Source organism: Homo sapiens, chromosome 1, assembly GCF_000001405.40.
Source record: "Homo sapiens chromosome 1, GRCh38.p14 Primary Assembly".
Classification (NCBI taxonomy): domain Eukaryota; kingdom Metazoa; phylum Chordata; class Mammalia; order Primates; family Hominidae; genus Homo; species Homo sapiens.
Genome location: NC_000001.11, coordinates 38,987,092 through 39,124,819, shown reverse-complemented (window position 1 = coordinate 39,124,819; position 137,728 = coordinate 38,987,092). Strand labels below are relative to the sequence as shown.

The window sequence follows — 137,728 nt, the reverse complement described above, 5'->3', positions numbered from 1 at the left end:
AAAATGGAGATAATATTTATTTCACATGGTTGCTCTAAGGACTGAATGAAATAATATATGCATAAAGTACATAAAAATTATGCCTGGCACATTAATAAGTACAAGATGTGTTAATGCTGCTGCTATAACTACCATTAAATAATGCTAGGCAAAACACCAAAGAGTGTACACACACAATACAGCTTTATAAAACTGCAGACAAACGTACTCATTGAGAGATAAAGAGAAAAAGAGGAAGAGGAGAAAGCCTCTTTATTCCTGTAAATTTGCCTAATTTAATTATTAGTAATAACACTTATTGAGTATGCTAGGCTGTGCTAGACTCAGTGCTTAATATGATACAGACATTACTAAATTTCATTAAATCTAAGATAGTGTCAGTTGCAAAATGCACCATGTCATTTACTCTCCCCCACAACCCTATGAAATAGAGAGTTCCCCTATTACACATATGAGAAACTGTCACAGAGAGTTCAAATAATTTATCTAAAGTCACACAGGTAGTAAGTGGCCAAACCAGGTTTCAATCCCAGGTCTGTCCAACTCCAAAGCCCCTTGCACTAACCACCTAATCACAAACTTGGTGCTTCTCAAACTTTAACGGGCACAGAATCGAATTAAAAAACCACCTGGGGGCCTGGCATGGTGGCTCATGCCTGTAATCCTAGCACTTTGGGAGGCCAAGGTGGGCGGATCACTTGAGCTCAGGAGCTTGAGACCAGCCTGGGCAACATGGCAAAGCCCCATCTCTACAAAAAAAAAAAAAAAAATACAAGAATTGGTCGGGTGCAGTAGCTCACGCCTGTAATCCCGCACTTTGAGAGGCCAAGGCAGGCGGATCATGAGGTCAGGAGTTTGAGACCAGCCAGTTTGAGACCAGCCTGGCCAACACAGTGAAACCCCATCTCCACTAAAAATACAAAAAAAATTAGCCAGGCATGGTAGCATGCGCCTATAATCCCCAGCTACTCAGGAGGCTGAGGCAGGAGAATTGCTTGAACCCAGGAGGCAGAGGTTGCAGTGAGCCAAGATCATGCCACTGCACTTCAGCCTGGGTGACAGAACAAGACTCTGCCTCGGACAAAAAAAAAAAAAAAAAAAACAAAACAAGAATTAGCCGGGCATGGTGGCACGAGCCTGTAGTCCCAGCTATTTGGGAGGCTGAGGTGGGAGGATCACCTGAGCCCGGGGAGATTGAGGCTGCAGTGAGCTGTCATCACACCACTGCACTCCAGGCTGGGTGACAGAGTAAGACTCTGCCTCAAGAAAAAAAAAATCACCTGGGAATCTTGATAAAATTAAAATTGATTCAGGCCAGGCACAGTGGCTCACACCTGTAATCCCAACACTTTGGGATGCCGAGGCGGGTGGATCATCTGAGGTCAGCAGTTCGAGACCAGTCTGTTCAACATGGTAAAACCCCATCTCCACTAAAAATACAAAAATTAGCCGGGTGTGATGGCATGCACCTGTGGTCACAGCTACTCAGGAGGCTGAGGCACGAGAATCGCTTCAACCTGGGAGATAGAGGTTGCAGTGAGCCAAGATCGCACCACTGCACTCCAGCCTGGGCAACAGAGCGAGACTCTCTCAAAAAAAAAAAAAAAAAAAAAAAATTTATATATATATGTATCTAACAAGCTATCAGATGCTGCTGGTCCTTGGACCACCACTGACTGCCAAGTTATGCTATTCTGCTTCTGATTACTACAACTCCTCCTCCTCCTGGATCACCACCTCCATCCTTGATCTCAGTGATCAGCTAATGAAAAAGATCTACTCCCAAATGACTGAGGAACCTCCTAATTAGTCCTTTGTTTCTCTGCTACTTTTGCTATTCCCTCCTCTCCCCTCCCAGACCCCACCCTCCTTTCTAAGGTAGGCTACATAAAGCTACCTAAGAGGAAGCTAACAGCGTTCACAATGAATGGCTGTGGTATCTAAGGAAACTATGTTAACCTTGGATGATCTGGGGTAACAAGGTCTAACTCAAAACCCACTTCAACATTGTGACTCTGGCGAGAATGCTTCTGGAATAAACTGGAAACTATGGGTTATTTACTCTCATCATTTCTCCAAAGATAATGGGTGTGACCTTTCCCCACCCCCACTCTCAGCTTAGGTCTCTGAGCAACACAGGTAATTATGATCTGCCCACTTACTACTGAAACCGCTGATTTCAACTGGGTTTAATCCTCACCTGCTCTACCTGCCCTACATTTTAGACATAGTTTTTGTTTGTGCTCTTAGCGCTTAACAGTACTACCAGCCGAGCACAGTGGCTCACGCCTGTAATCCCAGCACTTTGGGAGGCTGAGGCAGGTGGATCATGAGGTCAGGAGTTCAAGACTAGCCTGGCCAAGATGGTGAAACCCCATCTCTACTAAAAATACAAAAAATTAGCCAGGCATGATGGTGGGCACCTGTAATCACAGCTACTCGGGAGGCTGAGGTACAGAATTGCTTGAATCCAGGAGGCAGAGGTTGTAGTGAGCCGACATCGCGCCACTGTACTCCAGCCTGAGTGACAGAACAAGACTCCATCTCAAAAAAAAAAAAAAAAAGAATATTACCAAACACAGAAGTGGCTGCACTGTACAAGTATGTTACATAATCACCTTTCTGTAGTTATTCTGGATCCCTGGTTAAAAAGAAAGTCTGAAATGTGAATTATATACGATACAACTGAGTGGGAGTATGTGCAACACAGAATTTTTTTTTACTCAAGAGCGCTACAGACACAACCCCACTGCTCCATGGGGCTGTCTTAAGGTAAACAATTTTTGTAACTCTACTTGAGTAGTTCAAATCAGACCATTTTCAAGAGTAGTCTGATCTGGGAATCTTAAAGCAACCCAGACCACAAATCCAAAATTTTCCTGTGCCTTAAGGTAAAAGAGGGCCAAATGGAGTTAATCGGGCCTGGGTTCAAAACCCAGTTCAGTCACTTACTAGCTGTGTGACCCTCTGGGAAGTGATTTAGGTTCCTTAAGCCTCAGTTCTCTCATCTGTAAAATCTAGTAAGGTTACTGGACTATCATAGGATATCATTTATGACAATTAAATAAGACTGGCCTGGCGCGGTGGCTCACGCCTATAATCCTAGCACTTTGGGAGGCCAAGACGAGCGGACTACCTGAGGTCAGGAGTTTGAGACTAGCCTGGCCAAAATGGCGAAACCCCGTCTCTACTAAAAATATAAAAAGTTAGCCCGGAGTGGTGGCACGCGCCTAGTCCCAGCTACTCAGCAGGCTGAGGCACAAGAATCACTTGAACCCGGGAGGCGAAGTTGTAGTGAGCCGAGATAGTGCCACCGCACTCCAGACCAGGCAACAAAGCAAGACTCTGTCTCAAATAAATAAATAAATAAATAAATAAAATAAAACAAAATACCCGGCATATAGTAAGGACTCAATATATATTAGCTTCTTCCCTTTTGCTTCCCCCACCCCTTTTCATAGAGATAATACAGTTAAGTCCATAATACACATTAGTACCAAATCACATAAAGGAACTGTGATTAAGCATCGTTTTATTTAAACTTTTTTAAAACCCACTTACCTGGTAAGGAGATATGGCGTTAGCTTGAGCAAGTTATTGTGCCTTTCCATGCCTCTTTTCCTTATGGGGAACAAGAGTGAACTAACTTAACATTTCCAATTCATTCATTCAATATTGATTGGAGCAGCTACTTTATACCAGAAACTCTTCTAGGTGCTAGGGAAATTAGTTAATACACAAATAAAAACCTCTATTCTTAAGAAGTTTGCATTCTAGTGCTCACTTAAGCAACACATATACTAAAATTGGAACAACAGAGAGGTTAGGGAGGCCCCTGCACAAGGATGACACACAAATTCGTGAAGTGTTCCACATTTTTAAAAAATAGTTAGAATAAGACCTACTATTTGATAGCACAAAAGGGTGACTATAGTCAATAATAACTTAACTATACATTTTAAAATAACTTAGAGTGTAATTAGATTGTTTGCAACACAAAGATAAATGCTTGAGGGATAGACACCCCATTCTCCATGATGTGCTTATTTCACATTGCATGCCTGTATCAAAACATCTCATGTACCTCATAAATACATACACCTATTATGTACCCACAAAAAATTTAAAAACAAATTTTTAAAAGAAGTTTGCATTGTTGGCCGGGTGTGGTGGCTCACACCTGTAATCCCAACACTTTGGGAGGCCAAGGCGGGCAGATCACGAGGTCAGGAGTTCGAGACCTGCCTGGCCAACATGGTGAAACCCTGTGTCTACTAAAATACACAAATTAGCCAAGTGTGGTGGTGCACACCTGTAATCCTAGCTACTCGGGAGGCTGAGGCAGGAGAATCTCTTGAACCCAGAATGCAGAGGTTACAGTGAGCAGAGACAGCGCCACTGCACTCCAGCCTGGCCAAGAGTGAGACTCAGTCTCACTCTTGTAGTAGGAAGACTCAGACAACAATCAAAATAATTAAAATATGTTACATGATAACAGGGAGTTCCAGGAGTCAGGTGAAGTAGAATTATAACATTCCAAAGGGGAAAGTGAATTTGAGAAACAGAGGTTAAAGGCTTATGCAGTTTTAAAATTCTATGAAATAGAAATTAGAAAATGGTATAAAGAGGCTTTATTGGCCAGGTGCGGTGGCTCACGCCTGTAATCCCAGCACTTTCGGAGGCCAAGACAGGTGGATCACCTGAGATCAGAAGTTCAAGACCAGCCTCATCAATATGGAGAAACCCCGTCTCTACTAAAAAATACAAAATTAGCCAAGCGTGGTGCCGCATGTCTGTAATCCCAGCTACTCAGGAGGCTGAGGCAGTAGAATCGCTTGAACCTGGGAGGCAGAGGTTGCGGTGAGCCGAGATCATGCCATTGCACTTCTTTAGCCTGGGCAACAAGAGCAAAACTCTGTCTCAAAAAAAAAAAAAAAAAAAAAAAAAGAGGCTTTATTATATTCTGCACATTACAATTCTCCATCTGATAGCAACACTTTAAACTATGAAATGGACAGAATATATATTTAGTATACACAAAGCATTCAGTATTTAGAATTTCTCCACTGGATGGACGGGAAAAGCATTCACTAAAATCGGGAACATAGAAGAAGAGGCAGGTCCAGGAGCAGGGAGGGGGACAACAATGCCCCTTTTGGACATATCAAGTATGCAACATCTGTGGGACAACCACGTGGAAAGAAACATTGTGAAAGGTGCTGGAAGTTGCTGAAAACACTAAGAAATAAAACAACCAGCATCATTTGCAAAGTAGCTCAATTCATGAAGTGCATCATATGCATCTCATCAGACACAATCTAGACCTTCAAAGAGATCACAATACAGCTGGGAAGTTCAAACAAATACACACAAAAAGTAACAACAACAACAACAACAACAAACTAAGAAATGTTATAATGGAGTTTTGGCTTAAGGAATTACAAGAATTACAATTATAACACTTGTTTGTTTTTCTGGTTGTTTTTTTTTTTTTTTTTTTTTGAGACGGAGTTTCGCTCTTGTTGCCCAGGCTAGAGTGCAATGGTGCGATCTCGGCTCACCGCAACCTCCGCCTCCCGGGTTCAAGCGATTCTCCTGCCTCAGCCTCCCAAGTAGCTGGGATTACAGGCATGGGCCACCACGCCAGCTAATTTTGTATTTTTAGTACAGACGGGGTTTCTCCATGTTGGTCCCGCTGGTCTAGAACTCCTGATCTCAGGTGATCTGCCCGCCTTGGCCTCCCAAAGTGCTGGGATTACAGGTGTGAGCCACCGTGGCCTATAACACTTGTTATATTTAAAGACCACAATGAAATCACCATTTAGTTTTCCAATTTCTAGAACTTTTATTTATTTAACTTTCCATATCATCACAAGCTTATTTATTGAAGATATACATCTTTATAAGTCAGAAAATAAGAAAAAGAGGAGGAGGAGGAGGAGACAAAAGGATGCTGGAGTTTCGGCTCTGCTGTCAGACAATACATATAGGCAAGGCAAAGTGAAGTAACTAACGACAGCAACAAATACTATTTTCTGCGCTTATTAGCCCCCTTAATACTGCCCCCAAACCTATTTCCTCTTACCACAGCACCTGTGCTACAGCTACACAAGATATTTTGTCTTATGCCTTCACGACCACATACTCATGCCAAGGCCTAGACCATTCCTTCCAATGCCTCACTGCTTTCCAGGTACTTCCCACAGGATAATCAGAGAAAGGAGGCCTGAGAGATGGGCACCTAATGCTCCATCTATCTTTCTCTCCCACAGGGAAAGTAAAGAAAATTTCCAGCCCTTTGGCAGTTCCTCATTCTTCCTAATAAAGGCAGTGTTACATGAATACTGTTATTACACTTATTAACAATAAGAACAAGAATGAAAACAAGGATCCAGTCCTCTGAAAGGTATGAGGACCTCAAAGTACCCCACCTACTCTGGTCCCTGTTTTCCATTTGGGAAACTAACCAACAAAGGCTGGGACAAGTCCTACATTCTTCCCCTCTAGAGGTGACTCAGGCCAGGTCAGTTAGCTTCTTTCCCTACACTGACCCATGCTCAGGCTGCAGCTAGCTTTGGCTGCTGCTCTGTCTGTGGTGCTTGTGAGCACACGAATGTTTGTAGTAGGTCTGGAATAAATTTTCTCAAGTTACAAAGATAACTGTACCAGAAGAGCCAAGCCTTCCAGGCACTCTCCCTGCTGGAAACTGGAGCCTCCCATTTCAGTGACAGGTTACCACTAGAGAGCAAAGGTCCTGTTAGGATCCTGCCCCATATGTATAGATAATATGGCAAAAAGGTCCTGCATGACTAGAAAGGATATCAGAGAGAAATTACCTGGCATCAAAGGGCCACAGGTGGCAGCTCTCTGCCATCTTAGTTGGAGCTGAAGATGATCTGGTCTCTGTTAATCCTCTTCCTCACTGACTACATGTCTTTTTAGGATATCTTCTACTGTGAATATGATAGCTAAATGAGGAGCAATAATCCATTATTTGTTCAACCGCTTACACATTCTTTATTGTCTTTTGTCATTTGTAATGTGTATTATATACTGTAAATCCCTAGAGGACAGAGGGTTTATGAACTCTCAGTGTTATATACTATATTCTACATTCAAAGAGGCTCTTAACAGAGACATTTTTGCTGATGGTGATAACAATAGTAGAGGAAGTCTGTATACACAAAGGGGCATGCCCTGAAGTCAACCATTCATGGCAACAGGTGAAGCCACAGGCAAGGGACACCCAAGTACACACACACACACACACACACACACACACACACCTCTTGCAGGTTGAGAGACAAATTGCACTGGACAAGCCAAACCAGGGAGTGAAACAAGATCAAAGATTCTCCAAATTAGTGGAGACATACTTCCACTCCCCAGTGTGACTCATGGCAAGTTTATCTGATAAGAGTCCAGCTTCACAAAACAAGGAGCGCAAAACAAGGCACACTGTGGCGAACATGGCAATAAACAAACAAAGATGCGGAATGTGCCAATGGGAAAGAACTACATCAATTCTGAGCTGGCCCTAACACATTAGGAAATATCCTCTACACTGGAATAAAAGTGAAAAAAAACCAAGCAAGTAGAGGGCAAAGGGTAACTAATACTCTTTTTAGATATAAAGGTCAGATAAACTCTGAAGGACACTATCACATCTGAAAGGTGGTGGTTATATTGAACCTGTTAAGGTAAAGCAGGTAGGGCTCTGAGTCATGAGAACAAATCTATCTCCTTCATTGCCTGCCTGCCAAAATAAACAAGAAGGAGGCTGCATTTTCCACAACAGCCTCTCTGTCCAGTCTTGTAAACACCCAGGTCTTCACAAGCCTAGTACAAATTAACTACATAACCTTCATGGAAAGCAAAGCTCAACTGCCCTGGGGAGAGTAGTAAAGCTAACCTGTTAAGACTAATGAAGAAGCTAGGCCTGGAGTTCACTCATGGAGAGTGAGTGAATCCTCCACTATCCATGTCAGATAATGAGATGGGGATTAAAGACCACAAGTGAGGAAAGCCTCTCTCTATGTCAAGAGTCAAGATGTCCTGTCCAAAAGTCAAATTATCTCAACAAAAACTTAAGAATTAATTTCTGCATAGTATTTAGCTAAATGACAGGCAGGAATGCAAAAGTTACATATATGCTTCTTCCCAGAGGAGTAGACAATTTCACTGGGGAGCCAAAATACAAGCCAGCCAGAGAACAACAGTACAAACAATCAATAATCAAACTGATGCTACATTTTAAGACAAACTACAAGGACCCCATATTCTTCCGTCAAAACTATGCTGGAAAATTCTGATCCTAGATCAATCTACCTGTCTGCCTTGGAATCTATTACAATCAGGTTGTTGAGTGCTTCTAGGGCTAGAGGGAAAACACACACACATACACACACACACGTGCACACACACACACACACATACACACTCACCCCTTCTTTCCTTCCTCCTGACTCTCAGCAAATAACTTCACCTCCTACTTCATAGAGAGAGTATGAGCATCAGGAGAAATTCCCTCAAGTTCCTACACCTCTAACCAACCAACTTAATCACCTGCATTCTTATTTTTAACCCTCTGATCTTTCTAAAAGACACAACTTTTGACTCTAGAGCCCATGCTCCATCAATTTTTCTCCCCGTCTTTGAATTGTATTATATCTTCCTTCTCTACTGGCTCTTTCAAAACAGCACTTAAAATAAACATGCTCAAGTCTCTCCTGTGTTACAATACATAAACAAAACTCTCCCCACCCTTCTTCACCTGTCTTCCTCCTCTCTCTTCCTTCAAAGTCCAAGTTCCAAAGGTCACTGACTCCTCTTCTGCACTTTCCATTCACTTCCCACAACTCCACTGAAAATGTTCCAGTAGCAGTAACCTTTATTTTGGACATCTGTAGTCTTTGCCTTATTTGACCTCTGCATAATCTACAATGTGTGTCACACTCTCCTTGAAACTCACTTCTCTCCTGTTCCTCTTACCTTTCTGGCCACTCCCTTTCTGTGGACAATTTCCTTCAGGAGATCCTCTTTCTCTGCTTCTGACACCACTCTCCTGTTGGAGTTCCCCAGAGTTTTTGTCTCAATATACATACACTCCTAAAGCCAGCTCCTTCTCCCCTCCTATGGCTGTGGTTTGATAAGCTGATGACTCTCTCACCCTCTCACCTATCACTCTCCTAAGTTTCATGTTCATTACAACCAACTACCTCCTGGACATCTCTACCTAGCATCCCTCAGAAGCCTCGACCGCAATGTAACCTAAATTAAACTCAGTATCTTCTCGTGGACCATCACTGCCACCACTTCACAGAAAATAACCTTCCTCCTCTTATATTCTCTATTTTAGTTCATGACACGACCCACCCACACAAATACTCAAGCCAGAAACCTCCAAGTCATCCTAGGTTCTTCCCTCTCCCCCTCATATACCACATACAATTAGTCATCAAAACACATGGATGTTACCCCTTCACATTTCTTGATTTGCCTGCTTTATTACATTACTATTTTCACAACCTTAGTTTCACTCCCTGCCTAAATTCCTGTGACAGCTTCCTAACTTGTCTGCCACTAGTCTTTCCTCCTCGCCCCTACCTTCCTTGGCACTGCTGCCAGAGGAAAAGTACTCCTAAAATGTAAATCTAAGCATAGTCTTCCTTGCCTACTTTTATTCAATGGCTCCCAAAAGCCTTTAGGATAAAGTCCAAGCTCTATACAATATGACATACAAAGCCAGTCAACATTTTTGTCCTGCCCACTCTCCCTATCTCATCTCATCTCTCCTTCCCTCACATCCTATGCTCCAACCTTATCAATGCCCAATATTCCCCCTCTCAAGCTTGCTCATCCCCTTACTTCTGTTCATGCTGCCCAGAATGCTCTTTCCCCAAACTTTTTGCTCAGGGTCCCACATCCTTTAGGTAACAGTTCAGGTTTCACTTACTCTTGGATGCCTTCCTGGACACTTTCTCACTCTGGCTATACTGGGTACTCCTCTTCACTACCACAGCATCAGCATTTATCTATATGATAGCCCTCCCTACAATAGACAGTAACTGTCAGTTTGCCAATATGTTTCCTCCATTTAACAGTAAGATCATAGAGAGACAAGGACAATATCTTTGTCTTCTCAGCACATCACCTACTCCCTGGTTCATGGTAGACATTCAATAAATACTTATTAATTTATTCTTCATGCGGCTTTCTCTGATTACTCTAAAATTAATATTTCCTCTGTCATCCAGGCTGGAGTGCAATGGCGTGATCATAGCTCACTGTAGCCTCAAACTCCTGGACTCGTGATCCTCCTGTCTCAGCCTCCCAAATAGCTGGGACTACTGTGTTTCCATAATGAAGTTTTATGCTCTTTTAATCTAGGGACTTTTTACACTTCTTATGTATGTGGATTACTTGGCAGGGAATTTCTCTTGAGAGAAGGGTCAAAGGGGCGAGCATATCAATGCATATGTTATTTTTAGAGTCATGGACTTTGATTTATATTTTTGAAAGTGCCGAATCCTAGCCACTAGACCACCAGGGAAGCCAACTGATTTATATTTTTGAATAATTTCTTTTCATATTATGAACACATATTAATGTGGAAAATTGTAAAAAAAAAAAAAAAACAGTAAAGTATACAGAGCTTTAGACAATATGCTTTCTGTGGTTGTTGGGTGGGGGTGTGTAGGGGCAGGGGATAGAGAGGCAAGCTGACCAACAGGTAGATGCTTGGGAAAAAATGGAGTGAGCAACGATGGGACCTTTTTTTTTTTAAGACGGAGTCTCACTCTGTCACCCAGGCTGGAGTACAGTGGCACAATCTGGGCTCTCTACAACCTCCACCTCCTGGGTTCAAGCGATTCTCTTGCTTCAGCCTCCCAAGTAGCTGGGACTACAGGCATGTACCACCATGCCTGGCTAATTTTTGTATTTTTGGTAGAGATGGGGTTTCGCCAAGTTGGCCAGGCTGGTCTCAAACTTCTGACCTCAGGTGATCCACCCACCTCGGCCTCCCAAAGTGCTGGGATTACAGGTGTGAGCCACCGTACCTGGCCAAGGATGGGATCTTTTTTGCTTGCCTGGGATCTGATATCCTCCACTTGCTGTGGCTACCTAAAATTGTGTTATAGTGGAAGTCTGCTTTCATTTGGCACAAGCTTTTATTTTTCTCTGTTTAAAATTGCTTTCTTCTGTATGACCATGTGTCAACCATCAGGAATGTTCCAATTATCAGGGATGATTTGAGTAGTCACCTAAGACTAATTAAATAATTGGTCAGTCAGCATCTTTCTTTTAGACAAGAGCATTGCCAGATGTACTGTTGGATTCCCTCTTACCATGGCAAATTTCCATAGTGATTTTTATTCAGAACGATAAACACAATTCGTTTGTGTTGATGAAAGGAAAGGGCTTGCTTGAAGTGTTTTTTGGAGTTTATAGTTTTCAACCTGCAGGAACATGTTGGATTGAGACATATAGGAAGTGATTTTTTTTTCTGTGCTTTTTAGTCAGTCAACAACCATGAATAAGCTCACTGTGTGCACTATATTCTACTAGTACCTACAAGCAGATACTATGATGGGGAAAGTGGTATTAGGGAGATGGGTGAGCCACTTAGAAGCACTGAAAGAATGATATTGAGATTAGGGGTAGGGAGAGGAGGGTCTGGAATGCCAGTAGGAAGAATTTGAGTTTTATGTGATGGGCAGGATTAATGAAGAGGTTATGTAAATGATGGGTGACAGTAGAAATCTACTCTCTGGGAAGCCGCATTGTAATTGAGTCATGAGGTTAGATTAAGGGATGATGTTTTTGCTTTTTTTTTTGAGATGGGGTCTTGCTCTGTAGCCTAGGTTGGAGTACAGTGGGGTGATGATAGCTCACTGTAGCCTCAAACTCCTGGACTCAAGCGATCCTCCTACTTCAGCCTTCTTAGAAACTGGGACTATGCCCAGCTCTAGGGATGACTGTTAAAGAAGAGAGGGTTGTATTTGAGAACATTTTGGGCAGGTACAGGGAATTAAGTTTAGATACTAACACTGCTAATTCTTTTCTAGAAGATTTGCCTTGAAAAAGAATTACCCCTCATCCCAGGACTTTTCTAGAACAAAGTCCTTTTCTTTTTTTTGCAATAAAGTCTTGCTCTGTTGTCCAGGCTGGAGTGCAGTGGTGTCATCTTGGCTTAATGCAGCCTCCTCTGTCTCCCAGGTTCAAGTAATTCTTGTGCCTCAGCCATCCAAGTAGCTGGGACCACGGGATTGCACCACCATGCCTGACTAATTTTTGTATTTTTAGTAGAGACAGGGTTTCACCGTGTTGACTGGTCTCGAACTCCTGGCCTCAAGTGATCTGCCCGCCTTGGCCTCCCAAAATGCTGGGATTACATCTTACTTCTTTAATAAAAATCTTTTAAAGATTTTACTGTGGCCAGGCACAGTGGCTCATGCCTGTAATCCCAGCACTTTGAGAGGTCGAGGAGGGCAGATCACAAAGTCAGGAGTTTGAGACCAGCCTGGCCAATATGGTGAAACCGTCTCTATTAAAAAATACAAAAATTAGCTGGGCGTGGTGGCATGTATCTGTAATCCCAGCTACTCAGGAGGCTGAGGCAGGAGAATCACTTGAACCCAGGGGGTGGAGGTTGCAGTGAGCTGAGATCATGCCACTGCACTCCAGCCTGGGCAACAGAGCGAGACTCTGTTTCAAAAAAAAAAAAAAAAAGATTTGAATAATCAGGAAGGGAGAGGGCATTCCTGGAAAAGAGAATGTAAACAAAGGCACAGGACACAGGGGGAAGGGTTGCTAAGGTTGCTAAGACCAGTCCAAATGGAGAAGAGAGATGTGTTAGGCAGTAACAGATGGTATAGTTGGGTGTGCAGAGTAAGTCAAATTATGAAAAGCCCTGAAAGAGACAAAGAATCAGAGATTAATTCTAATTTACTTCAGAAACTGAGAAGCTCTGGAAGAAAAAAATATTTCATCAGAAGTAACAAACTGTACTTTCAGAAGATACACACCTGAAATCCCAGCGTTTTGGGAGGCCAGGGCAAGAGGATGGCTTGAAGCTAGTTCGAGACTAGCCTAGAAAACATTGCAAGATCCCATCTCTATAAAAAAAATAAAATAATTGCCAGGTGCGGTGGCTCACGCCTGTAATCCCAGCACTTTGGGAGGCCGAGGCGGGCAGATCACGAGGTCAGAAGATCGAGACCATCCTGGCTAACACGGTGAAACCCCCTCTCTACTAAAAATACAAAAAATTAGCCGGGTGTGTGGTGGGCGCCTGTAGTCCCAGCTACTCGGGAGGCTGAGACAGGAGAATGGCATGAACCTGGGAGGCGGAGCTTGCAGTGAGCCGAGTTCGCACCACTGCACTCCAGCCTGGGTGACAGAGTGAGACTCCGTCTCCAAAAATAAATAAATAAATAAATAAATAAATAAAATAATTAGCTGGGCATGGTGGCATGCACCTTTAATCCTAGCTACTCCGGAGGCTGAGATGGGAGGATCATGTGAGCCCGGGGGTTTGAGGTTAGAGTGAGCTACACAATGGTATCAACTGCACTCTGACATGGGTGACCCTGTCTCCAAAAAACTGGAATAAACATTCTTAGCTACCACAAGCCATTTACCAGGCCAGAAAATTAGTAAATGCCACCAATAGAAGCCAGACGAGAGAGGCTTCAACTCCAATCAAAACCATGAGAGTAAAAACAGGAGCTCTAGCATTCCATACAACCTAGTCACAACATGGCTCAATATATAATTATCAGAAGCTGAAAGGGCCAACCTTACTTAGAAAAAGGAGTAAAGACTGGGTGTTTTCAAGAACACTGAGAAAACACAACAGACTCCTTACAATCTATAATTGTTCATTTGTGACTTTTGATCTTGGGATGTTTCTGTTCTCAGATATGCACTCTGAAGTATTCTTTCCACCATGATCTCTTAAACCTGGAATTGGCACTGAAAAATACCAGTATAATAGGCTTACGCTGGTGCATTTCCCTGGTTTGTATTACGTCATTTGCCAACAAGCCCAAGACAAGGCAGTAGCTCCCATAAGCACTGTTAGCACATGGACACATTTTATTATTTCAACAGCATGAATGTGGCCAAAACTTGTGATTTCCCAGCAGACTGACTTGACTCACTTTCTGAATTAACAGTGTTCATGTCCAGAAGTAGCACTTACTCTTTTGTTCTGGCTAAAAACTATCCACTCCAACTCTAGGACTTTGATCTAAAAAGGAACTTAAAAACTGAGTGTAGGCCAGGCACGGTGGCTCAAGCCTGTAATCTCAGCAGTTTGTGAGGCCAAGGCAGGATGATCACTTGAGGCCAGGGGGTTGAGACCAGCCTGGGCAACATAGTGAGACCTTTTCTCTTCAAAATACTTAAAAATTAGCCAGGCATGGTGGCACATGCCTGTTAGTCCCAGCTACTTGGGAGGCTGAGGTAGGAAGATCACTTGAGCCTGAGAGGTGAAGGCTGCAGTTAGCCCTGATCTCACCACACTGCACTCTAGCCTGGGCAACAAAGCAAGACCCTGTCTCAAAAAAAAAAAAAAAAAAAAAAGAACAACATCCACTAAAAAGGATAAATAAGCTGAATCTACATATAACCAAAAGGTTGCTTCAGAGCGTCACTTAGGTAAACAATCCCAAATCCTCAACCCATATTTTCCAATCACTGTGTTAACAAAATTTCATCATTTTGTACTATTTTAAAAATTATTTTTGTATTTATTTCTTGTATTTTTTGTATTTTATTTTATTTTGTATTATTTTTGTATGAAAATTTCAATGTGATTTATATATCGTAAAACTTCTCCCATAATAAGGGGAAAAGAAATTCTCCACAGTTCAGAGATCTGGAAATGTATGTCACTTAAAGTGTGTGACTATACTTCAGAAACTAAAACTAACAACAATAATGATACTAACAATTAAAGCATTTTCACAATTTCTCACTTAGCCCAAGTCATCTACTGTGATTTTAAAACTCCCTTCTGTGATACAATGTGAAACCTTCACCCAGAAATCTGGAGCCTGGCTCTTAGACAGTAATTTTAAGTCTCTGTGCCTAAATTTATTCATCTGTGTAATACTATCCTTCAGGATATTATAAAGCTTAAATAAGATATAAATCAACGTTTTTCTAAACATTAAAGGTTCCTTCTGGTAGGAGATAGAAAAAAAAAAAAGGAGAGAAAAGAGTTAAAAAATAAAATAGGCCAGGTGCAATGGCTCACGCCTGTAATCCCAGCACTTTGGGAGGCTGAGGCAGGCAGACCACAAGGTCAGGAGTTCAAGACCAGCCTGGCCAACATGGTGAAACCCCATCTCTACTAAAAAAAAATATAGAAAAAATTAGCCAGGCATGGTGGCGTGCACCTGTAATCCCAGCTATTCAGGAGGCTGAGGCAGGAGAATTGCTTGAACCTGGGAGGCAGAGGTTGCAGTGAGGTGAGATCGTGCCACTGCATCCCAGCCTGAGCAACAGAGCAAGATTCCACCTCAAAATAAAGTAAAGTAAAATAAAATGGAACATTAAAGGACAAATATATGCCCAGAGCTCATTTATATTCTCATGAATCCCAAGAAATTAGTATTATCATCCCTATTTTAACAGATGAGAAACCCAAAAGATGAGAGAAATCTTTTCCAAGGTCACACAGTAGAAATTAACTGGCAAAAACTAGGACTGGAGCCCACAACAGAAGAAATCCAAAGCATAGTCTTTCTACGATATCAATTTTGTACATTAAGTAATATGCAGACTCTTCACTTGTAACCCTCTGTGCAGTAAGTTTTATAAGTTATTTTCTGCACTAGGATAAATGAAAATTGGTCCTAACTAGCTTCGTATAACCCACAACACTTAGTGACAATTCTGAATTTCATAAGTACCAGATAGATGTTACCAATGTTGAAATGTGAATGTTCTCTTTTATTCCTAGCCCAGCCCAGCAAGTAAAGACTATTTAGTCCTTAAAGCTTTGTGAAAACAAAAGTCTAATTCTGTCTTAACCAACCACCATCAACCAAGTGTGCTGGTTTTTAACCACCTCTTTAAAACCTAAAACTATGCTCATATGTGACCTGCTTCTTCAGTAGAGTTGGTCTCTATCCTAGGAGAGGAATAAAATCCTGGTTCTCCTACCTCCCTGACTATTCCTTCTTAATTTCCTCCGGCGTGAACCGCGAGGCAGAGCTTGCAGTGAGTGGAGATCGTGCCACTGCACTCCAGCCTGGGCAGCAGAGTGAGACTCCGTCTCAAAAAAAAAAAAAAAAAAAAAACCCTCTCATGTCACCTCCTTTGTCAAATCTCCCAGGTAAATCCAAATAGGGTTTCAGCCTTCCTCTGGCTTCCATACTATCTCTGTTCTAGCACTTATCACAGTATGACAACTACTTGTTTGCAAGTATCTTTCCCTTACTAGATGGAATAACCAAGGGCAGGAACCAGATCTCATTCAGAATTCTGGCATCTAACATTGTGGCACCTCCAAGAGAGACTTTAATGACTGTCAGAGAATTGGGGAAATGAAGGATATACCCTGGTTCTCTTGGCTGCTGCCCACTCTGAACTGTTAGAATCCAGTGTTATTATCTAATGCCTCCTGTTTACTGGCCAGCTATCTGAAAGAACCTTTGGGACATTTAGGAAATAAGGGAGAGCATTTATTTCCATGCTGAATCATCTAATCCTGCCAAGACCATGCTCACTGCCACCACACAGAAAAAAAAAAAAAAATGGTTGCCAAGCACAGTTCTGGAAAACCCATACTTGACTACCATTCCTAATACAGCTGCACTACACACAGCTCTGCTTCCCTCACACTCCAAATACATTACTGCCCTTCTCCCATTGGCCCTAGGGGCAGTTTAGGCAGCTGAAAATTTTAGCTCTCCTTCTGCATATAAAAATCCTGCTTCAGCCTGTATAATGAGGTGACTACAAATTAATAGCAGCAGAGAGAGATCCAAGTAATGTGGTGACCAGCCAATAAGGGTCTAGAACACCCCACCATCATCAATATCTATTTTCCCATCTCTTTCCAAAACCAATACGTGGCATGATCCTCACAAACTCCTTCCCCTGGTCACTCTATAGATTCCAGCTCACTCCTCTGCTTAGACAAACTGTTCTCCTATTAAGGTAGTACGGGGATTTCTAAGTCTGGAAAATGCAGGAATTCCATAAGCAAAGTAACAAAGGCCCGGATGCTAAGCCACTCTGACCTCCCAGTGAGAACGGTGCAGTGGGGGGAAGAGAGATTGTTCTGCACCGATCAGAAGAGCAGACTGCACGACCACCGTATACAACTCGAGGTAATTTACTTTGGGCAACCATTTTTAACTCATTCCTCCCCTCAAGAAAGAGACCTGTGTCTGGGAAGGATTAAGTTCCTATACACCTGATCAAGGCCCTTCAGAGGAAAGCCAAACTGAGTGAGACAGCTAAAAAAAAAAAACTGAACAAAAGAGGTCTCTCCTGGAACAAGCCCTACTGCCCCCTTCTTTCCCAGCCTCATTTGCTAGGAGTCCAACTTCCTTTCCGCTGGAGGTCACCAGTACTACCATCCAGTGAGGTGCTGAGATTTCTTCACCTATTTTGGGTCTTAATTCTGCTGGTTTGAAGCTGTCACAGCCCGGGACGGTCCTAATGTATCTCCTCTCTCTGAAGAGAGCAGTGTTACTCAAAAGCCTGCAAAGGAAACTTAATGCAACCATTCACTGAGCAGCATTTTTTCAATGAAGTTCAGCAGCACAATCTAACCTCTTTGTGCTCTGAAATGAACCACATTTCTTAAAAAGAAAGACCACAGGGGGTTGACAGAAAACTTGCTGCAGGCAGGAAAAGCTGGACAGTTTACAGGAGCTGATGCAGAGGGAACAAGCAAAAACCCTAGTAGGTCTTTTTTCGCATTTCATCTCTACTTTTTTCCTGCTGCATTCCCAAGCAGAGTTCCAATGCCACAAGAAAAAAAAAGTGGGGGGGAGGGGGGAGAGGGGGGGCGTTTTACAGCTTCTTCATTAGTTTCCCTTCACTGGATAGGTGCTGTAAACAAGTACGCTGGACTCAGTCATAGGGGCTGAAGTTTCCTCTCCTTCAGATAAAAAGAAACTAAGGGCCTAGTCACAAGGGCCCGAGCTGAATAAAATGGGGAAAAGTGCTGCCTGTGTCGTTTCTGGGAAAATCTCCCCGTCTGTGGAAAGCATAACTGCCAGCCAAAGCAAACTCCCAGAACCGGATGTTAAAGATCAAGGCAAGGGCCTCCCAAGGCCACGCATCCCTGGCTTCCATTCAGGGGCACCTACAGCAGTTAGGGAAATGCAGTCCACAGGCCCTCTTGTCTGTCAAAACTTTCTCCCCATACACCCAAGGCGCAGATTAGGCATTAACTTGCAGAAGTGTCTCGCAAGAGAGCCTTCAGGGCTGAAATCCGAGCTCCAAGGCAAATCTTTATGTGGGAGGAAAAAAACAGACCCCTACCTCCAGCAGGCCCAGACCCCCGGGGAGATGGAGGGGGTAAGGTCTCGCCACCAAAAACTGCACACTCACCCACACCGCTGCCCACCCCACCCCGAAGACACCAAGGTGCTTTCCAACCTCGGCTTCCACGCGACTCATCCGAGACTCAAAGAGACAAAAGGGGGCGAGGGAGGGACTCTCCGCGGGCACACAGAGGTCCGAGCCCCTCTGGGAGGAAGCTCGCACCCAGAGCAGAGCGGGTGGTTTCTCCCGCGCCCAACTCCTCCTCCTCCTCCTCCCCAGCAACTCCCCACGGCGGCCGGTCTCCAGGCCAGCGCCTTGTCTCGCCTTCTTCCAGCTGGGGCCGGATAATAGGGCAAATCATGTAACTGGCGCTCTGAGCGCGCCGACTGCCCCGGGGGCGGTTTCCGAAGGCTTATCTCAACTCTGTAAATAAACTGGCCCCGAGAAGCAGCAGCTCAGGGCCAAGCCCCGCGCGGTGGGTGCGACCCCGCCCGGCCGCCCCACCTGCAGCCGCCGAGCCGACCGGCTCCGAAGGCCACGCTGCGCCGGCCCGCGGGCCTCAGCGCCGGCCAGTCCCCGGCCCTACCTTTGTACCGCTCCAGCACATCCTCGTACGCCTGCACGAACTCCTTCTCCTGGCTGCGGTTGGCCGGCTGCTGACCCGGCACGTAGCCGGCCATGGCCGCCCGCACCGCCTTCTCGCCGAGCCCCGGGGGCTGCCGGTTCCAGGCCCGCGCGCTGAGGCGGCGGCGGCCCCAGCCTCGACCCTTTGTGCGTCTCAGAGACGGCGACGGCGCCCTCGCTCTCCGCCGTCCGCCCGCCTCGCCCGGCCCGGCAGTCGCGCTCCGCTCCTCAGTCCGCTCGCACCCGGCCCGCTCGCGCTCCGCCGGTCCCGGCTCGCGTTTCCGCGTCCTCACCCCTCGGCTCCGCTCCTCCCTCAGCCCGCCCCGGCGCGGCTGCAGCGGCGGGCGGCGGCGGCGGCTCCTCCTGTCAGGAGCGCCAGGCCCGGCCCGTTCCCCGCCCCCTCTCCCCGCCGCCTCCGGGTCCCGGCGAGTCCTCGGCCCCAGGCTGCGGCCGGCTGGGCCCGGGCTGCCCACACGGGTCCCCCAGGGGCTGCCGACCCCCGCCCGGCCCGGACTGGGGCCCGAGCCGAGGGGCGCGAGAGGCCGGCCCACGCGGGAGTCCCGCTGGGTGGGAGGCCCCGCGCGTCAGGATGAAAGGCTGGGCCGGCCGAACGGCAGGGAGACCCGGGCCGGCTCCACAGGGCGAGCGGGAGCCCCAGTCAGCGCTGACCTACGCCGCCGGGAGCGGGACAAAGGAGGGTTTCTCCCTGGCTGGAGAGAAACCCAGCGGGGCCTGTGCGGCTGCTGGAGAAGGACCTGGAGAAACTGAAGGGAAAGCAGAGGGCAAAAGACCACGATGCCTCAGATCCCAGGGCTAGACGCGGTCAGAACGAGGACAAGGGCAAGATCCAGACAGGGCTGCAGTGTAGGGCCGGAGGACACTGAGCCCACAAAGAAGCCCGGGAACAAAGGGTTTTCCAGAAACAGAAGAAGCTGAACAAGAAGTGACGGGGCAGATCCAGCACCATGAAGTAAACCAGGCCAAGGAGCCAGAGCCTGAGAAATGACAACCCAGGGAGGCACGAAAACGGGATTCTGAATGCACCATGGGGTGAATAAGAGGAGAGACAGGGAGACATAAATCTGTAGGGGATAGACCCTCCAGAATTATTAAACTGTGACAGCCATCTGAACAGAGAGACAGAGATCAAAAGGGAGAAATGTGGGAACCTGAGACGGAACCAGGACTGTTAGGGAACAAAGAAAGGACTCTGGAGCATAGCTGGTCAGGGAAGAAAAGGGGAAGCCAATTATTCTTTGTCATCAGGGGAAAGGAAAGAGTAAAGAAAGGAAACTGGAAAATATGGGTAGGGATTTATTAGGGGCCATTTTGAGGACAGAGCTCCCAACATCATTTGATCCAACATTCGGTTGTGTATCATTCAATCCCAATATTCATGGAGTGCGCTGGAGCCATGAGCAGTGAATGAAGAACTCTGGTCAATGTAGGTGACACGTTGTGCCCGCCACCCCCCATTTAGCAGTTATCCTCCCCTGTTAGCTTGATTTTTCAGGAGGTCTGGAGAGGTGGTTGTGGGTAAGAAGTTACACTGGCTGATCTCACAATAAGGGCACATTAGCAAGTAAAAAAAGAATTCATGCAACACTGAGCAACCAAAATTGGGACTTGGGCTTCCATTCCAGTTCCCATTCTCAAGAGTTTGAAGGAGAAACTTCTTAACCCCAGGCTAGGGAAGGTGTCTTTGTACCTTGTGAGTAGTGCCAAGTATTTTGGTCAATGCTCAGCACATTGGTAACAAGTAAAACAAATGACGCTTTTCGCTAATAGGTGCATGCTGGTTGTTTCCACACCACACCCTGATCAGAAATCAGGTGAGCAAGTCATTAATCATATCTTTTCCCATCAAGTTTTGCTGGCCTGCCCAAGTTGTGGGCATGAAGATCATGCAGGGAAGGGCCTGAAAGAGGACAGGGAGGATCCTTAGACAAATGCTCATTTCCTTCCAGTTTAATCCTCCGTGCTAAAACAAACAAACAAACAAAACTAGTTCTCAGTTTGGTGTCAGCTGCTAATGAGCTCAGTTTACAAAAAGAAGGGGAATAAGTTTGAAGTATATGCATTTTTCAGTAAAAGGCTTTTAGCGGAAAATGCAGGATGAGTTGCTGATTGATGGCACAAGCACATTTTTCGTAAACAGCAGAGAATATAGAAATGCTAACTCTGGGGATCTTGACTGTGTCAGTGCTGAGTCATCTGCATTTCCCATATTATTTTATACCAGCAGGCCTAAGAAGGCCCAGACAGAAATCACGCATACAAACACCTCCACACAGACATCTCACCCCCACACAGACATCTGCCTCCTTATGTCCATTACACTACATAGAAAAGTCCCTCCATTCCCACCTGGGGCTGCTACACGCGCCACTTTGTGAGCAGGTTCCTCAAGATGTGTGACTGATGCTTGCCAAAGGTGAAGAAAGAACAGGGGCAAAAAGGGGAAGAGTCCGCTGTGAGAATCAGAGAAGACCTGGGGGCGTTGCAGGGAGAAGGCAAGGGGTTGAGATTCCTTTTAAGAAACACACAAATCAAAGAAGAAACTTCTGCTTTAGGTTGTGGCTAGAGAGCTTCTCTAAGACTCAAATTGCTTTCTTGACAAAATTTGCATTTAAATGCTCCCAGGAGATTTTGAAATAATGCATTCTTCTAATGAATGGAAAGTGGGGAAGTCCACATGTTTGGCTGATGTTCCTGTTTTATACAGAGAAAATTTTACAAGGCTAGAGGAACAAAGCGGCTGCCAGGGGGGATGGGAAGAAGGAAGTCTATGAAGGGGAGGTTTTTCGCTTCTTTCAAGCAACAGTCTAAATTTATAGCCAGACCACACAGTCGCAAAAGCTCTGAGGCTTTCTCCTTTTGGTCTTTGATTTTCTTTTGCTCCTGATGGGTGAGACTGCTGCTGCATTTCTAAGAAGGCTGCAATGGGGGAAGCAGAAGGATGTACTCGGAAGGGCATCTAGTGGAAGAGAAGAGTAATACAAGGAAATTAATGCCCTTTATCCTTGGTGTCCTCCCAATTAAAGCCTCATCAAATACCCCTATCCCTAAAGCCCTGCCACTTTCTATTTCTTTCAGCGCCTCTAATGTGTTATCTCGCCTCAGGGCCATCCAACCGACTTTCCTCCCAGATTATAACCCTTCATCACTCTCCTTTGGCCTGGCTCACTCCTACCCATGCTTCTGCTGAAACTCCCCAGGGGAAAGCCTTCCTTGACCCCCCCCCCGCCTCCAATTAATAGGTCCTCCTCTACCCTTTGGTAATACTCATCACACTTGAAGTTATGGTACAGTGTCTCTCATCCTTACTAAATCGTAAGCTCCCTGAGGGCTGAGACTGTTTGTCGTCTAATTCACCACAGGATCCTTAGCACCTAGCAACTGATCTGGCACATATAGGGCACTCATTAACTATTTCGTCTTTCTTTTCTTTTCTTTCTCTCTCTCTTTCTCTCTCTCTCTCTCTCTTTCTTTTTCTTCTTTTTTTTTGACGGAGTCTCGCTGTCGCCCAGGCTGGAGTGCAGTGGCGCGATCTCGGCTTACTGCAGGCTCCGCCCCCCGGGGTTCACGCCATTCTCCTGCCTCAGCCTCCCGAGTAGCTGGGACTACAGGCGCCCGCCACCTCGCCCGGCTAATTTTTTGTATTTTTAGTAGAGACGGGGTTTCACTGTGTTAGCCAGGATGGTCTCGATCTCCTGACCTCGTGATCCGCCCGCATCGGCCTTCCAAAGTGCTGGGATTACAGGCGCGAGCCACCGCGCCCAGCCTCTTTCTTTCTCTCTCTCTTTTCTTTCTTTCCCTCCCTCCCTCCCTTTCTTTCTTTCCTTTCTTTTTTGAGATGGAGTCTCGCTCTGTCACCACCCAGGCTGGAGTGCAGTGGCGTGATCTCGGCTCACTGCAACCTCCACCTCCCGGGTTCACGCCATTCTCCTGCCTCAGCCTCCCGAGTAGGTGGGACTACAGGCGCCCGCCACCATGCCCAGCTAATTTTTTTTATTTTTAGTAGAGAAAGGGTTTCACTGTGTTAGCCAGGATGGTCTCCATCTCCTGACCTCGTGAACCACCCACCTTGGCCTCCCAAAGTGCTGGGATTACAGGAGTGAGCCACCGCACCCAGCCAACTATTTCTTTAATGCTATGCATAGTGGCTCACACCTGTAATCCCAACACTTTGGGAGGCCGAGGCCAGAGGATTGCTTGAGCCCAGGAGTTCACGACCAGCCTGGGCAACATGGCAAAATTCGGTCTCTAAAAATATACATATACACACACATATATATATATATACATATTTTTTTTTTTTTTGAGACAGAGTCTGGCTCTGTCACCCAGGCTGGAGTGCAATGGTGTGATCTCGGCTCACTGCAACCTCCACCTCCTGGGTTCAAGTGATTCTCCTGCCTCAGCCTCTCAAGTAGCTGGGATTACAGGCGCCTGCCACCATGCCCAGCTAATTTTTGTATTTTTAGTAGAGATGGGGTTTCACCTTGTTGGCCAGGCTAGTCTTGAAGTCCTGACCTCAGGTAATCCATCCACCTCGGCTTCCCAAAGTGCTGGGATTACAGGCGTGAGCCACCGCACCTGGCCAACTATTTCTTTAATGCTATGCATGGTGGCTCACACCTGTAATTCCAACAATTTGGGAGGCCGAGGCAGGAGGATCGCTTGAGCCCAGGAGTTCAAGACCAGCCTGGGTAACATGGCAAAATTTGGTCTCTAAAAATATACATACACACACACACACACGCGCGCGTGCATTTGTATATTTGTTTACTTTATTTAATTTAATTTAATTTATTTATTTATTTGCAACGGAGTCTCACTCTGTCACCCAGGCTAGAGTGCAATGGCGCAGTCTGGGCTCACTGCAACCTCCACCTCCTGAGTTCAAGCCATTCTCCTGCCTCAGCCTCTCGAGTAGCTGGGATTACAGGCGCCTGCCACCACCCCCGGCTAATTTTTGTATTTTTCGTAGAGATGGGGTTTCACCTTGTTGGCCAGGCTAGTCTCAAACTCCTGACCTCAGGTAATCTGCCCACCTCAGCCTCCCAAAGTTCTGGGATTACAGGCATGAGCCACCGCACCCGGCCTAAATTTTTGATTAAATGCATGAATGAGTGAACCAGATGATCCTAAAATACTTGGCTGTCTGTGACTACTGACTAGCTGGAAGGCTAGAGTATTTAAGGAGAGAGTATGTTTGTCTCACAGCATCCCTTATCTAAGCCTGGAATTCCAAGTCTTCCATATTTAGACATCTAGCTTCCTTTTCAGGCTGATCTCCAATGACACCCTTGTGTGTACCTCCTTTCCCTATAATCAGACTCTGAGGCTTTGCCTAGAATGTCCCATCCCCCAACTCCACCTACTGAAATCTACCTTGAAAGTTCACCCCAAATGACGTGAAATTTTTTTTCTATTTATTTATTTAGAGGCAGCGTCTTACTCTATCACCCAGGCTGGAGTGCGGTGGCACAATCTTGGCTCACTGACACCTCTGCCTCTTAGGCTCAAGCAATCCTCCTGCCTCAGTGCGCCCACCAATTAACCCACCAGCAGCTAGGACTACAGGCAGGTGCCACCACGCCCAGATAATTTTTGTGCTATTTGTAGAGACAGGATTTCACCATACTGTCCAGGCTGGTCTCGAACTCTTGGGCTCAAGTAGTCGGCCTGCCTCAGCCTCCCAAAGTGCTGAGATTACAGGTGTGAACCTCCGTGCCCAGCTTTTTAAAAAAATTTTTTATAGAGACAGGGTCTCACTATGTTGGTCTTGAACTCCAGGTACATGTACTGTGGATGTCTGTATCACTGCCTCCTTAACCTCCTACTTCATAGGTTCCTGAGGGCAAAGACATCTATTTCATCTTTCTTCATCACTGGGCCTAACACAATACTTTGCACATAGTAGATGTTCAATAAATATTTGCTGAAGGAATGGATGCCTCATTGAACTGTTATGGGGGTTGGGGGAGGGAGCCAGATCTGATTCAAGACAATTGAGAATCCAACTCAATGTCCACTCAGTGGTCAAGGGCTGAGGGCACTTCATGTGTAGGGAGGAAAGAGGGAAGTACAAAATTATTTCTCTTTCTGCTAGTGCTCCTTCCTCAACCTCTAGAAAGTTTATTCCCAGCTTTTCTTCACCTTTGGTTCATGCTGCATTATTTTATGTGTTAACTGATGCTTTATAAAGAAATTCTTAGGCCAGGTGCGGTGGCTCATGCCTGTAATCCCAGCACTTTGGGAGGCCAGGGCGGGCAGATCACCTGAGGTCAGGAGTTCGAGGCCAGCCTGACCAATATGGTGAAACCGCGTCTCTACTAAAAATACAAAAAATTAGCCGGGCGTGATGGTGGTCACCTGTAATCCCAGCTACTTGGGAGGCTGAGGCAGGAGAATCGCTTGAACCCAGGAGGCAGAGGTTGCAGTGAGCCTAGATCGTGCCATTGCATTCCAACCTGGGCAACAAGAGCAAAACTCCATCTCAAAAAAAAGAAATTCTTTGCTAGTAGTGAGTGTGTGTGTGTGCACACATGCACATATTCTCTCCATTCCTCCTTGCAAGGGTAGCTGTCTGCTGTAACTTTTATATTCCCCAATAGTAGCTGATGCCAGGCACTGAAGGGGCAGCCCCAAGCATTATCCTTTGACCAGCTCTTGGAAGAAAATTACCTAGTTCTAGTCTCAGAAGTGAAGCTCCACCAGCCTCTTGGGCACCAGCCAAAGCTCCCTTTCTGCCCAGCTCCTAGAAACCTTTTCTAAGCTTTGCCTCAAGTTCCCAAATCCGCTCTGGGGTAAGAAGCCTTTGCCTGCTCTCATGCTGCCCTCTTCTGTTCAGAAAGTGCAACATCTCAATTTAAGAGGCCTGGAGGGTGCCAGCCACCCAGGAAGACAAGATCCCTGCCACCAGCAGCCCATCACCATAGCAACCCTCAAAATGGTTACTCAGCCATCTGGGTTACCATAGCAACTGGCCAAGTCGCTCCACCTCAGCCTCTCCCTAGGCCTCTCCCGTGGCTCGTCAGAGCCAACTCCAAATAATCTCCAGTGCTTCCTGGAAGAAATGAGCAGAGGCTGGACCCCTGACAGGCAGCTATCCCAAAGGGGCGTGGAAGGCCTCACCGCACCGGCTTCCCAAGGCACAGTAGAGATAATGGATGTTAAGGCACTCCGTGAACCTTGAAGTGCTACACAGATGTTAGCTGTTATTAAACTACTGTTCCTTGTAATGGGGGAGGCAGTGGGTTGCCCTAGGCAGAGCTAGCACCATTCCAAGCTTGGCCCCTTACTGGCTGGGAGACCTTGAGCAAGTTACCAAACTCTCTGGGCTTCTGCTTCCTCTGCTGTAGCACATCTGCCTCCTAAAGTTGTTTTGAGGATTAGGTCAAATACAGCATGTAAGATGCTGAGCGCCAAGGCTGGCATTCAGAACCTAACAATAGTAGTTATAAAAGGTATTGGCCCCTCTGCTGTCTCCCAGCTTCTTTGTCAGTAAAACTGTTTTTATCTTCACTCTTGAAGGAATCAGGCTAATGTGAGCCCTGCTGAACCATACCCAATCTCTCTTCCTGCTCTGAGGCAGGACAGGGTCTTACCCTGTGTGGATCCTCTGAGGCAGTCTATACTCTTTGGGGAATTGGGAGGTTCCCCAAACTGTGAGGTGTGGCTTTTTTTAATCTATGAAACTTCTCTTCACTTGAAGCCACAGCTCCCCATCCAACACCATCTCAAGGTAGAAACCTCTAAAGGGGCACTAACAGGCAGCCTGGAAAGAGCACAAATCACTGAGGCCGGGAGAGGCCCTTGAGAGTGGTGGCCAATGCTCTCAGTTGAGATCAGAGTCACGTGAAGCAGTTCACCAGCATCAGGGCAGTCCTGGGGCACAGGCCCCTATAACAAAAATGGAACTCATTCCCTTGATGAATTTCTTTTTTTTTGAGACAGGGTTTCACTTTGTCACCCAGGCTACAGTACAGTGGCATGAACATGGCTCACTGCTGCCTCAACCTCCCAGGCTCAAGTGATCCTCTAGCCTCAGTCCCCCAGATAGCTTGTACTACAGGTGTACACCACCATGCCCAGCTAATTTTTGTATTTTTTGTAGAGATGGGGTTTCGCCATGTAACCCAGGCCGATGTTGAACCCCTGAGCTCAAGTGATCCACCCACCTTGGCCTCCTAAAGTTCTGGGGTTAGAGACATGAGCCACTGTGCTATCCTCCCGCCATGATGTTAAGGACCTGAATCCTATTGCAACTCGACTTCAGTCTGTCAAGATTGAATCCTTGAAATTCATTTTTTGGATATTTAGTTTAATTATACTGGCAGAACAGAACCAGATATGCTCTAGCCTAGCTCTGTGTGTTCTGGGGATAGAGCCTGAACCTCAAGCTGGAAGGACCAGAGGATCAGCCAAGCAACGCTAGGAGGGACACACTGCCCCTGGAGCCTGAACATCTGGGTGTTAGAATCCCTCATGAAGAGGCCAGGCGCGGTGGCTCACACCTGTAATCCCAGCACTTTGGGAAGCTGAGGCGGGTGGATCACCTGAGGTCAGGAGTTCAAGACCAGCCTGGCCAACATGGTGAAACTCCGTCTCTACTAAAAATACAAAAATTAGCCGGGCGTGGTGGTGGGCACCTGTAATCCCAGCTACTCAGGAGGCCAAGGCAGGAGAATTACTTGAACCTGGGAGGCAGAGGTTGCAGTGAGCCGAGATCACACCACTGCACTCCAGCGTGGGTGACAGAGCAAGAGTCCGTCTCAAAAAAAAAAAAAAAAAAAGGAATCCCTCATGAAGACTCTGGGCAGTAGGTCAGGTGGCAGTGGTTCCAGTCCTCAGACATGGACTCTGAAGCAGATAAACTGGTATATTTACTACTAGAGGAAAGGTAGTATAATATAATGGTTAAAAAGTGAGGGAAGTAAAGGAGTTTGAAGTTGCAGTGAGCTACAATTGTGCCACTGCACTGCAGCCTGGGCAACAGAGCAAAACTCTGTCTCAAAAACAAAAACGGAGGAAGGTAGAAGTATGTGATTACGGGAACTTTCTGATTTTTTTTTTTTTTTTTGAGATAGAGTCTTGCTCTGTCACCAAGGCTGGAGTGCAGTGGCGCAGTCTCGACTCACTACGACCTCTGCCTCCCGGTTCAAGTGATTCTCCTGCCTCAGCCCTCCGAGTAGCTAGGATTACAGGCATGAGCCACTGCACCCAGCTACCGGAACTTTCTTATACATAACTGGGGAGGGAGAAGTGGGGTTGCAATATATGGGTTTTTTCGTTCACAGTTCCTGGCTCATAACTTCTATAGCCCTTGTCATAGTTTTCTGCTATAATGTTGAGGCACTGTAGACCTCAGAAGCAAGTCAAGTCTTAGAAAACAGAATCTTTCTGCCCTCCTGCCCTCCTTTCACCTGTTTCTTTTTCCTCCCAAAGCAAGACTCAATCTTTCCTGCAATTTTTTTTTTTTTTTTTTGAGACAGGGTCTCACTGTGTCACCCAGGCTGGATGATGATGATCACAGCTGCAGTGGTGCGATCATGGGTCACTGCAGCCTCCATCTCCCTGGCTCAAATGATCCTCCCACCTCAGCCTCCTGAGTGGTTGGGTCCACAGGTATGTGCCACTACGCCTGGATTATTTTTTGATTTTCTCTAGAGACAAGGTCTCACTATGTTGCCCAGGCAGGTCTTGATATCCCAGACTCAAGTGATTCTCCTGCCTTGGCCTCCCAAAGTGTTGGGATTACAGGCATGAGCCATTGCACCCAGCCATTTTTTTTTTTGAGACAGCCATCTCACTCTGTTGCCTACGCTGGAGTGTAGTAGTACAATCATAGCTCACTGCAGCCATGACCTCCTGGGCTCAAGGGATCCTCCTTTCTCAGCCCCCAAGTAGCTAGGACTACAGGCATGCACCACCACACCTAATTTTTTTTTTTGTGGAGATGGTGGTCTCACTATGTTGCTCAGGCTGGTCTTGAACTTCTGGTGTCAAGTGATCCACCTTCCTCGGCCTCCCAAAGTGCTGGGATTATATGTGTGAGCCACCACTCTCAGCCTTCCCCAACATTTCTTTTTTTTTTTTTTTTTTTTTTTGAGACAGAGTCTCACTCTGTCACCAGGCTGGAGTGCAGTGGCGCGATCTCAGCTCACTGCAACCTCCTCCTCCTGGGTTCAAATGATTCTCCTGCCTCAGCCTACTGAGTAGCTGGGACTACAGGCGCGCACCACCATGCCTAGCTAATTTTTTTGTATTTTTAATAGAGACAGGGTTTCACCATGTTGGCCAGGATGGTCTCGATCTGTTGACCTCATGATCCGCCCGCCTCGGCCTCCCAAAGTGCTGGGATTACAGGCGTGAGCCACCGCACCCAGCCGCCTTCCCCCACATTTCTGACTATAATCATGAGACCCCTATTTCAGGAGTCTTGCCCCATACCCTGGGGGAAGGAATACTACATAGAAAATTCAAGCAGAATCTGAACAGCCAGGCTTTGCTGGGTTTCCACACTGTTAGTGTTAGACATACCCTTTTTGCCCAATCACATTTCTGCATGGTTGTCAATCATGCCTACCCAAGGAAGTCTCCATGAAAGGCCTAAGATTCAGGGAGCTTCCAGGATAACAACTCGTGAAGATTCCTGAAGGGTGGCATACAAGGGAGGGCATGGAAGCACCACATTCCTTCTTCCATACCTCGCCCTTGCCCTCTGCATCTCTTCACCTGTATCCTCTGTGTGTTTTGTGGTTTTTGTTTTGTTTGTTTTGAGATCCGGTCTCACTCTGTAGCCCAGGGTAGAGTGCAGTACACAATCTCAGCTCCCTGCAGCCTTGACCTCCCGGGCTCAAGCAATCCTCCCACCTCAGCATCCTGAGTAGCTGGTATTACAGGCGCATACCACCACGCCTGGCTAATTTCTTTTTTTCTTTTTTTTTTTTGAGACAGAGTTTCGCTCTGGTTGCCCAGACTGGAGTGCAATGGCGCGATCTCAGCTCACCGCAACTTCCGCCTCCCAGGTTCAAGCAATTCTCCTGCCTCAGCCTCCCGAGTAGCTGGGATTACAGGCATGCACCACCACGCCCGGCTAATTTTGTATTTTTAGTAGAGACAGGGTTTCTCCGTGTTGAGGCTGGTATCGAACTCCTGACCTCAGGTGATCTGCCCGCCTGGGCCTCCCAAAGTGCTGGGATTACAGGCGTGAGCCACCATGCGCGGCCCGATTTCTTTCTTTTTTCTTTTCTTTTTTTTTTTTTGGAGACAAAATTTCACTCTTGTTGCCCAGGCTGAAGTGCAATGGCGTGAGCTCAGTTCACCACAACCTCCACCTCCCGCGTTCAAGCGATTCTCCTGCCTGGCTAATTTTGCTTTATTTTTTGTGGAGACGGGGTCTCACTATATTATCCAGGCTGGTCTCGAACTCCTGGCTTCAAGCGAGCCTCCCACCTTGGCCTCTCAAAATGCTGGGATTACAGGTATGAGTCACTGCACCCAGCCAGCACCCCATTATAGCCAGTCAGTCAGAAGCACAGGTAAAAAAAATCTGAGTCTTGTGATTGGCATTAGAAGTGGAGTGGGGTGGGGCTGGGCACCGTGGCTCACGCCTGTAATCCCAGCACTTTGGGAGGCCGAGGCGGTGGATCACCTGAGGTCAGGAGTTCGAGACCAGCCTGGCCAACGCGGTGAAACCCCATTTCTACTACAAATACAAAAATTAGCCAGGTGTGGTGGCGCACGCCTGTAATCCCAGCTACTCAGGAGGCTGAGACAGGAGAACCCGGGAGGCAGAGGTTGCAGTGAGCCAAGTTCACACCACTGCACTCCAGCCTAGGCAAAAGCGCAAGACTCCGTCTCAAAAAAAAGAAAAGAATCCCTTGGCCGGGCGTGATGGCTCACACCTGTAATCCCAGCACTTTGGGAGGCCAAGGTGGGCAGATCACAAGGTCAAGAGATTAAGACCATCCTGGCCAACATGATGAAACCCCGTGTCTACTAAAAATACAAAAATTAGCTGGGTGTGATGGCGTGTGCGTGTAGTCCCAGCTACTCGGGAGGCTGAAGCAGGAGAATCACTTGAACCCGGCAGGCAGAAGTTGCAGTGAGCCGAGATCGCACCACTGCACTCCAGCCTGGTGACAGGGCAAGACTCCGTCTCAAAAAAAAAAAAAAAAAAAAAATTAGCCAGGCGTGGTGGCGCGCACATGTTATTCCAGCTACTCAGAAGGCTGAGGCAGGAGAATCCCTTGAACCCAGGAGGCGGTGGTTGCAATGAGCAGAGATTGAGCCATTGCACTCCAGCCTGGGCAACAAGAGCAAGACATCATCTCAAAAAAAAAAAAAAAAAAAAAAAAAAAGAAGTGGAGTAGGGGAATGTCTTGGGGACTGAACCCTCAAACTGTGAGATCTGATGCTATTTCCAGGTAGACAGTGTTGTAATTGAACTGGAGGACACCCCGCTGGTGTCCACTGCAGAACTATTGTTTAACTTGCTGGCGGGGAGAAGTCCCCACATATCTTGGCGTCACAGAAGTCTTCTTGTGTTGATTGTTGAGTAAGAGAATGGAAAAACAGGAACTTGCCAGGCGCGGTGGCTCACACCTGTAATCCCAGCACTTTCGGAGGCCCAGGCGGGTGGATCATGAGGTCAGGAGTTCAAGGCCAGCCTGGCCAAGATGGTGAAACCCCGTCTCTACTAAAAAATACAAAAAAATTAGCTGGGCATGGTGTCAGGCACCTGTAATCCCAGTTACTCGGGGGGCTGAGGCAGAGAATTGCTTGAACCCGGGAGGCGGAGGTTGCAGTGAGCTGAGATGGCACCACAGCACTCTAGCCTGGGCAACAGAGAGAGACTCCATCTCAAAAAAAAAAGAAAGAAAAGAAAAAAGAAAAAACAGGAACTGTGTTTTTTCCACTGACAGCGGTGTATGAATGAAATAAAATTGGCCATGAATTAATTGATCATTCTTGTTTCTGGGTGATGGGGGTTCACTGTACTATTCTCACTACTTTACTATGTTTGAAATATCCTGAAAAGTGCCAGGGCTTTGGAGTTAGGCTGACCAGAAACTCAGCACTTGAATAACTGCAAAGGGCATATTGTACATGTTGAGGGCCAGGGGGCGCCATGCACATTAAGTAATGCTGAATCCCAGCTCCATTATTTGCTCAGTGTATAACCTCAGACAAGTTACTTAACATTTCTGTTGAGAATAGCAACTACTTCCCAGGGTTCTATGAGGATTAAATGATGTATGTAAAATGCCTGGCACCCATCTAGGACTCTACACAGTGACTTTACCAGCTATTATTCACCGGAGGAACCCAGCTGGCACCAGCTCTAAGGTGCTCCTAAACTGAGTCCAGAGTTCACTCCCCAAACCACCGTCTAGATTCTTTAGTTCCTAATTCTCACCAGCTGTTCTCTCTTCATTTTCCTTCTTTCCTTCCTACGAAAGCCAAAGAAAGGAGAGCAAGAATAGATGCAAACCACCGGGAAGTGCCCTGTCTCTTCAGGTTGTCCTGGCTAATTCCTATTTCTTTTCCCAGCCCCAGAAGAAATACTATCATTGCTCTAAGCCAGGGAGGGGCAGGAGTAGAAGTGCCTTCCCTTCCAGAACTTCCTCAAAACTCTTTGGACTTGCAACGTAGCTCAGTTCATGCTGCATTCTAACGGTCTTCATAGGCAGGAGCTGGGCTCTGAAGTGCAGTCTGAGCCTAGAGCAAAGTAGCCCTAGGGATATTTGTTAAATAAGCAAGTGTGTAATCAGTGAATAAGCAAGGGGATAAATCAGCACATTCATGAATCTATGAACAAGTGTATGAGTGAATGAATGATATTCATGAAAAGAGCTAATATGTATCAAGGGCAGCCGGGTGCAGTGGCTGTAATCCCAGCACTTTGGGAGGCCAAAGCAGGTGGATCACGAGGTCAAGAGATTGAGACCATCCTGGCCAACAAGGTGAAACCCACCATGGGTCTCTACTAAAAATACAAAAATCAGCTGGGCATGGTGGCGCACACCTGTAGTCCCAGCTACTCCAGAGGCTGAGGCAGGAGAATCGCTTGAATTTGGGAGGTGGAGGCTGCAGTAAGCCGAGATCGTGCCACTGCACTCCAGCCTGGTGACAGAGCGAGACTCTGTCTCAAAAAAAAAATTATCAAGGGCTGAATATATAGCAGGTACTGGGCCAAGCATCCTACTCCCAACTACCTTATTTAATCTACTGTGCAAGTCTCTGAGGTAGTGCTCTTGCTCCCCCATTTTAACTGTAAGAAACTGAGGCTCAATGAAGTGACTAACGTCCCAGGGTCACCCAATTAGCAAGTGAGCAATGAAACTAGGGCTCCAGCTGACTCCCAAAGCCAGCCCTTTGCGTGAATGAATGGAAGAGTGAGCACATGAAGAAATGTGTGAATGAGTGGGGGAGGGCATCCCAGAGACATCCACTGAGGCCCCAGGCAGAATCCTCCCCTGACCACAAGGCAAAAGCCTGGTATCTTCTGGGGTAGGGGTGGGGCACAGCTTAAGACAGAAGCTTCAGCTCATAATCATCACCCTTCAAGTTATAGGGGCTTCAGACCTTCCCTGTAGCAGTATCCCAGATCCAGGCAGAGATTCCAGCAAGGGACACCTATTCTGCTCCTACAGGAAAGCCAAGACAGGGCTTTCAGGCTGGCAGGCTTGTAACTGACATGTGGCAACAAGCAGTGGCCGGGCCAAATCATGGCAGGCCCTAGCCACAGCAACCAGAAAAAGGAGGCCAGCCAGGCTCCATATAACACTTTAGTGATGATGGATCTGTTCACAGACCTTTCCTCAAGGGGAGGACTGCTGAAATAAAGAACAAGTGCAGCCCTAGATCCTGCTGCAGTGTCAGCTACTCTGGTGGCATCTAACCCCTGAGCCCATGAGACTGAGAAATGATGGCCTTCCACAGTCCCCAAAGTAACCAGTCCTTCCTCTGCATTCCTACCTTCAGCCTAGGCTTCTCCCATAACAAACAGAAAGGCATGAGCCAAACTGCCATTCCATACCTTTCTCTATGTCACCTAGGATGTCATTAGAAAAGCATGATGGCATTAAGATGGCATTACACCTTGCAATCCAGAAACCACCTTCCCTCACCAACTGGGGTCCCACAGGGGCCCTGCACCTCAGAGAAAGGACAGATTGGCTGTCTTTTCTGCTGCCTGCACAGAATTCTGCCCACGTGGTCATGTTCCAGCCCACAGCTAATGTGACCCAGATTTACTTTCAAAGAGCTGGAGCTGAGCTGGTGGTGTGTAGCTACAATTCATTCTGCCCCACTTTCAGGGCACTCTCCTCTGCTCTTCTCTGCTGCTACTGAAACCAAGCTCCAGGACAGGGCCAGAGACTCTGAGGACACTGCCAGGAAGAAGTAGAGAAGCTGGGAAGGAGGAGGAGCCTTCCTGGATACAAAACTCGAAGAGCCTCAGGGCAAGGAAGTTTGGCAGCTGAGGAGTAAGGATTCCCAATGAGATTGTCTTTAGGGTTCCATTTCCCATCCCTGCATTCCCTTCTTCCCACTCACGGCTTGGCCAGAATAAGCCACTTCCATCTGCTCCCTGACAAAGGCCTAAAGAACAAAAGAAGGGGACAGAAATAAGAGGCTTGGGCTCCTTCTTTGCTGGCCTGGGAAACTGCTGGCCTCCTGAGTCTCCACTGCCTCATCTGGCTGCCAGGGAGGTTACAAGGAATGACACTGTTAAGTGCAGTAACGGGCCATGTGAACCTGTGTTTTTCCAGCACATTCTGATTCTCGTTCATTTCCCTTTTACACCCTTTATCACCATCTCCCTTTTATAGATAAGGAAACTGAGGATCCAAGAAGTGAGGTCATTTGCCTAAGTCTTGTAACTCCAGATTCAGTTATCTCCGCAGTGCCTGGCACATGGCAGGAGCTTAATCCATTTTTTTTATTGAATGAATGAATGAAGCAGAGAGGTGCCTGTGAGATGTCTTCTCAGAGCTCCCAACTTGGAGGAGAGACACATGGGCCCAGAGGAGTAAGCTCCAGCTTCTGACCAGGTAGTGCTCTCATGGCTCTCTGTCCCAGGGCAAAAAGGGTAAGATGGGACTCCTGACTACAGAGACCTCCAGAGCTGGTGAGGGAAATGAACCTGGGAACAATGAACGTGAATATAAAGCCAACTGAAACAAGGGCTGTGCAGAGAGACAATTGTCGTCTGACTAGAAGGCCACAATGGAGCAGATGTTGGGAATGATTATTTCAGCAGCATTTGCTGATACTCCTAGGAATGAATCCCATAGATGCTTTCTACTGGCACATAGCTTAACCCCTTTTTTAGTTGAAGGAATGAATAAATGAACAACCAGAGAGGGATCCAATCCTTAGCTCTGAGTCACTGCACTCCCCTTTTTCACAACACATACGGGGATATAATTATTTTTTCCCTTCTAACTACTTAAAAAAAAAATAGAGACAGGGTCTCATAGGCTGGTCTTGAACTCCTTAGCTCTAATGATTCTCCTGCCTCGGCCTCCCGAAATGCTGAGATTACAGGTGTGAGCCACTACACCCGGCCTTTTCTCCCTTCTGTCCTCTCCACTAGACTGAGTTCCATGCAGAAGGGACCACATCTTCAGTCATCTTTGAATATCAATGCCAAGGACAGGGAGGGTCCTGATTATGTGATGTTAGATGAATGAATACCTGATTGATGGGTAGATGGTGGAATCTTCCTGCACCCTACCGTGCCCTAGCCCAAACATGAGCCCTTCTTCAAAACATGTTACTGCCATCTGCAGGAAACTTGTAATAATAAATGTACACGTCTGCAATGACAACAAATGTGATGTGAATCGCACCCCCAAGGGTTGTGCAGTGTACAGCCATGTGACACCCTGTCTTGCACCCTGTTCTCAATATACTCCCCACAGGTCCCAAGGGATACATCATTTCTTCCTCTCTTTGTTTCTACCCTTTGGGGTTGTACTCCTTGCTACAGTAAGCTCCCTAGCGCCCCACTTCCTTGTTGCTCCCCACCATTAAGTAAGGATATTTCTACTGCTCTTCACTAAAGACAGAGAGCCAGAGGGGAAGAGGCAAATTTTCCAAGATCTTTGTCTCTCCCCTTTCCTGGTTCTATAGACCAGGATCCTGAGGCCTTTCCCGGAAGTGACCAAGTCTCTCAGGTGAGTGTGGAGATTTAGATTGTCAACTACAGAAGATTCAGACTGGGCTGGTTGCCAGGTATTGCCTAAGGAAATAGAAATAACAATGTACAGGGCCGGGTGCGGTGGCTCACGCCTGTAATCCCAGCATTTTGGAAGGCCAAGGCAAGCGGATCACCTGAGGTCAGGAGTTCAAGACCAGCCTGACCAACATGGTGAAACCCCATCTCGGGCCAGGCGCGGTGGCTCACACCTATAATCCCAGGACTTTGGGAGGCTGAGGCGGGCGGATCACGAGGTCAGGAGATGGAGACCATCCTGGCTAACATGGTGAAACCCCGTCTCTACTAAAAATACAAAAAATTAGCCGGGCAAGGTGGCAGGCGCCTGTAGTCCCAGCTGCTCAGGAGGCTGAGGCAGGAGAATGGCGTGAAACCAGGGGGCGGAGCCTGCAGTGAGCTGAGATCCAGCAGAGATTGCACCACTGCACTCCAGCCTGGGCGACAGCGAGACTCCATCTCCAAAAAAAAAAAGAAACCCCATCTCTACTAAACATACAAAAATTAGCTGGGCATGGTGGCACACGCCTGTAATCCCTGCTACTCGGGAGGCTGAGGCAGAAGAATTGCTTGAACCCGGGAGGTGAAGGTTGCAGTGAGTTGAGATTGCGCCACTGCACTCCAGCCTGGGTGGCAAAGTGAGACTCTGTCTCAAAAAAAAAAAGAAATAGCAATGTACTTGGAGTTAGAAGATCTGTGTTTACCAGTCCTGTGTAACTATAGGCAAGTCCCCTAAACCCTCTGAGCCTCGGATGCTAACATATGTCCTGCCTAACAGAGTTATTTTGAAATCTCTGTGTAAACCATAAAGCTGATAAACCGAAACAAGACACTTTCATTAGTGACTCTTGTTACATTTGAATGTGGCTGGGCTTAGGGAGTTGAGAATATGGCTGGCAAAGAAGAAGGAGAAACAAATGTAGGGAAAGGATGAGAACAGGAAGATGGGAAGAAGAACAAGGTTCAGCACCCTAAAACCTGTTTGGCTTTGTAGACTGAAATCAGCAGGTTTCTCAGCCCCGACATCCCTCTCTACTCTGACATGTGTGACCACCAGGCTTGCCCCATCAGGCCTCTCAAGCAAGGGCGAGGCCCTAAGACCAGCTCAGGACACGGAGTGGGCCAGGGAAAGGGAAGATCTCTATTTGGTGAGAGTGATTCAGACACCCCCACTTGGCTTCATAAGCAAGATCCAGGGGGAGGAGAAAATTGCACAGGCCACAGCTGGCTTCCAGCGTAAGACTGACTTCATTTCCTCCCACAATTAAAGTTCTGCTTCAGAGAGCTTCAGAGCATCCAGGGTCTCCCAGACATGCCCCCCTGCACCTCCTGTGAAGGAGTCCCTGCAGAGCTAAGGCTGCCTTTTCCATTACTCTGGTGGAGCCCCCACAGCATTCTAAAATCACATGAAGATTTCAGCAAGACCCTAAAGTCGCAGTCCCGCCTCGTCTCTGCTGCCTCTCTCCTCTCCTGCTAAAGAAACACGCCCAACTGCAGTGCACAAGTTATTTTTAACCATGGCAGTCTCCCCATTTTCAGCCTCACTGGCCCAGCCCCCTCCTCAAAAGAGGCATTCAGCAGTGTCAGGATGCAAAGGAGATCAGCATCTATGCCAGAAACACAGCACAGCGCAGCACCCACCATCCCTTTGCTCAGTTGACCCAGCAGGGTCCTTAGGAGCCTTGCCTGTGTAAAATTAAGCCTCCTTGAGTCCACTCCACTTCTATTCTAGACTCCAAATCTGAAGCAGCAAGCAAATCATCCCGTGGGCCTCCTCAGAGAAGACTGGAAGTGGAAATCATCACAAAACGATCTAAGTATGCATGAGTGATGAAGGATGGAGGCAGAGGGCATAAAGAAGGAAGAATGAGACAGCCCACTCTCTCTTCAGGAGAAAGAGGTTTATGAGTCATCAGGGCCCTGAGTTATGGCCCTTCAAGACTGGGGACAAGTAAACCCCTTCCTGCACCCTAGGGACAGCTCTAAAATTCTGTTACTGGCTGATGCTGCAGGCCCAAAGGTTTTGAGAAGGACTTCCTCCAAGGACTCCTCGTTGCCCACTAGAAAGAGCTCCAACTCTCCCTCCTGCCTTCCAGGCCCCACTGTTGTCTCCTCACTTGGAGCTCATTCCCTCTAAAGTCCTTTCCTGATTACCTGAGCCCACATAAGCCTTTCTCTAACTTTCCGTTATAGCTCAGTGCCTGTTTCTGGATCACAGTCTGTCACATCACATAATATCCTCAAAACACTCATTCAGCATTCATTCAGTCATTCAATACCAATTGATCTCTAGCATGTACAAGGCCCCGTGCAGCCCTCGGGGGCTCAAAACATAAGACACATCCCAAATTGCTCACTCTTCTAAGGGAGTGATGGGCACCCTGTGGGTTAACTGCTACATTGAACAAGGGAACATGGAGGAGAGAAAAGTATGACTGTGAGAGCGGAGGAGGAAGCTTTGGATACCACTGGGGGCATTAAGGACAGAGGAGGCGGCACTTAAAAGAGGAGGAGGGTTTACCAGCATCTTGCAGAGAAGAAAATTAAAGTGTGGTGGTTTCATCCTGCAAGATGCATCCCTCTGGGGGTCCAGTTACAGTGTACTGTGGCAGGGTGATTGGGGGTAGAGGTGGTGGCAGGTGAAGCTGAAGAGGTAAGTAATTTTGATGGGTCTTTATGCTGAAGCCTTGATTCCACAGGCAATGAGGGGCCAAAGGTGGTTTTTAAGCAGCCGAGTAATAGAATTAGGTTTGTATTTTATTTTATTTTTTATTGTATTTTTAATGAAGTGTTGTACAGGCAGCACTTCATTTCATAAAATAGAATATGTGTTCTTGAGGTTTGTATTTTAGAAAAAAATACTCTATTAGTCACGTGGAGGATGGTGGCAAGACTAAGAGAGGAAGAGCTATTAAATGCTCATTGGAAGGTCCAGGTGAGAGATGACACAGTGGAGGGGGTGGCTGTATTATTTGAGGGACACAAAGAAGGTAGCAGTACAGGCCTTGGTGACGGCTTGAAAGCGGGTGATGTCACTGAATTAGCTGCAGGCACTGCTCTATCTTCCTATCCGTACTGTAACACCAACACCCTGCTGAGATGCTGAGCACACTTCAGGGAGGCAGCTGTGGATGCCTTCAGTGGAAGCATCTCCTTTATTGAGCCAAAAACTGTGCTAAGGGCTTTCCACACATTATTTCATCTAACCTTCAAGGCATCCCTGCACAGTGGGCATTCTTAAGACAAGGAAAGTGACACTGAGAAAGAATAAGGGACTTGCCCAGAGTCACACAGTTGGTCAGTGGCAGGGCCACGATCCAGCACCCTACCCTCTCTGATTCCAAAGCTTACACTCATAACTACAGCACTGTGCTGCTGCTTGGCAAAGAGCTGGGCACATCCCACCACAGGAGGTAGCCCCAGCCTTCACGTCGTGTGAAAGGTCAGCATGTAGAACACTTTTGGAAGGCGATACAAGTAAAACTGTACTCTCCAAGGATTTCATTATAAGGAAATAACAGAAGTCAAATCATTCTTAACCATGTTCTCAGCAGCATTGTCTAATATAGCCAAAAAGTGAAAAAAGAGTAGGATTTAGAAAGTCATGAAATAGACAGCTTTTAGAAATGGTAACCATAAAGTCTAAAGTGCAATATGGAAAATCTTTTTAATATAAGATTAACTGAAAAGAGTCAGATGCAGAATGGTACCTAAGCCATGAAGGCAACTGCATAGAAAATATAACTGAATGGGGACAAAGACAGGGAAGAAGGTGCAGAAATGAAAACAGGTCTCACGTGAGCAAGGGGTGGCAGATTTTCCTCTTTTGAGTTTTTCGTTAATGTTATTTCAACGTCTTTCCAAGAATAATAATAACAAATCAGATGATGGCTGCTTTGTCAGAGGCCCTGGTGAGGACCCCTCGGCTCCCCACACAGCTGCTGTGCCCTGGCCCATTCCTCCCTCACACCCACAGCGTCCAGCCTGCTGGGGGACCTCTCTTACCAGCGACTCTGACCACAGCACGCTCTGCAGGGTCCAGCACCGAATCCTGGCTTTTCCGCTTTTTCTGCTCATGCAGTGGCAGGTTCCAGGGCAAGGTGTCCCCTGGGGGACAGGGAGACAGGCTCCCCGACCGCTCGCTCCTGTAAGATCGCTCACTCCGACAAGACCGCTCACTCCGACATGACCGCTCACTGAGCGTCTCTTCATCTGAGGAAGACATGGCCCAGGCGGGGGCTGCTGCAGGAGGGCCTGGGAGCCCAGGGAGAAGTGATCTGAAGGAGAAAGGGGTGAATGTGAGCAGACAAAAGGGGTCCCATAAGGAACACTGGGACTTGGGAAGCAGAGGTTCTAGTCCTGCCTATCTGTACCTCAGTTTCTTCACCTGGAAAATGGGATGAAGACAATACATCCCAAAACTAATTCATGAGGTTTGGGGGATATTATATGTGATGATGTCTATAAATCTTAAAGCATCATGTAAAAGTTAGCTCCTATTCCTAGGAACTATTATTATTGCTATTTGGCACATTTGGAGGATTAAGCTCACAGATCCCATGACAGAATGCTGTGGGTTTAAATTCTACTCCATTTACTAGCTGTGTGACCCTGGAGAAGCCATTTAATCTCTCTGAGCCTCAGCACCCTCATCTACAAAATGGGGATGACGACAGTTAGAACCTAGCCCTATAGGGTTGGGTTCTGCATGTAAAGTGCTTAATCCTGCATGTAAAGTGCTTAATAGTGCCCACTGCCCAGTAAGCACTCAATACACAGTATCTATTATTATATTCCTGTTCTACTTACCTCCCAGGAATGCTATAAGGATAAAGTGGGGCAACAGATGGGAAGTATTTTCAAAAAGCTAAAGCATGATCTCAATAGCAGGCAAGAAGCAAACCATGGGCTAGAATAGGCAGAAATTCTCTGGTTTCTCCCACTCTGTCTCCAGCAGATATATTAGAAAATGTACCAGACTTGAAGTAAGACAGACCTGGGTATATATTCTGGTTTGGCCACTTACAATTGCTGTGATCTTGGGCAAGTCACTTCACCTCTCTGAGACTCAGTTTCTTCATCTGCAAAATGGGGGTAATATTCCACCTCAGAGGATGTTTTAAGAACATTGTCAAATGCAAATGTAGTACTGGTTGATGCCATGCATGGCACCCAGCAGGCATTAGATTAAATGTTCATTTGCTTATTCCAAGGGCTGTTGTGGGAATACGTGGCACAGCATGAGGATGGGGTGGGGGGATGGGACAGAAAGCCCATTTTTTCTGGTCAGTTTAGCTAGTGGAGAGAGTTGAGTGAAAATACAATTGCTCTAAGGCCAGCTGGGCTCCACCAGCCAGACTGGGCAGCCTTCCCTCAGCCAGGTCAAGCTCACTTCCCAGAACCATCTGCTACACATGGCCCACCACCCCAAGGGCTCCATCAGAGCACAAATGGTATGTGCCTTCAGCTACCAGCCTTCCTACAGGCCGCAAAGCCAACCTGGGTACCCAGCTTTGACTTTGGCTGTAGGGTCCAGGGAGGGCAAGAGCTGTTGATTTTCCCTTATAGGGAATACCGGCTCACAGGGCTGTGTAGAGACAGCGAGGTAGCCTACATGGCTGGACACAATGGGTCTGTGGCCACAGCTCCTCCAGGATTCTCGAATCTGAGCCTAGAGGCAGCAAGGGGCAGAGACAGCCTCCTGGGTCATTGGCAGATCCCCACCATAGGCACAGAATTCAAAGAGATAACAAAAGAAACATAAAAATGGTGTAGGAGGCCTGTAGGCAGCCTCGGGCAGCAGAGCCTCCCTGCCAGGGCACCCCTTGTGCCAGCAGCGTGTGAGCCCTCTTCCCAAAGAACATCTAGAAGGGATCTAGCCACAGGAAGCAGAAAGGAAAGGACCCAGGTCCTGGCACAGCTTTGCCCTTTATCTTAGCACTTACCCCTCCTCCCATTACCTTCTAGTGCCAGGGCAGGTGCTGAAGTGACAGCCTCAACCTCTGGGAAACTCAGGCCAAGCTTCCATCCCTACCCTCAGCTCGGGGGCAGGAAAAATGCCCCTCCTCTCAGACCACCTGCTTCATCCCAGAACCGCCCATTCCTCTCCAAGACGCCCATTTCACTACAAAGGCCGGCTCTCCCAAGGCCTCCTCCCGGAGAAAGCGTCCCTTCTGGGCTCTACCCCGTCAATCTCCGGCCCCTCACAAACACTTGTTTGACCTCCGGGCTCCCGCCCGACCCTCGGCCACCTGGGTCATTCCATCAATCCCCGAGACTCACAGGAGTGCCCGCCCAAGCCCCAGCCCACCCCCTAGGCCGCAGGCCGGTCGGCGACAGGCACCTCACCAGGTGCTCTCACCCCCTGCGACCCTCCCCACCTGGCCCCCACCCGTTTCCCCACGGCGGAGGAGGGGCGCGCCCGCGAGCCTGGGGCGGCGCGGGTGGGTCCGCGCGCCCGCCAAGCGTGGCTGACAAAGAGCGGGGACGCGCGACCGAGGACCGACAGGGCGCTGGGGCCAGCGGCCGAGCCCTGGGGCCGGGAAGCGACCTTCCCCGCCCAGCCCTGCCCGCTCCCTAAGGTCCGGCGCCCGGCCCCTGCAGGGCTCCGTGTCCCATTTTCCCGGGGAACACGCCTCCCTTCCACCCTGGCAGCGCCCGCAGAGGGGAAACCCCAGCTCCGAGTCTTCGCCGCTCCCCGGCGCCGGCCGCGGGGGCTGCAGGTGCGAGGCCCGCACTGCCGCTGTGCCCGCGCCTGTCAAGCCGCCTGTCCGCGGCCGCCGGCTGCCGGGAGCTGGGGCGCGGCCGCCGGGGGCGATCAATCACCGCTCCCCAGCCGCCGCTGCGCATCCCGCGCAGCGGGCAGGGCGCCTGCATCCAACCCCGCGCCCCGCGCCTTACCCTGGGAGCCGAAGGAGGAAGAAGACGGGCCCGTGGCGGCAGCGAAGGCGGCGGCGGCCGGGCGCGCCCCAGGCTGGAGCGCAGTCGAGGGGAGCGTGGCGGAGCCGAGGGGAGCGGCTCCCACAATGGCCGAGCTCGCGGCGCCGAGCCCCCCGCCCCCCGCGCCCTAGCGGCAGCGGCTGAAGCAGAGCCGGCGCAGCCGCCCAACCCGCTCCCCCACTCCCAGCGCCGACGCCGCCCCCCGCCCCCCGATGCGCGCTCCCCCCGCCCTGCACCCCACCCCTGCGCTTCCGCCCGCCCCGCGCGCCCCTGCCAGTCCGTCGCCCGGCGCCCCCTCCTCACTGACCCCGCGTCCTCTGGCCGCCCCCAGGCCCTCCCTCGGTCCCTCCCCTCTGCAACTCCTCCCTAGTGGCCTCCGGTGTCCCCCGCAGGCCAACCACACCCCCAAATTCTCCGCCCTCTGCTCTGCGACCTCTCCGCCCCGGCCCCGCGGCCGCTAGCTGACCCTGGGCCAGCTCAGCCGACCCGCCCCCTTGGAGCTCCTCACCGCCCCCCAGTCGCTCTCTCAGGCTGCCGGGCTGTCCTTCTGCCTGGCCCCTGGTTCTCAAACCACCCTTTTCCATGCCCACCCCTCTTTCGCCCGTTTCCCTTAAACCCACATTCCGTCCCCGCCCTTGGCGCTCTTGCTCCAGCTCTCGGAGAGCGTCCTGCAGATCCTGCGGGTCCTATAGGCCCACCTATCTGCTGGGCTTCTGGAACTGAATGAAGGAGGGACCCAAAGAAGGCCTCATCTTCCCCGCAGGGTAAAGAGCAGAAAAGAACCAGGCCCCAATGAGGGAACTCAGTCTCTTTAGACAGCGCTAGCCCCAAGTGGAGCCTTGGGAGATGCTTTATCCACCGAGGAAGCATTTATTGAGCTCCTTCTGCACACACGACCTAATGATGCACAAAACGAGGCAGGAGTCCCTTCTATCCTCTCCTAGGACAGATACGTGAATGTTTCCAGAGAAGTAATGTGTCTAAAGTCATTCCACTTAGTAACCTGCGTAGCAACAGCTACCATATGGGCGTGTCTCCTGGTGACTGTGCAAGGCGCTTTACCTGGATCATGCCAAATCCAGTCCTCACAACCCTGTTCATTCATTCATTCATTCATTCATTCATTCAACAAATACGTGCTGAACATCTACCCGGTGTCAGGCCCCATGCAGGGTACTGAAGATACAGTGTGAGCAAGATGCATTTCATCCCTGCCTGTTGACCATGGGCTCACAGTTCAGCAGGAAAGATGGATGCATCCCATGAGGCAGCATAATGATCTCTAATGTATAGATGTAGAACTGAGATGATATACTCAAAGTCATGTAGGGAGAAAGCGGATGGTCCCAGGACTGGACCCCTGTCTTCAGATTCACATTCTGTTCTTTTTCACCATAACGATTGGGAGAAAAAAAAATGTGTTGGAGCAATTTACAAAGGCCCTTGAGCTAAGGAATTTGGCTTAAATTGGCTGGGCGTGGTGGCTCACGCCTGTAATCCCAGCACTTTGGAAGGCCGAGGCTGGCGGATCACCTGAGGTCGGGAGTTCGAGATCAGCCTGACCAACATGGAGAAACCCTGTCTCTACTAAAAATACAAAAAAATTAGCCAGGCGTTGTGGCGCATGCCTGTAATCCCAGCTAGTCAGGAGGCTGAGGCAGGAGAATCACTTGAACCCGGGAGGCGGATGTTGTGATGAGCCGAGATTGTGCCATTGCACTCCAGCCTGGGCAACAAGAGTGAAAATTCCATCAAGAAAGAGAGGAAGGAAGGAAGGAAGGAAGGAAGGAAGGAAGGAAGGAAAAGAAATTTGACCTAAATTTAATTATTATAAGCAGCCAAGAAAGGTGTCAAAGTAACAGCAAAAGTAACCCAAGGACAGGTACCAGATGGGTGTGGATGGTTACGCTAGGAGGCTACTGTACTAGTCCCAGCCAAAGGTAATGAGGCTGTCAACTGGAGCAGGGACGATAGAGATGGGAAGGGATGTTTTCCACTCACTGAAACTTGCTAAGGTTCTGTGTTTGCAGGCACTGTTTCATATTAAGGGCAAGCAACCACCATTTACAAAACTCCTACTAAGTGCTAGGCAATGTCCTGGGCGTTTTGTGTATATTATCTCATTAAGTCTTCCCAAAAACCCTGTACAGTAGTTACCTTTATTATTCTCATTTTACAAATAAGGAAACAGAGACTTCAAGAGGTTAAATGACTTGCTGAAGTCCACAAAGCAAACTAGTGTTGGAGCTGGGGTTCTCATCCAAGCCTGTCTCCAAATCTCATGCTTTAACCACTGCTCTCTACTGTCTGAAGCGAAGGCAAAGAATCTAGGTCCTATGACTCAGCCAAGGGTTCTTTTCCTTAGACCACAGGTACCTCTGGGGCTTCCGGAGAAAGATCAGGAGACCACAGTTGTAACCTGCCTAAGTGCAGGTCCCTCTGTGGGATATCTTCTCCACAGAAGCCTGCAGAGGCCTCAGCACCAGAGAATTCTACAGCCTGATTCTAAAGTCCCTATGGGACAATAGAATACTATTCAGCCTTTAAAAAGAAGAAAATCCTGGCTGGGTGTGGTGGCTCACACCTGTAATCCCAACACTTTGGGAGGCCAAGGTGGGAGAATTGCTTGAGGCCAGGAGTTTGAGACCAGCCTGGGCAACATGGGGAGACCCCAACTGTACAAAAAAATAAAAAATAAAAATAAATTAGCTGGGCATAGTGGCTCCCACCTGTAGTCCTAACTACTCTGGAGGCTAAGACAAGAGGATCACTTGAGCCCAGGAGATTTTGAAGCTACAGTGCTACAGTGAGTTGTGATCAAGCCACTGTACTCCAGCCTGGGCAAGAGCAAGACACTGTCTCAAAAAAAAAAGAAAGAAAGAAAGAAAGAAAGAAAGAAATCCTGTCATTTGTGACAACATGGATTAACCTGGAGGACACTGTTAAGTGAAATAAGCCAGGCACAGAAAGATAAATACTGCCTAATCTCACTTACATGTGGAACCTAAAAATATTGAGCTCATAGAGGCAGAGAGTAGGCCGGGTGCGGTGTCTCAGACCTGTAATCCCAGCACTTTGGGTGGCAGAGATGGGCAGATCACCTGAGTTCAGGGGTTCGAGACCAGCCTGGTCAACATGGTGAAACCCCGTCTCTACTAAAAATACAAAAATTAGCTGGGTGTGGTGGCACACACCTGTAATCCCAGCTACTCAGTAGGCTGAGGCAGGAGAATCGCTTGAACCCGGGAGGCGGAGGTTGCAGTGAGCTGAGATCATGCCACTGCACTCCAGCCTGGGCGACAGAGCAAGACTCCATCTCAAAAAAAAAAAAAAATTAGCTGGGTGTGGTGGCATGTGCCTGTAATCCCAGCTACTCAGGAGGCTGACGCAGGAGAATCGCTTGAACCTGGGAGGCGGAGGTTGCAGTGAGCTGAGACCGTGCCACTGCACTCCAGCCTGGGCAACAAAGCGAGACTCCATCTCAAAAAAGGAAACAAACAAATAAATTTTAAAAATATGCCGGGCACGGTGGCTCATGCCTGTAATCCCAGCACTTTGGGAAGCCAAGGTGGGCTGATCACCTGAGGTCAGGAGTTCAAGACCAGCCTGACCAACATGGAGAAACCCCATGTCTACTAAAAATACAAAATTAGCCAGGCATGGTGGCGCATGCCTGTAATCCCAGCTACCCGGGAGGCTGAGGCAGGAGAATCGCTTGAACTGGGGAGGTGGAGGTTGCGGCGAGCCGAGATCGCGCAATTGCACTCCAGCCTGGGCAACAAGAGCTAAACTCTGCCTCAAAAAAATAAAAAATAAAATTTAAAAAATAAAAATAAAAAAGATCCTGTGAGGGGGGCTAGAAGGCACTAAGGCATGAAGCTGAAGAATCATTTTCAACTTAGAAATGAGTGTCGCTGGGCGCAGTGACTCACGCCTGTAATCCCAGCAGTTTGGGAGGCCGAGGCGGGCAGATCACCTGAGATCAGGAGTTTGAGACCAGCCTGGCCAACATGGTGAAACCCCATCTCTACTGAAAATACAAAAATTAGCTGGGGGGTGGTGGGTGCCTGTAATCCCAGCTACTCGGGAGGCTGAGGCAGGAGAATCGCTTGAACTCACTGCAGAGGTTGCAGTGAGCTGAGATTGCGCCATTGCACTCCAGCCTGGGCGACGAGCGAAACTCTGTCTTAGAAAATAAATAAATAAATAAATGAGTGTCAAGTCACAGTGGCTGATGCCTGTAATTCCACTGCTTTGTGAGGCTGAGGTGAGATGATCACTTGAGGCCTCCAGGAGCTTGAGACCACCTTGGGCAACACAGCAAGACCCTGTCTACAAATAAGAATAAGAAGAGGAAGAGGAAGAAAGAAGAAGAAGGAGAAGAAGAGAAGTAAGTGCCACAGTCCTTCCCTGGTGAGAGGGGAAGATGAATACCAAGGGAAGCCAAGCTGCATGCACAGGAAGAGTGTGGGGGGCCTGGGTGTGAAATTGAACCTCCACAGGGCCAGGTCCTGTGGGCAGGGTCTCAGCAGCCAGGGCCAGCTGGGAGGGCTCACGGAGGCTGTGCAGTCACCTGGGAAGCCAGAAGGCCCAGCTGCCCGGCTGAGAGGGCACCTAAGAAGTTCTCCTCTCCAACCTCAATGCCCTTCCCAAATCTGACCACCAGTCCTGTCCTAAATTATTCATGCTGTGAGTGGAGCTTCTGGAAGCTTCTGGATGTTGGACTTAGGACATTCAGCTGTGTCTTTCCAGGGCTGTTTCTCCAGCTCCAACAGTGCTACCCTGGGACTGAGCTGCTGGGGAGATTCGCCAAGCTTTTCGCCACTGGCAGCTGGCCAGTAACCTTGAGCTACTGGGCTTCGGTTCATTTCAGCAATCTTTTATTGAGGAATGCTATGTCCTGGGGAGAGTTCTGGGTTCTGTCGGGAACACAGAAGTGACTCCAATCAGGTCCTTGTCCTTGAGGATTCACAGGATGGTAGAGGTGCAGGCACTTAAAAATTATTTCCGTCCACAACATCCCACAGGTCTGATGAGTGCTCCCCACCACTCTATCTCATTTCAACTGCAGGCCACTACTCATTCCCTCCAGAAGCAAGTGGCCTTGGAACTTCATACGCCAAATGCCTGATAAGGTCCTCTTTGGGGCCTGAAGGGGCAACTTTTCACAAAAAGAACAACATCTAGCTTTGTACTGGTGATTCAAAAACGAATCAGACATGCCGGGCCAGGTGACTCATGCCTGTAATCCCAGCACTTTAGGAGTCCAAGGCAGGCGGATGAGGAGGTCAGGCGGATGAGGAGGTCAGGCGGATGAGGAGGTCAGGAGTTCGAGAACAGCCTGCCTAACATGGTGAAACCCCGTCTGTACAAAAAATACAAAAATGAGCCAGGCTTGCTGGCTCATGCCTGTAATCCCAGCACTTTGGGAGGCCGAGGCGGGCGGATCACGAGGCCAGGAGATCGAGACCATCCTGGCTAACAAGGTGAAACCCCGTCTCTACTAAAAATACAAAAAATTAGCCGGGCGTGGTGGCGGGTGCCTGTAGTCCCAGCTACTAGGGAGGCTGAGGCAGGAGAATGGCGTGAACCCAGGAGGCAGAGCTTGCAGTGAGCAGAGATCACGCCACTGCACTCCAGCCTGGGCGACAGTGTGAGACTCTGCCTCAAAAAAACAAAACAAAAATGAAAAAACATTAAACAAGGTAAGAAGAACCAGAAAATAAAAATACATGTAAAGAAAGTTATAAAAAGGTATTTTCCTGTGTGTGTGGCAAGAAAGCTTAAAGAGAAATAATTTTATATGAGGAAAAATATGGTAAATTTTAGTCCTAAAATAAAATGACTGGTTGTTTGAGAAGGCGGGATGAGCTGGGCGCGGTGGCTCACACCTGTAATCCCAGCACTTTGGGAGGCCGAGGCAGGTTGATCACCTGAGGTCAGGAGTTTGAGACCAGCCTGTCCAAAATGGTGAAACGCCATCTCTACTAAAAATACAAAAATTAGCCGTGCGTGGTGGCACATGCCTGTAATTCCAGCTACTTGGAGGCTGAGGCAGAAGAATCGCTTGAACCTGGGTGGTGGAGGTTGCAGTGAGCTGAGATCGTACCACTGCACTCCAGCCTGGGTGACACAGCAGTATTCCATCTCAAAAAAAAAAAAAAAGAAGAAGATGGGATGTTCAGGACAAACCAGAAAGACCAAATATTATTATTATGTTTTGGTTTGCTTAGGAAAAAAAACTTAGATAAAATAAAAAATTTTTAATATTAAGGTTATTACATCCATGTGTCTTCCTGTATGTACTTTTAAAGTCCTTGTGACAGGCCAGGCATGGTGGCTCATGCCTGCAATCCCAGCACTTTGGGAGGCTGAGGAAGGTGGATCACCTGAGGTCAAGAGTTCGAGACTAGCCTGGCCAACCTGGTGAAACCCCGTCTCTACTAAAAATACAAAAATTAGCCGGGCGTGGTGGTGGGCGCCTGTAATCCCAGCTACTCGGGAGGCTGAAGCAGGATAATCGCTTGAACCCAGGAGGCAGAGGTTGCAGTGAGCCAAGATTGTGCCACTGCACTCCAGCCTGGGTTACAGGAGCGAAACTCCATCTTAAAAAAAAAAGTCCTTGTGACATTGAATTAAAGGGCTTTGACTCCTGTATCTAAAAAGGACACCAAGTCCTGCTGAATCTTAAGCACTGACAGCAATTAAAGCCTTATCTTCCCCGGGAACGGTGGCTCACGCCTGTAATCTCAGCACTTTGGGAGGCCAAGGCAGGCAGATCACCTGAGGTCGGGAGTTTGAGACAAGCCTGACCAACATGGAGAAACCTCGTCTCTACTGAAAATACAAAATTAGCCGGGCGTGGTGTGACATGCCTGTAATCCCAGCTACTCAGGAGACTGAGGCAGGATAATCACTTGAACCCAGGAGGCGGAGGTTGCAGTGAGCAGAGATCTCGTCATTGCAATCCAGCCTGGGCAGCAAGAGGGAAACTCTGTCTCAAAAAAAAAAAAAGGCCTCAGCTTCAGGCCCTGTAGAAGATGCCCATCAAAATAAACTGCATTTTTGAGACACAGGGCCAGAAATTAAAGCTATTTCAACTCCTCAAGGCCCAGGGAGAAGTGATTGTAAGATTGTAAGGGTTAATTTTGAAAGATAAAATAAGTTCAGTTTCTCTATAAATCCTTAATGTCAAAAGGCATACTAATGCAAGACCAGCATATGGGCCCCTGTGTCAGATTAACAAAGTTTTCTTTTTTTTTTTTTTTTTGAGACGGAGTCTCACTCTGTCTCCCAGGCTGGAGTGCAGTGGCGCTATCTCAGCTCACTGCAAGCTCCGCCTCCTAGGTTCACACCATTCTCCTGCCTCAGGCTCCGGAGTAGCTGGGATTACAAGCGCCCGCCACCACGCCCGGATAATTTTTTTGTATTTTCAGTAAAGACGGGGTTTCACTGTGTTAGCCAGCATGGTCTTGATTTCCTGACCTTGTGATCCGCCCGCCTCCGCCTTCCAAAGTGCTAGGATTACAGGCGTGAGCCACCGCGCCCGGCCCAGATTAACAAGGTTTTCTTGAAGCATTAACCAACTCCTTAATAAAGGTTATAAAAGGATTATGGAAGCTATATCTTATGGTCAAGATTAAAATTTAATAGAATGTTTATAAGATTTTGAAAAACAAATTTAATTGGCTTCACGCTGTTTTTATTAGCGCTTATTGTTTGGAAAATTAAGTCTCCTCTCTTAAAGAATAAAGATTCTTGGCTTTTTTTGAAATCCATGAGTTATCACTTTGGTTAAATGAATGACTTATTTTACAATGACCTGTGTTTCTATTTTGTGATATCAAGTGTTTAAAACCTTTGATATTTGACAAACTTCTCAAAATCAAATGATGAATTATGTCTTTTTCTGACCTAAATAAATCCTTTAAGACATTAGGTTCCCTAAAGTCCAAAAAATAACATAATTTGACTTATTTGGTACAAAATTTATACAGGAAGCATTGTCAAATATGAAATGGTATTGGTTTTTCTTTGGGCTGTATTTGTACAAATATGTTATTGGCATGTGTTCCAAAATTATGGGAAGCTCCTATAATTCTGATATAACTTAGTGTATATTATCAGTAATAATCATAATTGTTATGTTAAAATTATTGTGTGCCACAGAGGTAACAAATTTCCTTTTTCTTTTTTCTTTTTGAGATGGAGTCTTGCTCTGTCGCCAGGCTGGAGCTCAATGGCATGATCTTGGCTCGCTTCAACCTCCGCCTCTCAGGTTCAAGTGATTCTCCTGCCTCAGCCTCCCAAGGAGCTAAGACTACAGGTCCACGACACCAGGCCCAGCTAATTTTTTTTTTTTTAGATGGAGTCTCGCTCTGTCGCCCAGGCTAGAGTGCCGTGGCGCGATCTCGGCTCACTGCCAGCTGGGCCTCCTGGGTTCACGTCATTCTCCTGCCTCAGCCTCTCGAGTAGCTGGGACTACAGGTGCCCGCCACCACACCCAGCTAATTTTTTTTTATTTTTAGTAGAGATGGGGTTTCACTGTGTTAGCCAGGATGGTCTTGATCTCCTGACCTCGCGATCCACCCGCCTCGGCCTCCCAAAGTGCTAGGATTACAGGTGTGAGCCACCACGCCCAGCCAGGCCCAGCTAATTTTTGTATTTTTAGTACAGATGGGGTTTCACCATGTTTGCAGGATGGCTCAAACTCTTGACCTCATGATCTGCCTGCCTTGGCCTCCCAAAGTGCTGGGATTACAGGTGTGAGACACCACGACCGGCCTTTTTTTGTTGTTTTTTTCTTTTTTTTGAGATGGAGTCTTGCTCTGTCACCTAGGCTGGAGTGTGGTGGCGCGATCTCGGCTCACTGCAACCTCCACTTCTTGGGTTCAAGCAATTTTCCTGCCTCAGCCTCCTGAGTAGCTGGGATTACAGGCATGTGCCACCACACCCAGCTAATTTTGTATTTTTAGTGGAGAGGGGGTTTCTCCATGTTGGTCAGGCTGGTCTTGAACTCCCAACCTCAGGTGATCCACCAGCCTCAGCCTCCCAAAATGCTGGGATTAGAGGTGTGAGCCACTGCACCCAGCCTATTTTTTGTATTTTTTTAGTAGAGACGGGGTTTCACCATGCTGAACAGGCTGATCTTGAACTCCTGTCATCCTCCTGCCTTGGCCTCCCAAAGTGCTGGGATTACAGATGTGAGCCACTGCACCTGGCCAATTTTTGTATTTTTAGTAGAGATGGGGTTTCACCATGTTGTCCAGGCTGGTCTCGAACTCCTGACCTCAGGTGACCCACCTGCCTTGGCTTCCCACAGTGCTGGGATTACAGGTTTGAGCCACCTCCCCATCCCCCAACAAATTTCCTTTTCAATTGTGTTTTTGACTATGGCTGTCCTAGAACTTTTTGTCATCCACAGACAATTGTCTTGTTTTGGTTCTCTTTAGAAGGTGGCTTTATAATCAAAAACTCTTAACAGGTGCTCCTGGATGCAGGCTTCTGATAACTTTGGAGATTGTGACATCAGAATAGAGGAAAAACTTTCAGGACTCATGGAGAGCTAAAATGTTGATGAGTATCAAGCAGAACAGAAATTAACTGCATGGACTGAACTAATCTTTTGACTTTTGACTTAAAATGTTGCTGATCCTTTGTTTTGTTTTTCAGAGTCTTAAAACTTTTTTCTTGAGCTATTGATAGGTTTTAACAATTTAGTATACTCCCATGAACAAAATTTGGAGAATATTTGTTTCTCTCTACCTGATTTCTCCAGAATTTAGAAAGTATTTGTGAGTATTCTTAACTTATGGCAATACAGTTATTTGCATAAATGCAATAAGAATCTGTTTTCATTTGTAACAGGACACTATTGGAGAAACTGGTTATTTTAACCAAGGCTTTGACTGGAATGGTCTGCTTTCCTTTAAGGAATAAAACTTGACTTATGGACCCAATAAAGCCGTTGGAAAAACTGGCCTCATATTTTGTGTACACAGTTCATGTACAGGGTTTCTGACCTGTGGTAAGTAAAGAGTGTCACTTTCTAACAGGCACAGAAGCCCCAGGTTCATCTTGGAACCTCAAGGGGAGAGAAAATTCACCCAACTCATAGATATTTGATGGCACAAATCCATGGCCAGTATCAGCTTTAAAAAAAGTCTTATCTGGGATTCCTTCTATGGACAAAGTTCCATCAAAGCCAATTTAAAGCCTATGTAAAAAAATAATTATTCTTAGCCAGGCGTCGTGGCTCACGCCTGTAATCCCAGCACTTTGGGAGGCCGAGTCAGGCGGATTACGAGGTCAAGAGATCAAGACTATCCAGGCCAACATGGTGAAACCCCATCTCTATTATAAATACAAATCAGGGAGTTGGAGGTTGCAGTGAGCTGAGATCCACCACTGCACCCCAGCCTGGTGACAGAGCCAGACTCAGTTTCAAAAAACAAAAAACAAAAAAACAAAAAAAGCAAAAAAAACTGAGACCTGTCTCAAATTTTCAGGGGTCACACTTCAATACTGGCTTTTCCTTCCATGATTGCCCTCCATCTCAACTTGTTCCATTGGATCCTCTGGACTCAAGACAGGTGACAGGTTGAAGGTGAAATATGAACCTGAGTAGAGACTAAAACTCTGTGCAGGTAGCACTGTCAAACAGAAGAAATAGCACAGAATCCTCAAATTGGGAGGGACTTCGAAGATCTCCAGGCTCTGCCTAGAACATTCTTCCTCCCACCTTTTCCTAGTTGATCCCTTCCATCCATACACTGATGACATCCAGATTTGTTTTTATTTTTATTTATTTTTTATTTTTTTGAGATGGAGTCTCACTCTGTCACCCAGGCTGGAGTGCAGTGGCGCGATGTCAGCTCACTGCAACCTCTGCCTTCCGGGTTCAAGCGATTCTTGTGTCTCAGCCTCCCAAGTAGCTGGGACTACAAGTGCCTGCCACCATGCCTGGCTAATTTTTTGTATTTTTAGTAGAGGCAGTGTTTCACCATATTGACCAGGCTGGTCGCAAACTCCTGACCTCAGGCAATTGGCCTGCCTCGGCCTCCCAAAGTGCTGGGACTACAGGTGTGAGCCGCCGCGCCTGGCAACATCCAGATTTGACTTCTATCCGTACCTACAGCTCTCATCTCTCTCCTCCCAGCTCCAGACTCATATTCAACTGCCTCCTTCCCCACCTGCTTGTCTAATAGGCATCTCAAAGTCTAAATGTCCCACACACTTTTGATATCTGGCTTCTAACACCCACAACACCCACAGAACTGTTCTCCCAGTTTTTGCCATCTCAGAAAATGGCTTGACCACCTACCCAGTTACTCAAGTACAAGATTTAGAAGTCTTTTTTTTTTTCTTTTTTTGAGATGGAGTTTTGCTCTTGTTGCCCAAGCTGGAGTGCAATGGCGCAACCTCGGCTCACTACAACCTCCACCCCCTGGGTTCAAGCGATTCTCCTGTCTCAGCCTCCCGAGTAGCTGGGATTACAGGTGCTTGCCACCATGCCCAGCTAATTTTTGTATTTTTACTAGAGATGAGGTTTCATCATATTGGTCAGGCTGGTCTCAAACTTCTGACCTCAGGTGATCCACCTGCTTCAGCCTCCCAAAGTGCTGGGATTACATGCGTGAGCCACCGCACCCAGCCAGAAGTCATTCTTGATTTTTCTTTCTCTCATTCCTCTTATCCCTATCGGCCAGTTCTGACAAACTGCCTCCATAATGTATCCTGAATTCACCCATTTCTTCTATCTTGCTGTCACCATCTTGGTCCAAGCACTGCCATCAATCACCTGGACAACTGCACCAGCCTTCTGAATGGCCTATTTCCATTCTTTCTCCCTCCCCCATTTCAATCCATACTGCAGCCAAGAGTGAATTCTTTAAAACATAGATCAGTGGCTGGGTGCGGTGGCTCACACTTGTAATCCCAGCATTTTGGGAGACTGAGGCGGGCGGATTACCTAAGGTAGGGCCGGGCGCCGTGGCTCATGCCTGTAATCCCAGCACTTTGGGAGGCTGAGGCAGGCGGATCACCTAAGGCCAGGAGTTCGCAACCAGCCTGACCAACATGAAGAAACCCCACCTCTACTAAAAATACAAAATTAGCTGGGAGTGGTGATGCATGCCCATAATCCCAGCTACTTGGAAGGCAGAGGCAGGAGAATCACTTGAACCCAGGAGGCAGAGGTTGCGGTGAGCCGAGATCAAGCCATTGCACTCCAGCCTGGGCAACAAGAGGGAAACTCCATCTCAAAAAAAAAAAAAAAAAAAAACCATAAACCATGTCACCTACACAGTTCCAATATGCACTTACACTAAAATATACACTCTTTTCAATGGACCATAATGTTCAAATGATCTGACTCGTGCTCCAGGACCCCCTTGCTCACTGGATTCTAGCAAATCAAACCTTCTTTCTGTTCCTCTAATAAGTGAATTTCCGTCCCACTTTGGGACTCTGCAAAGCTGTTCTGGCTGCTTGGAATTCCCTAAAATCATTGCATGATTGGTGCCATTTTCATCACCTAAAATTCATCTTAGAAGTCACCTTCTCAAAGAGGCCCTTTTTGACCTCCCATCCAAAGTAGCCCCCTCCTTTAAGCCTTGCTTTATTTTCTTCATAACTTTGATCACTTTGTCATCATGTAGCTCATTTGTTTACCTGTTTGTTTTCTGTCTAATGCAGTTATTAATAAGTGTTAGGAAGAAGAATAAAATAGAAAAACATGACACTGGGAGTTACTATTTTATTTTATTTTTTGAGACAGGGTCTCACTCTGTTGCCCAGGCTGGAATACAGTGATGCAATCATGACACACCACAGCCTCGACCTCCCAGGCCCAAGTGATCCTCCCACCTCCCAAGGAGTTGGGACCATGGACATGTGCCACTACACTTGGCTAATTTTTTTATTTTTGTAGAGATGGGGTCTCCCTATGTTGCCCAAACTGGTCTTGAACTCCTGGGCTCAAGCGATGCTCCTGTCTTGGCCTCTCAAAGTGCTGGGATTACAGGCATTAGCCACTGCCCTCAACCAGAGCTACTATTTTATTTATTTATTTATTTATTTATTTATTTATTTATTTATTTATTTTGACATGGAGTCTCTCTCTGTCATCCAGACTGGAGTGCAGTGGAGCAATCTCGGCTCACTGCAACCTCCGTCTCCTGGGTTCAAGCGATTCTCCTGCCTCAGTCTCCCGAGTAGCTGGGATTACAGACACCCGCTACCACACCCAGCTAATTTTTGTATTTTCAGTAGAGACGGGGTTTTGTCATGTTGGCCACGCTGCTTTCAAACCCCTGACTTCAAGTGATCCACCCACCTTGACCTCCCAAAGTGCTAGGATTACAGGCATGAGCCACTGTCCCCGGCCCACATGTGTAATTTAAAATTTTCTAAAATTCACATTTAAAAAAGTAAAAGAGGCCAGGCACGGTGGCTCACGCCTGTAATCCCAGCACTTTGGGAGGCCAAGGCGGGTGGATCACGCGGTCAGGAGATTGAAACCATCCTGGCTAACATGGTGAAACCCCGTCTCTACTAAAAATACAAAAAATTAGCCGGGCATGGTGGCGGGTGCCTGTAGTCCCAGCTGCTCGGGAGGCTGAGGCAGCAGAGTGGCGTGAACCTGGGAGGCGGAGCTTGCAGTGAGCCGAGATCGCGCCACTGCACTCCAGCCTGGGTGACAGGGTGAGACTCTGTCTCAAGAAAAAAAAAAAAGAAAAAAGTAAAAGAGTTCAGCTCCTAAACTAGGAGTATATGTATAAAAAAGGAAAGATCAGTGGCTGCCAAGGAATGAGGGGAAAGAGGAATGAACAGGCAGAGCACAGACGATTTTCAGGGCAATGAAATTACACTGTATGATAGCATCATGGTGAATAGATATCGTTATGCATTTGCCAAAACCCATAGAATGCTTGACACTAAGAGGGAACCTTAACATTAACTATGAAGTTTGGATGGAAATGATCTGTCATTGACGGTAACAAATGTACCACTGTAGTGTGGGATGCTGACAGTAGGAAGCTTGGGTGTTTATGAGGGCAGGATATGTATAAGAACTCTCAGCATATTCAGTCCTCACAACAACCCTATGTGTCCAACATATCCAAGATATTATCATCTCAAAATGTAACCAATATTTTAAAAATTTAAATAGTTTTGGCTGGGCACAGTGGCTCACGCCTGTAATCCCAGCACTTTGGGAGTCTGAGGAGGGCGGATCATGAGGTCAGGAGACGGAGACCATGCTGGCTAATGGTGAAACCCCATCTCTACTAAAAATACAAAAAATTAGCTGGGCGTGGTGGTGGGCACCTGTAGTCCCAGCTACTCGGGGGGCTGAGGCAGGAGAATGGCATGGACCCCGGAGGCGGAGCTGGCAGTGAGCCGAGATCAAGCCACTGCACTCCCGCCTGGGCGACAGAGCGAGACTCTGTCTCAAAAAAAAAAAAAAAAATTAAGTACTTTTTCATGAACAAAATTCTCAAAATCTGGTGTGCATTTTGGACAGCTGTAGTGGCTCACACCTGTAATCCCAGCACTTTGGGAGGCCGAGGAGGGCGGATCGCTTGAGGTCAGGAGTTCCAGGCCAGCCTGGCCAACATGGTGAAACCCCATCTCTACTATAAATACAAAAATTACGCCAGGCTCAGTGGCTTATGCCTGTAATCCCAGCACTTTGGGAGGCTGAGGCGGATGGATTACAAGGTCAGGAGTTTGAGACCAGCCTGCCCAATATGGTGAAACCCCATCTCTACTAAAAATACAAAAATTAGCTGGGCGTGATAGGGGGCGCCTGTAATCACAGTTACTCAGGAGGCTGAGGCAGGAGAATCACTTGAACCCAAGAGGCAGAGGTTGCAGTGAGCCAAGATCACGCCACTGCACTCCAGCCTGGGTGACAGAGCAAGAGTCTGTCTCAAAAAAAAATAAGAATAAAAATAAATAAATAAATAAATTCAAAAATTAGCTGGGCTTGGTGGCGCATGCCTGTAATCCCAGCTACTTGGGACGCTGAGGCTCGAGAATCTCTGGAACCCAGGAGGCAGAGGTTGCAGTGAGCCGAGACCTCACCACTGCACTCCCGCCTGGACGCCAGAGTGAGACCCTGTCTCAAAACAAACAAACAATGCTGCAACAAATCTTCTAAATGCGCTTTTTTGTTGTTGTTGTTTTGTTTTTTTACAAAGATTTCTTTTAGCTTTTTTTTCTCTACATGCATTTGCTATTATTTCTTTAGGTTCTATTTCTAGAAGTGGTCTTTGGCTACTTTAAATAGTAAATTTATCTAATGCTAAGTAGGTTGTTCTGGGGTGGGAAAGGCTCCCATTTAAGTATTTTATAATACCTACTGTCTTCAGCATGCAAAACAATCTCTTCTTAAATTTGAAAGTTCTCCTTCATTTAATAAATAGCAATGTATTCCCCTGAACGTACAGCATTACAATTCAACAGTGGCAAAGATTTTTGACTGGCTGCTGGGTTCAGTGAACTGTAAGGACTGAGAGTGTTAGAACGACACATAAAAGTGCAAACTCTCCAGCTCACAGTCTAACAGGGAAACAAGATAGGAACATAAACAATAATCCACATTATACAAAGAGAATTGCCCCTGGTCCAGACTTCTTACTCTGATGTCCTGGAGCACTTACTCTCTAGGATGGCAAGAATATAACCTAAGATTGGCTGGTTTTACATGTTTACTCTTTGGATCACAAAATGAGGAAACGGCTCCAGGTATGTTAGCAAGAGACAGTATAAATTATTCCATGGCTGGAGGCCAGAGTCTATTTCCTCTCCAAAAGCCCGCTGTGTACCTTCATTTAGTAAACATTTACCTGCTTCTATTCTATATCACATGTTGGGGAGGTGATGGAATCCTTGCATCGAAGTGCTCAGTAATATATATTGATTGATAAGGTATCAGGTAGCAAAAGGTACAATATTCTAGTGTTTGCCCTAGAAAACCTCGGCTGAAATTGATACATTTTGTTTGCTCCTCTTACTTTTGTTGTTGTTTTTATTTTAACTAAATTTTTTTTTTTTTTGAGACGGAGTATTGCTCTGTCGGCCAGGCTAGGGTGCAGTGGAGCGATCTTGGCTCACTGCAACCTCCGCCTTCTGGGTTCAGGCGATTCTCCTGCCTCAGCCTCCCAAGTAGCTGGGATTACAGGTGCCCCACCGTGCCTGGCTAATTTTTGTATAAAAAATTTTTTTTTACTGAGGTGTAATTTACATGCAAGAACATGCACCCACATTAACGGTCTAGTTGGATGAGTTTTGAGAGTTGTATTTACCCATGAAACATAGAACATATTCATCATCCCAAAAAGTTCCTTCTTTTTTTTTTTTCCTTTCAAGATAGAGTCTTGCTCTGTTCTCCAGGCTGGAGTGCAGTGGCATGATCTGGGCTCACTGCAACCTCCGCCTCCCGGGTTCAAGCAATTCTCCTGCCTCAGCCTCCTGAGTAGCTGGGATTACAGGCATGCGCCACCACCACACACGGCTAATTTTTGTATTTTTTTTTTTTTTTTTTTGAGACAGAGTCTCACTCTGTCACCAGGCTGGAGTGTAATGGCGCAATCTCGGCTTACTGCAACTTCTGACTTCCTGGTTTAAGCAATTCTCCTGCCTCAGCCTCCTGACTAGCTGGGATTACAGGCACACGCCACCACGCACAGCTAATTTTTTTGTATTTTTAGTAGAGACAGGGTTTCACCATGTTGGCCAGGATGGTCTCGGTCTCCTGACCTCGTGATCCGCCTGCCTTGGCCTCCCAAAGTGTTGGGATTACAGGTGTGAGCCACGGCACCCTGCCGAGTTTTTGTATTCTTAGTAGAGACGGGGTTTCACCACGTTGGCCAGGCTGGTCTCGAACTCTTGACCTCATGATCTGCCTCCCTCGGCCTCCCAAAGTGCTGGGATTACAGGTGTGAGCCACTGTGGCCTTTTTTTTTTTTGTCTTTTAAAGGGGATGGAGTCTGACTCTGTTGCACAGGCTGGAGTGCAGTGGTGTGATCTTGGCTCACTGCAACCTCCACCTCCCAGGTTCAAGCAATTCTCCTGCTTCAGCCTCCTGAGTAGCTGGGACTACAGGCGCGCCCCACCATGCCCAGTTAATTTTTTGTTTTTCAGTACAGATGGGGTTTCACCATATTGGCCAGGCTGGTCTCAAACTCCTGACCTTGTGATCCACCCGCCTCAGCCTCCCAAAGTGCTGGGATTATAGGCGTGAGCCACGGTGCCCGGTCTTTTTTTTTTTTTTTTTAAATAGAAATGGGTTCTCACTTTATTGCCCAGGCTGGTCTTGAACTCCTGGACTCAAACGATCCTCCCACCTGAACCTCCCAAAGTGCTGGAATTACACGCATGAGCGACTGCACCCAGCTCCCTTATTCAAATTAACTTTTGACTTCTTATTTTGAAATAATTGTAAATGCACAGGAAGTGCAAAGATAGTGCAGAAAAGTTCCACATAGCCTTCACCCAGTTTCCTCCGATGGCTGCCTCTTCCATAATTACAACACAATATCAAAAGCAGGAAATGTACTCTGGTCTGATATGAATACATAGTTCTACGTCATTTTATCACGTTTATATTCCTGTAAGCACCACTGCAACCAAGATAAATATATCACCACAAAGATCTCCCTTCTTTGTGCAGGGAGATATTCCTTTATAGTTACACTGTCCCCCACCATCCCTAACACCTGGCAAGCACTATTTTCCATCTTTATAATTTTGTCTTTTTAAGAATGTTTCGTAAGTGGAACTATACAGTATGTGACCTTTTCAGATGGCTTTTCTCACTCAGCCCTTGAGATCCAGCTAAGTTGCTGCTGTATCAAGTTTGTTCCTTTTTATTACTAAGTAGGATCCCATGGTATATTTGTTTCCTAGAACTGCCATAACCAATCACAACAAACTCGGTCTGTGGCTTAAAGCAACGGACATTTATTCTCTGATAGTTCTGGAAGCCAGAAGTCTGAAACCCAGGTGTCAGCGGGGCCATGCTCCCCCTGAAGCCTCGAGGGGAGAATGCTTCCTTGCTAGGTTCTGTTTTGTTGGTTCCAGCCATTCCTTGGCTTGTAAGGGCATCGCTCCAATCACATGGTCTTCCCTATGTCTGTGCCTTCTCCTCTCCTGTCTCTTAAAAGGACACTTATTGGCTGAGTGACGTGGCTCACCTTTGTAATCCCAGCACTTTGGGAGGAAAAGGCGGGAGGATCATTTGAGCCCAGGAGTTTGAGAACAGTCTGGGCAACATAGTGAGACCTGTCCCTACAAAAAATTTTTTAAAAAATTAGTCAAATGTTGGCTGGGCATGGTGGCCCACGCCTGTAATCCCAGCACTTTGGGAGGCTGAGGGCAGCGAATAATTTCTGGCCAGGAGTTCAAGACCAGCATGGCCAACATGGCAAAACCCCGTCTCTACTAAAAATACAAAAATTAGCCGGGCATGGTGGGGAACACCTGTAATCCCAGCTACTCGGGAGGCTGAGGCATGAGAATTGCTTGAACCTGGGAGGCGGAGGTTGCAATGAGCCCAGATAGCACCACTGGACTCCAGCCTGGATGTCAGGGAGACTTTGTCTCAAAAAAAAAAAAAAATTCAGCCAGGTGTGGTGGCAGATGCCTGTGGTCCCAGCAACAAGAGGATTGATTGCTTGGGGAAAAAAAGACACTTGTCATTGGATTTAGGGCCCACCCAGATAATCTAGGTTGATATCATCTCGAGATCCTTAACTTAATCACAGCTGCAAAGACCCTATTTTTAATTTTTTTTTTTTCGAGATGGAGTTTTGCTCTTGTTGCACAGGCTGGAGTGCAATGGCGCGATCTCGGCTCATCACAACCTTTGCCTCCTGGGTTCAAGTGATTCTCCTGCCCAGCCTGAGTAGCTGGGATTACAGGCATGTGCCATAACACCGGGCTAATTTTGTATTTTTAGTGGAGACGGGGTTTCTCCAAGTTGGTCAGGCTGGTCTCGAACTCCCGACCTCAGGTGATCTGCCCACCTAGGCCTCCCAAAGTGCTGGGATTACAAGCGTGAGCCACCGCGCCCGGCTTCAAAGACGCTATTTTCGAACGTCACATTCATAGGTTCAGGAGTTAATATATGTACATGTCTTTTGGGGGGCTCCCATTTAACTCGATACATGTGATATGGATATATCATGGTTTATTTAGCCATTCATCTATTTGATGGTCATTTTGGTTGTTTCCAGGTTTTGGCTATTACAAATAAATGTGTTATGAAAAATCATGTACAGGCTTTCGTGTGAACATAAGTTTTCATTTATCTGGGATAAATGCCAAGTAGGAAAATTTCTGGGTCATATGGTAAGGGAATGTTTAGTGTTTAAAGCAAATAGTAGGGCCGGGCATGGTGATTCATGCCTGTAATCCCAGCACACTGGGAGGCCAAGGCAGGAGGATCATTTGAGCTCAGGAGTTCAAGACCAGCCTGGGCAACGTAATTAGGCCCTATGTGTACAAAAATTAAAAATTAAAAAATTAGCCAGACTTTGGGGTGCACACCTGTAGTCCCAGCTACTCGGTGGGGTGAGGTGGAAGGATTGCTGGAGCCCAGGAGTTGGAGGCTGCAGTAAGCTATGATGGCACCAGTGCACTCCAAGTTTTTGTCTCTTAAAAATAAATAAATGAAAATACAAAATTAGCTTACAGAGTGGCTATTCCATTTTACATTCCCAACAGTAATGTATGAAAGATTCAATTGTTGGCCGGGCATGGTGGCTCACGCCTGTAATACCAGCACTTTGGAAGGCTGAGGCGGGCAGATCACGAGGTCATGAGTTCGAGACCAGCCTGGCCAATATGGTGAAACCCATCTCTACTAAAAATACAAAAATTAGCCAAGTGTGGTGGCGCATGCCTGTAATCCCAGCTAGTTGGGAGGCTGAGGCAGGAGAATTGCTTCAACCCAGGAGGCGGAGGTTGCAGTGAGCCAAGATCGTGCCACTGCACTCCAGCCTGGGTGACAGAGCAAGACTCTATCTCAGAAAAAAAAAAAAAAAAAAAAAGATTCAATTGTCCACATCCTCTAGCATGTGGTATTCTGTTTTATTATTTTTTTTATTTTATTATTATTTTTTGAGACAGAGTCTCACTCTGTCACCCCGGCTGCAGTACAGTGTCATGATCTCGGCTCACTGCAGCCTCCACCTCCCAGGTTCAAGCAATTCTCCTATCTCAGCCTCCCAAGTAGCTGGTATTACAGGTGTGCACCACCATCATGCCAAGCTAATTTTTGTATTTTTAGTAGAGACAGGGTTTCACTATGTTGGCCAGACTGGTCTCCAACTCCTGGACTCAAGTGATCTGCCTGCCTCAGCCTCCCAAAGTGCTGGGATTACAGGCACGAGCCACCACGCCTGGCCCTATTTTTTTATTTTAGCTATTCTCACAAGTATGTAATGGTATCTCATCATGGTCTTAATTTTCCTAATGGATAGTTATGTTAACATTCTTTCACGTGTTTATTTGCCTTCTGTATATTCTCTTTGGGGAAATATCTTAAGTTTTTTTTTTTTTTGCACATTTTCTAATGGGATTATCTGGTGTTTTTCTTACTGTTGAGATTTGAGTGTTTTGTTTTGTTTTGTTTTGTTGTTTTTTTTTTGAGACAGAGTCTTGCTCTGCCACCCAGGCTGGACTGGAATGCAGTGGCTCTCGCTGCAAGCTCCGCCTCCCAGATTCATGTCATTCTCCCGCCTCAGCCTCCTGAGTAGCTGGGACCACAAGCACCTGCCACCACACCCAGCTAATTTTTTTGTATTTTTAGTAGAGATGGGGTTTCACCGTGTTAGCCAGGATGGTCTCAATCTCCTGACCTCGTGATCCGCCCGCCTCGGCCTCCCAAAATGCTGGGATTCCAGGCCTGAGCCACCACGCCCAACCTTTTTTTTTTTTTTTTTTTTTGAGACAGAGTCTAGCTCTGTAGCCCAGGCTGGAGTGCAGTGGTGCAATCTCGGCTCCCTGCAACCTCTGCCTCCTGGGTTCAGGTGATTCTCGTGCCTCAGCCTCTTGAATAGCTGGGATTACAGGCATGCACAACCGTGCCCAGCTAATTTTTGTATTTTTAGCAGAGATTGGGTTTTACCATATTGGCCAGGCTGGTCTCAAACTCCCGGCCTCAAGTGATCTGCCTGCCTTGGCCTCCCAATGTGCTGGTATTACAGGAGTGAGCCACAATGCCCGGCCTTGAGTGTTCTTTATATATATTCTAAATATAAGTCCTTTGTCAGATATATGGTTTGCAAATATTTTCTCTCACTTTGTAGTTTGTCTTTTCATCCTCTTAATGGGGTCTTTCACAGAGCAAAAGTTTGTAATTTTGATGAAGTCCAATTATGTATATATTTTTTCTTTTATGGTTCTTGCTTTTGGCATCATGTCTGAGAACTTTTCCCTGAGCCCTGGGGAAAGACTCCTAGGTCCTGATGATTTTCTTCTATCTTGTCTTCTAAACATCTTATAACTTTACAGTTTACATTTAAACCTGTTCCATTTTAAGTTAATTTTTGTATAAGGCATGAGGTTTAGGTTGGTTGCTTTTTTTTTTAATGGTCACTTTTACATTTTTATTTTACTTTTTTTTTTTTTCAGCAGCATTCATGCAACCTCTGCCTCCTGGGTTCAAATGATTCTTGTACCTCAGCCTCAAGAATAGCTGGGATTACAGTTGCATGCCACCATATCTGGCTAATTTTTTTGTATTTTTAGCAGAGATGGGGTATTGTCATGTTGGTCAGGCTGGTCTTGGACTCCTGGCCTCAAGTGATCCGCCTGTCTCAGCCTCCCAAAGTGCTAGGATTACAAGCATGAGCCGCTGCACCCAGCCTAGATCTCTGTATTCATCAGAACTAAGGCAATTAAAGGAATTGTCTTATTGTGGGGGCTGGCAAATCTGAATCTGCAGAACTGGCCAGCAAGCTAAAGACCCAGGGAAGAGTTGATGTTGCAGTTCAAGTCTGAACAAGTCTGAAGGCAGTCTAGATGCAGAATTATTGCTTCCTTGGTGGCTCTCCATCTTTTCCATCTTTTATAATTTTTTTTTTTTAACAGAATCTTGCTCTGTTATCCAGGCTGGAGTGCAGTGGTACGATCTTGGCTCACTGCACCCTCCGCCTCCCGGGTTCAAGTGATTCTCCTGCCTCAGCCTCCCAAGTAGCTGGGACTACAGGCGCCCGCCACCACACTTGGCTAATTTTTTGTATTTTTAGTAGAGAGGGTGTTTCACCGTGTTAGCCAGGATGGTCTCGATCTCCTGACCGCATGATCCACCTGCCTCGGCCTCCCAAAGTGCTGGGATTACAGGCGTGAGCCACCGCGCCTGGGCCAGACTCAATATTTCAAATAAAACTCTAGGTTTACTAAAAACAGTGTGATGGGCAGCCAGAACTTCTGCTTCTAGGCAGGCTGTATCAGATCACAGAAAGCCAATTTCTGTGGAGTTGTTTTTTGTTTTTTCCTATGAACATCAATTTGCTTCAGTACCATTTGTTGACAAAACTATCCTTCCTCCACTGTATTGCATGGGGTATTTCTGGGTCCTCTATTGTCTTCCATTGATTGATGTGTCTTTCCATCCACCAATACCCCACAGTCATAATTACTATAGCTGTATTCTTGAAATTAGGCAGTGATTCCTCCCACTTTAATCTTCTTTTTTTTTTTTTTTTGAGATGGAGTCTCGCTCTGTCGCCCAGGCTGGTGTGCAATGGTGCAGTCTCGGTTCACTGCAACCTCCACCTCCCCGGTTCAAGCTATTCTCCTGCCTCAGCCTCCTAAGTAGCTGGGATTACAGGTGCACGCCACCATGCCGGGCTAATTTTTTTATTTTTAGTAGAGATGGGGTTTCACCATGTTGGTCAGGCTGGTCTTGAACTCCTGACCTCGTGATCTGCCTGCCTCAGCCTCCCAAAGTGCTGGGATTACAGGCGTGAGCCACCATGCCCAGCCTTTTTAATTTTTTTATTTTTGAGATGGAATCTCGCTCTTGTTGCCCAGGCTGGAGTGCATGGAGTGCAATGGCACGACCTCAGCTCACTGCAACCTCTGCTTCCCAGATTCAAGCAACTCTCCTGCCTCAGCCTACCGAGTAGCTGGAATTACAGGCACCTGCCATCACACCTGGCTAATTTTTTGTATTTTTAGTAGAGATGGTGGTTCACCATGTTGGCCAAGCTGGTCTCAAACTCCTGAAGTGATCCACCCGCCTCAGCCTCCCAAAGTGCTGGGATTACAGGCGTGAGCCACTGCGCCCGGCTTAATCTTCTTTTTAAAAATATATTTTAGGCCACGTGTGGTAGTGCACGCCTGTAGTCCCAGTACTTTGGGAGGCCAAGTTGGGACAATTGCTTGAGCTCAGGAGTTCAAGACCAGCCTGGGCAACATGGCAAAACCCCGTCTCTACAAAAAATTGAAAAATTAGCTGGGTGTGGTGGCACATGTCTACAGTTGAAGCTACTCGGGAGGCTGCAGTGGGCCAAGATTGTGCCACTGCACTCCAGCCTGGGTGACAGAGCAAGACCTTGTCTCAAAAAAAGTTTTTTTAATGAAAATTATTTTATGCTGGGCACAGTGGCTCATGCCTGTAATCCTAGCACTTTGGGAGGCTGAGGTGGGAGGATTGCTTGAGTCCAGGAATTCAAGCACCCTGGGCAACACAGGAAGGCCTTGTCTGTATAAAAAATAATTTTTAAAAATTAGCTGGGCCTGGGCCGGGCTCGGTGGCTCACGCCTGTAATCCCAGCACTTTGGGAGGCCGAGATGGGCGGATCACAAGGTCAGGAGATGGAGACCATCCTGGCTAACACGGTGAAACCTCGTCTCTACTAAAAATACAAAAATAATTAGCCAGGCGTGGTGGCGAGTGCCTGTAGTCCCAGCTACTCGGGAGGCTGAAACAGGAGAATGACGTGAACCTGGGAGGCGGAGCTTGCAGTGAGCCGAGGTCATGCCACTGCACTCCAGCCTGGGCCACAGAGGAAGACTCCGTCTCAAAAAAAAAAAAAAGGAAATTAGCTAGGCGTGGTGGCACGCACCTGTGGTCCCAGTTACTTGGGAGACCGAGGTAGGAGGATTACCTGAGCCCAGGATGTCAAGGCTGCAATGAGCTGTGATCACGCCACTGTGGTCCAGTCTGGGTGACAGAGTGAGACTCTGGCTCAAAAAAAAAAAAAAAAAAAATTGTTTCAGCTATTCTAGTTTATTTGCCTTTCCTCATACATTTTATAATAATCTTTATTTACAAAAATCATGCTGGGATTTGGATAGGAATTGCACTAAACTTGTATATTAATTTAGGGAGAATTGACATCCTTACTGTGATGAGTCTTTGAAGTCATGAAAACAGTATATCTGTCTATTTAGATCTTCTTTGATTTCTTTCAACACCATTTTCTAGTTTTCATCATATGAGTCTTGTACATGTTTTACTGGATTCATACCTAAATATTTCCTTTTTCTGTGATTATAAATATTATGTTTTAAATGTTGATGTCCGTGTTTTCATTGCTAATATATATATGTTGATATTTGTATGTTGATTTTGTATTGTGACCTTGCTGAATTCACTTACTGGTTCTAGCTTTTTTTTTTTTTTTAGATTTCATGAAATTTTCTATAAAGGCCATCATGCCATTATAAGGACCGCCTGATATCTTTCTTTCCAATATGTATGCTTTTAAAATTCTTTTCCTATTCTTATTACACAGACTACAATTTCCAGCACTGTGTTGAATAAGATTGGTGAGAGTGGACATGCTTGCCTTGTGTTCAGTCAGGGGGAAAGCATTCAGTCTCTCACTGTGAAGTATGATGCTAGTTGTAGGTTTTTTGTAGATACTCTATCAAATTGAGAAAATTCCCTTTTATTTCTAGTTTCCTGAGAGTTTTTATTATGAATGGGTACGGAATTTTGTCAAGTGCTTTCTCTCTGTCAATTGATTTTTCTTTAGCCTGTTAACAGGGTGGAATACATTGATTGATTTTTTTTCATTGATTGATTTTTGAATATTGACTTAGCCTTGCATCCCTGGAATAATCCCCACCTGGTCATAGTATATAATTCTTTTCATATATTGCTGAATTCTATTCATTTTTTTTTCTTTGGAGACGGAGTTTCCCTCTTGTTGCCCAGGCTAGAGTGCAATAGCACAATCTCCGCTCACGGCAACCTGTGCCTCCCAGGTTCAAGCAATTCTCCTGCCTCAGTCTCCCGAGTAGCTGGGATTACAGGCATGCACCACCATGCCCGGCTAATTTTGTATTTGTATTTTTTATTTTATTTTATTTTTGAGATGGAGTCTCGCTCTGTCACCCAGGCTGGAGTGCAATGGTGCGATCTTGGCCCACTGCAACCTCCCCCTCCCGGGTTCAAGCAATTCTCCTGCCTCAGCCTCCTGTGTAGCTGGGATTACAGGTGTTTGCCACCATGCCTGGTTAATTTTTGTATTTTTAGTAGAGACGGGGTTTTGCCATGTTGGCCAGGCTGGTTTTGAACTTCTGACCTCGTGATCCGCCCACCTAGGCCTCCCAAAGTGCTGGGATTACAGGCATGAGCCACTGTGCCTGGCCAATTTTGTATTTTTAGTAGGGATGGGGTTTCTCCATATTGGTCAGGCTGGTCTCGAACTCCCAACCTCAGGTGATCCGCCTGCCTTGGCCTCCCAAAGTGCTGGGATTACAGGCGTGAGCCACCGTGCCCGGCCTCTATTTGTTATTTATTTATTTATTTATTTATTTATGGAGACAGAGTCAGGCTGGAGTGCAGTGGCACGATCTTGGCTCTCTGCAACCTCCACCTCCCGAGTTCTAAGTGATTCTCCTGCCTCAGCCTCCGGAGTAGCTGGGATTACAGGCACGCACCACCACGCCCAGCTCATTTTTTTTAATTTTTAGTAGAGACAGGGTTTCACCATGTTGGTCAGGCTGGTCTCCAACTCCTGACCTGAGGTGATCCACCCACTTCAGCCTCCCAAAGTGCTGGGATTACAGGCATGAGGCACCGTGCCTGGCCTATTTGTTGATGTTTTGTTAAGGATTTTTGTGTCTGTGTTCTTATTAAAGGTCATTGGTCTGTAGTCATCTTTTTTGTATTTTCCTTGTCTGGTTTTGATATGGGTAAGATGGGCCTCATAAAATGACTTAGGAAATGCTTCATCTCTTCTATTTTCTGGATCAGATTTGTAGAATCGGTGTTAATTCTTTAGACGTTTGATAGAATTCTCCACTGAAATCATCTGGAGTAAAGATTTCTTGGGGGTGAAGTTTTAAATTACAAATTCAATGTCCTTAATAGTTATAAAGCTACTGAAATTATCTACTTCATATCGGGTATGTTGTAGTAGTTTTTATTTTTTAAGGAATTAGTCCATTTCATCTAAGTTGTCAAATGTGTGTTAGTAACATATAAAACAAATGTGTGTTTATAAAATTTCCAGGGCCAGGCACGGTGGCTCATGCCTGTAATCTCAGTACTTTGGGAGTCCAAGCAGCCAGATCACGAAGTCAGGAGTTCAAGACCATCCTGGCCAACATGGTGAAACCCGTCTCTACTAAAAATACAAAAGTTAGCTGGGCGTGGTGGCGCGTGGCTGTAATCCCAGCTACTTGGGAGGCTGAGGCAGGAGTATCACTTGAACCAGGGAGTCAGAGATTGTAGTGAGCCGAGATCACGCCACCATACTCCAGCCTGGTGACAGAGCGAGACTCTGTCTCAAAAAATAAATACATAAATAAACAATACAATAAAATTCCCTTATTATCCTATCGTTATCTGCAGAGTCTGTAGTGATAGCTTCTGTTTTATTCCTGATATGAAGAATGTATGGGGTGGGCACAGTGGTTCATGCCTGTAATCCCAGCACTTTGGGAGAGCTGAGGCTGGAGGATCACTTGGGCCCAGGAGTTCAAGGATAGCATGGGCAACATAGCAAGACCCTGTCTCTATAAAAATAACTTTTTTTTTTTTTGAGATGAAGTCTTACTCTGCTGCCCAGGCTGGAGTGCAGTGGCATGATCTCGGCTCACTGCAACCTCCGCCTCCCAGGTTTATGGGATCCTCCCACCTCAGCCTCCCAAGTAGCCAGGACTACACGTGTGCCACCGTGCCTGGTTAATTTTTGTATTTTTTGTAGAGGCAGGGTTGGGTTTTTGATATGTTGCCCAAGCTGGTCTTGAACTCCTGAGCTCAAGTGATCCATCTGCCTCGGCCTCCCAAAGTGCTAGGATTACAGGCATGAGCCATCGCACCCAGCCTCTCTCTCTCTTTTTAGGTCAGCCTTGCTAAAGATTTGTCAATTTGGCCTCAGGCAATGGCTCACGTCTGTAATCTGAGCACTTTGGGAGGTTGAGGTGGGTGGACAGCTTGAGCCCAGAAGTTCGAGACCAGTCTGAGCAACATGGTGAAACCCTGTCTCTAAAAAAAATACAAAAATTAGACAGGCATATTGGCATGCACCTGTAGTCACAGCTACTTAGGAGGCTGAGGCAGGAGAACTGCTTGAGCCCGGCAGGTTGAGGCTGCAGTGAGCTGTGATCGCACTCTAGCCTGGGTAACAGAGCGAGAGGCTGTCTCAATTAAAAGAAAATAAAAGATTTGTCAATTTTATTGATTTTTTCAAAGAACCAGTTTTCTGTTTTGTTGGTATTCTCTACTGTTTTTCTGTTTTCAATTATATAGATTTCTCTTCTTTTCCTTCTTTCTGTTTGTTTAGGGTTTATTTTGTTCTTTTCTAATTTCCTGAGGTGGAAGCTTGTATTATTGATTTGAGGTTTTTTTCCTCTTTTCTAATGTAAGCATTTAGTGCTATTAATTTCCTTCCTAGTTGTGATTTAGCTGTATCTTACAAATTTTGATACATTGTATTTTCATTTTCATTCAGGTTAATGAATTTTGTATTTCTCTTGAGGATTGCTCTTTGGTTCATAGATTACTTAGAAATGTGTTATTTAGTTTTCAAGTGTTTGAAGATCTTCCTGGAGATTGTCTTTGTGTTATTAATTCTAAGTTTGAGTCCATTTTGGTCATACACTCTGTATGATTTCAATTCTTTTAAATTTGTTGAGGTTTGTTTTATAACCCAAGATATGGTTGATCTTGATACATGTTTCATGGGTGCCTAAAAAGAATGTGTTTTTTTTGTTGTTGATGTACTATAAGTGCTGATTACATCCTGTTGGCTAATGGTAGTGTTAAATTCTATATCCTATTACAGGTGTGAGCCACACACTCAGCCCTGTTGACTTTCTGTCTAATAGTTTTTCTTGTTTTGTTTTTTGGGGTTTTTGTTTTTTTTTTGAGATGGAGTTTCACTCTTATTGCCCAGGCTGGAGTGCAATGGCATGATCTCGGCTCATTGCAACCTCTGCCTTCCAGCTTCAAGCGATTCTCTTGCCTCAGCCTACCAAGTGCTGGGTTTACAGCCGTGCACCACCACACCCAGCTAATTTTTGTATTTTTTTAGTAGAGGCGGGGTTTCACCATGTTGGCCAGGATGGTCTCAATCTCTTGACCTTATGATCCACCCACCTCGGCCTCCCATAGTGCTGGGTTTACAGCCGTGAGCCACCACGCCCAGCCTAATTTTTGTATTTTTAGTAGAGACGGGGTTTCACCATGTTGGCCAGGCTGGTCTCGAACTCCTGATCTCAGGTGATCCACCTGCCTTGGCCTCCCAAACTTCTGTGATTACAGGCATGAGCCACCGCGCCTGGCCAGGTTCACTTATTTTTCAAGTCTGTTGTTTGGTACGTACACATTTAAGTTTGGTATGTGTTCCTTTTTCTTTTCTTTTTTTCTTTTTTTTCTTTCCTTTTTGAGGCAAGGTCTCGCTCTGTCGCCCAGGCTGGAGTGCAGTAACTTATCACAGTCTACTGGTGTTGACATTTTACCAGTTTGAGTGAAAGGTAGAAACATTACCTCTATACCTCTGGAAAGTTCTACCAGATTACAAATAAAGAAAGAAACCTTTTTCTGTGTCCTTTTACTCTCCCATTATAATGTAACTATCTTAAGTATTTCCTCTACATATATGGACAGCCACTTAGACAAGCGTAATTTTTGCTTCAACTGTTGAACATAATTTAGAATACTCAAGAGGAAAAAGACAATCTATTGTATTGACCTGTATGTTTGCTCTTTTTGTCCTTTTTTCCTGCCTGATGTTCCAAGATTCCTTTTGTTACCACTCCCTTTGTTTAGAGAATTGCCTTTAGTAATCCCTATAAAGTAAATCTGCCAGTGACAAATTCCCTTAGTTTTTCCCTCATGTAAGAATGTCATGATTTCCTCCCCCACAGCCCTTCCCCCCAATTCCTGAAGGATTGTTTCACCAGGTATGGGATTCCAAGTTGATAGTTCTTTTCTTTCAGCATTTCAAAAATGTTCCAGCTGGGCGCAGTGGCTCAGGCCTGTAATCCCAGCACTTTGGGAGGCCGAGGTGGGCAGATAACGAGGTCATGAGTTCGAGACCAACCTGGCCAATATGGTGAAACTCCTGTCTTTACTAAAAATACAAAAATTAGCCAGGCATGGTGGCGCGCCTGTAGCCCCAGCTACTTGGGAGGCTGAGGCAGAAGAATTGCTTGAACCTGGGAGGCGGAGGTTGCAGTGAGCCAAGATCGCGCCACTGCACTCCACCCTGGGTGAAAGAGTAAGACTCTTGTCTAAAAAAAAAAATGTTGTTCCACTTCCTCCTGGCCTCCATGGTGCCTTACGAGAAATTCAGCATCATTTGAATTGTTTTCCCCCTATAGGTAATGTATCATTTCTCTCTGGCTGCTTTCAAGAATTTGTGGCTGGGTGCGGGTGGCTCACACCTGTAATCCCAACACTTTGGGAGTCTGAGGCGGACAGATCACCTGAGGTCAGGATTTCGAGACCAGCCTGGCCAACATGGTGAAACCCCATCTCTACTAAAAATACAAAAAATTAGCCAGGCATGGTGGTACACGTCTATAGTCCCAGCTACTTGGGAGGCTGAGGCAAGAGAATCGCTTGAACCCAGGAGGCGGAGGTTGCAGCGAACTGAGATTGTGCCACTGTGCTCCAGCCTGGACAGCAGAGGGAGACTCCATCTCAAAAAAAAAAAAAAAAAAAAAGTATATGTTGAGAAGTTTATGATGTGTTTTCTCATGGGCATATCCTGTTTGAGGTTTGCTCAGCTATGTGAATCTGTCAGTTTGTCTTTTGCAAAATTTGGGCAAATTTCGGCTATTTGTTCTTTTAATATTTCTTCTCCTTCTGTGACTCCAATGACATGAATGTTAGATCTTATGTTATTGTCTCACATGGCCCTGAGGCTCTGTTTTTTTTTTTTTCCATTCTATTTTTTTTCCCTAGTGTTCAGATTGGATAATTTGTAGTTTTCTGTCTTCAAACTCATTCTTTCCTCTGTCCTCTCCATTCTGTTGCTGAGCTTATTCATTGAGTTTTAAATTTCAATCATTGTATTTTTTATTCCTAAAATTTCCATTTGGTTCTTCTTTATGTATCGATCTGTTGAGACATTATATTTTCCAGACTTTCCATTTTTTCATTTGTTCCAAGTATGTTTGTATTTGAACACGTTATATACATTGAAGCATTTTTATGATGGCTACTTCAAAATCTTTTTCAGATAATTCTAATATCTGTGTCATTTTGGTGTTAGTGTATATAGATTATCCTTTCTTATTCAAAATTTTCTGGTTCCGGTTCAAATGACTTTAAGACCTGGACATTTTGCACATCATGTTATAAGACTCTGGATCTTATTTAATGTTTTGGGATAGGGTCTCACCTTGTCACTCAGGCTGGAGTGCAGTGGGGTCATGACTCACTGCAGCCTCAACCTTCTGGCCTCAAGCAATCCTCCCATCTCAGCCTCCCAAGTAGCTAGGACCACAGGCAGGCATCAGCATGCCCAGCTAATTTTTTTGTTTTTTGTTTTTTTGTAGCAGCAAGGTCTCCGTATGTTGCCCAAGCTGGTCTTGAACTCCTGGGCTTAAGCAATCCTCCCACCTCAGCCTCCCAAAGTGCAGGGATTACAGGCATGAGCCACTGCGCCCAGCCTCTGGATCTTACTTTATAGCTTGTGTTTCAGCAGGCCTCCTCTAACATTGCTTCTGTGGGGAAAGTGCGGATGCTACCTTATTTTTACCAGGAGGGTGTGGAAGTCCAGGTTTTCCACTTGGCCTCCATTGACACCGGTGTTGGCAGGGCTCCTTCTTACTGCTGGGCAGGGGTGGGAGTCCAGTTTCTCTATTAGGCATTCACTGATACCACACCGGCTGGGAGAGGGAGTGGGCCTCCACCGACATTGTTGGGAGAGGTGGCCTTGATTATGGATGAAAGGCCTGAGTGGATAACTAGGCCTCTTCTACATCACCCTGGTGGGGAAGGGAAGGAGTACTTCATTACAGCCTAACAAGGTTTGGAGATCTAGGCTTTCCACTTGGCCTTTGCTGATGGGGGTGAGGGTGGGGCTGGAGTAGAGGGGCTATAGTCTAAAGGCTGTCTGTCGGCTGGATGCAGTGGCTCATGGCTGTAATCCCAGCACTCTGGGAGGCTGAGGCAGGCGGATCATTTGAGGCCGAACGAAAGGCTGAGGCAGGCAGGAGAACTGCTTGAACCCGAGAGGCAGAGGTTGCAGTGAGTCGAGATCGTGCCACTGCACTCCAGCCTGGGCGACAGAGTGAGACTCTGTCTCAAGAAAAATCAAACCAAATGAAAACTAAAAATAAAAAAATCAAGGCTGTCTGTCTTTCTAGGCTGTTTATTTTCTTGTCCTTTGACTCAGAAAGCAGACTTGCAGGACACCATGGTTCACGCTTATAATTCCAGCACTTTGGGAGGCTGAGGCCAGAGGATTGCTTGAGCCCAGGAATTTGAGATCAGCCTGGGAAACAGTGAGACCCCCATCTCTACAAAAAAACATAACAAACAAACAAACAAAAAAAACAAAAAGGCCGGGCACGATGGCTCATGCCTGTAATCCCAGCACTTTGGGAGGCCGAGTCGGGCGGATCACCTGAGATCAGGAGTTTGAGACCAGCCTGACCAACATGGTGAAACCCCATCTCTACTTCTAAAAATACAAAAAATAGCAGGGCGTGATGGTGCATGCCTGTAATCCCAGCTACTCAGGAGGTGAGGCAGGAGAACTGCTTGAGCCCAGGAGGCAGAGGTTGCAGCAGTGAGCTGAGATCGCGCCAGTGCACTCCAGCCTGGGCAACAAGAGTGAAACTCCGTTTCAAAAAAAAAAAACAACTGTATTGATTAGTCAGGCATGGTGGCGCAGATCTGTAGTCTAAGCAGCTTAAGCCTGGGAGATCAAGGCTGCAGTGAGCCATGATTGCACCACTGCACTCCAGCCTGGGCGATAGAGCAAGACACTCTTTCAAAAAAAAAAAAAAAAAAAAGACAAGCTTTTCTTGGGGCTTTTGTCTGCAATCGTTGGCAGTTTTGGGTTGCTGGCTTCTCCAGTACCCATTCTGACATATATGAGGCAAAAAGAAAACTTAGGGAGGTCACTGCTGAGTCATTCCTTGGATCTGGAGGTCCCTAACCAATCTGCTTTCTTCTTGTTCAGAGTCATCTTATGTTCATTTTGTATAATATAGAGTGTTTTTGGGGTTTTTAGCTGTACTTAGCAGGAGGACTGGGGAAAAGAATATCTACTCTATCTCTCAGAAGCAGAAGTTGCTCCAGATACTTTGAAAAATTAAAGCCAGTGTTTAAAAATTCCTCAAAATGGCCAGGCATTGTGGCTCACACCTGTAATCTCCACATTTTGGGAGGGCAAGGCGGGGAGCCTAGGGGTTGGAGACCAGCCTGGACAACATGGCGAAGCCCTGTCTCTACAAAAAAATTAGCTGGCATGGGGCGGGAGCGGTGGCTCACGCCTGTAATCCCAGCACTTTGGGAGGCCGAGGCGGGAGGATCACGAGGTCAGGAGATCGAGACCATCCTGGCTAACATGGTGAAACCCCGTTTCTACTACAAAATACAAAAAAATTAGCCGGGCGTGGTGGCGGGCGCCTGTAGTCCCAGCTACTTGGGAGGCTGAAGCAGGAGAATGGCACGAACCCCGGGAGGCGGAGCTCGCAGTTAGCCGAGATCGCGCCACTGCGCTCCAGCCTGGGGGACAGAGCGAGACTCCGACTCAAAAAAAAAAAAAAAATTAGCCAGCGTGGTGGCACATGCCTGCAGTCTCAGCTACTTGGGAGACTTGAGGTGGGAGAATCACCTAAGCCCCGGGAGGTAGAAGCTACACACTCCAGCCTGGGCAACAGAGTAAGACCTCGTCTCAAAAAAATTTTTTTTCTCAAAGAAATGTAGACTTCTGGTTGCTCATGAAATGCTGGAAGATGAGTCATCCTGGGCCTGCACTTTGATTTGGTAACAGTTGGCTGTTGCTGGGTGCCCACTGCCCCGTAGACGGATTATACTGCATTGAATTTACCGTAGGTCCCACCCGTTCATACTCACTTAGAAAAGGCCCGCATCACTCATCCTTGCATGACTGCCAGAGTGTGAACTTGCTATCTCTGTATTGAAGTTGTGTTTCATCTCCAGGAAGTGTTGGCTGCAGCAAAGATTGGATGTGACACCAGAAAAAAAGAGTCATTGGCAGGATCCTTTAAGGATTCTGCTACATCACTGCAGAAGTGTTCTGTCTCCCAGCACAGAAAGTCTGCCTTAGCACATACTGTTCTGAGCAGTTACAGTTTTTAAAAAAACTTCCCCTCCCTTATCTTAGGAAACAGCTAGCCCATTTCTCCTCTTAATTAACCCCTAATCATGACTCAGTTACTCAGTTACGCTCCCAGCCCATTCTTGTGGAAGCCCTGCAAAGCAAGCCAGTGGGACCATGGAAACGTGTAATTTAGCGAAGCCTTGGATTCTCAGTGGCTGCAAAGTGAAGCCCCGAGGGGAGGTAGCTTTGTATTCTAAAACAGCAAAGAATGCTGTGTTGGTAGCTCCAGCCAGATTGGTGATCTGAGTAATGTGGACGTTTCAATAGGCCCCAGCAGAGTCCTAAAAATATAGTCTGCCTGGTCAGCTCTGCCATGTCAGTTTCTAAAACTGTCAGCACCAGTAGGGCAGCAGAACCACTCTCAAAGCAGAGGCTTTTCAACTTTTGGGTTCACTGACCGCTTTCAGGGACAGGAGGCCTCACCAGCCTCCTAGCCTCTTTGATCCCAGGCACCCTGGCTTCTTCCTGAGAGGGAAGCATGAAGGGGAAGCTGCCCATCTTCTCTTGCCTGAATCCTCACCACTCCTTGTCTGCAGCTCTGTGTCCAGGAACAGCCACTGTTGCTTCCGACAGGAGCTGAGAAATGATGAGCTCTTTGCTGTATTTTGATAAAATGAAGCCCAACGTGGACAGCAGGCACGAGGTTCCTGCAGGAACCTTGGCTTCTCTGAGGTACTCAGGCCTCTGGGGAACCAAACACAAAACAATTTGATTTGTCATCAAGGACACCAGCTCAACACATTTGCAGATGTGTTTGGCCTGGAACATCATCCTTCTCCTTGGCCACAGTGCCATGTGACTAGCCCTCCAATGCCACAGGGAAATAAGAGCACTGGTGTCAAACTAGGAGGTAACGCGATTCAAAGAGACCCTTCAGGAGGGCTTGGCCATAGATAAAAGGATGAGGGGGAAGGGTAGGCAGGAGGAGGAGAAAAAAGAAACAGCAGTAGCCATGGTTATCTTTTGTCTAGTATCTACTGTGTACAAAGTATTTTGTGTTAGATGCTGTGTGTGTGTGTGTTCACTTAATTATCAGGGAAATCCTGTGAAGTAAGAATGATCTCAGGCTGGGCACGGTGGCTTGTGCCTGTAATCCCAGCACTTTGGGAGGCCTAGGCGGGCAGATCACGAGGTCAAGAGATCGAGACCATCCTGGCTAACACGGTGAAACCCCATCTCTACTAAAAATACAAAAAATTAGCCGGGCATGGTGGCGCACATCTGTAGTCCCAGCTACTCGGGAGGCTGAGGCAGGAGAATCACTTGAACCTGGGAGGTGGAGGTTGCAGTGAGCTGAGATCACACCACTGCACTCCAGCCTGGGTGACACAGCGAGACTCCATCTCAAAACAAAAAAAGCAAAAAAAAAACAATGATCTCTACTTTGCAATTAAAGAAACTTTGACTCAGAGGCTGGGCATGGTGGCTCACTGTAATTTCAGCATTTTGGGAGGCTGAGGTGGATTAATCATCTGAGATCAGGAGTTCAAGACCCGCCTGGCCAACATGGTGAAACCCTGTCTCTACTAAAAATACAAAAAATTGGCCAGGCGGTGGCTCACGCCTGTAATTCCAGCACTTGGGAGGCTGCTGAAGTGGGCAGATCACCTGAGGTCAGAAGTTCGAGACCAGCCTGGCCAACATGGTGAAATCCTGTCTCTACTAAAAATATAAAAATGAAGGCCGGGTATGGTGGCTCATGCCTGTAATCCCAGTACTTTGGGAGGCCGAGGTGGGCAGATCATGAGGTCAGGAGATCGAGACCATCCTGGCTAACATGGTGAAACCCCATCTCTACTAAAAATGCAAAAATTAGCCGGGCGCGGTGGTGCACGCCTGTACTCCCAGCTACTCAGGAGGCTGAGGCAGGAGAATCACTTGAACCCAGGAGGCGGAGGTTGCAGTGAGCCGAAATCGTGCCATTGCACTCCAGCTTGTGCAACAAGAGTGAAACTCTGTCTCAAAAAAAAAAAAAAAAAAAAATATATATATATATATATATACACACACACACATATACAATATATACAACATTGTATGTATGTGTGTGTATACACACACACACACACACACACACACACACACATATATATATAGAGAGAGAGAGAGAGAGAAAGTCCAAAAGCGTGGCTTTTGGAACTGATTCTGGGCTAGGTATAGATCCCAGGAGAACCCGTGTTCTACAAACCTCACTCTGGGCAAAACTGACCCAGACTGGGTTTTGGGATGCTTGATGTAATGAGGCAAGTGGCGCGATCTTGGCTTACTGCAATGGAGCGGCTCCTTCTGCCTGCTGCCGTCAGATTCTCTGCTATCTGGCTGGCAGGACAATTCGCTATGGCCTGGCTTTTGCAACTGATTCTGGGCTAGGTATAGGATCCCAGGAGAACCCGTGTTCTACAAACCCCACTCTGGGCAAAACTGACCCAGACTGGGTTTTGGGATGCTTGATGTTAATGAGGCAAGTGATATGTCTACTGAACTTACTGCTCCAAGTAGGACATTGTAACTTTGAGTTCCCCTCATCCCTTTCATATTGGAGGAGTTGTCTGGGCAGCAGGAGCTACGGCAGGCCAGGGTTGCTCTAGTTTTTAGCCAGAGCTAGCAGGTAAGTGCCTCCCAATGATATGCAGATTAAAGATAAGTAATCCTGGCCCATTTCTGCTCAAGTGGCTATAGTTTGCAAGTGACAGCCACCAATTCCAGGGACTTGAATGGCTACTGGAATTGAGGAAGTCCTCCCACTGACTGGGCTGGGTAGTGCAGGGAGGGAGAGGACACCATTCTGACTGACTCCAGACTGACATCAGGACTAGTCTCCCTAGGAGTGCAGGGACTTTACCTCCTCTGCATTTTCATGACCACTGTCCTAGGCCAGTTGTGTGCCTCCTCACTACAAGCCAGCAATTGCTGGGCCAACATATGCTTCCTGAAAACACAGATCCAGCCTCTCTTGTTCTTTCCACTTATCAGGTGGCTCAAAGGCTACCCAATCAATCTTCCAAAAGCTCAGATCCTAAACCTACACGGGCTCCCCAGTACCATCAGTAACTCCTGTACTTGCTTTCATGGCTCATCTCATCTTTTCAATCTTTGCTCCCTCTTGGTGTTTGGGCCTCAACTACTTTTCTCCTCCTTCTCTCCTCCTCCTCCTCCTCCTCCTTCTTTCTTCTCCTTCTTTCCTTTTTTTTTTTTGAGACAAAGTCTCACTCTGTCACCCAGGCTGGAGTGCAGTGGCGCCATCTTGACTGACTGCAACCTCCTCCTCCCAGGTTAAAGCGATTCTCCTGCCTCAGACCACGCCCGGCTAATTTTTGTACTTTTAGTAGAGGCAGGGTTTCACCAGTTGGCCAGGCTGGTCTCGAACTCCTTACCTTGTGATTCACCTGCCTCGGCCTCCCAAAGTGCTGAGATTACAGGTGTGAGCCACTGCACCCAGCCTTTCTCCTTCTTTCTTCTTCTTCCTTCTTCTTCCGCCTTCTCCTTTGAACCCAGCAGTCAGAGGTGGCAGGGAGTCAAGAGTGTGCCACTGTATTCCAGCCTGGGCTACAGAGCAAGACTCCATCTCAAAAAATAACAATAATAAAACTTCTTCTTTCTTCTCCTCCTCCTCCTTCTTTCCTTCCTTTTTTTTTTTTCAAGACAGTCTCGCTCATTGCCCAGACTGGAGTGCAGTGGCGAGCTCTCTGCTCACTGCAACCTCCGCCTCCCAGGTTCAAGCAATTCTCCTGCCTCAGCCTCCCAAGTAGCTGGGATTATAGGCATGTGCCAACACGCCCAGCTAATTTTTGTATTTTTAGAAGTGATGGGGTTTCACCATGTTGGCCAGGCTGGTCTTGAACTCCTGACCTTGTGATCTGCCTGTCTCAGCCTCCCAATTCTTCTTTCTTCTTCCTTCCTCCTTTCTTCTTCCTCTTTTTCTTCCTCCTCCTTCTTCCTCCCTCCTACTCCTCCTGCCGCCTCCTCCTCCTTCTTCTTCTTTGTCTTTCTCTTCTTCCTTCCTCTTCTTTCTTTTTCTTCTTTTCTTCCTGTTGGGGGCAGGTGTTGCACCAAAATCCATAATGCTGACATGTAAACCAGTTCACAATGGAGGAACTCTGATTGAAGAGGATGTCAGGGATCTGCTAATTCCTTCTCCACTTCCGTTTTAAAACCGCTGCTTGAACCAAATGGTTCTGATCACTGTTGCTCTCAAATACCTCCATGCTGGCTGGGCGCGGTGCCTCATGCCTGTAATCCCAGCACTTTGGGATGCTGAGGCAGGACAATCACCTGAGGTCAGGAGTTCGAGACCAGCCTGACCAACATGATGAAACCCCATCTCTAATAAAAATACAAAAATTAGCTGGGCGTGGTAGTGTGCACCTGTAATCCCAGCTACTCTAGAAGCTGAGGCAGGAGAATTGCTTGAACCCAGGAGGTGGAGGTTGCAGTGAGCCAATATCATGCCATTGCACTCCAGTCTGGGCAAAAAGAGCAAAAATCTCCATCTCAAAAACAAAAAACAAAAAACAAAAAAACCTCCATGCTTTTGCTCATACTGTATTCTCTGTCTGTAATGCCTGGCATCTCTTCATGTCCAAATCTTCTTTCTTCTTCTTCTTTTTTTTTTTTTTTTTTTTTTTTGAGACAGGGTCTCAACCTGTCGCCCAGCCTGGAGTGCAGTGGTGCAGTCATGGCTCACTACAGCTTCTCATGTCCAAATGTTATCTGTCCTTTAGGGCACAACATGAATGCTACAAAGCCTCCAGACCATTCCTCTCTCCAACCCTCAACATTCACTCTTATGCCCAAAAAGGCTTTTTCCCTTCTCTGGGCCTACACAGGACTTGTGCTTCCCTCACGGAAATGAGTGACTACTTTCTACCACAAACTGATTACCCGTATCCAGATTTCATTTCTTAGCTCCATAAGAGGCAGGCCCATGACTCTATCCATCATCTGTCACTCTTTCACAAAGCTCAACTGAGTGTCTTGTCCTTGGTTTCATGCCAGATGCCACACCTAGAATAAAAGTAATGTTAAGTAAATGAAAGTGGGTTGACCAACATTGTCTCCATCCTTGTGGATAAGGAATTTCTATCTCCTGGGGAGGGTAGACGGAGAGATGTTGGTCTAAAGATACAAAATTTCAATTAGACTGGAGGAATATGTTCAAGAGAACTGTTGTACAACATGGTGATGCTAGTTAATAACAATGTATTACATTCTTTTTTTTTTTTTGAGATGGAGTCTCGCTCTGTCACCCAGGCTGGAGTGCAGTGGTGCAACCTCAGCTCACTGCAACCTCCGCCTCCCAGGTTCAAGTAATTCTCTTGCCTCAGCCTCCTGAGTAGTTGGGATTACAGGTGTGTGCCACCACGCTCGGCTAATTTTTATATTTTTAGTAGAGACGGGGTTTCACCATATTGGCCAGGCTGGTCTCAAACTCCTGACCTCAAGTGATCCACCCCTCCCCGGCCTCCCAAAGTGATGGGATTACAGGCATGAGCCACCGCACCTGGCCAGTGTATTGTATTCCTAAAAATTACTAAGATTTTGTGTTCTCACCACAAAAATGAAAGTATATGGGATAATGCATATATTAATTAGCTTGACTTAGCCATTCTACAATATATACATATTTCAAAACAGTGTGTTGTACATGATAAATATATAAGATTTTGTCAATTAAATAAGAAACTTTTGGGCTGGGTGCAGTGACTCATGCCTGTAATACCAGCACTTTGGAAGCCCAAGGCGGGCAGATCATTTGAGGTCAGGAGTTCAAGACCAGCCTGGCCAACAGGGTGACATCTCGACTCTACTAAAAATACAAAAATTAGCTGGGCATGGTGGCGTGTGCCTGTAATCCCAGGTACTTGGAAGGCTGAGGCAGGAGAATCGCTTGAACCAGGAGGTGGAGGTTGCAGTGAGCCAAGATTGTGCCACTGTACTCCAGCCTGGGTGACAGAGCAAGACTCCATCTGAAAAAATAACGACAATAATAATTATTATTGCTATTATAAGCTGCTATGAACATTCACGTACAAGTGTCTATTTAAACATACATTTTCATTTATCTTGAGAAAATATCTAGGAATGAAGGTTCTTAGTCATGTGGTAAGTGTATGTTAAACTTCATAAAAAACAGGCCAACAGTTTTCCAAATTGGCTGTATCATGTTATATTCCTACTGGCAATGTAAGAGAGTTCCAGACGCTCTACATCTTCAGCAACATTTGGCGATGTCAGTTTTTCAAAAATTTTGGACATTCCAGTGGATGTAAGGTGGTATCTCAGCATGGTTGTAATTTGCATTTTCCACATTACTAATGATATTATCTTTTTATGTGCTTATTGGCTATTTGTATATCTTCCTTTAGGAAAATATCTGTTCAAGTATTTTGTCATTTTTAAAAAGTTGTATTGGCTGACCGCAGTGGTTCATACCTGTAATCTCAGCACTTTGGGAGGCCGAGGCGGGCAGATCACCTGAGGTCGGGAGTTCAAGACCAGCCTGACCAACATGGAGAAACTCCATCTCTATTTAAAAAAATACAAAACTAGCTGGGCGTGGTGGCACATACCTGTAATCCCAGCTACTCAGCAGCTGAGGCAGGAGAATCGCTTCAACCCGGGAGGCGGAGGTTGCGGTAAGCTGAGATCATGCCGTCGCACTCCAGCCTGGGCAACAAGAGCAAAACTCCATCATATTAAAGAAAATTGTATTGTGAGCCTTTTAATTACAGATTTGCAGATACGAGTAATATACACCGGTGTAAACACACAGACATATTTTAGACACAAGACTTTCGTCAGATATATGTATTTTGAACATTTCTCTCAATTTTGGCTTGCCTATTCATTTTCTTCATAGTGTCCTTTGATGAACAAAAGGTTTGTTTTGTTTTTTTGAAACCGAGTTTTACTCTGTCCCCCAGGCTGGAGTGCAGTGGCACGATCTCAGCACAATGTAACCTCTGCCTCCTGAGTTCAAGTGATTCTTGCGCCTGACCCTGAGTAGCTGGGATTACAGGCATGCACCACCCTGCCTGGCTAATTTTTTGTATTTTTAGTAGAGGTGGGGTTTTGCCATGTTGGCCAGGCTGTTTCCAACTCCTGGCCTCAAGTGATCTGCCTGCCTTGGCCTCCCAAAGTATTGGGATTACAGGCGTGAGCCACTGCATCCGGCCCACTTTAACATTTTCTACTTCTATTTTTATATATTCTAATTGCTGAGTTTGTTGTTGTTGTTAATTCTATTCAGTTTGACGTATGGGTCAATCAGGGCTCTACCTAGGACTTCATATACAGGCTTAAAGAATCCCTTTGACCGGTTTCCTCTCTTCTAAAATCCTCTTTGGAGGGCCAGGTGCAGTGGCTCATGCCTATATCCCCAACACTTTGGGAGGCTGAGGCAGGCAGATCACCTGAGGCTGGGAGTGCAAGACCACCCTGACCAACATGGAGAAACCCCGTCTCTACTAAAAATACAAAATTCGCCGGGCATGGTGGCACATGCCTGTAATACCAGCTACACGGGAGGGTGAAGCAGAAGAATCACTTGAACCCAGGAGGTGGAGGTTGCAGTGAGCCCAGATGGCACTATTGCCCTCCAGCCTGGGCAAAAAGAATGAAACTCTGTCTCAAAAAAAAAAAAAAAAAAAAGGTATCTTTCATGAGACTCCATGATTGCATATATCCATTTAATCACCACTATATTCAGGATATAGAACACTTCCATCACCCTAGAAAGTTCCTTATGTCCTCTCCCATTCAATCCCTATCCCCTCTTTAGGCAACTGTTGTTTTACTTTCTATCCTCAGAGATTAGTTTGCCTGTTCTTGAATTTCAATTTCTTGGGAGTAGAATCTTATGGTGTGTATGTGTGTATCTTATTGTGCATACACACTATACGGGTTGTATATATATATTTCTTTTGGCTTCTTTAAAGCAGCCTGATTTTGAGATTTCCTGTATTGGCTTTTTTTTTTTTTTTTTTTTTTTTTTTTTTTTTTTTTTTTGCCATCTCTCTTTGTATGCTTTGATCTACCTTCAACTTCACTGAACGTTTCCTTTTTTTTTTCTTTTTTTTTTTTTTTGTGATGGAGTCTTGCTCTGTCCCAGGCTGGAGTGCAGTGGCGTGATCTTGGCTCACTGAAACCTCTGACTCCCAGGTTCAAGCGATTCTCCTGCCTCAGCCTCCCAAGTAGCTGGGACTACAGGTGTGCGCCACCACGCCCACCTGATTTTTGTATTTTTAGTAGAGACAAGGTTTCACCATGTTAGCCAGGCTGGTCTCGAACTCCTGACCTCAGGCAATCCACCCACCTCGGCCTCCCAAAGTGCTGGGATTACAGGCGTGAGCCACTGCACCTGGCCTCCCCTCTTTTTTTTTTTTTTTTTTTTTTTTTTGAGATGGAGTCTTGCTCTGTCCCCCAGGCTGGAGTGCAGTGGCACGGTCTCGGCTCACTGCAAGCTCTGCCTCCCAGGTTCACGCCATTCTCCTGCCTCAGCCTCCCGAGTAGCTGGGACTACAGGCGCCCACCACCATGCCCGGCTAATTTTTTGTATTTTTAGTAGAGGCGGGGTTTCACCGTGTTAGCCAGGATGGTCTCGATCTCCTAACCTCGTGATCCACCCGTCTCGGCCTCCCAAAGTGCTGGGATTACAGGCATGAGCCACCGTGCCCGGCCTCTAATTTGTTGTTAAGCCTAGGTAGTAAATTATTCATTTTAGATATTGCAGGTGTTCTTTGTAAGACTTTCATTAAGGTCTTTTTCTGTTTCTGTTTCTCTTCTAAGATTGCCGGTCTGTTCACTCATTATGACTATTAAGTCTTTGAACTTTTTTTTTTTTTTGAGATAGTCTCACGCTGTTACCCAGGCCGGAGTGCAATGGCATGATCTCAGCTCACTGCAACCTCCACCTCCTGGGTTCAAGTGATTCTCCTGCCTTAGCCTCTGAAGTAGCTGGGATTACAGGCACATGCCACCACACCTGGCTACTTTTTGTGTTATTAGTAGAGACGGGGTTTCACCATGTTGGCCAGGCTGGTCTTGAACTCCTGACCTCAGGTGATCCACCCACCTCAGTCTCTGCAAGTGCTGGGATTACAGGCGTGAGCCACCACACACGGCCCAAATATATTTTTGATAGATATTTTTAAGTCCTTCTCTGCTGATTCAACTTCTGAGTCATCTTTGGGTCTGTTTCTCTGTTTCTGTTGACTGCTTTTCTCCTTTACTGTGTGTCCCATTTCCCATTAACAGTATACACGTCTGTTGTATACTAAATATTGTGAATGACAAAAGTTGTAGACTCTGGCTTCTGTTGTTATTTACTGGAAAGTGTTGGTTTTTGTTCTGGCAGGCAATTCTCCTTGAGTTTATGGAGAATTGATTTTATCCAATGTTAGGCTGGGTCTAGGAAAAGGCCTTTCAACTTATATACAGTATAACTAGGAGGTCCAAGTTCATTCTTTTGCATGTAGCTATTTGGTTATCCCAGCACCACTTGTTGACCATTCAATAGTCTTGGCACTCTTGTCAAAAAACAACTGACCAGTAAGGTGCAGTGGCTCACGCCTGTAATCCCAGCACTTTGGGAGGCTGAGGTCAGGAGATTGAGACCAATCTGGCTAACATGGTGAAACCCCATCTCTACTAAAAATACAAAAATTAGCCAGGCGTGGTGGCATGCACCTGTAATCCCAGCTACAGGGAGGCTGAGGCAGGAGAATCACTTGAACCCACAAGGTGGAGGTTGTAGTGAACCAAGATTGTACCACTCCAGCCTGGGCAACAGAGTGAGACTCCATCTGAAAAAAAAAAAAATTAAAACAAAAAAACAATTGACCATATGCTTGCCTATTGTGATTTTTTAATAAAAAAAATCAATTGACCATAGATGTGTTTATTTCTGAACTTGCAATTCTATCTATATGTCTATCCTTATGCTAACACCACAGTCTTGACTATTACTGCTTTGTAGTAAGTTCTGAAATAATTGGAAAGTGTTGAGTCCTCTAAATATGCTCGTCATTTTCAAGATTATTTTTTCATATTCTGGGTTCCTTATAACCCCATATAATTTTTTTTTCTTAGACAAGGTCTGGCTCTGTTGCCCAGGCTGGAGTGCAGTGGCACAATCTCAGCTCACTGCAACCTCTGCCTCCTGGGCTCAAGCAATCCTCCCACCTCAGCCTCCCGAGTAGCTGGGACTACAGGTGCACACCACCACACTAGGTAATTTTTGTAGAGACGGGGTTTCGCCACATTCCCCAGGCGGGTCTTAAACTCCTGAGCTTAAGTGATCCACCTGCTTCAGCCTCCCAAAGTGCTGAGATTACAGGCATGAACCACCATGCCCAGGCAGTTTCATACTTTCTATATCTGGGTCTTTTTTTTTTCTTCTTGAGATGGAGTTTCACTCTTGTTGTCCAGGCTGGAGCGCAGCGGCACCATCTCGGGTTGCTGCAACCTCTGCCTCCCAGGTTCAAGTGATTCTACTGTCTCAGCCTCCTGAGTAGCTGGGATTACAGGCACCCGCCACCACACATGGCTAATTTTTGCATTTTTAGTAGAGACATGGTTTCATCATGTTGCCCAGGCTGGCCTACAACTCCTAACCTCAAGTGATCCACCCTCCTCGGCCTCCCAAAGTGCTGGGATTGTAAGCGTTAGCCACTACACCTGGCCTGTTTCTTTTAAAAACATGTTTCTAGCCAGGCACGGTGGCTCATGCCTGATATCCCAGCACTTCGGGAGGCTGAGGTGGGAAGATCATTTCAGGTCACAAGTTCGAGACCAGCCTGGCCAACATCCAGTATGGTGAAACCCTGTCTCTACTAAAAATACAAAACCTAGTTGAGCACGGTGGTGCATGCCTGTAATCCCAGCTACTCAGGAAGTGAGGCAAGAGAATCTCTTTTACCTTGGAGGTGGAGGTTGCAGTGAGCCAAGATGGTGTTAACTGCACTCCAGCCTGGGTGAGACTCCATCTCAAAAACAAAAACCAGAAGCTTCTAAACATGTTAACTATGGCTCAGACCTGTAATCCCAGCACTTTGGGAGGCCGAGGTGGGTGGATTGCTTGAGCACAGCAGTTTGAGACCAGCCTGGACAACATGGCAATACCCCGTCTCTACAAAAAATACAAAAATTAGCCACGCATGGCGGTATATACCTGTGGTCCCAGAAACTTGGGAGGCTGAGCTGGCAGGATCATTGCAGCCCGGGAAGTCGAGGCTGCAGTGAGCCATCATCATGCCACTGCACTTAGGTCTCAGTGACACCCTGTCTCAAAAAATTAATATTAAAGAATAAAATAGGCTGGGCATGGTGGCTCACACCTGTAATCCCAGCACTTTGGGAGGCCGGGGCGGGGAGGGGGCACGGATCACTTGAGGTCAGGAGTTCGAGACCAGCCTGGTCAACATGGTGAAACCCTGTCTGTACTAAAAATATGAAAATTAGCTGGGCGTGGTGGCACCTGACTGTAGTCCCAGCTACTCGGGAGGCAGAGGTGAGAGAATCACTTGAACCTGGGAGATGGAGGTTGCAGTGAGCTGAGATCATGCCATTGCACTCCAGCCTGCACAACAGAGCGAAATTCCATTTCAAAATAAAATAAATTTTAAAAAGAAAAAAAAAAGTTAACTAGTGCTAATATGCCACTGTTATAACGCCTGTAATCCCAGCATGTTGGGAGGCCGAGGTGTTATCATGACATCAGGAGTTCGAGACCAGCCTGACCAACATGGTGAAACCCTGTTTCTACTAAAAATACAAAAATTAGCCAGGTGTGGCAGCACGCGCCTGTAATCCCAGCTACTCAGGAGGCTGAGGCAGAAGAATCGCTTGAACCTGGGAGGTGGAGGTTGCAGTGAGCCGAGATCGTGACACTGCACTCCAGCCTGGGTGACAGAGCAAGGCTCCATCTCAAAAAGTGGCAAATTAAAACAATGTTATTACTTCTTCAAAATTAAATTATCTGAACTTGGCATTTTCTTAGCCTTAGACTTCACAGACCTTACAGTCAACACACAATTCCTATCTCCACTGCCTCCCTCTCCCAGCTCAAGTCTATGTTTTATGAAAAATAAGTTACAGGCAGAAGTGGTGGTGCACACCTGTAGTCCCAGCTACTCGCGAGGCTGAGGAGGAAGGACAGCCTGAGCCCAGGAGGCTGAGGCTCCAGTGAGCAGTGATGGCATCACTGCACTCAGGCTGGGTGAAAGAGTAAGACACAGTCTCAAAAAAAAAAAAAAAAAAAGGCTGGGCGTGGTGGCTTAAGCCTGTAATCCCAGCACTTTGAGAGGCAGAGGCGGGCAGATCACAAGGTCAGTTCGAGACCAGCCTGGCCAATATAGTGAAACCCCGTCTCTACTAAAAATACAAAAATTAGCTGGGCGTGGTGGTGCATACCTATAGTCCCAGCTACTTGGTAGGCTGAGGCAGAAGAATCGCTTGAACCCAGGAGGCGGACTTTACAGTGAGCCAAGATCACGCCACTGCACTCCAGCCTGGGCGACTGAATGAGACTCTATCTTGAAAAAAAAAAAAAAAGAGAGAGAGAAAAATATATAAGAAAAACCAGAATGAAAACACTATCATTTCTTAAATGAGTTAACATATTTAAAGTATCTTGTACACATTGTTAATTAAATGTTAGTTATTATTCCATAGCTGCTAATTTTTTAGGAACTGTCTAAAAGTTTCAACTGTTTTTAAAATCAAATTTAAAAAATAGGTTATAATCTCAGTATAGAAAGGCATGATATGGCTGGGCACAGTGGCTCGTGCCTGTAATCCCAGCACTTTGGGAAGCCGATGTGGGTAGACCACATGAGGTCAGGAGTTCAAGACCAGCCTAGCCAACATGGTGAAACCCCACCTCTACCAAAAATACAAAAATTAGCTGGGTGTGGTGGTGCATGCCTGTAGTCCCAGCTACTTGGGAGGCTGAGGCAGGAGAACCACTTGAATCTGGGAGATGGTGGTTGCAGTGAGCCAAGATCGTGCCAATGCACTCTAGCCTGGCCAACAGAGCAAGACTCTGTCTCAAAAACAAAAAAAGAAAAGAAAAGAAAGTCATGATCCAAGAGAAAATAGAACAAATAGGATGGAGCAATCCTTTATTTTTACACACTTTGACAAGGAGGTTTGTCGTAAACAACCTTTCCAGTGGAGAACAGAGAACAGGAAAATCAGCCTCCAGACATCAGCAGCTGCTCTGTTCAGGGCCGAGGCTCCCCCTTGCCAATGTGGTGAGGTGGAGGGGTGTACTTTCCTTCCTTTATCAGCTTATCCCGCTGCTTCCTGATGGTACCTGCACGTCTCATCTGTCAAAGGAAAATGGTAATTAAACTGAGGGAGGAGATATGTGCCAAAAAGTGAGAACTGGAAAAACAGATCAATTTTGGTTTCATTTTTAAACTACAAAAGGCCTTTCATCTTACGGGGCCTCTGAAATGAAGTCCGCCTTTAAAGAATTAACATGAAATCACTTCCCAAGCTTTCAAACAAATTTTTAGTATACATAACCTCTCTGAAAACTAACAACTAAAATGTTCTTAATATATATAGCAATATGGATATTTGCAAAAACCTTTAAGAGGCATATTTGTGGATACTAAAATCTTTTAAAATATCAAAAGTTTAATCCCAGCACTTTGGGAGGCTGAGGCGGGTGGATCACTGAGGTCAAGAGTTTAAGACCAGACTGGCCAACAAGGTAAAACCTTGTTTCTACTAAAAATACAAAAATTAGCCAGGGATGGTGGTGCACATCTGTAATCCCAGCTACTCGGGAGGCTGAGGCAGGAGAATTGCTTGAACTTGGGAGGCGGAGGTTGCAGTGAGCCAAGATTGAACTGCTGCACTCCAACCTGGGTGACAGAGTGAGACTTTGTCTCAATAAATAAATAAATAAAAGTTGGGCCGTGGTGGCTCACGCCTGTAATCCCAGCACTTTGGGAGGCCGAGGCGGGCGAATCACAAGGTCAGGAGTTCAAGACCAGCCTGGCCAATATGGTGAAACTCTGTCTCTACTAAAAATACAAAAATTAGCCAGGCGTGGTGGCGCGCGCCTGTGGTCCCAGCTACTCAGGAGGCTGAGGCAGGAGAATCGCTTGAACCCGGGAGGCGGAGGTTGCAGTGAGTTGAGATCGCGCTACTGTACTCCAGCCTGGGTGACAAAGTGGCACGATCTCAGCTCACTGCAACCTCCGCCTCCTGGGTTCGCGCCATTCTCCTGCCTCAGCCTCCCGAGTCGCTGGGACTACAGGCGCCCGCCACCACACCCGGCTAATTTTTTGTATTTTTAGTAGAGATGGGGTTTCACCATGTTAGCCAGGATGGTCTCGATCTCCTGACCTCGTGATCCGCCAGCCTCGGCCTCCCAAAGTGCTGGGATTACAGGCGTGAGCCACCGCACCCGGCAAGCACTTACATATTCTATGTGGAAGTGGCACTGCTGCTGGTGACTATGCAATGGGTATGAATGAAGCAGAAATAGCCAATATGAGTTCTCTTTTCCCCATATGGAAGTAAAGGCCTGATTCTTACTCAGCCACTAGTCACCGCTGAGTCTTGAATTCTGTCTCTTCTACTCAGGGCATTGGTTGCTTCTCAACAAATCAAAACTATGTTACACAAGTGTGTCAAAGCCACAACAATGAACTGGTCCCTGGATTCTGTGACACAGAAAATTTACTAAATCTGATCACATTATTCCTCTGCTCAAAACCCTGCAATGGCTATCTTACTGAGACAAAAAGATGAATCCTTATCATGGTTTACAAGGCCTACTCCAGTGACTTCATCTCTTAATATTCCCCTAGCTCCCTCCAGTCAGCTCAGGGACCTTTGCACTTGCTGTTTCCTCTGCATGGAACATTCTTCCCTCATAACCACATAGCTCACTTTCTTTAAGTCTCTGGTCTGTCTTCTTTTGCTGAGATCTTCTCTGACTATTTAAAGTAGCATCCACCTAGCTCCTGCCCCTAGCACTTTCTATCCTTCTGTTTATTCTCCTCACAGCACTTATTATCACCTGTATTTTTACTTGTTATTTTTCTGCTCTTCCTCCCACTATAGCATAAGCTCACTGACTCTGAGATTTTTTTTTTTTGCTGTTTTGCTTACTGTATTCCTAGTGCCTAGACTAGTTTCTGACATAATTTTTTTAACCAATGACTAACTTTTCACAAAGATACGAAAAATTAGTATATTCAGTTAAACGTCTCATTAACCTTAAAGAAGTAGTGTTGATATAACTTCAGTAGAAAAAACCCTGAAATAAACATTAACCATTTTAAAAGACTACATTCTTACCATTTATCTTAGAGTCTCCCAACACAAGACTAGTCATGGTTTTGAACTATGACAATACCATATGTCAAATCTTTCTCTGAGCTAAAAGCAGTAACTCTGGATAAAAGCATAGGTATTGAAGCCAGCCTTGCCAGGATAAAATCCCAGCTCCACCATTTACTAGCTATGTAAGTTCAAGCAATGTCCTTAACTTTTCTTTGCCTTAAATTTTGTTTGTTCATTTGTTTGTTTTTTTGACACAGAGTTTCACTCTTGTTGCTCAGGCTGGATGGAGTGCAGTGGCGCAATCTCAACTCACTACAACCTCCGCCTCTCGGGTTCAAGCGATTCTCCTGCCTCAGCCTCCTGAGTAGCTGGGATTACAGGCACCCCCTTACCACACCCAGCTAATTTTTTGTATTTTTAGTAGAGAGGGGGTTTCACCATGTTGGTCAGGCTGGTCTTGAACTCCTCACCTCAGGTAATCCACCGCCTCAGCCTCCCAAAGTTAAATTTTTAACTGTGTAATGGGGAAACTAATAGTAACTCATCTCATAGGATTGTTGTGAGAAATACATGCATTATAATATGCTAAGAACTTACAATAGGACTTGATTCTAATTCTGACTCACTAGCTTCTTCACTTACAGGGAGGTATCTGTTCACTTAAGGTGACCCTGAAAATGGTAACTTATCTATTCATAAATTCACAGGATTAGGAAGTGACCTTAGAGCAATTCTTTAATTGTTTCAGATAAGGAAATGAAGACTAAGAGAAAGTGACTTGCTCAAAGTCACAAAACTAGTGGTGGTTTGCTGGACGTGGCGGCTCATTTCTGTAATCCCAGCAGTTTGGGGGGCCCAGGCAAGAGGATCGTTTGAGGCCAGGAGTTCAAGATCAGCAAAGGAAACATAGCAAAACCTTGTCTCTATAAACAATTTAAAAAGCCGCACATGGTGGCATGCACTTGTAGTCCTAGCTACTTGGGAGGCTGAGGCAGGAGGATGACTTGTGCCTAGGAGTTTGAGGGTGCAGTAAGCTATGATCACGCCACTGCACTCCAGCCCGGGTGACAGAACAAGACCCTGTCTCAAAAACACGACTAACAGGATGGGTGTGGTGGCTCACACCTGTAATTCCAGCACTTTGGGAGGCCAATGTGGGATCGCTTGAGCCCAGGAGTTTGAGACCAGCCTGGGCAACACAAGAAGACCCCATTTCTATTTTATATAAATAAAATCAAAATTAGGGCCAGGTGCAGTGTCTCACACCTGTAATCCCAGCATTTTGGGAGGCCAAGGCAGGCAGATCACCTGAGCTCAGGAGTTCGAGATCAGCCTGGGCAACATGGTGAAACCTTGTCTCTGCTAAAATACAAAAAATTAGCTGGGCGTGGTGGTGCACTCCTGTAGTCCCAGCTACTTGGGAGGCTGAAGTGGAAGAATCACCTGAACCCAAGTTGAATCTGCAGTGAGCTGTGAACACGCTACCGCACTCCAGCCTGGGCGACGGGAGTGAGACGCTGTCTCAAAACATAAATTAAAATTAATCAACCAACAACAAATGAGTGGTGGCAGAACCAGCATCAGAACCTGACTCTCCTAACTCCCAATCCAATGTTCTTTCCACCTTACTACAATGCCTCCTGTTGGTATCAATTTATCAAAATCTTTTTTTTATTTTCTTTTTTTTTTTTCTTGAGACAGAGTCTCGCTCTGTCGCCCAGGCTGGAGTGCAGTGGCACAATCTCGACTCACTGCAAGCTCTGCCTCCCGGGTTCATGCCATTCTCCTGCCTCAGCCTCCTGCCTCAGCCTCCCGAGTAGCTGGGACTATAGGCGCCAGCCACTACACCCAGCTAATTTTTTTGTATTTTTAGTACAGACGGGGTTTCACCATGTTGGTCAGGCTGGTCTCGAACTCCTGACCTTGTGATCCGCCTGCCTCGGCCTCCCAAAGTGCTGGGATTACAGGAGTGAGCTACTGTGCCGGGCCATCTTTTTTTTTTTTTTCTTGAGACGGAGTCTCGCTCTGTCGCCCAGGCTGGAGTGCAGTGGTGTGTTCTCAGCTCACTGGAACCTCTGCCTCTCAGTTTCAGGCGATTCTCTTGCCTCACCCTCCTGAGTAGCTGAGATTACATGCCCCTGTCACCATGCCTAGGTAATTTTTGTATTTTTAGTAGAGACGGGGTTTCACCATGTTGGCCAGGCTGGTCTTGAACTCCTGACCTCAGGTGATCCGCCCACCTTGGCCTCCCAAAGTGCTGGGATCACAGGCATGAGCCACTGCATGGGATTTTTTTAAATTTGTTTTTTTGGTTTTTTTTTTAGAGGCAGAGTCTCGCTCTGTCGCCCAGGCTGGAGTGCGGTGGCACGATCTCGGCTCCATGCAACCTCCGCCTCCCGGGTTCAAGCAATTCTTCTGCCTCAGCCTCCCGAGCAGCTGGGACTATAGGCACCCACCACCATGCCCTGCTAATTTTTGTATTTTTAGTAGAGACAGGGTTTCACCATCTTGGCCAGGCTGGTCTCAAACTCCTGACCTCGTGATACACCCGCCTCAGCCTCCCAAAGTCCTGGGATTACAGGCGTGAGCCACCGTGCCTGGCCAACTCATTCAACTTTTGAGGAGGTGAACACTAAGCTGTTAACATCCCTTTTCCACTGCATCGTTGTTCACGCTCATGTACAGCAATCTCATTAACACCTCCATCTTCTTCAGAGTGGAATGAATCCAAAGATGTTGAATGTAATGGATTTGCAAGGTTAAACCTCTTTTCCAATGAGGATTCAATGGATTTGAACATATTTTCACCCAAAGATTTTCAAGGGTCAACATCCAAAACTAGTTGATATTCTCTGCTTCACAGCCAACTGAAAAAATGGGTATACACACACATGCAATTTCTAACCTGGTGGCTAAAGCAGGGTAAAATACTAAGGAAAATTTGGGAGAAGAGAAAGAATGCTGAGGAACAATGGACCATCCTCATATCTGAAGGCATTTAATTTCCTCATCATGGTACCAAAGTAGGAAAGGTATTTCACCAGAAAAGCTTTGCCAATTCACATTTGGCAAGCCACTGCTCAATGACCCACTAAAAACACTTAAGAGTAATCCCAGAGGAGGCCAGGCACGGTGGCTCATGCCTGTGATCCCACTACTTTGGGAGGCTGAGGGGGGCGGATCACCTGAGGTCTGGAGTTCAAGACCAGCCTGGCCAGCATGGTGAAATCCCGTTTCTACTAAAAATACAAAAATTAGCCAGGCGTGGTGGCAGGTGCCTATAATCCCAGCTACTCGGGAGGCTGAGGTACGCGAATCGCCTGAACCTGGGAGGCAGAGGCTACAGTGAGACGAGGTGGCGCCATCACACACCAGCCTAGGGGACAAGAGTGAGACTTCGTCTCAAAAAAAAAAAAAAAGAGTCCCAAAGGAACAAGAAAGTAATTCAGCTTCCACCTCCATCATTTCCTTACCGTTTTCTGCCGAAGCAAACACTCTACGAAATCATCATATTCTATCTTGCACTCTTTCTCTGCCCGAGTATAACCGATTCCATGTGCACATTCTATCCATTCTTTTTCAAAAGCATGGCATCGACCAGCCATCTTGTAGGGCTGTTCACCACTCTGGATTGTCAACCATCGATCTATGTTAAGGCCGAACCTTTTCTGGATGTCCAAGAAAGGCATGGCTGTAATGGAAGATTTAAAAAAATAAGTAAATAAAATACCACAAGAGGGCAATCAACTGAGAAATTTCTAAGAAAAAATTAGATAATCATGCTAAGTAGCCCTCTAGAACACTGTTTGATATTATTCTCCTGATTTCTTCTCACCAAACTTTTTCATTAAATAGGTTCTTCCAGTTTATGGCAGATAAGCAGTTTTTGCGCTTTTTCAAAACTCAAGGAAAAGAGAACTATAACTAAAGAACAATGCATAGAAATCCTTTCTCGGTCAGGAGCGGTGGCTCACCTACCACGTGAGATGGAGTCTCCGTCTGTTACCCAGGCTGCAGCGCATGGTGCAATCTTGGCTCACTGCAACCTCCTCCTCCAGGGTTCAAGCGATTCTCCTGCCTCAGCCTCCCAAGTAGCTGGGACTACAGGTGCGCACCACCACGCCCAGCTAATTTTTGTATTTTTAGTAGAGATGGGGTTTCAGCATGTTGGCGAGGCTGGTCTTGAACTCCTGACCTCAGGTGATCCGCCCGCCTTGGCCTCCCAAAGTGCTGGGATTACAGGTGTGAGCCACTGCACCTGGCCTAAATTTTTTTTTTAAATCAGCCACTTGTGGGCCAGGCGCGGTGGCTCATGCCTGTAATCCCAGAACTTTGGGAGGCCAAGGCGGGTGGATTACCTGAGGTCAGGAGTTCAAGACCAGCCTGGCCAATATGGTGAAATCCCGTCTCTACTAAAAATACAAAAAAATTAGCTGGGCGTGTTGGCACATGCCTGTAATCCCAACTATTCGGGAGGCTGAGACAGGAGAACTGCTTGAACTGGGGAGACAGAGGTTGCAATAAGCCAAGATCCGCCATTGTACTCCAGCCTGGGCGACAGAGCGAGACTCTGTCTCAAAAAAAAAAAAAAAAAAAAAAGAAGAAGAAGAAAAAAAGAATTTGGATCCTTTGGTCAGGTTCTCTGTCTCAAAAAAAAAAAAAAAAAAAAAAAAAGGCACTTGTGGTGGTATGTGCGCCTGTAGTCCCAGCTACTCCTAAGGCTGAGGCAGGAGACTGAGGCCAGGAGTTCAAGGCTTCAGTGAGCTATGACCTGGCCACTGCACTCCATCCTGGGCAACAAAGCGAGATCCTGTCTCAAAAAAAAAAAAAAACCAGAGCGAAAGAAATGGGTTAAGACTTACTTTGTAGACTATTACAGACAGTAGGGAAAAAAATTTACATGCAAATACATAATAATGTTAAATGTAAAAACACACACACAAAAACAAACCCTGACTGCCTAAAATGACTGAAAGGAAGCGCGCGCACACCCACAAATATCAATATAAATGTGTACTCATGGTAGATTTAAAGGTGAATTTAGTTGGGCGCAGTGGCTCACGCCTGTAATTCCAGCACCTTGGGAGGCCGAGGCGGGCGGATCACCTGAGGCCGCGAGTTCAAGACCAGCCTGACCAACATGGCGAAACCCTCTCTCTACTAAAAAAATACAAAATTAGCCGGGCGTGGGGGCGCATGCCTGTAATCCCAGCTACTCGGGAGTCTCAGGGAGGAGAATCGCTTGAATCCGGGAGGCAGAGGCTGCAGTGAGCCGAGATCGCGCCACTCTGCACTCCAGCCTGGGCAACAAGAGCGAAACTCCATCTCAACAAAAAGGTGAATTTAACTTCTTAAGTTCCTTCCCATCCCTCAGTCATCATTTACTGAGTAGTTACGTTCCAGGCACTCAGATGCGGGGGAAAGCAGCTCCAACGTAAGCACCAGAGACACACACTCGGAATTGCGAATACACTGCAAGGAACACGAGTGGGTAAGAGCTCGAAGGAGGAAGCACGAACTCTGCCCGGAGACTTGAAAATGCCTTTAACATGGCTTGCGAGTTCGCCAAGTGAAGATCAGTGGGCAGAGTGTTCCAGTTGGGCAACAGCCCGGAGTTACAGCCGGAAGTGCTGGCTATGTTTGGGGGACAATGGAGCGCAGCGTGCATGACGGTGAAAAGAATGAAATGAGCTCAGGAGGCCGGCGGGGCCGAAATCACGCAGAGCCTGGAAAGCTGGGATAAGGATCGTAGACTTTAGGTTAAGAAACAGAAAGCCAAAACATTAGTCCGGCAAAAACCTAAACAAATGTGGAAAGTGGAGAGAGCGGCAATCTCCAGGCTTCGGTGCCATTAGCTGTGGAGGTGAAGCGGCCTGGGAGGGCAGGGAACACGCCCTGAGTTCAGGTCTGGGAGAAGGGGACACACAGCAAGCCAAGAGGAAATCTGTTAAAGAGACCTCGGAAGGAAGGTCCTTAAGCTAAGCTGCCGCGCGGACATAAGCAGCCCCTACCTACCCGATGCTCGTGCCCTTGACTCTTCTCTGGCCGCCGCTTCAGAACGACTAGCTAGCGACGCGGACGCCTGCCGTAAAGGATGACCTCAGCGAGACGTTTGCAGCGCGACGCCGGAAGCCGACCTTCCCTCAGCCGTCTCCCCACAAAACCATAGAAACCGAGCCCGTTGGCCTGGTACGGTGGCTGACGTCTGCAATCCCAGCACCTTGGAAGGCTGAGGGAGGAAGATCACTTCAGCCCAGGAGTTCGAAAACAGCCTGGGCAACATGGCGAAACTCCCCTCTCTACAAAAAATAAAAAATTAGCCGGGCGAGGTGGTGCATGCCTGTGGTTCCAGCTACTCAGGAGGTTGAGGTGGGAGGATCCCTTGAGCCCAGGAGATTGAGGCTGTAGTGAGCCATGATCACACCATTCCATTGCATTCCAGCCCTGGCAACAGAGCAAGACCTTATCTCAGGGGGAGAGTGAGAGAGAGAGGATGAAGAAGAGAGAGAGGAGGTAGAGAGAGAGAAAGGAAAAAAAACCCAAACCCATCAATTACAGAGACACAGGGAAGGCCTAGCCATTAGTGAGTTCTTGCTCCTTTCTTGCACTCTGCCTAGCATGCTCACGACAACACTGAGTGGTGAGAGACTTCACCAAAGTCACAGGAGAGAAAGAACACTGGCTCCCTGCCTACCCACTAGTGGTTAAGCACATGGACTATGAGCCCAAACCACCACGTGGGGTCAAATGTAGGCCCCCAGCCGGGCGCAGTGGCTCAGGCCTGTAATCCCAGCACTATGGGAGGCCGAGGTGGGCGGATCACAAGCTCAGGAGATCGAGACCATCCTGGCCAATATGGTGAAACCCTGTCTCTACTAAAAATACAAAAATTAGCTGGGTGTGGCAGCGAGTGCCTGTAATCCCAGCTAGTGGGGGGAGGCCGAGGCAGGAGAATCGCTTGAATCCGGGAGGCGGAGGTTGCAGTGAGGTGAGATCGCGCCACTGGACTCCAGCCTGGCGACAGAGCTAGATTCAGTCTCAAAAAAAAAAAAAAAAAAAAAAAAAAAAAAAAAAAAAAGTAGGCCCCCACCAATTTCGTGTGACTCTAGGAAAGTTTCTTAACTTCATTGTGCCTCAGTCTCCTCGTCTGTTAAGATAATTATGGTATTCACAATGGAGGCTTGCTATAGGGATTAACTGATTTATGTATAAAGCACTGAGGCGGTGGCTAGCACATGGGAAACATTCCAAGGCAGTCGCAGTTCTTTGATGTCTCAGCTTTCAGTTTGTGAATCAACTGCTACCATGCCTGTCATCTGTTCCAGAACCTCCAATGACTCCCTTTGACTACATCAGAGACTCTAAAGTGTTGTGTGTATGTCTTTGGGGGGTGGACCACAGGGTGCATGAGATATTATACATTGGAGGTATGGGAGGAAAATACTAGAACATATATATATATATATATATATATATATATATATATATATATATAAATATATATATATATAATTATTACTTTTGAGACAGATTCTCACTCCCATTGCCCCGCTGGAGTGCAGTGGTGCAATCACAGTTCACTGCAGCCTCAACCTCCCTGGGCTCTGGTGATCCTCCCACCTCAGCCTCCCAAATAGCTGGGACCACATGTGCATGCCACCATGTGCCTGGCAGTCTTTATTATAATTATTATTTTATTTGAGATAGGGTCTCACTCCATCACCCAGGCTGGAGTGCAGTAGTGCTATCATAGATCACTGCAGCCTCAAACTCCAGGGCTCAAGCAATCCTCCTGCTTAGCCTCCCAAGTAGCTGGGACTACAGACATGCCACTGTGCCCAGCTAATTCTTTTTTTTTTTTTTTTTTTGAGACAGAGCTTCACTCTGTCACCAGGCTGAAATGCAGTGGTGCAATCTTGGCTCACTGCAACCTCCACCTCCCAGGTTCAAGCGATTCTCCTGCCTCAGCCTCCTGAATAGCTGGGACTACAGGTGTGCGCCACCACTCCCAGCTGATTTTTGTATTTTTTTTTAGTAGAGACGAGGTTTCACCATATTGGCTAGGATGGTCTAGATCTGTTGACTTCGTGATCTGCCCGCCTCAGCCTCCCAAAGTGCTGGGATTACAGGCGTGAACCACTGCGCCCGGCCAAGCTAATTCTTTAAAAAAATTTTTTGTGGAGATCAGTATCTCTTTATGTTTCCCAGGCTGGTCTCCAGCTCCTGGGCTCAAGTGATCCTCCTGCCTGGGCCTCCCAATGTGCTGAGATTACAGGCATGAGCCACCATGCCTGGCCCTTTTATACATTTTTTTTTAACACTCTGAGAGAGAGTTGAGGGCAGGCTGCTTGTAAGGATAAGGCAGCCTCTTTTATACATTATTAACCTAAGAAAAAATGGGGTGCCCTTGAAAGAGTTTTTTAAGATTAGAAAACAAGGGCCAGGTGCAGTGGCTAATGCCTGTAATCCCAGCATTTTGGGAGGCTGAGGCAGGCAGATCACCTGAGTTCAGGAGTTCAAGACCAGCCTGACCAACATGGTGATACCCTGTCTCTACTAAAAATACAAAAAATTAGCCAGGTGTGGTGGCAGGCACCTGTAATCCCAGCTACTTAGGAGGCTGAGGCAGGAGCATCGCTTGAACTGGAGAGGCAGAGGTTGCAGGGAGCCGAGATCGCACCATTGCACTCCAGCCTGGGCAACAAAAGCAAAACTCTGTCTCCAAAAAAAAAAAAAAAAAAGGCAAAAGGAAGTCAGAAGGAGCCAGATCAGTACTGTAAGGTGGATGCCTAATGATTTCCCATCAAAACTCTTGCAAAATTGCCCTTGTTTGCTGAGAGAAATGAGCAGGAACATTGTTATAGCGGAGAATGACTCTGGTGAAGCTTTCCCAGGCATTTTTCTGCTAAAACTTTTGCTAGTTTTCTCAAAACACTCTCATAATAAGCAGATGTTATTGTTCTTTGGCCCTCCAGAAAGTCAATAAACAAAATGCCTTGAACATTAAAAAAAAAAAAACGAATGACATGACCTTTGCTCTTGACTGGTCCACTTTTGCTTTGACCAGACACTTCCACCTCTTGGTAGCCATTGCTTTGATTGTGCATTGTCTTTAGGATTGTACTGGTAAAGCCATGTTTCATCTCCTATTACAATTCTTCAAAGAAATGCTTCAGGATCTTCATCCTGCTTGTTTAAAATTCCCATTGAAAGCTCTGCAGCTGATCTGGGCATGATGGTTTGGCACCTGCCAAGTGGAATGTTTGCTCAACTTTAGTTTTTCAGTCAGAATTATGTAAGCCGAACCAAGTGAGATGCCTATGGTATTGATTATTATTTCTGCTGTTGTCAATCCACTTCAGTTAGGACACAAAATGTTTTTCTCATAAATTGATGTGGATGGTCTGCCACTGTGGGTTTCATCTTCAACATCATTTCATCCCTTCTTTATTTTGTTTCTTTTTGGAGATGGAGTCTTGCTCTGTCGCCCAGGCTGGAGTGCAATGGCGTGGTCTCGGCTCACTGCAACCTCCGCCTCTTGGGTTCAAGCAGTTCTCCTGCCTCAGCCTTCCCAGGTAGCTGGGATTATAAGAGCCCACCACAATGCCCAGCTAATTTTTGTATTTTTGGTGGAGACGGGGTTTCACCATGTTGGCCAGGCTGGTCTTGAACTCCTGACCTCAGGTGATTCGCCTGCCTCAGCATCTCAAAGTGCTGAGATTACAGGCATGAGCCACCACGCCTGGCCAAGTATTCTTAAAGAAAATAAATACTAGGAGTCTGTAGTAGAGGCACAGCCCGGCCTAATCTCATCCCTTCTTAAAACAAATTATCTGGCCACGTGCGGTGGCTCATGCTTGTAATCCCAGCACTTTGGGAGGCCGAGGCAGGTGTATCACCTGAGGTCAGGAGTTCAAGACCAGCCTGGCCAACATGGCAAAACCCCATCTCTACTAAAAATACAAAAATTAGCCGGGCGTGGTGGCAGGCGCCTGTAATCCCAGCTACCCAGGGAGGCTGAGGCAGGAGAATCACTGGAACGTGGGAGGCAGAGGCTGCAGCGAGCCTAGATCATGCCACTGCACTCCAGCCTGGGTGACAGAGTGAGACTCCCTCTCAAAAAACAACAACAAAAAACAATTTATCTATTTGTAAACTGCTGATTTCTTTGAGGCATTGTCCCCATAAGCTTTTCGTAAAGCTTCAATGATCTCACCATTCTTCCACCCAAGCTTAACCATAAACTTGATATTTGTTCTTGCTTCAATTTTAGCAGAATTCATGTTACTCTTATAGGGGCTCTTTTCAAACTAATGTCTTATCCTTCATAGTGCCTCAAAGTAGATCCTGCTCAGACATGTTATAACAAGTTAGTACAAATTTATTTTGGTGCAAAAATTTTTTGAAATCTATGCATAGTTTTTTCATAATACACATTTTTCATAAACTTTGTGAAGACCTCTTGTATGTCCAGCTGAATACTGCAGGATTATATAACTGGTAACTCATGGCCCTTGCCCACAAAGTGCTAGTGGCGAGTTATCACTACCTTTTCCAGTCCCCTGCCCCTTTTCTTGTTTGTTGATGGTGTCATCTTCCCAGCCACTTAGGCAGCAAACTCTGGAGTTGTATTCTGCCTTTTCCTTTTCTTTCATTTAGTATTTAATTACAGCACAAGTTCTGTCAAATATTCCTTCAACAAATTTCCAATTTATCTCTTCCTTCTTGTCTCCCAACTCCTCACTCCAATCTGTTCTGCATGACTGGTCATCCTAAAATACAGATTTCATCATATCATTCCTCAGAAATACCATGCAGGGTTAAGCATGATGGCTCATGCCTGTAATCCCAGCACTTTAGGAGACTGAAGTGGATTGCTTGAGCCCAGGAGTTCGAGACCAGCCTGAGCAACATAGTGAGATCTTGTCAATACAACAACAACAAAAAAAATTAAAAAAAAATTAGCTGGGCATGGTGGTGTGTTGCTTGTAGTCCCAGCTACTCAGGAGGCTGAGGCAGGAGGATCACTTGAGCCCAAAAGGTTGAGGCTGCAGTGAGCCATGATTGAGCTACTGAACTCCAGGCTGCAGTAAGCCATGATTGAGCTACTGAACTCCAGTCTGGGTGACAGAGCAAGACCCTGTCAAAAAGAGAGAGAGACAGAGAGACAGAGAGAATGGAAGGAAGGAGGGAGGGAGGGAGGGAGGGAAGGAAGGAAGGAAGGAAGGAAGGGAGGGAGGGAGGGAGGGAGGGAGGCTGGGTGTGGTGGCTCACACCTGTAATCCCAACACTTTGGGAAGGCAAGGTGGGTGGATCACCTGAGGTCAGGAGTTTGAAACCAGCCTGGCCAACTTGGTGAAGCCCCGTCTCTACTAAAAATATAAAAATTTGCTGGGCATGGTGGCAGGTGCCTGTAATCCCAAATACTTGGGAGGCTGAGGCAGGAGAATCACTTGAACCTGGGAGGCGGAAATTGCAGCAAGTCAAGATCACGCCATTGCACTCCAGCCTGGGCAATGGAGTGGGACTCTGTCTCAAAACAAACAAAAACAAAACAAAGACAAAAAACCACAAAAACAAACAAAAAAAACTCAACACCTTTTACAATAGCTGCAAAAAATAAAATAAAATATTTAGGAATATACCTAACCAAGGAGGCAAAAGACCTCTACAAGGAAAATTACAAAACACTGCTGAAAGAAATGATAGATGACACAAACAAATGGAAACACATCCCATGTTCATGGATGGGTAGAAATCAATATTGTGAAAATGACCATACTGCCAAAAGCAATCTACAAATTCAACGCAATCCCCATCAAAATACCACCACCATTCTTCACAGAATTAGAAAAAACAATTCTAAAAAAAAAAATTATAAAATTTATATGGAACCAAAAAAGAGCTTGCATAGCCAAAGCAAGGCTAAGCAAAAAGAACAAATCTGGAGGCATCACATTACCTGATTTTAAACTATACTATAAGGCCATAGTCACAAAACAGCATAGTACTGATATAAAAATAGGCACATAGGCCGGGTGCAGTGGCTCACACCTGTAATCCTAGCACTTTGGGAGGCTGAGACAGGCGGATCACCTGAGGTCAGGAGTTTGAGACCAGCCTGGCCAACATGGCCAAACCCCATCTCTACTAAAAATAAAAAAATTAGCCCGGCGTGGTGGTGCACACCTGTAATCCCAGCTACTCAAGAGGCTGAGGAAGGAGAATTGCTTGAACCTGGAAGGTGGAGGTTGCAGCGAGCCAAGATCACGCCACTGCACTCCAGCCTGCTCGACAGGAGCGAGACTCCATCTCAAAATAATAATAATAATAATAATAATAATAATAAAATAAATAAATAGGCACATAGACCAATGGAACAGAATAGAGAACCCAGAAATAAACCCAAATATTTACACCCAACTGATCTTTGACAAAGCAAACAAAAACATAAAGTGAGGAAAGGACACCTTTTCAACAAATGGTGCCTGGACAATTGGCTAGCCATGTGTAGGAGAATGAAACTGGATCCTCATCTCTCACCTTAAATAAAAATCAACTCAAGATGGATTAAGGACTTAAATCTAAGACCTGAAACTATAAAAAGTCTAGAAAATAACTTAGACATTGGCTTAGGCAAGAATTTCATGACGAAGAAGCCAAAAGCAAATGCAATAAAAACAAAGACAAATAGTTGGGACTTAATTAAACTAAAGAGATTTTGCATGGCAAAAGTAACAGCCAGCAGAGTAAACAGACAACCCACAGAGTGAGAGAAAATCTTCACAATCTATATCTGACAAAGGATTAATATCCAGAATCTATAACAAAAACAAACTCAAACAAATCAGTAAGAAAAAAAAATCCCATCAAAAAGTGGGCTAAGGACATGAATACACAATTCTCAAAAGAAGATATACAAATGACCAACAAACATATTTAAAAAAGCTCAACATCACTAATGATCAGGGAAATGCAAATCAAAACCACAATGCGATACCATTATACTGCTGCAAGAATGGCCGCAGTAAAAAAATCAAAAAAGGCCGGGCGCGGTGGCTCATGCCTGTAATCCCAGCACTTTGGGAGGCGGAAGCGGGTGGATCACGAGGTCAGGAAATCAAGGCCATCCTGGCTAACACGGTGAAACCCCGTCGCTACTAAAAATACAAAAAATTAGCCGGGCGTGATGGCGGGCGCCTGTAATCACAGCTACAGGGGAGGCTGAGGCAGGAGAATGGTGTCAACCCGGGAGGCGGAGCTTGCAGTGAGCCGAGTCGCGCCACTGCACTCCAGCCTGGGCTACACAGGCAGACTCCGTCTCAAAAAATAAATAAATAAATAAATAAATAAATAAATAAATAAATAAATAAATCAAAAAACAGGCATGGTGGCTCATGCCTGTAATCCCAGCACTTTGGGAGGCCAAGGCAGGCAGATCACCTGAGGCCAGGAGTTTGAGACCAGCCTGGCCAACGTGATGAAAGCCTGTCTCTACTAAAAGTACAAAAATTAGCTATGCGTGGTGGCAGGCGCCTGTAATCCCAGCTACTCGGGAAGCTAAAGCATGAGAATCGCTTAAACCTGGGAGTTGGAGGTTGCAGTGAGCCAAGGTCACGCCACTGCACTCCAGCCTGGGGGATAGTGCAAGACTCTTGTCTCTAAAAAAATAAATAAAATAAAAAAGCAGTAGATGTTGGCATGGATGCAGTGATCAGGGAACAATTCTACACTGCTGGTGGGCATGTAAACTAGTACAGCCACTATGGAAAACTATGTGGAGATTCCTTAAAGAATTAAAAGTAGAACTACCATTTGATCCAGCAGTCTCACTACTGGGTATCTATCCAGAGGAAAAGAAGTCATTATACGAAAAAGATACTTGTACACACATGTTTATAGCAGCACAATTCTCAGTTGCAAAAATGTGGAACCAACCCAAATGCCCATCAATCAACGAGTGGATAAAGAAACTGTGGTCCGGGCGCAGTGGCTCATGCCTGTAATCCCAGCACTTTGGGAGGCCAAGGTGGGCGGATCATGAGTTCAGGAGATGGAGACCACCCTGGCTAACACGGTGAAACCCCGTCTCTACTAAAAATATGAAAAATTAGCCGGGCGTGGTGGCATGTGCCTGTAATCCCAGCTACTCAGGAGGCTGAGGCAGGAGAATCGCTTGAACCCAGGAGGCTTAGAGGTTGCAGTGAGCTGAGATCACACCACTGCACTCCAGCCTGGGCAACAGAGCAAGACTCCCGTCTCAAAGAAAAAAAAAAAAGAATCTGTGGTGTATATATATATACGATGGAATACTACTCAGCCATAAAAAGGAATGAATTAATGGCATTTGCAGTGACCTGGATGAGATTGGAGACTAATATTCTAAGTGAAGTAACTCAGGAATGGAAAATCAAACATCGTATGTTCTCACTGATATGTGCGAGCTAAGCTATGAGGACGCGAAGGCTTAAGGATGATACAGTGGATTTTGGGGACCTGGAGGAAAGGGCGGGAGGGGGGCGAGGGATAAAAGACTACAAATAGGGTACGGTGTATACTGCTTGGGTGATGGGTGCATCAAAATCTCACAAATCACCACTAAAGAACTTACTCATGTAACCAAATACCACCTGTACCCTAATAACTTATGAAAACAGCAACACTTCCATGGCCCTTGGGTTCTTGGGATGAAGAAACAATCAAAATGTTGTAGCCAGTGATCTTCTGTTACAGAAAGATGAATGAAACACAAAGAAGGGAGCCATTCATTCTGCCCTGGCTGTGTGTCAATGCTTCAAGAAAAGGTAAAAATTCTTGGGTTTGGCATTCAAGATCATTCACCCATTTCTAAATCCTCAGATCCCATTGCTTACTGCCCCCACTCAAACTCGTGTTCTCAGCCATCCACAATTGCTTTCACGCTCCAAGCTCGTTGGAGCAGTTTCTTCGCCTGGAATGATCCCACCCACTTGCTGCTACCTTCCCACTGTCTCCCTGGCGAATGCCTAATCCATTCAGATCCAGTTTATCACATCATTTTCTGGTGAAAACTTCCTGAATTCCTCAGGCATTTACAGGCCTTTTTGAGATCCCACCAGCCCTGTAAATGTCTATTATAGATATTGTTAAATGATGATTCCCCAGCCTCCTCCACCAGGCCCTGCATACAGTCTTGCTGTATGCATGATAGGGGTGCAAGGATGTAGGTGTCAGTCTTCCTTGGCTGCAAAGGCTGAGAAACTAAAAATCCCAGAGTACCCCCTGCTAGAACTGAGCCTGCGTGCCACTGGCGGCTGCCTGCATTTTGTTGCTCCCTATGTCACAAGCGAGGTAATGTTGCTGTCCCCTCCCCCCTTCCCTACCTTTACCTTTTCTTTGCCTGGATCTGCATATCCATTGCTTCATGGGTGTTTTTATACTGAAATCAAAGGAGGCCTTCATGTGTAGAGAGGCAAGCCCACGCTATTGCTGTTTTCCGTTTCATGGATCCCGAGGCCCCGACACCCAGTGGAATAGGACTAGCTATTCTTCCCAACATAGCCTTGCTCCCAGGGTAACAAAGCGGGGCTGGAAGTGCTAATGCAAGGCCCTGAGTCCCACCCCTCTGAACAAGCCTCAGCTGCTGCATGCACAGGGTGTCTGCAAGGTTGTAGGCAGAGCCGTCTACAGGTTTCCTGGGTCTGCATTCACGGGATTTCTGTCCTTGACCTGTAAGGTTCCCTCATGTTTACACACCTCTTAGTCATAACCTGAGAAAAGCTCTCACAGTACCCTTCTACAGATAGGCCATCTATAATTTAGCACATTGGGAACTTTATTTAGATCTGTATCCTGGTACCACTGCCACACAGATTTGAATAAGCTGGGTAGCACATTTGGGGAAGATGGTGTTTGGAGAGTCTCCCTACTCCTAACCTGGTAATTCGGCTGTAGGACAGACACAACAGAGCAGAGAAGCAAAGTAATGTGAAAAACAAACGGGTCTTAAGGGCTGGAATATAATGGAAACCAGAGCGATCATCTAAGTGACATCTAAGATTGTGCCATTTGGGGCTGGAGGAAATATCAAGTTGAACAGGTGAAACAATCAGGAATCACTGAGTCAAAATGAATTGGGGAGAGACTGAGCCAGGCTTATGGTGGGAGGGGTAACTTGATTTTGGTAAACATCCCATCCCTAGAACAACTAACTCCTCTCACTTTGATTTATAGAGCTGCCTTTTAACTTTAACTAAGCTTCCCAAGCAGTATGATTACATGAAGAAAATAAACTAGTAAGGCCAAAGGACCAGTCTACCTGACATATATTTTCATCATAAATTAACACACTGGAGTTTGGTTTTTTATTTTTTTATTTTTATTTATTTATTTTTTGAGACGGAGTCTCACTCTGTCGCCCAGGCTGGAGTGCAGTGGTGTGATCTCAGCTCACTGCAACCTCTGCCTCTCCAGGTTTAAGCAATTCTCTGCCTCAGCCTCTGGAGTAGCTGGGATTACAGGCGCGTGCCACCACGCCCCGCTAATTTTTTTGTATTTTTAGTAGAGATGAGGTTTCACCATTTTGGCCAGGCTGGTCTTGAACTCCTGACCTCGTGATCACCCGTCTCGGCCTCCCAAAGTGCTGGGATTACAGGCGTGAGCCACCGCGCCTGGCCAGGAGTCTGGTTTTATAGATCAATATAGCTTTATTAGTGAGTCAGATTCCTGAACACAGATGAGGGTAATTACACTACCTGGAGGGAACCTGCCAGGGCAGCTGAATAACCTTCCCCAGGAAACACCCTGCCCTCTCTCTGTCCAGACCCAAAGAACACTTACCAAAGTAAGGAGTCTCCTGCCCACTAGATTGTGAGCTTCTCTAGGTTGAGGACTGCTGAATCGCTGATTTTGGCTGCAGAGAGACAGCCTACAGAAGGCTTAAAATTATTTGATCTGGGAGTTAAGAGGAAAGAGTTTCAGGTAGAATACTGAAAATTGGGGAAGAGGAAGAGCAGCCACATAATTCATTAAGTCACTTTTTTAAATTCTCCAATTTAAAACATAATTAAAAAGTAAACTTTAATGTCGAAAATGCAAACTTGGGGAGGGCAGAAAGATCACACACAAGGCTGTCACTTCACACTTGGAGGGTTGCACAGCAGCCGGGCAGAGGCGCTCCTCACTTCCCAGACGGTGTGGCCATAGGACTCCATCGCTGGACATGTGACTTGAGTTTAAGCCTCTCCCTTCTGCCCTCATCTGGAGATGCTGACAGCCTGGGAGCTCCCACCTTTGGCACTGGATGGAGACCGAAGCCTGGCAAGGCCCTGCCCTCAGCAGGAACTCCCCCTGGGCCCCCACTCTGTGACCCCGAGCGCAGGCTAGGATTTTTCCCTTACCTTCTCAAGCCACTTTGGGCCTGCCCAGCTCTCTCAGAGCCCTGCTAGGTAGGTGACAACCCTGTTCCCAGTGTTTTGCTTTGTTTTGTTTTTTGAGATACAGTCTCGCTCTGTCGCCAGGCTGGAGTACAGTGGCGCTATCTCTGCTCACCGTGATCTCCGCCTCCCGGGTTCAAGCGATTCTCCTGCCTTAGCCTCCTGAGTAGCTGGACTACAGGTGCCCACCACCACGTCTGGCTAGTTTTTGTATTTTTAGTAGAGACGGGATTTCACCATGTTGGCCAGGATGGTCTCGATCTCTTGACCTCATGATCCACCCGCCTTGGCCTCCCAAAGTGCTGGGATTACAGGCATGAGCCACCGGGCCTGGCCCCCAGTTTTTTTAAATTCAATTTTAAGTAGAGACGGGGTTTCACGATATTGGCCAGGCTGGTCTCGAACTCCTGACCTCAGGTGATCCACTCGCCTTGGCCTCCCTAAGTGCTGGAATTACTGGCATGAGCCACTGCACCCAGCCCCCGGTTCCCACCTTCTTAGTGTATGTGCTGTCATCACGTTCCACCCCAACCAAACCTTGGGTGGGCAGCCTCTGCAGGGGACTACTCACAACTGGCCTGTAGTCACGGTTCCCTGCAGAGCCCTCGCAGGTGGTCCAGATGTGCCCACTGGCCCTGCCCCAGTGTGTCTTCCCTGCCTCTGGTCTGCTCTGCCTGATGTGCGCTGTACGCTCGGCTCTGCTGACTCTGAGGGGGCCTCCGTCACACACCGAGCCAGCTTCATCAGCTGTCTCAGTAGTTGATGTTCAGGGACAGGATAACGGGATCCCGCCCTTCCTAAGGTGTACCTGGGTTGCGACTCAGAATGGAAGTTCAGAACAAAGAGACTGAGCTGTGAAGTCACTCACTATTTAAAAGACAAGAATAGATATAATAGGTGAAGGCCGGGCGCGGTGGCTCGTGCCTGTAATCCCAGTACTTTGGGAGGCCAAGGTGGGTGGATCACTTGAAGTCAGGAGTTCCAGACCAGCTTGGCTAATATGGAGAAGCCCCGTCTCTGCTAAAAATACAAAAAATTAGCTGGGTGTGGTGGCGGGTGCCTGTAATCCCAGCTATTTGGGAGGCTGAGGCAGGGAGAATCGCTTGAACCCGGGAGGCGGAGGTTGCAGTGAGCCGAGACCATACCACTGCCTCCAGCCTGGAGTTTTTTCTTGAAACTCCATCTCAAGAAAAAAAAAAAAAATGATGGGGTGAGTCAATGCTAGGGACAGAGTCTGAGAGGAAAAAGTTTTTTTTTTCTTTAAGAGGGTCTCTCTCTGTTGCCTCAGCTGGACTGCAATGGTGAAATCATAGTTCACCGTAACCTCGAACTCCTGGACTCAAGCAATTGAGAGGAAAATTTTAAAGTAGTGCATGCAAACGCTAATTAATGCCTTTAAATAGGTAGGTTTAAGAGAATCTATGTCACCCCACTTCCCTCCTCCATTAAAGGAACCAGCAGTGGCTATGGAATTGGGCTGGATTAGGTAAAGTGAGGGGGAAAGACAAGCCAAACCAAAAGAAAAAGGATCTTTGAAGGTGTGTCTAAGGGGACAGGGAAGATGAGACTAGAAAGATTCTTCAAGAGCCACATTCCTCTCTTTTTTTTTGAGATAGAGTTTTGCTCTTGTTGTCCAGGCTGGAGTGCAATGGTGTGATCTCAGCTCACCGCAACCTCCACCTCCCAGGTTCAAGCGATTCTCCTGCCTCAGCCTCCCGAGTAACAGGGATTACAGGCATGCACCACCACGCCCGGCTAATTTTGTATTTTTAGTAGAGAAGAGGTTTCTCCATGTTGGTCAGGCTGGTCTTGAACTCCTGACCTCAGGTGATCCGCCCACCTCTACCTCCCAAAGTGCTGGGATTACAGGCGTGAGCCACCGCACCCGGCCCAAGAGCCACGTTCCTCTTAGGTGAAGCTACAGCCATGGTTAATCATCCTTCCTAATAAATATATAGGCCTCATTACCTCTGACTGGACAAAAAAAAAAAAAGAGGCTCTTAGTGGCTGTGTGTCTTAGTCTGGTATTTGCCCTTCTGTCTTGCACCTAGCCCTGAATTCATTTTCCCAAAACCCTTCAGATTTCCACAGGATAAGGCCCAAACTCCTATTAGTCAAAGCCCTCTATTATCTAGCCCCTACTACCTAGCTCCAGACTTCTCCTGGGATCCACAACAGTTTTCCACTCTTGCTAAATGAGAATGTCCTCTCTGCATACCACCACGGTTTCCCATTACTATCCCTACTTTCACCTACCTGAGCCCATTCTTTTTTTTTTTTTTTTTTTTGAGACAGAGTCTCGCTCTGTCGCCCAGGCTGGAGTGCAGTGGCGTGATCTCGGCTCACTGCAAGCTCCGCCTCCTGGGTTCATGCCATTCTCCTGCCTCAGCCTCCCGAGTAGCTGGGACTACAGGCGCCCGCCACCACGCCTGGCTAATTTTTTGTATTTTTAGTTGAGATGGGGGTTTCACCATCTTAGCCAGGATGGTCTCGACCTCCTGACCTTGTGATCTGCCCACCTCGGCCTCCCAAAGTGCTGGGATTACAGGTGTGAGCCACCACACCCGGCCTCATTCATTCTTTGAACGTTTCAACCCTACCTCCTCCAATGAAGCCTTCCCTGATCAGAATCGCCCTCTCCTCAGTCTACTACCTGTACCAGTCACACAACACTTGCCAACTTTTACCTTGCCTGCTTATGTCTCTTGCTAGACCGAGTCCCTTCTCAGTAGATTCAGTTGACTATTTATTTATGTTAAACTCTAAATTGGGTACTAGCGTTATAAGACAGAAGGGCTAGGGCCATTTACAGAACTTGTCAGGCTTTAAAAACTCAAATATCATTCCTCCAGAAATAAAGAACACAGAAGACACCAGTAATACTTGCTGAATGATTAACACTCAAAGCCAACATAAACATGTCTTTTCCTACTTATGTTTAACTAACAAGAAGGCATGTTGGGTAGCAAGGCAGGTTGGCAGGTTAACAGCCTTCATCAACTAATGAAAGCCCTGATGAGACAAGAAATATAGGTAATTTCACTCCTAGAAATGGAGCATTAGAAAATCTGGATCCACTTGGCCGGGCGCGGTGGCTCACGCCTGTAATCCTAGCACTTTGGGAGGCCGAGGCAGGCGGATCACGAGGCCAGATCGAGACCATCCTGGCTATCACGGTGAAACCCCGTCTCTACTAAAAATACAAAAAAAAATTAGCCAGGCGTGGTGGCGGGCATCTATAGTCCCAGCTACTGGGGAGGCTGAGGCGGGAGAATGGCGTGAACCCAGGAGGTGGAGCTTGCAGTGAACTGAGATTGCGCCACTGCACTCCAGCCTGGGTGACAGAGCGAGACTCCGTCTCAAAAAAAAAAAAAAAAAAAAAAGAAAAAGAAAATCTGGATCCACCTGAGGGCACATGACCTCATGAGGGCCATGCCATGGGTGACGGTCACCCTAAATTTAAAAAAATAAAATCTGGGAGATCACACCTGTAATCTCAGCACTTTGGGAGGCCAAGGGTGGGGGAGTCGCTTGAGCTGCAGTGAGCTATGATTGCACCACCACACTCCAACAAGGGCAACAGAGCGAGACCATCTCTAAAAAATAAATAGAAAAACCTACTGACAAAGCCAACTAAAAAGCAATGAAAATGGCTGGGCGCGATGGCTCACACCTGTAATCCCAGCACTTTGGGAGGCCAAGGCGGGTGGATCGCCTCAGGTCAGGAGTTCGAGACCAGCCTGGCCAACATGGTGAAATGTCGTCTCTATTAAAAATACAAAAATTAGCCAGGTGTGGTGGCAGGTGCCTGTAATCCCAGCTACTTGGGGAAGCTGAGGCAGGAGAATCACTTGAACCCGGGAGGCGGAGGTTGCAGTGAGCAGAGATCATGCCACTGCACTCCAGCCTGGGCGACAACAGCAAAACTCCACCTCAAAAAAAAAAGCAGTTAAAAAAAAATTATATATATATATATAGTTTTTTGAGACAAGAGTCTTGCTCTGTCACCCAAGCTGGAGTGCTATGGCACAATCATGGCTCACAGCAGCCTCAACCTCCCAGGCTTGTGATTCTTCCACCTCAGCCTCCAGAGAAGCTGAGACCACAGGTGTGTGCCACCACACCTGGCTGATTTTTTGAGTTTATTTTTTGCAAAGGCAGGTTCTTCTGATGTTGCCCAGGCTGGTCTCAAATGATCCTCCCACCTCAGCCTCCCAAAGTGTTGGGATTACAGGCGTGAGCCACCATGCCCAGCCCGTCATTCTCTTAAAGGCATCAAAAAGCTAACCAGCTAATAAGGAAGAACTGAACCAAAGTCTAAGTGAGGAGAAAGCAGAGCTAAGCCTAACAGTCAGAGCTGCTTTTTCCTTTAAGGCATTTGCCAATCTGGAAGAAGTTCTTGGACACCTGAGCTGCACTTTTAGAAGTCTTTCAGCAGCCTCAAAGGACTGGACAAAAGTCAAAACCTAAGGCTAGCTAATGGTGGGAATTCTCACCACAGACACCTTAAATTGGGATCCCAAAGAATTACACCTTTAAGATAAAGGTGAATCAAAAGTAAACCATTTCTCGGCCAGGCGTGGTGGCTCACTCCTGTAATCTCAGTACTTTGGGAGGCCGAGGCAGGCAGATCACCTGACGTCAGGAGTTCAAGACCAGCCTGGCCAACATGGTGAAACCCTGTCTCTATTAAAAATACAAAAATTAGCTGTGCTTGATGGCACATGCCTGTAATCCTAGCTATTCCGGAGGCTGAGGCAGGGGAATCCTTTGAACCCGGGAGGCAGAGATTGTAGTGAGCCGAGATCGTGCCACCGCACTCCAGCCTGGGTGACAAGAGTGAGACTCCGTCTCAAAAAACAACAACAAAACCAAACAAAAAAAGTAAACCAGTTCTCAAGTGGACTTGCCACCAGGTTATATTTAATCTGGATGACCTGAGGTACTTTCAGCCTTCTGAAACCTGCATCAGATGATTTGGTAGTATCCTCAGCCACAGGCAACATAAATCCTTCTTAGAGATAGATACCCTCATTCTTGTCCTGTTCACTCCTGCAAATAATAATTTTTTTTTTTTTTGAGATGGAGATTTGCTTGTTGCCTAGGCTGGAGTGCAATGGTATGCAATCTTGAATCACTGCAACCTCCTCCTCCTGGGTTCAAGTGATTCTCCTGGCTCAGCCTCCCTAGTAGCTGGGATTACAGGCGCCCGCCACCACGCCCGGCTGATTTTTTGTATTTTTAGTAGAGACGGGGTTTCATTATATTGGCCAGGCTGGTCTCAAACTTCTGACCTCATGATCTGCCCACCTTGGCCTCCGAAAGTGCTGGGATTACAGGCGTGAGCTACCGCACCCAGCCTGAGCCACCATGCCCACCGTAATTTTTCAAATATACTGTCCAGCTCACAGATAACCAGGCATAAAATGAGATACTACACAGGGCGCGGTGGCTCACGTCTGTAATCCCAGCTCTTTCAGAGGTTGAGGCGGGTGGATCACGAGGTCAGAAGTTTGAGACCAGTCTGGCCAATATGATGAAACCCCTTCTCTATTGAAAAATACAATAGCCAGGCGTGGTGGCGGGCGCCTGTAATCCAAGCTATTCAGGAGACTGAGGCAGAACTGCTTGAACCCAGGCGGCGGAGGATGCGGTGAGCTGAAATTGCGCCACTGCACTCCAGCCTGGGTGACAGACTGAGACTCTGTCTCAAAAAAGAAAAAAAAAAAGGAGATATTAGATACAGCAATAAGTAAAACGAAACAAAGACCCATGAAGACCAGAACTTTAAATTGTCAAAATATCACACCTTCAGTACAATAAAGTGCTAATTATTTACTTGAAAGTATGGTTTGGTGGCCAGGTGCGGTGGCTCACACCTGTAATCCCAGCACTTTGGGAGGCTAAGGCGAGTGGATCACGAGGTCAGAAGTTCAAGACCCACCCAACCAACATGGTAAAACCCCGTCTCTACTAAAAATACAAAATTAGCTGGGCGTGGTGGTGCATGCCTGTAATCCCACTTACTTGGGAGGCTGAGGCAGGAGAATCACTTGAACCCGGGAGACGGAAGTTGCAGTGAGCCGAGATTGCACCAGTGCATTCCAGCCTGGGCAACAAGAATGAAACTTCATCTCAAAAAAAAGAAAAAAAAAAAGTATGGTTTAGGGTGGGTTAATGTACGCTTTTTTCCAGGTGTCCAACCTTATCCAGTTTAACTGTAGCTCTGGAAGACTACAGCACTCCCTCAATCTGTTTTCAACAAAGGACTCCAGAGTAGTAGAGAAGTTTCTGTTCCTTTTTAATAGCCCATGGGCACTATTACACTCTGTTCCTTAAGAACAGTATTTTACAAACTATTTTAAAGCCATGCTATTTTCTGTTAAACAAAATTCTCACACCCATTTTTGTACCTAAAATTCCAAAATTAAAAATGCTTGAAATAAAATTGGTCATTTCAAATCTTTTTCCCTCCCCAAATAGTATGCTCTGTGTCCCCATCCTTGAGAATCATTGCTCTAAACAGTTGTTCAATAGCTTTTTCTGTGACATACTTACTTTGGCAATCAGTTTTTATTTGTAAGCAAAAAGGGTATTTTCATCACACCTCAACTTAAGGTATAACAGCCTTAAGAATGACAAATTAGGGTAAGTGTTGACCAACTCATGATGCAACAAGGATTATAAATGAAGTAACTTTGCCTTGTTTGTTGCTCTTTTTTCTTTTTTTTAATTGAGACAGAGTTTTGCTCTTGTTGCCCAGGCTGGAGTGCAATGGTGTGATCTCGGCTCACCTCAACCTCCACCTCCCAAGTTCAAGTGATTCTCCTGCCTCAGCCTTCCAAGTAGCTGGGATTACAGGAATGCACCACCACGCCCGGCTAATTTTGCATTTTTAGTAGAGATGGGATTTCTCCATGTTGGCCAGGCTGGTCTTGAACTCCCATTCTCAGGTGATCTGCCCGCCTCGGCCTCCCAAAGTGCTGGGATTACAGGCATGGGCCACCGTGCCCAGCCTGTGTGCTTTTTCCCAAATGTTTCTTCATGCTTTAGTGCAAAGGCCAGCACACTTTTCTGTAAAAGGACACAGAGTAAGTATTTTCAGCTCTGTGGCCCATGCTTTGGTCTTTGTAGCACCTACTCTACTCAAGTCTGGAGTTAGTGTGAAAACTGCCACAGACAAATGAATAGGTGTAGCAGTGTTTCTACAAAACTTTACAAAAATAGGCCAGTTTTTGTATGACCCTGCTATATTAACATACAAAACATACTGAATACAGATTCACAGAAAGGCATTACCAAATTCATTTGTCATTCATCTTTTATTTCCTTAATCAAACAAAGGTACAAATTCTAATAAGAAAAAGTGAGATCTTTATGTTAACAAGGGGCTATTCATATTGGAAAGCTGAGAATCACTACTTGGGACACAAAAGTTTGGGTCTCCAGGTCTGACGAAGACTACTATAAAGAAACCTGCTCTAACATTGTAAAGTGCATAGTCTATGCCCTAAGCTGTGCTAAATACTTTCTTTACATGGATGATTTCTTGCATTTGAAAACAAAACCCAATATGAACCTACTATTAACCTCGATTTTACAGGTAAGCAAGCCATGTTTCAGCAAGTTTAGTAATCTGGCAAGGCTGACATAACCAAATTAGTGGCAGAGAAGAAACCAAACTACAGAGCTACAACCACGCAGTCAGTCCTTTACTATGCTAGCCAACCAATCCTCCATGGTAAGAAGATTCACCAGGTTTGAAAGATTGGCTTAAATCCTTTTTTTTTTTTGAGACATAGTCTTAACTCTGTTGCCAGGCTGGAGTGCAATGGCACAATCTCGGCTCACTGCAACCTCCGCCTCATGGTTTCAGGTTGATTCTCCCGCCTCAGCCTTCCAAGTAGCTGAGATTACAGGCGCCCGCCACTACGCCCAGCTAATTTTTGTATTTTAGTAGAGATGGGGTTTCACCATGTTGGTCAAGCTGGTCTCAAACTCCAGACCTCGGGTGATCTGCCCCTCAGCCTTCCAAAGTGCTGGGATTACAGGCGTGCGCCACCCGCTGGCTTAAATTCTTGTACTCTCTGATGGTCTTCCCCTTTGGAAGATCTTAACAATTATCACTGCCTTAGGAGCTCTGATCTTCCTTTTAACTTCTGACCCAAGGATGGACACTTACTTTTTCCTCTTAAGCTTAAGACTTTATCAAGGATAATAACTGGAATTAAAATAGAGAAAAAAATTAGCTAGCTCACCAGATATTCTGAAAACACTGTTCCTGAGAAACCCTTATACGTTTTTATAGGTTGACGTCTTCCTTGGTCTATAATTTCCATGGGACAAAGACATTTCTCTACCTGGGAGTGCCCTTAAATTCAAGCTCTGGAAATCAAGGTCTAGGGAAAAATTCATTCACCAGTCTGAGACCTACCTTCCAGGTCCCCATTTTCTGTCCCAGTTGTCTTTTCTCTAGATTATAAACACTAAACAAACATGTGTGGTCTCTTTAGAGGGGATCCCAAAACCCAGCCCTGGTGGTTTGGTCTTACCTTGTGGCCTCAGAGGGCTACCTTATCATTATATGATAGCCTAACAACAATGTGGTATAGTGGGGCGGGTGGTGAGCAGGTGTCATTTTCCTTAGAGAAACCTACTCTACTTCCCAGCCAGGAGCCACTTAGTTGGAATGGGGACTGACACTTTATAGTTAAGTGAGCACATCACACTGATCTCTAAAACAAGACTTCAGTGGGGCAGCATTCCCCATTACCAGTCCAGCCTCCACAGCTTCTGATGGCTCCCACAGCTGCCCTTTCTTTATTTTGGTGTGACTAGCCCACTGCAGAGCCATTCCCATTACAGCCACTGCTATGTTCCTCTTTTAGGAACAAGTGACTACCCTGAAAAAAGAAGAGATGAAACAAATCACCCTTCAAATACAAAGTAAAATCATTCTTTAATTATTAAAAAAAAATCACTGTTGGGCTTTTTTTTTTAAAGGTCCATAAATTTTCAATGCAATGTTGAACTGGGGAAATGGTTATAGCAGCTCTCACATAAGTTATTTGAATTAATAAACATTATCACAGTATTAAGAAGGCAAGGTAAACAAATAGCTTAAGTATTTTATTTGTTTGCAACTAAGCTTGTTAACACTATATAATGAAAATGTACAAAGAATAATGTTGCAGTTTTTGGTTAGATTTAAGTCAAAGACATTCATTAATAAGGAATCTTCGAATGTGAATATTCCAGAAATTTCTCTAAGCCATCTGATCACAACAACTGTCTCTGAATATTACCTTACTTTGGAAGGTATTGGCATACATTTGAATTAAACTCAGAATTTTTCAAAATAAGCCCTAATTAAAAAAACTATTCTATATTCAAAGTAAAACAATATTAATAGAACTTTCCTTTCCAGAAACAATGAAGGAAACAAGGCATTTTGTAAAATGTGGTCCTGAACAAGTCACAGTAAAAAATAAATGTATACTTAACTTCCACCTCCTCAAAACAGAGGCTACTTTCTGTTCCTCAGCCTTGGAAACAAGGTGAAGAACAGCCTATATGCGACTTCGGGCAGGGGGTTGCCAAAACAAAGCTGAAGCAGTTGACCATGGACACCTCAAAAGAATTTGGGAGAACCCGACCAAAGGATCCAAATTCTATGTTTTTTTTTTTTTTTTGAGACGAAGTCTCGTTTTGTTGCCCAGGCTGGAGTGCAGTGGCATGATCTGTGCTCACTGCAACCGCCACCTCCAGGGTTCAAGTGATTCTCCTGCCTCAGCCTCCCAAGCAGCTGGGATTACAGACGCCTGCCACCACGCCCGGCTAACTTTGTTGTATTTTTAGTAGAGATGGGGTTTCACCATATTGGCCAGGGTGGTCTCGAACTCCTGACCTCAAGTGATCCGCATGCCTCGGACTCCCAAAGTGCTGGGATTACAGGCGTGAGCCACTGCGCCCAGCCCAAATTATATTTTTTAATAACTAATACAAAGGTGAAGTGGCTCCTCCCAAGTAGCAGTGCTGCCGGGGCCTGGCCCAGGCCTAGCCCTGGGCTCACCTCTCATGCTCCCAAGCCAACCCTGATGCTCCTGGCTCCAGGGTAGACCTTTTCCCTTTAGAGGTTCAGTGTCCAGGGAGCTCTATGATAATTGTGTGAATGAGGTGAGCGCTGACTCCATGTGAGTATTTTAAGGCTTGGAGTCAAAGAATTAACCTAACATGCCCAGGCAGAGTCCATGTGTCAATGGCCCGTCTCCAGTTTGTTCTAATTTCTCACCACGTGTCTGTAGATATAGGACCGCAGACCTTCGCTTTATCATCATAATCACATCTAATGTCCATCCTAACTTACGATTCATATTCTGTGCCTGGAAACAGTCCCTGTATTTAACAATACCTACACATAAAAACAATCCACTGTTACAACTTGTATGGTCACAAAACATTAATGATCTTCTTTAGACCAAGCAAATGTTTTTTTACCATAATTGTCGTGCACCAAATTCACAGCCAGAATCCCCAAGATCAAAAAAAAATTTTTGCACAATACAAATAATAACTTAAAATACACATACACACATATACACACACTCTCACACGCACTTCTTACAGAACTGTGCTTGGGGAAACTCCATTTGTTGAATGCCACTGAAGGCATATTTTGCTAAACTGCTGCTCCAGGTATTTTTGTTTGGAAAATCTATCACAGTAGGGCACAGCTGTTTATTGGATGAGCAGAAAAGAAAGATATGCTTGTGGCAACCAGAAAGTTTTACGGTCTTTCAAGTTGTATAAAATGGACCTGCAGAAACGTTTAAGTGTTCTCAGGATGCAAAGTTGGAGCTGAAATGTGACATCAAACCAGTTGCAAAAAGTGTACAGCAGCCATCTCTTGAGGTCAAACCTGGTACCCAGATATGTGACAAAGCTTCATGACACATCTGTAAATTAAGAATAAAAAACAAAAAGGGTAAGAATACTAAAAACTGTAGTGTCATGCTTTAAAAATTTTCACTAACAGTAAATGTGAGAAATAGCATGAACGATGACTCACCACTTAAAAGATACTAAAGATCAAGAATTTAAGGAACCTGACTGAAATTCAGTTAGATATACAACTGTTAATATTTTATGCTTTGAATATCTGGTAGTTGCAAATTATTTAGAATAAGAAATCCTGACCACACTTGATAAACTAACTTAAGGAATCAACTTTCATAAATTAACAACTGAAACTATCTTTCTGGAGAAAAGACAGGTAACAAATTGGTGCTCAAGTCAGACTACCTAGATTTTAATCCTAGCTGAACCACTAGCTGTATAAGCTTGGGCAAATTATTTAACCTCTTTAAATGCTATCTTTACCAGTAAAATGGAGCTAATAATAGTACTCCCTCATAGGGTCACTGTGAGGCTTATATAAGCTTTGGTGTGGATTTAATACTCTTAGCATAGTGCTGGGCACATTTTACTTCACAGGGACTTTTTACTCTGAGGAGAGAAGTTTCAGTGTAGAAATTTTGCTCTTGAAACTTAGAAAATTCAAAGAAAATGTGGCAATACTTACAGCTTGTTGGCCTTGTCCCATACCGTCGCATAATCTGATCATGTGTGAATTTCACAAAAGATTCATATTGTTCTGTGAGAAGACAGTACATACTTATCCTCAGCAACTCTCCCTCAATTTTTAAGAATCAAGCGTCAGGATCACAAATAGCTTCCCAGTTTGAATTCTTCACCCTCTCAGGCCCTCTTTATAAAGGTCCTTGTATTAAAGTCCAGTGACCTTATATAAAGGTCACTGAGATCTGTTCCTCTTAGAACCCAGAGCCAAATCCTTGGCTTCTAGAATGGGTCACTGATGGTATATAATGGTATTTTCCTGATAACCTCTCCCCCGTGACATAACTCTATCTCCTATTAATAGCTCACTACCATAGCCAGGAAATTTCAGCCCATCTCCCATGGGACATGAATCTTTGAAACTCTTTCCTTGTTATAAATTTCAACACACATTGAGTGAAAAACATGAGTGGAAGAAGTGTGGGATGGCTAGAAAGCTAAGTGAAAATCTATACCATCTAACTGCAAACAGTTCCACAGAAGTACCACCTTTTAAGGGGAAACTGAGTAGAAAGGAAGAAGGTAGCCTGACATCTGTGAACAAAGAAGTGACTCAGAACCAGCTGACTGAAACAGTATTATGGTGGGAGTGGGAGAGGGAATGATATATTAGAGCTTCTTCTTTTTTTTTTTGAGATGGAGTCTCACTCTGTCACCCAGGCTGGAGTGCAGTGGCGCAACCTTGGCTCACTGCAACCTCTGCCTCCCCGATTCACGCCATTCTCCTGCCTCAGCCTCCCGAGTAGCTGGGACTACAGGTGCTCACCACCATGCCCGGCTAATTTTTTGTATTTTTAGTAGAGACGGGGTTTCACCGTGTTAGCCAGCATGGTCTCGATCTCCTGACCTTGTAATCTGCCCGCCTCGGCCTCCCAAAGTGCTGGGATTACAGGCGTGAGCCACTGCGCCCGGCCTAGACCTTCTTCTTATAATACATATTAAAGGATCAAAGTAGTTCTACTATAAAGGAACTCATTTAACTTTGCTTAACCCAACAGCTCCCAATGTAAAACAGATCTATTAATATTCTGAGGAACCACGTTGTATGGGTCACCAGACTAGGAAACAATAGTGTTACAGGAAAAAGTTGTGCTTCTTCACTCTCTGATGATTACACAGCAGCAAAGCATGAAAGCTGCCCATAAATTTCTTAATTACTCACACTGTCACCCTAAGCAACAGATCTTGACCTATATCCCATAGGGTACAGCTGAGGACTTTAATCAGAAAAGGAGTATGATGAGATTTGTGCTTGACATAGAGTACTGTGGTTTAATGTGGAATATTATCCACTTTCACTAAACAGGTACTATTTCCTATTTCTGATTCAGATCTCTTTCTTTCACAAAAGGCTTTAATTGTTGCCATCATTAATCACTATCTTTGTTCTAACCTGCCCTAGCCTTGCTTTTACTCTACTGTTCCTCCCAAATCACACCCAACTCGCCACATCCATAACTATGACTTCTTAACTAGGAAGTTTGAATATGTTACTGAACTCTTCCACAACACCTGTTGAGAGTTTAGTACAGTATCACAACCATCTGTTTACCAGCCAGCTAGCCCAAATGGCCTACTCAATGCCTTCATTGATATGGAAAATTCTTGCAAGAGCTTGGTTTGTTTCTTTTCAGAAATGCAAATGAAAAATCCCTCCCACTGGGCAAGGTGTGTAGCACTCCTGTAATGCCAGCACTCTGGGAAGCTGAGGTGGAGTACTTCTTGAGGCCTGGAGCTGGAGACTCCTAGAGCTGGGCTCACAGCAAAACCTTGCCTCTATTTAAAAAACAAAGTCTTGGCCAGGCGCGGTGGCTCACGCCTGTAATCCAAGCATTTTGGGAGGTCAAGGTGGGCGGATCACCTGAGGTCAGGAGTTTGAGACCAGCCTGACAAACATGGAGAAGCCCCCTCTCTGCTAAAAATACAAAAAAATTAGCCAGGCATGGTGGCGCATGCCTGTAATCCCAGCTACTCTGGAGGCTGAGGCAGGAGAATCGTTAGAACCTGGCAGGCGGAGGTTGTGGTGTCAGCCTGGAAAATAAGAGCAAAACTCTGTCCCAAAAAAAAAAAAAAAAAAAAGTCCTTCCATATAATGTATAAATGATGTGTTTACAATCACCAAAGAGTAACTTCCATACCCGCAACTCAATAAACTCCCTTGCATGAGGTCCTACTCTCTTTTTCTAAGTTATTTAACTGGTGTTAATTTTTAACTGAACCCTGTTAATGACAATGGCAGTCACTGCCTGGGCCTACCTGCTAGTTTGGTATTGAGGATTTGCTCATACTCCTCCCGAATTTTATCTTCATAGTCTTTTAAGAGGCGCTCACATATTATGCCAACTTGTCGGAGGGTAAATGTGGGCTGGTCCTTCTTCATCCATGAGGAACCTGGCCAAAAGAAAAAGTGAGTTTGGGCCAGGTGCGGTGGTTCACACCTATAATCCCAGCACTTTGGGAGGCCAAGGCAGGCGGATCATCTGAGGTGGAGACCAGCCTGACAACGTGGAGAAACCCAGTCTCTACTAAAAATACAAAATTAGCTGGGCGTGGTAGGGCATGCCCATTATCCCAGCTACTCGGGAGGCTGAGGCAGAAGAATTGCTTGAACCCGAGAGGTGGCGGTTGCAGTGAGTCAAGATTGTGCCACTGCACTCCAGCCTGGGCAACAAGAGTAAAACGCCATCTCAAAAAAAAAAGAAAAAAGAAAAAAAGGCCGGGCGCAGTGGCCATGCCTGTAATCCCAGCACTCTGGGAGGTCGAGGTGGGCGGATCACCTGAGGTTGGGAGTTCGGGACCAGCCTGACCAACATGGAGAAACCCCTGTCTCTACTTAAAATACAAAAAATTAGCTGGACGTGGTGATGGGCACCTGTAATTCCAGCTACTTGGGAGGCTGAGAAAGGAGAATCGCTTGAACCTGAGAGGCGGAGATTGCAGTGAGCCGAGATCACACAACTGCATGCACTCCAAACGGGGCAACAAGAGCAAAACGGACTCAAAAAAAAAAAAAAAAAGAAAAAGAAAAAAAAGGTTCTCCTAATCAGGTTCACTCACAGAAGATTTGAATTCAGTACAGAGATAAGTCACAGGGATAAGCTTCTACCAGCCTGGTTCTGGAGCTGGCAAGTGAACAAATCCCACAAGTGGCTTTCTGATCATGATAAAAGCAGCAGCCCTGGCCAGGCATGGTGGCTCTCGCCTGTAATCCCAGCACTTTGGAGGCCAAGACGGGTTGATCACTTGAGGTCAGGAGTTCGAGACCAGCCCGGCCAACATGGTGAAATCCCGCCTCTACTAAAAATACAAAAAAATAGCTGGGTATGCTGGTGGGCGCCTGTAGTCCCAGCTACTCGGGAGGCTGAGACAGAAGAATTGCTTGAACCTGGGAGGTGAAGGTTCCAGTGAGCTGAGATGACGCCACTGCACTCCAGCCTGGGCGACAGAGCAAATCTCAAGAAAAACCCAAAAAAACAAAAAACAAAAAACAAAAACAAAAAAACAAAACAAAACAAAAAAACATGGGCAGCAGCCCTGTTCTCAGGTGTTCCTCAAAGCTCAGGCTAAAATCTGTTTCTTTGGCCATTTGTTAGCCAGTAAGCCATTTAACACACTGAAACAATTTTTTGCTTAAACTAACTCAAGGATATTTTTTTCTCTACAAATAAAATCTAACCAAAACATCTCACTAGTCATTATTTGTAACTGTTTTGTTAACCATAACATATCCCATTACTTTAAAATTATATTACTGAAATCTCAAGAGAATAGTGCTAGTTGTAACCACTGACAGGTTTATCATGTATGTGCAAGAGCAATCAGAAAGGGTGCAGTTCCAGAGCCAGGAACTCTGGATTAAAAAATAATAATTTGTTGAGGTAAAAGTCACGTAACATAAAAGTAATCACTTTAAAGCAAACAAGTCAGTGGCATTTAGCATAATCAAAATGTTACACTACTACCACCACTTCTAGTTCCAGAACACTTCCATCACTACAAAAACTAAAACCCCTTACCCATCAAGCAATATCTCCTCATTCTCCCCTAACCCTAATTCCGGGCAAACCCCAGTTTATATTTTGTAAGGAGACATTTTTTAACCAAGGTAACTTTTAACCTTTAGAACTGTTAAGTAGAATACTTTGTGAGGAAATAAGACTCTTCTACTGTTAAAGGAGACAGATTTCACCACCACTGGAGATGGTCAAACACTGGGCTGTTGAACCCCAACAGGAGGCAATATGGCAGGCAAAACTGAGTCACTACATGACCATGAAGACTGTCTCCAACCTTGAGATTCTATTTTTTAGCACATCCTCTTTGACCATTTGTCAATAATGAGCAGCCCCTGTTGAACAGAGCTTTCTGCAATTATGGAAATATCTCGTAACTGCATGTACAATACAACAGCCATATGTGGCTAATGAGTACCTGAAATGTGACTACTGAACCTGAGGAACAGAATTTTAAAAAAACTTTTTTTTTTTTTGAGACAGAGACTCACTCTGTCACCCAGGCTGGAGTACAATGGTGTCATCTCAGCTCACTGCAACCTCAGCCTCCCGAGTAGCTGGGATTACAGCTGCGAGCCACCATGCCTGGCTAATTTTTTTGTATTTTTAGTAGAGATGAGGTTTTGCCATGTTGGCCAGGCCGGTCTTGAACTCTTGACCTCAGGAGATCCGCCTGCCTCAGCCTCCCAAAGTGCTAGGATTACAGGCATGAGCCACCTCAGCCGGCCAAAATTTTATCTAATTTTAATTAGTTTAAAATTAAATAGCCCACATGTGGCTATTTATTGCACCCTGGCTACAATATTACACATTGCAGTTATACAGGAAGATATTCTTGTATTGGGTGGATGGAAGCACATCAAATCAATGTGAGGTTTCTTCCAATTTCATGACTGTATAGTTTTAAAAATATCTGTAAATATTAATACATCCCCGTTAGCAATTCTATTACATTAGAGGAGGCCAATTCTAGATTCATCATTATAAGTACCATTTACAAACTCTTAATGCGAATTTTGCAGATCAAAGTGGGCTTACCTGGAGAGCTAGGTGCTGTGAGTGCTGAGGAGTGAGGTTGACTTTCCGAAGCACAAGCTTCACTCTGATTAAGAACAACTTCTAAATGTCTCCACCTCTGATAACGACTATATTCTTGTTTTATGTTCTGAAAAATTTGCTCTAATAAAAAAGAAACAAACTTGAGCTTTCACTTTATTGTCTCATTTCTTCAAACTTTCTTCAGAAGTGGGAAGAGACAAAGATCTTCTGACTAGACTTTAGATACTCCCTTTGGCATGTAGGTCTCAATCTCCCCCTCCCCCGACATAAACAAGCAAAACGTTTATACCGTACCAAGCACTCCCCAGTGGCTTCAAAGACAGTATGTTCTTATTGCCACTATTTCAACAATGCATAAAAGAATAGCTACTTTGGCATAAACCAGACAGAGTTCCCTTTACTTGTTTTCCTGTGGCAAAGAACACAAGATCTGCAGTTAGCTGGATGGTTAACTAGTACAATTTACAGTAAAAGAAACCTCTGTTTACCTAACAGGGATTATTTTTTAATCTCCTTTAAATTTCGCAATTTCACAACCTAGGGTATTAAGGGGTGAGTCTCATACTGCCCAAGACCTTCTAACAAGGAAGCTCTTGTCCCATATGGGACTTTAAAAAAGCATCTTTGGAGCTGGAAGTGGTGGCTCCAAAGCTGGGTGTAATCCCAGCTACTCTGCAGGGGGAGGCGGGAGGATCCCTTGAGCCCAGGAGACTAGCCTGAACAACACAGCAAAATCTCGTCTCAAAAAAAAACCACAAGGGAGCCTGGGTGATTTATCTAAAAAACAAATCAAAATAAACTTTGGGAAAGGGGGCAGCAGAAACCATTATGTTTACAGTGTGGACATCGACCAAGGAAAGAACTGAGATTTAATGCCTAGAAGTGATGGTCAGGGCTTAGAAAATAATTTTCTGATCCTAAGAGGCAACTCAGTGTGTGGGGAGATTATAAGTCAAGGTAATCACAAAGCAAATTTGCTAACACTATTAAAGGGAGCCCAGGAAACACAAATTACTAACCACCTTGAAATACACTCCTAGAAACAACAAAGAATCTAAAAGGATGTGGTTTTCAAGTTCTTTGTTTGTACCTACTAATTTAAAAAAAGAGATACCTGTATCCATCTCAAACAACTCAAATTATTCTAGTGTATACTTTGCTATAACCACCTTTTTTTTTTTAATGGTGGGAGGTATTAACAATGCCACTTTGCTTCTTACTAGCTGTGTGACTATAACCTTGAGAAGTTATTCAGGATCTTTACTTCTTCAATGTAAACATTAAATACCTACCTGATAAGGTTGTAAAAATAAAAACTAAAGGTAACAATAATGTCATAACAAGTGACAGTACAGTCCAGGAACTGACATGAATTCAAGTGGTTCCACACATAGTCAAAGTCCCTAACTTTCAGCCTAAATACTAGAACAATGTAGGAGATGCTTTAAGAGTGTTATGGGCCAGCTGGGTATGGTGGCTTATGCCTGTAATCCCAGCACTTTGGGAGGCTGAGGCAGGCAGATCACAAGGTCATGAAATCGAGACTATCTTGGCTAACATGGTGAAACACCGTCTCTACTAAAAATAAAAAAATTTAGCCAGGCGTGGTGGCACGTGCCTGTAGTCCCAGCTACTCAGGAAGCTGAGGCAGGAGAATCTCTTGAACCGGGGAGGTGGAGGTTGCACTGAGCCGAGATTGTGCCACTGCACTCCAGCCTGGGAAACACAATCAAGACTCTGCCTCAAAAAAAAAATAGAAAAACAAAACAAAAAAACAAGAGTGCTATGGGCCAGGCACTGTGGCTCATGCCTGTAATCCAGCACTTTGGAAGGCCAAGGTGGGAGGATCACTTGAGGCCAGCCTGGGCAACATAACGAGACCCAGTATTAAAAAAAAGAAAAAAAGCCTGTACATGGTGGCTCACGCCTGTAATCCCAGCACTTTGGGAGGCCTAGGCAGGTGGATCACCTGAGGTTCGAGACCAGCCTGACCAACATGGCGAAACCATCTCTACTAAAAATACAAAAATTAGCTGGGCATGGTGGTGCGCACCTGTAATCCCAGCTACTTGGGAGGCTGAGGCAGGAGAATTGCTTCAACCCAGGAGGTGGAGATTGCAGTGAGCCGAGATCACCCCATTGGACTCCAGCCTGGGCAACAGAGTAAGACACTGTCTCAAAAAACAAAACAAAACAGTGCTATGAAGTTTGTATTTTAGATTCCTGAATTTATTAAGTTTTCACCTCACTTTATTTTTTAAGAGAGTCTTACCCTGTCGCCCAGGCTGTAGTGCAATAGCACAATCTCAGTTCACTGCAACCTCTACCTCCCAGGTTCAAGCAATTCTCCTGCCTCAGCCTCCAGAGTAGTTTGGATTTCAGGAGCCCGCCACCACACCCACCTAATTTTTTGTATTTTTAGTAGAGACAGAGTTTCACAATGTTGGCCAGGCTGGTCTCAAACTCCTGACCTCAGCTGATCCGCCCGCCTCGGCCTCCCAAAGTGCTGGGAATACAGGCGTGAGCCACCGCTAGCCCCCTGTATTTTAAGATGTCTTATTCCTCAAGCCAGAGCCAATACAAGGATAAGAACTGCAAATACTTGAAACAAGAAAGGACAAGTATGAGGACAACGCTTAAGAGAACAGAAGGTCTTTGATAAACCTCTGCCTCCTGTATGGCAATGTTAACAAATGGAAAGATACAATTTTGAGGGTGGTAGGACTAAGAAGTCCAAGAATCTAAACACGGTATCCATGGGAGAAAAATAAGAAAGTTAGACATGATTTTCTTCTGTAGAAGGCCATATAAAGCACAAAATTTTTTTAAAAAGAAAAACTCAAATTTCTTTTTAACAGTGGATAATTTTAATCCTTCCCTCCATTACTTGAGGTTGTGCTGCCAGATTTTTTCCGGTCTAAGCCCATCCTCCAAACTCTACAGTGTTCCTACTGCTACAAACCAAAATTCAAACTCTTGAACATGGCAGTCAATACTTTCCAAGATGTGGCCTCAATTTATTTTCCTGGTTCCATCTGGATTCCACTATAATTTAGTTACATTACATTATTCTCTCCTTAAATTGTGGGTTTTTTGGACTTTGCTCTCATGGTTTCCCTGTGCTCGAAATGGGACTATTGCTCAAACTTGATCAAGACTCAGCTAGCCAGGCGCAGTGGCTCATGCAATCCCAGCACTTTGGGAGGCCGAGGCGGGCAGATCACCTGAGGTCAGGAGTTTGAGACCAGCTTGGCCAATACAGTGAAACCCTGTCTTGACAAAAAAAATACAAAAATTAGTAGGCCGGGTGTGGTGGCTCATGCCTGTAATCCCAGCACTTTGGGAGTCTGAGGCAGGCGGATCACCTGAGGTCAGGTGTTTGAGACCAGCCTGACCAGTATGATGAAACCCTATCTCCACTAAAAATACAAAAATTAGCTGAGAATGGTGGCATGCGCCTGTAATCCCAGCGTTCTGGGAGGCTAAGGCAGGAGAATCGCTTGAGTCTGGGAGGTGGAAGTTGCAGTGAGCCGAGATCATGCTACTGCACTCCAGCCTGGGCAACAAGAGCGAAACGTCATCTCAAAAAAAAAAAAAAAAAAAAAAAAAAAAAAAAAATTAGCCGAGCGTAGTGACACATGCCTGTAATCCCAGCCACTGGGGAGGCTGAGGCAGGAGAATCGCTTGAACATGGGAGACGGCGGTTGCAGTGAGCCAAGATCGTGCCACTACACTCCAGCCTGGGCAACAGAGTGACTCTGTCTCAAAAAACAACAAAAAAAGACTCAGCTAAAATGCTACCTTAATTCAGAAGTTATTCTCAGACTCTCAAGTCATAATCAGTTAATTGCTTTGCACATTACGTTTACAAATATTTCCTGCGGTCAGCAACCCCCTTCTTCCATGTCTGGAATTCACCTAGCACTCAATAAAGATTTAAGCAATAAAAGGCTTAGTTTTACAGGACCTTTCCACAAAAAGTACCATACAGATTGAGCATCCCTCATCCAAAATGCTTGAGACAGAAGTTTTGGATTGTGGAATAGTTGCATTATACTTACCAATTGAACATCCCTTACCCCAAATGAGAAAAACTCCAGTGAATAAGTATTTCCTTTGAGTGTCATATTGACACTCAATTTTTGGATCAGTTCAGACTTTGCAGCATTTCGGATTTCAGAAAAATTGCCCAGCTAATTTTTTAGCTTTTTTTTTTTTTTGAGATGGAGTTTCACTCTTGTCACCCAGGATGGAGTGCAATGGCCGGATCTCGGCTTACCGCAATCTCCGCCTCCCAGGTTCAAGCGATTCTCCTGCCTCAACCTCCCGAGTAGCTGGGATTACAGGCATGCACCACCATGCCCCACTAATTTTGTATTTTTAGTAGAGACAGGATTTCTCCATGTGTGTCAGGGTGGTCTTGAACTCCCGACCTCAGGTGATCCGCCCGCCTCCGCCTCCCAAAGTGCTGGGATTATAGGAGTGAGCCACTGCGCCCGGCCTTAGAATTCTTTTGTGGAAACAAGGTCTCATTATGTTGCACAGACTTGTCTCGAATTCCTGGGCTCAAGCAATCCTCCTGCCTCAGCCTCCCAAAGTGCTGGGATTGCAGGTGTGAGCCACCACGCCTTGCCCACATTCTCTTTTTTTTTTTTTTTTGAGATGGAGTTTCGCTCTTGTGGCCCAGGCTGGAGCGCAATGGTGTGATCTCCGCTCACTGCAACCTCTGCCTCCCGGCTTCAAACGATTCTCCTGCCTCAGCTTCCCTAGTAGCTGGGATTACAAGTGCATGCCACCACTGCCCCCAAAACAAAAATAACTTTTTTTTTTTTTAAGATGGAGTCTCGCTCTGTCGCCAGGCTGGAGTGCAGTGGCGCGATCTTGGCTCAACGCAACCTCGCCCGGCTATTTTTAGTAGAAACAGGGTTTTCACCATGTTGGCCAGGATGGTCTCGGTCTCTTGATCCACCCACCATGGCCTCCCGAAGTGCTGGGATTACAGGCATAAGCCACCTCGCCCAGCCCAAAAATCACTTACGAAGCAGCTACTGTAATGTGAACTACAACCAAATTAGTCTAGAGGATAGTAGTATTGAATAAAACATTTACATTAAACCCATCACTTTATACTTTTCAAAATACTTTTTGCAACTATCTTGAGGGTTCTTCAACAAAAGATAGCGCAAGTATGAACTCCAATTTGCAGAAGTGAGACCCAAAAAGATTATGGACTATCTTTAGGTATCTGCAGGAGCTAGGGAAGAACTAAACATCACTGCAAGTGGCCATCTATGGCGCCTGTCTTTGAGGGTTCTTTAAAATGGACTTTTGCAAACATTATCTCATCCTGTACATAAGGTTATACAACATTGAATGGCCGGGGAATTTAAGTAGAACAGCGTTTTTTATGGGCAGGTTAGTCAGCTAATGGATAAGAGACTTGAAATTACTCTTTTGGGATTAGCAAATAGAAGGGAAAAACATGATAAGGGCACAGAGCGGTGGGTCTGGGGGAAAAAGCAGAGGCACAGTTTGAAAAAAATGTGTAAGAGACTGACTAGGTAAGATATGGTCACAGTTCATAAGTCCTTTGAATTCTAGGATTAAAAAGGTGAACTCGAGTTAAGGATATGAAGTCTGGGACAGCTTTAGCTGGGTGTAGGAATCTTGGTGTGAGGATGAGGGCCTGCAATTTGCATTGTGGATCGATATGCAGAGGAAGGAGGAAATGAAACCTGAAGGCACTGCTACTGAAAAGGGGTGGAAAGGATGATTTTACGGTGAGCCTAAGGTTTTGCTTAAGCTTGAGGAATAGAAAAACACACAAAGAAACGACTTGCCCAAATCCATTATTGAGACGCCCCCCTCATTTCCGGAAGTCCTTTAAAATCGCAGAATATTAATGCTGAAGCACCCTCCCCTCTACTCCTGCGCTATGAGGTGTCTACTGTAACGCCAGTCCTTTTCCTTGGACAAAGTGGAACGCCTTACTGAAGGAGAGTCCCTGTTAAGGACAGTTACATTCTTAGTTCTGTAGAACCTCCGTATGTCGTAGGATTCTCAAATTCTAGCTAATGATCTACCGATTTCAAGCCATATATGGTACGAGGCAATAGCCATATAATAAAAGAACGTGGCCAGTCCCTTAGAAATTATCAGGTTGAAATCGGATTCCGTGACTCTTGCGGCGGCCTCTGGGTTCCTAAAGACTTCTGGAAATCATGTCTCCCTACAGGGCTAAACAGCACGCACTCGCGCCCCTTCCCGGTAACCCGCCCCCATCCCACCCCCGCCCTCCAGGCCAGGTTCGTGAGTAGAATCCAATTTTCCATGGCCCACTGGATCTGCAGGGTTGCTCGGTGCAGACCCGGCCAGCGGAGGAAGGAGGGGCTTCAGCGACAGGGAGGGCCCGGAGCGGCCAGAGGTATTCCCATCTTCCTCTTGGTGTCCACCCCTCCAGGCTCTCCTCCCCCAGGAAAACCTAAAACCGACCCTGTGGCCCCATTACCCCTCCCGGATGCCTCCCATCACCGGAAGCAACCAGGCCCAGCGGCATCCCAGTTCCCTTTTCTCAAGGCAAAGAAGGGGTCCCTGGGTAAACTGGCCTGGTATTCCCAACCCTCCCCCACCACCCCCCCCAAAAAATGCCTGGGCCTGGCTTCCTGCCAAACCCAGAGCAGGGCAGGTTACCCGGAGTTGGAAGGCGCCGCTCGCTGCCGGGCGGGGCGGGCTGCTGCAGACTCTGCGGTGGGGTCTGCGTCTGAAACGGCGGCGGCGGCTCGGCGTCCGGGGGCCTGAGGCCCGGAGTGGGGCCGGGCAGAGGGGCGCAGCGCCGCCGCTTCGGGGAGCCGGGGCTCAGCAGCGCCGCCTCGAACTCCATGGGCCGCTTCAGCGTCGCCCCGCACGCCATGCCGCTGAGGGGCCAGGGACCGGGAGCGGACGCGGCGGTAAGTGCGGCCCAAGAGGCTCCTCAGCCGGGCTCGCCAGCCAAGCCGGCTCCAATGGCGCCTCCAGCACCCGGCAGCGGCGCTGGCCCCGCCTTCTGTGACGTCACGGGCGCACACCATCGCCCGGCAGAGGGGGGCAGGCCGGAAGAGGGTGGCTCTGCGAGGCTGGTCAGTGCCGGCCCGGCCCGGGGCGCCCCCTGCTGAAGAAATGGAACGGTCTGGGCGGAGAGCGTGGTCACCAAGCAACACCGGGAAGGCCCCCACCCCCACCCCCGCCCCTCCCAGGGTCCCATCCCCCCCGCTTTGGGGCTGTCGCGCCCGGGTGGCCCCTAAGGTTTTCGCACCTGCGCTGCGCGGGCGTGGGGGAGGGGAGAGCTTGAAGGGGCCTGGTGAGGGGCCATGGGGGTCTGGTGACTCCAAAAACCTCCTTCTAGGCCGCTCTTGTCCCCATGATAAAAGGGTGATTGTTAAAGGTCATCAAGGGCATTCCGCTGAGCCCTGGGAAGTCTGCACTTAAACAGAAGCGAGTATTGGAGGATGGGCTTTAGCAAGTCCATGAACCCCATGAAATTATTTGCAGATTTGTGGGGTGGGAGCGAGGGTGGGGGTGTTTGTGGGAGTATTTTTGAGATAGCTGACCCATACCTTAAGCAGCTCATCAAAGGGATATGTTACTTTAAAACGTTGAGAACCTACAAAAAGCACCCACTGGCTTAAACCGTCTAAGAATGGCTTCAGAGTGTTAAGAACTTCAGCTGGTAGCTGATTTGCCATTCTTCCCATCTGACTTGGCAGCTCAGGTTCTTCCTCATCTTTCTGAACTCTTTACAGCAATACCAGCTGTAAAGTGCTTTTGATATTGTGGAAAAATAAATAGATAACAGGGGGGTTCTGCTTTCTGAAACTCTGCGCGTCTGTATTTTTCTGGGGAGCAGTTCCGGTGTTTTCAACAGATCATCAAAGGAATCTGATCCAAAGAAAGGATAAAGCCTTTCTGTACCTTCTCATATATACTGAATAATGACCATGACTCCTGGGATCTGTCTTCAACATATCTCCAGGATTTTTCAGGACAGTCCGAATTACAGATATTCACTTCTATTAGCCCATATGCTACATCAATGTGCCACAATATTTGAGTTGGAGAATATGGGCATACTACCCCAGTGCCCATTCATTGTTCTTTTTCTATTGCTTTTCTCTGGATCCTCTTCAGTTACTACAAATTTTTTTTTTTTTTTCTGCTCCTTGTGGAACAGAGCTACCCCATAGGCATGCAGTATGCCCGGAGTAACCTCTACAAATTCTTTAAATATCATAACATAGGACATATATCTTTGCATTTATCTTTGTAAAAATTGCAGAAATAATTCTAAAATCAGCATACCAAATGTTAATTTTATCTCCTCTCTTGTCCATAAGAGCATAAAGGGTCTTTACAATAGGCTAGAAAACTAGAAATAGAAAATTAGGGCCAGAGAAAAAGGAGATCACAATTATCATGGGGTTAAACAAGACTGTAACTGAATTTGAAATGTAGTTATCGGCTGGGTGCGGTGGCTCACGCCTGTAATCCCAGCACTTTGGAGGCCGAGGCGGGTGGATCACTTGAAGCTAGGAGTTCAAGACCAGCTTGGCCAACATGGTAAAACCCTGCCTCTACTAAAAATACAAAAACTAGCCAGGCGTGGTGATGCACACTTGTAATCCCAGCCACTGGAGAGTTTGAGGTGGGAGAATTGCTTGGACTCGCCACCTTGAGATTGTGCCACTGTACTCCAGCCTGGGAGACAGAGTGAGACCCTGTCTCAAAAAAAAAAAAAGAAAGAAATGTAGTTCTGAGCTTCCTGGATGCTAGGGTAAAAATGAAAACACAGTACATATTGAATAGATTTTGTCATCTGAAAGGAATGAATTAATCATAGGAGACATCATAGATTTTTTTTCCCTATATAACCAAATTCTAAAGGTAGTTTCTCATGTGATTTTATTAGGAAACAGTGAATGATTTAATAAAGTAATCAGGAAGATTTTAACAACAAATGCTAAAGCAAAATTCACATGGATACTTTTTGTTATGTCTAATGAAAGCCAAGGACATAAAAAGCAATCTAGTGACGGTTTTTTTGTTTGTTTTGAGAAAGAGTTTTGCTCTGTTGTCCAGGCTGAAGTGCAGTGGCTTAATTGCAGCTGACTGCAACCTCCGCCTCCCGGGTTCAAGCAATTTTTCTGCCTCAGCCTCCCCAGTAGCTGGGACTACAGGCGTGTGCCACCATGCCTGGCTAATTTTTGTATTTTTACTAGAGACGGGGTTTCTCGAACTCCTAATCTCAAACTCCTGACCTCAAGTAATCCGCCCGCCTCGGCCTCCCAAAGTGCTGGGATTACAGGCGTGAGCCACTGTGTCCGGCCCAGTGATGGTTATTTTTTAAGGGGCTTGTCTAATGTGGGCCAAGTAAATTGCCTTCTTATGGTGTAAACAGGTCCAAAGTTAGAGCTTAGAAGGTTTGAAAAGTATGCCCCCTTGGGTAGTCATTCTAAATAGCACTTTTTTTTCTCTTTTACAGACAGGGTCTTACTCTGTCATCCAGGCTGGAGTGTAGTGGTGCAATCATAGCTCACTGCAGCCCTGAAAACTCCTGGGCTTAGCCTCCCAAGTAGTTAGGACTACAGCTTTTTTTTTTTTTTTTTTTTTTTTTGAGATGAAATTTTGCTCTTGTTGCCCAGGCTGGAGTGCAATGGTGCAATCTCAGCTCACTGCAACCTCCGCGTCCCACGTTCAAGTGATTCTCCTGCCTCAGCCTCCTGAGTAGCTGGGATTACAGGCATGCGCCACCACGCCAGGCTAATTTTGTATTTTTAGTAGAGATGGGGTTTCTCCATGTTGCTCAGGCTGGTCTCGAACTCCTGACCTCAGGTGATCCGCCTGCCTCAGCCTCCCAAAGTGCTGGGATTACAGGCGTGAGCCACCGTGCCCGGCCCCACCTGGCTAATTTTTAAACTTAAATTTAAATTTGCTAAATTTGTTGTAGAGACAGAGGTCTCACTATATTGCCCATGCTGGTCTCAACCTCCTGGCCTCCTGGGATTACAGGCATAAGCCACCTCGACCAAGACTTCCATAAACTAGGGATTTTTGTTTTGTTTTGTTTTGTTTTGTTTTGAGATGGAGTCTCGCTCTGTCGCCCAGGCTAGAGTGCAATGGCGTGATCTTGCCTGACTGCAACCTCCGACTCCCGGGTTCAAGTGATTCTCCTGCCTCAGTCTCCCAAGTAGCTGGGACTACAGGTGCGTGCCACCATGCCTGGCTAATTTTTTTTTGTATTTTTAGTAGAGGAGGGGTTTCACCAAGTTAGCCAGGATGGTCTCGATCTCCTGACCTCGTGATCCACCCGCCTTGGCCTCCCAAAGTGCTGGGATTACAGGCATGAGCCACAGCACCCAGCTAAGCTAGGGTTTTGCAAAATGCTTTGATAGTCACTCTCTTCTCTGAGATCCTTTAAAACTTTGGAGTGTGGGCTGGGCACGGTGGCTCATGCCTGTAATCCCAGCACTTTGGGAGTCTGAGGCAGGTGGATCACCTGAGGTCAGGAGATTGAAACCAACCTGGCCAACATGGTGAAACCCCGTCTCTACTAAAAATACAAAAATTAGCTGGGTGTGGTGGTGTGCACCTGTAGTCCCAGCTACTCAGGAGGCTGAGGTAGGAGGATTGCTTGAACCTGGGAGGTGGAGGCTGCAGTGAGCTGACATCATGCCATTGCACTCCCGCCTGGGCAACAGAGCAAGACCCCATCTCAAAATAAATAAATAAATAAATAAATAAATAAATAAATAAATAAATAAATAAATAAGGAAGTTATAATTTGTGTATCTGACTATGCTTCCAAACTATAAATTCCTTGAGAATAATAGCCAGGCCTCATTCATCTGTGTTTTTCCACCCCCAGTACAGTGTTTGAATACAGTAGGGGTAGGTTCAGAATAAATATTGGTCAAATGAAGAAATAGGGCTGGGCATGGTGGCTCACACCTGTAATCCCAGCACTTTGGGAGGCCAAGGCAGGTGAATCATGAGGCCAGGAGTTCAAGACCAGCTTGGCTAACATGGTGAAACCCTGTCTCTACTAAAAATACAAAATAGCAGGCCTGGTGGTGCATGCCTGTAATCCCAGCTACTCAGGAGGCTGAGGCACGAGAATCACTTGAACCCAGGATGTGGAGGTTGTAGTGAGCCAAAATCATGCCGCTG

The 137,728-nt window shown here is 46.2% G+C and overlaps 3 protein-coding genes, 1 long non-coding RNA gene and 1 pseudogene across 11 annotated transcripts in view, besides 29 other annotated features; 1 reads left to right on the top strand and 4 right to left on the bottom strand.

The window, feature by feature from the left end:
• MACF1 (microtubule actin crosslinking factor 1) overlaps window positions 1-40,653 on the bottom strand; it is a 402,972-nt gene extending 362,319 nt beyond the window's left edge. Inside the window, exon 1 of the mRNA NM_012090.5 lies at window positions 40,382-40,653. Within this exon, the coding sequence (NP_036222.3) occupies window positions 40,382-40,601 (220 nt within the window). The 5' untranslated portion in view covers window positions 40,602-40,653. The remainder of the gene's footprint in view (window positions 1-40,381) is intronic.
• On the top strand, window positions 3,777-3,880 carry RNU6-608P (RNA, U6 small nuclear 608, pseudogene; annotated as a pseudogene).
• Window positions 18,636-18,695: an enhancer, noted in NCBI's record as "active region_804". NCBI's record gives its function as "activates an Ori minimal core promoter by ATAC-STARR-seq in GM12878 lymphoblastoid cells {active_cell/tissue: GM12878}" and the evidence as "EXISTENCE:reporter gene assay evidence [ECO:0000049][PMID:35858748]".
• Window positions 18,956-19,095: a silencer, noted in NCBI's record as "silent region_695". NCBI's record gives its function as "represses an Ori minimal core promoter by ATAC-STARR-seq in GM12878 lymphoblastoid cells {active_cell/tissue: GM12878}" and the evidence as "EXISTENCE:reporter gene assay evidence [ECO:0000049][PMID:35858748]".
• Window positions 19,136-19,665: a silencer, noted in NCBI's record as "silent region_694". NCBI's record gives its function as "represses an Ori minimal core promoter by ATAC-STARR-seq in GM12878 lymphoblastoid cells {active_cell/tissue: GM12878}" and the evidence as "EXISTENCE:reporter gene assay evidence [ECO:0000049][PMID:35858748]".
• Window positions 19,706-19,795: a silencer, noted in NCBI's record as "silent region_693". NCBI's record gives its function as "represses an Ori minimal core promoter by ATAC-STARR-seq in GM12878 lymphoblastoid cells {active_cell/tissue: GM12878}" and the evidence as "EXISTENCE:reporter gene assay evidence [ECO:0000049][PMID:35858748]".
• Window positions 21,270-21,825: an enhancer, noted in NCBI's record as "NANOG-H3K27ac hESC enhancer chr1:39568667-39569222 (GRCh37/hg19 assembly coordinates)". NCBI's record gives its function as "activates a minimal SCP1, AML or CMV promoter by ChIP-STARR-seq in naive H9 embryonic stem cells {active_cell/tissue: H9 hESC(naive)}" and the evidence as "EXISTENCE:reporter gene assay evidence [ECO:0000049][PMID:30033119]".
• Window positions 21,939-22,048: an enhancer, noted in NCBI's record as "active region_803". NCBI's record gives its function as "activates an Ori minimal core promoter by ATAC-STARR-seq in GM12878 lymphoblastoid cells {active_cell/tissue: GM12878}" and the evidence as "EXISTENCE:reporter gene assay evidence [ECO:0000049][PMID:35858748]".
• Window positions 22,069-22,118: an enhancer, noted in NCBI's record as "active region_802". NCBI's record gives its function as "activates an Ori minimal core promoter by ATAC-STARR-seq in GM12878 lymphoblastoid cells {active_cell/tissue: GM12878}" and the evidence as "EXISTENCE:reporter gene assay evidence [ECO:0000049][PMID:35858748]".
• Window positions 26,040-26,129: an enhancer, noted in NCBI's record as "active region_801". NCBI's record gives its function as "activates an Ori minimal core promoter by ATAC-STARR-seq in GM12878 lymphoblastoid cells {active_cell/tissue: GM12878}" and the evidence as "EXISTENCE:reporter gene assay evidence [ECO:0000049][PMID:35858748]".
• Window positions 43,128-43,307: a silencer, noted in NCBI's record as "silent region_692". NCBI's record gives its function as "represses an Ori minimal core promoter by ATAC-STARR-seq in GM12878 lymphoblastoid cells {active_cell/tissue: GM12878}" and the evidence as "EXISTENCE:reporter gene assay evidence [ECO:0000049][PMID:35858748]".
• Window positions 59,366-59,658: a silencer, noted in NCBI's record as "fragment chr1:39530834-39531126 (GRCh37/hg19 assembly coordinates)". NCBI's record gives its function as "represses an EF-1alpha promoter that drives an FKBP-Casp9 reporter gene in an ReSE screen in K562 erythroleukemia cells {active_cell/tissue: K562}" and the evidence as "EXISTENCE:reporter gene assay evidence [ECO:0000049][PMID:32094911]".
• On the bottom strand, window positions 62,947-86,803 carry LOC124904088 (uncharacterized). 6 transcript variants are annotated; one of them, XR_007065970.1, is made up of 3 exons: window positions 81,982-82,339; window positions 76,833-77,784; window positions 62,947-62,979 (listed from the first exon to the last, which is right to left on the bottom strand). It is a non-coding gene; the product is annotated as an uncharacterized LOC124904088 (long non-coding RNA). The 6 variants fall into 6 exon arrangements; XR_007065964.1 differs by lacking the exon at window positions 62,947-62,979 and adding an exon at window positions 86,788-86,803 and having other exon boundaries at window positions 75,102-77,784; window positions 81,982-82,104; XR_007065957.1 differs by lacking the exon at window positions 62,947-62,979 and adding an exon at window positions 83,670-83,719 and having other exon boundaries at window positions 75,102-77,784; window positions 81,982-82,104.
• Window positions 72,357-72,858: an enhancer, noted in NCBI's record as "NANOG hESC enhancer chr1:39517634-39518135 (GRCh37/hg19 assembly coordinates)". NCBI's record gives its function as "activates a minimal SCP1, AML or CMV promoter by ChIP-STARR-seq in primed H9 embryonic stem cells {active_cell/tissue: H9 hESC(primed)}" and the evidence as "EXISTENCE:reporter gene assay evidence [ECO:0000049][PMID:30033119]".
• Window positions 85,781-86,040: an enhancer, noted in NCBI's record as "active region_800". NCBI's record gives its function as "activates an Ori minimal core promoter by ATAC-STARR-seq in GM12878 lymphoblastoid cells {active_cell/tissue: GM12878}" and the evidence as "EXISTENCE:reporter gene assay evidence [ECO:0000049][PMID:35858748]".
• Window positions 90,205-98,470, bottom strand: NDUFS5 (NADH:ubiquinone oxidoreductase subunit S5). 2 transcript variants are annotated; one of them, NM_004552.3, is made up of 3 exons: window positions 98,418-98,470; window positions 95,880-96,097; window positions 90,205-90,428 (listed from the first exon to the last, which is right to left on the bottom strand). In NM_004552.3, exons 2-3 carry the CDS (start codon window positions 96,093-96,095, stop codon window positions 90,324-90,326), a joined length of 321 nt encoding a protein of 106 aa, NP_004543.1. In that variant the 5' UTR covers window positions 96,096-96,097; window positions 98,418-98,470; the 3' UTR covers window positions 90,205-90,323. The 2 variants fall into 2 exon arrangements, with proteins under 2 accessions (NP_004543.1, NP_001171908.1); NM_001184979.2 differs by having other exon boundaries at window positions 98,422-98,470.
• Window positions 96,421-96,586: a silencer, noted in NCBI's record as "fragment chr1:39493906-39494071 (GRCh37/hg19 assembly coordinates)". NCBI's record gives its function as "represses an EF-1alpha promoter that drives an FKBP-Casp9 reporter gene in an ReSE screen in phorbol 12-myristate 13-acetate-treated (for megakaryocytic differentiation) K562 erythroleukemia cells {active_cell/tissue: K562(+PMA)}" and the evidence as "EXISTENCE:reporter gene assay evidence [ECO:0000049][PMID:32094911]".
• Window positions 97,357-97,942: an enhancer, noted in NCBI's record as "H3K27ac hESC enhancer chr1:39492550-39493135 (GRCh37/hg19 assembly coordinates)". NCBI's record gives its function as "activates a minimal SCP1, AML or CMV promoter by ChIP-STARR-seq in primed H9 embryonic stem cells {active_cell/tissue: H9 hESC(primed)}" and the evidence as "EXISTENCE:reporter gene assay evidence [ECO:0000049][PMID:30033119]".
• Window positions 97,943-98,529: an enhancer, noted in NCBI's record as "H3K27ac hESC enhancer chr1:39491963-39492549 (GRCh37/hg19 assembly coordinates)". NCBI's record gives its function as "activates a minimal SCP1, AML or CMV promoter by ChIP-STARR-seq in primed H9 embryonic stem cells {active_cell/tissue: H9 hESC(primed)}" and the evidence as "EXISTENCE:reporter gene assay evidence [ECO:0000049][PMID:30033119]".
• Window positions 97,943-98,638: a biological region, named in NCBI's record as "H3K27ac hESC enhancer GRCh37_chr1:39491963-39492549".
• Window positions 98,389-98,638: an enhancer, noted in NCBI's record as "active region_799". NCBI's record gives its function as "activates an Ori minimal core promoter by ATAC-STARR-seq in GM12878 lymphoblastoid cells {active_cell/tissue: GM12878}" and the evidence as "EXISTENCE:reporter gene assay evidence [ECO:0000049][PMID:35858748]".
• Window positions 104,419-104,588: an enhancer, noted in NCBI's record as "experimental_7860 CRE fragment used in MPRA reporter constructs". NCBI's record gives its function as "activates a minimal promoter by MPRAs in K562 erythroleukemia cells, with activity observed for both the introgressed and non-introgressed 1:39485989 variant alleles {active_cell/tissue: K562}" and the evidence as "EXISTENCE:reporter gene assay evidence [ECO:0000049][PMID:34662402]".
• Window positions 106,947-107,655: an enhancer, noted in NCBI's record as "H3K27ac hESC enhancer chr1:39482837-39483545 (GRCh37/hg19 assembly coordinates)". NCBI's record gives its function as "activates a minimal SCP1, AML or CMV promoter by ChIP-STARR-seq in primed H9 embryonic stem cells {active_cell/tissue: H9 hESC(primed)}" and the evidence as "EXISTENCE:reporter gene assay evidence [ECO:0000049][PMID:30033119]".
• Window positions 107,120-107,289: an enhancer, noted in NCBI's record as "experimental_7858 CRE fragment used in MPRA reporter constructs". NCBI's record gives its function as "activates a minimal promoter by MPRAs in K562 erythroleukemia cells, with activity observed for both the introgressed and non-introgressed 1:39483288 variant alleles {active_cell/tissue: K562}" and the evidence as "EXISTENCE:reporter gene assay evidence [ECO:0000049][PMID:34662402]".
• Window positions 109,940-110,439: an enhancer, noted in NCBI's record as "H3K4me1 hESC enhancer chr1:39480053-39480552 (GRCh37/hg19 assembly coordinates)". NCBI's record gives its function as "activates a minimal SCP1, AML or CMV promoter by ChIP-STARR-seq in naive H9 embryonic stem cells {active_cell/tissue: H9 hESC(naive)}" and the evidence as "EXISTENCE:reporter gene assay evidence [ECO:0000049][PMID:30033119]".
• Window positions 111,242-111,411: an enhancer, noted in NCBI's record as "experimental_7853 CRE fragment used in MPRA reporter constructs". NCBI's record gives its function as "activates a minimal promoter by MPRAs in K562 erythroleukemia cells, with activity observed for both the introgressed and non-introgressed 1:39479166 variant alleles {active_cell/tissue: K562}" and the evidence as "EXISTENCE:reporter gene assay evidence [ECO:0000049][PMID:34662402]".
• Window positions 118,761-133,544, bottom strand: AKIRIN1 (akirin 1). Of its 2 annotated transcripts, NM_024595.3 has the most exons (5): window positions 133,220-133,544; window positions 126,509-126,649; window positions 123,714-123,848; window positions 121,402-121,473; window positions 118,761-120,775 (listed from the first exon to the last, which is right to left on the bottom strand). In NM_024595.3, the coding sequence occupies exons 1-5, from the start codon at window positions 133,437-133,439 to the stop codon at window positions 120,765-120,767; spliced, it is 579 nt and encodes a 192-aa protein (NP_078871.1). In that variant the 5' UTR covers window positions 133,440-133,544; the 3' UTR covers window positions 118,761-120,764. The 2 variants fall into 2 exon arrangements, with proteins under 2 accessions (NP_078871.1, NP_001129747.1); NM_001136275.2 differs by lacking the exon at window positions 123,714-123,848.
• Window positions 122,569-122,738: an enhancer, noted in NCBI's record as "experimental_7850 CRE fragment used in MPRA reporter constructs". NCBI's record gives its function as "activates a minimal promoter by MPRAs in K562 erythroleukemia cells, with activity observed for both the introgressed and non-introgressed 1:39467839 variant alleles {active_cell/tissue: K562}" and the evidence as "EXISTENCE:reporter gene assay evidence [ECO:0000049][PMID:34662402]".
• Window positions 122,989-123,283: a silencer, noted in NCBI's record as "tiled region #593; HepG2 Repressive non-DNase unmatched - State 17:Gen3', and K562 Repressive non-DNase unmatched - State 17:Gen3'". NCBI's record gives its function as "represses a minimal TATA promoter and a strong SV40 promoter by Sharpr-MPRA in HepG2 and K562 cells {active_cell/tissue: HepG2 | K562}" and the evidence as "EXISTENCE:reporter gene assay evidence [ECO:0000049][PMID:27701403]".
• Window positions 123,606-124,511: an enhancer, noted in NCBI's record as "H3K27ac-H3K4me1 hESC enhancer chr1:39465981-39466886 (GRCh37/hg19 assembly coordinates)". NCBI's record gives its function as "activates a minimal SCP1, AML or CMV promoter by ChIP-STARR-seq in naive H9 embryonic stem cells {active_cell/tissue: H9 hESC(naive)}" and the evidence as "EXISTENCE:reporter gene assay evidence [ECO:0000049][PMID:30033119]".
• Window positions 133,266-133,515: a silencer, noted in NCBI's record as "silent region_691". NCBI's record gives its function as "represses an Ori minimal core promoter by ATAC-STARR-seq in GM12878 lymphoblastoid cells {active_cell/tissue: GM12878}" and the evidence as "EXISTENCE:reporter gene assay evidence [ECO:0000049][PMID:35858748]".
• Window positions 133,596-133,815: a silencer, noted in NCBI's record as "silent region_690". NCBI's record gives its function as "represses an Ori minimal core promoter by ATAC-STARR-seq in GM12878 lymphoblastoid cells {active_cell/tissue: GM12878}" and the evidence as "EXISTENCE:reporter gene assay evidence [ECO:0000049][PMID:35858748]".
• Window positions 133,596-134,422: a biological region, named in NCBI's record as "OCT4-NANOG-H3K27ac hESC enhancer GRCh37_chr1:39456070-39456842".
• Window positions 133,650-134,422: an enhancer, noted in NCBI's record as "OCT4-NANOG-H3K27ac hESC enhancer chr1:39456070-39456842 (GRCh37/hg19 assembly coordinates)". NCBI's record gives its function as "activates a minimal SCP1, AML or CMV promoter by ChIP-STARR-seq in naive H9 embryonic stem cells {active_cell/tissue: H9 hESC(naive)}" and the evidence as "EXISTENCE:reporter gene assay evidence [ECO:0000049][PMID:30033119]".

What these genes read in the sequence shown, in the direction of transcription:
- NDUFS5 (NM_004552.3), bottom strand. Translation starts at nt 96,095, where the DNA reads ATGCCTTTCTTGGACATCCAGAAAAGGTTCGGCCTTAACATAGATCGA. An exon ending in GTTTGCTTCGGCAGAAAACG is followed by an intron (nt 90,429 to 95,879) that starts GTAAGGAAATGA and finishes TTCCTTTGACAG; the next exon opens with ATGAGACGTGCAGGTACCAT.
- AKIRIN1 (NM_024595.3), bottom strand. Translation starts at nt 133,439, where the DNA reads ATGGCGTGCGGGGCGACGCTGAAGCGGCCCATGGAGTTCGAGGCGGCG. An exon ending in CACAGCACCTAGCTCTCCAG is followed by an intron (nt 123,849 to 126,508) that starts GTAAGCCCACTT and finishes TCTTTTGGCCAG; the next exon opens with GTTCCTCATGGATGAAGAAG. An exon ending in CCTCAATACCAAACTAGCAG is followed by an intron (nt 121,474 to 123,713) that starts GTAGGCCCAGGC and finishes GTCTTCTCACAG; the next exon opens with AACAATATGAATCTTTTGTG.